Source organism: Astatotilapia calliptera, chromosome 23 (genome assembly GCF_964374335.1).
Source record: "Astatotilapia calliptera chromosome 23, fAstCal68.1, whole genome shotgun sequence".
NCBI lineage: Eukaryota > Metazoa > Chordata > Actinopteri > Cichliformes > Cichlidae > Astatotilapia > Astatotilapia calliptera.
Window position 1 is genome coordinate 26,793,024 of NC_137443.1, and position 144,179 is coordinate 26,937,202.

At 43.1% G+C, this 144,179-nt stretch overlaps 1 protein-coding gene and 3 long non-coding RNA genes across 7 annotated transcripts; 3 read left to right on the top strand and 1 right to left on the bottom strand.

Moving 5' to 3' along the window:
- Positions 1 to 10,068: 10,068 nt before the first annotated feature.
- On the bottom strand, positions 10,069 to 109,837 carry zeb2b (zinc finger E-box binding homeobox 2b). 4 transcript variants are annotated; one of them, XM_026158576.2, is made up of 10 exons: positions 109,698 to 109,837; positions 108,147 to 108,287; positions 36,342 to 36,593; positions 29,818 to 29,886; positions 26,495 to 26,683; positions 24,885 to 25,099; positions 20,967 to 21,075; positions 16,696 to 18,698; positions 13,802 to 13,982; positions 10,069 to 12,272 (listed from the first exon to the last, which is right to left on the bottom strand). In XM_026158576.2, the coding sequence occupies exons 2-10, from the start codon at positions 108,217 to 108,219 to the stop codon at positions 11,698 to 11,700; spliced, it is 3,666 nt and encodes a 1,221-aa protein (XP_026014361.1). In that variant the 5' UTR covers positions 108,220 to 108,287; positions 109,698 to 109,837; the 3' UTR covers positions 10,069 to 11,697. The 4 variants fall into 4 exon arrangements, with proteins under 4 accessions (XP_026014361.1, XP_026014362.1, XP_026014358.1 ...); XM_026158577.2 differs by having other exon boundaries at positions 13,880 to 13,982; positions 36,342 to 36,596; XM_026158573.2 differs by having other exon boundaries at positions 36,342 to 36,596.
- LOC145424499 (uncharacterized) lies at positions 19,803 to 20,774 on the top strand. Its single transcript, XR_013905587.1, has 2 exons — positions 19,803 to 19,961; positions 20,036 to 20,774. It is a non-coding gene; the product is annotated as an uncharacterized LOC145424499 (long non-coding RNA).
- Positions 60,626 to 63,053, top strand: LOC145424500 (uncharacterized). The gene is made up of 2 exons (XR_013905588.1): positions 60,626 to 60,926; positions 62,809 to 63,053. It is a non-coding gene; the product is annotated as an uncharacterized LOC145424500 (long non-coding RNA).
- Positions 109,710 to 112,336, top strand: LOC113016068 (uncharacterized). The gene is made up of 3 exons (XR_003271193.2): positions 109,710 to 109,852; positions 110,079 to 110,317; positions 111,742 to 112,336. It is a non-coding gene; the product is annotated as an uncharacterized LOC113016068 (long non-coding RNA).
- The last annotated feature ends 31,843 nt before the right edge of the window (positions 112,337 to 144,179 follow it).

Sequence of the window (144,179 nt, forward strand, 5' to 3'; positions counted from 1 at the left end):
TGTTCTGCAAACTGGAGAAGTGTGCTTTCCATCAGCGGTCCACCACCTTCCTAGGTTTCACCATCTCCTCCGATGGCCTGACCATGGACCCGCAAAAGGTCCAAGCCGTGACCCAGTGGCCTCAGCCCTCCAGCCTTAAGCAGCTACAGAGCTTCCTGGGCTTTGCCAATTTCTATCGGCGCTTTATCCGTAACTTCAGCACCGTTGTCGCCCCACTGACATTCCTCACCAAACCAGCTAACCTGCCTAAGCCCTTCTGCCTCTCCCCAGGTGCAAAACAGGCATTCCAAGACTTTATCCACCGGTTCACTACGGCCCCCGTCCTGCTCCACCCTGATCCTGCCAGAGATTTTGTGGTGGAGGTGGATGCCTCTGATGTTGGCGCTGGCGCCGTCCTTTCTCAACACGGCCCGGATGGAAAACTTCACCCATGCTGCAATTTCTCAAGGAAATTTTCTCCCACGCAGCAACAGTATGGTGTCGGAGACCGAGAACTCCTGGCCATCAAGTGGGCCTTAGAAGAGTGGCGGAATTGGCTCCTGGGAGCGAAAGACCCTTTTCTGATCTGGACTGATCATCAGAACCTGATCCATATTCGTTCTGCCAAGCAGCTCAACCCAAGGCAGGCCCGTTGGGCCTTATTCTTTGAGCCTTACAATTTCCACCTCGCCTACCGCCCTGGTTCCAAAAACGCTAAGGCGGACGCTCTCTCCAGACAGTTCGCCCAGGATGGCCTCACGTCAGACCCTGGACCTATCCTACCTTCTCATTGCTTCGCTGCCCCCCTTCGGTGGCCCTTGGAGGACTCTATCCGGGATGCCCTGAACGCCGAACCACCTCCGCCTGACACCCCTGCTGGGAGGCTCTATGTACCATCCCGGTGCCGTCAGGAGGCCTTGCTCTGGGCTCACTCCTCCCCACTCTCTGGTCACCCGGGGCCTGACAGGACCCTCCAACTCCTCCGTCGTGGCCCTCCATGACTCGGGACGTCCGTGAATTAGTTTCCGCCTGTGACACCTGTGCTCGGGCCAAGTCCTCCACTCAGCCTCCCGCTGGCGACCTTCGCCCTCTCCCTGTGCCAGGACGTCCCTGGTCCCATGTCGGCCTTGACTTTGTTACCGCCCTCCCATCCGTGGACGGTCTTGACACCATCCTCACCTTTGTAGACCGGTTTTCAAAGGCGGTGCACCTGGTCACCCTGGCCGGTCTCCCTTCCGCCAAACAGATGGCCAAGCTCCTCTTGAACCATGTCGTCCGGCTTCACGGTTCCCCAAGGACATAGTCTCCGACAGGGGGCCTCAGTTCACCGCCAGGTTCTGGAAAGCCTTTTGCCGCCTGATTGGAGCGTCTCCCAGCCTCTCGTCCGGCTATCACCCTCAGACCAATGGGCAGGTTGAACGGACCAATCAACAGCTGGGGCGCTTCTTGAGGTGCTTCGTCTCCGCCCAACCGTCGCTTTGGCCTCGTTACCTGTTGTGGGCTGAGCTGTCTCATAACCTTCACGTCTCTTCTGCCACCGGTCTCTCGCCCTTTGAAGTTTGTCATGGTTTTCATCCTCCTATCTTCAGCCATCAGGAGGCAGAGGTCGACGTGCCTGCTGCTGAACGGATGGTCTGCCGCTGTCGTCTGGCCTGGATCAAGGCGCAGGTTGCCATTTCCCGAGCCAACGCTCTGTACACCAAGCAGCATCGTCGCCGCCACCGCCCGGGTCATCCATTCCAGCCGGGGGATCGCGTCTGGCTCTCCACAAGGCACCTGCGGCTCCGCACCGAGTCCAAGAAGCTCACTCCCAGGTTCGTTGGCCCGTACGAGATCGCTGCCCGGCTCAACCCCGTGACTTATCGTCTCCGGCTTCCACCCGCCATGAAGGTCCGTCCGGTTTTCCACGTCTCGCAGCTTAAACGGCGCGTTACTTCCCCGCTGGCACCCCCCTCCCCGGCCCCGCCTCTGCCCAGGTTCGTCAATGGGGGTCTTGTCTACACTGTCCGGCGGATCTTGGACTTCCGTCCCCGGGGTTGAGGGGTCCAGTATCTGGTGGACTGGGCTGGCTACGGTCCTGAGGAGCGCTCCTGGGTGCCGTCCCACTTCGTCTTGGATCCTTCCCTCATCTCGGATTTCCGTCGCCGCCGTCCTGGACCGTCGGGTGCCGGTCTTCGGGGGGGGGGAGGCCTGTCAGCTGGTGATCAGCTGATCACAGGGCCGGGTTTAAAAGAGACGCCACCCACCTGTTCGCCGCTCAGACATCGTTCTCTTCATGTCAGGAGCTCCAAAACTTTGCCGACATCAGTCTCCGCCTGATTCAGCAACTGTGAGTGTTTTTCCCTTCGATTCTTTTTCTCATCCCAGCTCCGCTCGCTCTCCGTCTGTAACGCCAGTTCCGAAGCCACGCTTCGTGCACTGATCGTTACTAGAATAACTGCGTGTCTGTTCCAACCCACCGCTAGCCTTCGCCGCGTTTGGGTCTAGCCAGCACGCCACACGGGCATGCCGAATTACTGTGTGTAATTCGCCCAAGTTGTGACAGATGGTAGAATTTGAAACATTTATGATTATATTTTAGCATTCCTTTTACTTTTAGTTAACTCATTAGTTTCCATTTATTCAAATCTGGTAATTTCTTTAATCAAATGTAAACTCGTTTCAGTTTTATCAGCTTTATGTAATGACCTTTTTATTTTACATTTGTAGACTATGCATGACTCCTGACTCACTTTTACCTTTGCTGTCTTTTACTTAATTGCTTTTTCGTTTATGCTTTGTGAAGCATTTTGGACCCATTTCCCAAAATGGCCCATAAATAGCTGAGATATTCTTATGTCCCTGGAATATTTATGCATAATAATTGCAGGCAAAGGAAGCACCAGGCAGCCAAAAAAAAAGAAGACACCAAGTCCAAAAGTAATGCATTAACAGCTCTGCATTAGGCAAGGATGGGTTTCTTTTATCGTCCTCTTCTTCTTCACCTCCTTTTTTCCCCTCCTCTGTAGCACCGCTGGCACCGGACTGCACCACCTGCTCCACAGCTCTTTTCACTCCAGCCAGAATGAACAGCTGGCTGCTCTTCTGAAGCTCTGATTGGCTAATCCCTGCTGGTCACTTGCGCTTTTCCTCCCTGCGTGTCATTGAACTTTCTCTCGCCGAGTGCCAGGTCCGAGGAGTGTTTTCTCTCTCCCGTCTTTGCCCAGGCCCGTCCTTCATGTGCCCTGCGAATGGTCCGGGTGGCATATGGGGATATGTAAATAATTTAATGAGGTCAAAAGTGTGAGAGTCTCCTCTTTTTTCCCTTCATTCAAACCTTTTTCATGGCATCGATGGTTAAATATGAAACGTGCTTGCTGGGTTGTCAGGAACACCACCTTTACACCTGCTATAACATGCATCTGCATTCACTGGATACTTAATGAAAGCTGCGCATGAATGCAAGACCTCCCCCTTCCTCGGCCAGGAAAGTTTCAGATAAAAACAGTGTTCAATGCACCTCAAAACACCTCTGAGTTCAGTTGTTTCTAACTTTTTCCATTCAGAGACAAATACAACTCCAATTCCAAAAAAGTTAGGATGCCATTTAAAAGATCTCGGGATCAAACAACTAACCATCTGGTAAATAGATCACCTCACTCCACCTCCAAAGACACAGCTACCCTCTACTTTACAGCACCTGTTGTTCCCTGAAACTCTCCCATCCAGGTATAAACCAGACCTGACACTGGTTAGTGTCTGAGATCTGGAGTGCTCAGGGTGATGTGGTTACTCTCCACTGTGGACATTGATAGCTGGAGAGCCGATGGCCGAGTAGTCATTATTGTTGTACTTCTTTGAAGTTCGCCAACTGTCCATGTGGTCACAAAAACAGGCAAGCACCCAGACAGCCACACGGATCCTCGCACTCACCGTCTAATGATGTATGTCCTTTACACAGGAAGTTGTCATCAGCCTCATGCCGATTACGTCCGATCTCTGTTTCTTTACTTGTCAGGCTCACTTGATTTTAACCCCAATAAAACATGATTCAGACTCTTTAATGTTCTGTGCCTCGCCAGATTTGAACTTTTACACCTCAGCAATGCTCCACAGAAAATAAAAAGCTATTTTTTTAGTGCGTGTGTTCTGAAAGTTTGCTCACAGTTTGCTCAAACTTAAACGAGCTAATCTGACATGGATGCACCTAATTTGGAGCTTTGGGGACTACACAGCCACATTTTCATACTAGTTCTGCTTTACTTGAATTTCAGGTGCATTTCTACTCTTCTTAAGTCTGGATAAATAAAATGACTTAAAACTGTTCTGGACACACCACCGGCTCCAAGAACAGGTCTAGGATCAGCATTAAAAAAGACAAGAGGAGGAGATCACATGTAACTTACACAGTTCTAGATTGTTCCACTGAGGGTGGAAAAACTACAAGAAAGGAAGTTGAACCTGTTTACATGGATGCTAAACCTCTCAGTATCCTTTGCTTCACTTATTGGATTGGCTGGTCTTGTACAGCCTCCTCTTCTCCTCATCAAATGCAAAGCTAGCACTGAGTCATATACTCTGAATATTTCAGGGACTAATCTGTTCTCCAGTGGAGCCCAGACTGACTTCAAAATGGAAAAAATGCCCCTCAAATCCTCAGTTGCAACCAAACCTCAAACCTATTTTCATTCACTGGCCTCCGACGTGTTCTGTCATGCTCTATCAGTCATATTTTGTGCATTAAAGCGTGATCTTTTTTTCCCTTACGACTTCATTTCGCTGTTGATGTTTCATGCTCTGGCTCCCTTTTTCCATAATGTAACCCCTCGGCTTCTTAAAGCACATGTATGCGCCGGTTTTGTATTTATAAGCTGGTGTATAAATAGAGTTGATTGACAATCACCTACGGTATTTGACAAATGACCTTTGTGTCTCTCTGAGGATGAGAAATGCAGGTAAAGGAGTGAAGACGATGAATAATACAAGACGGACAAGCATTTTTTAAATGCAAAACGAGTCGATTTTACTACTAAGTGTATCTGTGGAGGCAGCAGAGTAGCCCGAGGCAAAATGTACACTTAGCTTTGGTCTATACAAGGCCCAGCACTGAATCATCAGAGCTCAGCTGTCCAAAATACACCACCAATCTGGCCGAGGCATATGGCTGCATGACACTCGTATGAATTACTACTACACGCTTGTGTTGTTGTTTTTCCTCCCTTTTAAATGTTCTATGAGCCGGGTAGTGCTCCCACCACCGTTTTACATGAGAACAGATCAAAATCGCTGCCCCGATGCCCGAGAAGAGCGGCCAGACAGGTCTGCTTTTTCAGCTTCTTAACACCAGAGAGAGACATGCGATCAGGCTCAAGGTTTTCACAGATCAGTCTGAAAGATGTGAAAATGAATATTTGTTGGTGATAAAACTGCATTTAAAGCAGCAGACTTCAGTGACTTATTTTGGGATTTTTAGGCTCTCTTCATAATTCGTAACTCTGAAGGTCTTTCAATGTTTTTCTCTGCTTTTTTACTCATTTTCAGTCCAGTCCTGACCATCCTCGTGTGGATGGTTTTGTTTTTGTTTGTTTGTTAAGCTATTTTACACTGACCTAAAATTCAAGCATAAGAAAGGCTGATGAACCAGTGTTGTGTCTACACATGACTGAAATATTAGCAAAGAACCAAGCAGGTACAATAAGGAAGATCTCACTGGGCTGCCTGCTTTTCTAGCTGTTGTCTACTCTTTACATCTCATGGTATCAAACTCACTGCTGTAGTCCAGTCATCTTCATTCCCACCTTCTACTTCTTACTGTCTGTGGTTGGCATCCACGGTCACACCCCTACTACTGCATAATTTTAAGTCCTGAAACAATTGAAATGGGTAAGTTATTAAAAAACTCAAAACCTGTGCAGTTTTCACAAATTTGGGCTTCAGGTATAGAGATTAAAACTGTTTTCATAACCCTATATAATTGTGTTTATTTCTGCTGTAAAGTTGGACCTTTTAACATGGGAGTCTATGTGGAGAGACTCACTGTAGGAGCCAGCCTCTAGTGGCTGCTAGAGGGACTGCAGCTACTGGAATTATTTTCCTCTCTTATTTTTGATTTATTTGTTTTATGTATTTTTTTCTGTGTGATGTGCAGCTTAAAAATTTTAAAGGAGCAAATTTCAATTTTCTGTCAAAACATATTTATAGAAAACACACACACACAAACATACAGAAACACACAGACAGAAAAAAAATCAATTCAGGGCACCATCATGCAGCTTGATTGCAATTAAAAGCTGTCCTCCTCTGGGCCCAGGGCTAATAGTATGAGACAGTATTGATCAGTAAATGTAAGAGTAGACTGGATCAACATCAGTGTCAGTCAATATTTAAGAGTGACAGCGGGAATTCATACAGAAGGAAGAAACGCGCAGGAGCTGGATGGCAGACACACTTCAGAAATCAGCAGATTCTAATGTAAACAGAAGTGGAAAACTCATCTTCTGCCTTTTGCACCTTTTCCCTGTTTTATTTTCCTCTACACCATCTAATAAGTTGAAATCCTGTCATTTCTTTCCTCTGTTTCCAATTCACTCTCTGCCTCCTTTACTTTAGGGTTGCAGGAATGTTTCATCACTCCCATCTCGACCTTTGACCTTCCCCATTAGTGGCTTGTAAAGTTAGAGAGTGGCGGACGCAGTCTTGTATGCAAGTCTAATAGATGTAAAATGCAGAAGTAGAGGAAGGTTGAAAATTTCTCCCTTAATGATAGTGATATACTCCAGAGGATTCCCTCCTCACCCGCTCATTTTTCCGCATGCGTAATTGTCCAGGCGGTTCACGGCACATTATCAAATTCATCAGCTAATCATTTAAGACCCCCTCTTTTATCTGCGAGAAGGTCCGCGCATGATCCGATGGCGTGCCGATCGATAGGAAAATCGAGATATGCAAAGCGCGTTCTGATGTTTGGCATCGCTCAACCTTTGGCGCTTTTATCTCTGCCTTTTGATGTTGCTTTTAATCTGCATAACGCCGCGTGAGTGGATGATAGAAGCGAGCGTCTTCTCCACTGGAGAGGACTCCTCCGATGGAGTCCACCTGTCAGGGGAGAGGGAAGTTTCAAAAAAAGAGATTCAGGAAATGAGGAGCTGATTTTTGGTTAGGGGAGAAAAAAAATGTCAGAAAACGGTGAAAAAATGCAGGTCACGGGTTCAACATGAAACCTTCAGATGTCTTCTTCAGTCTCGCCACAAGTCCAAACCCAAGAAATCTTTAATGTCATGATAGAAAAGAAACAAATGCTTACATTTGGCATCCTTGAACCATAATTGCAGTGTTTGTTTTTGTTATATTTAATTATAATGTTGAATAGATACTTGCAAATGCTTTAATTTGAAATTGGTAGCTTTATTTTGAAAGGAGAAATTGAGTCAATCCTTGTTTACAGATCTTTGTAATGTGCCTGAAAAGGTAAAGCCATTTCTTATGCTAGACACGAAATAACCTAGTTGGAAAATGGTAGCTCCACACATTTGATTTGGCAGGTTTTTAAATGTAAATTTTTTTAACACGAGATATCATTCCAGACGCAGTCCCAAAGGGATTTGCATCTCTCTTCCTGGATCAAACCAGGATCTTTCACTTATTAGGTGACAAGGAAGACCACCCTGCAATGAACCCTCGGCTAACGAACCACATTAAGACAGTTAAAATTTGTTGGCAGCTCTGATTTGGACACACGATTTCACAAACTTGTACTTTAATTGTTCAAGCAGATTTCACAACTTTTATATACTCACACACATTCAAGAAGCTTTAAAAGAGCTTCTGATTAACCCCGTCCATTGTCTCCATTAAAAATAAATGCTGTCTTGTGCAGACAAATAAATATTAATTGAATAAGTCAGGTAAAAACACACAGTTTCATCAAAGAAAAAGTTTAGTAATTTACCAAAACAGCTGATCACTGTAGTTTACACTTAATCAAAATGAAGTAGTGCATTTGGACTATTTATAAGTACTATTTTCAGTAGCAGATTAATACATGTGTTATTCTGTAGGCAGTGAATTTCATTATTAGTAGTTTTTTGGTCTTTCTGTTGGATATTATCAGTTTGATAGGGTTTAAACCCCAGGTGTCAAAAATAAGGCCTGGGGGCCAGAGTCAGCCCAGCAAAGGCTTTGGAAAATGGGATAAATTTTAAATTTTTACTCTATTTTCTAAGGTTTTACAACTTTTATCTTCTTATAAACACTTCCTTCATGTCCATTCAGACTACACTGAAGTAAACAATTGATAGATAAACAATTAAAAGGCAGAAAGTTCCTTTTTTTTTCACTAGCTGTTATAAAAATGTTCAATTTTTAGAGATGTTTCACTGTGAAACTTTATAAAAAAATCGAGGTCACATGTTTCATGTCCAATGTGACACTTTTAAATCTGAATGACATTTATTGTTTAATGCTGGTAGAACAAAAGCAGCAGAAAATTTTAGTCATCAGCTCCTAACATTTTATATTTGAAATAATCCTCACAAAACCATAAAAATCGCAGGTCCCAGGATCTCAGATAGTTGAACCTAACCTAAAGATGATACTTTCTTCCCTAAATGTACTTTCAGCAACTCAGATCAGCTGAAGGTGCTTTAATGTTATGTTGTCATACTTCAAAATAAAAATCACAAAAAAGTTTCTTTACATTTAAAAGCTTCTGCTCTTTTTATCTAGTGTTATTTCACTGATTTTGACATTTTTCTGAAGCCTTTAAAGTAATCTGGGAATGCAGTTGCATTTGCTTGTTTTTTTTTTAATATTGGTTTTTAATTGAAAATCACATATAGAATATATAGAACTACCCTTTACTTCAAAAATGTGGAGAAACAGCAAAAGATGCCTTTAAATCACACATCTATTCTAGCTGAAAGCAATATAAAGAATATAGTTAAAGGCTCAATAAACACCATATTTTAATACTTTAATACAAAAACTTCCAAATGTGTTTTTATTTAAACTATTCGTGCTTTTTCAATAATCAGTGTTGATATTGAATGATACATGCAGCATTTTTATTACTGTCATCACTGTAGCTTCTCAGGTGCTTCACTATAACGGGAGGAAGAGGGGGGTTTATTATGAACTATTAAATATTATCATACAATCTCATACTTCAAAACGAGCTTTAAATAAAACCTTTAAGGGTTTTAAATCCTTTAAATGTGTCTTGAGTTTTCTTGTAGTAGCTTTTAATCAGTTATTAAGCGGAGGTGGTGTATTTATTTAGAATTATCAGGGATAAGTTGGATCGGTGCATGTTAGATCCTTCAGTTAGTCGGATCAATTCAGTGAAACAACAAGGAGTTTATCAAAATTGTCATGCGTCAAAATAAAAGCTTCAAATATGCTTTAAAAACCTTTAAATGTGTCTTCGCCTTGTGTTTTCTTGCCTTAAACCAGCCTTTAAGTAAGTAGTAGTCGTAGGTTTGCTCTGGTGTACATTTGGTCCTCCAATCAGCGGGAGTAACTCAGTGAAACAAAGCAAATCATTTTGATTCTTAAACCTGCTGACAGCTACATAAGTATGTTATCTGCTTACAGCAATTTGCTCAAGATGCTTTAATTAAAGCGTTAAAATGTCATTTGTTTCAAAAGAAAAGCTTCCAAATATGATTTTAATATTTTTTAGAGGTTTTAAAAAGCTTCACTTTGTGTTTTCTTGTCTAAATTAATAATTTGTTTTATATGTACAGCATTTTTTAACCTGTAAAAGAACACTTCCAGAACAGCTGGACACAGCACATTTCAGCAAATTCAGTAAAAACAGGATGAGACTATTTTCATTGGCAGATTGATTCACATTCACACATTCCAGTGACTGGAATCCAAGTTTTAGTCATTTAATGTGATTTACTAAGAAACTAATACAGAATATTTTTGGCTTTATTGTTTAAAACTTTGGTCGTGGCATTTATGTTGTTTTCTCATCTTAAAATAGTGATAATCAGCAGGAGGGCCGGGCTCAGTTGACTTTAATCCATCTGAAAAGAAAGAGTTCATTGTGACGAAGCCAAGCACACCTCACCGTTTGTGAACAAACACGAAGCCCCGAGGGTTTGGTACTCTGTAATTTGGCTACTTTTATTCGAGCAGGGTCATTTTCAAGAGAAATTACAAATTAAGAATTCAATAATACTTTTACAAAGACATTTCAGGAAAGATTCTTCTTCAGTCATGATATCATACATAGTATTTAACAGTCCCTCTTCATTTTTTTTAGCTTAAAAAAAGAAACAAAGATGAAGAAAGTGGAATTTTTCAGTCGAAAATACAGTGTTTTCACAATTGTATAAAAGTTCCCAAATTTGGAATTTTCCAGTAGCTGGAAAATAAAGGAAAAAAAAATAAAAATAAAATAAGATTAAACTTCGCATTTCACAATGTTTCAAAACACAATAAATGCTCTCTTTACGTAAAATTTGCCCCTATGATCGACACCATGTTCCTTTTTACTAAAATATATCTATATATTGAAGAACTATAGTACTGTACACAACAGTATGAAATAAATAAAATTAGGAAATATAAAATGGGCCACATAAATAATGTTTTCTTTTCAACCTACAAATAAATGAAATGCAATTTGTTGTTTTCAAAAAAAAAAGAAGAAAAAATGGTTTGGTGTAATACTGACAAAGAAAAGAGGTGAGAAAACATTGCACAACATAATGTAAACTAAGGAACTGCTGCCTATAATACTGACACGGGTGCTTCAAAGAACAACGGTGAACCATTTCATCAATACTGAAGCTGGTGAAAAAAAGTAACCTTCCTTTTACACAATACGAGGGTGGCACTTGCAGAAAACACACAGGTTAAAAGGTTTGCATATAAGGCTTCTTTTTTCTTATCAAAAACACCTTACAAAGGCTTCGTCCTTCATTTTTTTTTTGACCCTCCCCAAAAAACAACATCTGTCCGTAAAACTGTATTTTCCCTTAAAATGAAGGTCTCTTTTAAAAAAAATAATAAAGAAACAAACAAAAAAATAAACGGGGGGGGAAAGCTCCTTCACACAGTCTTTGAATTTTAATTCCTTCATTTGATTCAAGAGGCCTAAAACAGTGTGGCTGGAGATGAAAACTAAAGACGACACCGTAGGTAGGTTGGTGATAACAAAGGTAATACTGAAGGACTGTAGTAGTGCAGATACTACTGCTCTTTTTCCAACACTGTATAAATATATACATAGGCAATACTTTTTATTATTTTTGTTCATGATTATAGAAGCGGAGTGCAATTTGTACAAGTCACTAGTTGTGCTATAAATACTATGGAACACAGGGGTTTTTATTTGAGGAGGTTAGCACCACACATATTTTTAGGCCTTAGTACTGTACATTTTTTGAAATGTATTCATTTATTCATTGTTCGGTTTGCATAATGCAGCTTATTTCACAAACCCAAGCCTCCCCCTTCCCCCTTCAATGCCTCCTTCTTCCTCCTCCTCCTCTTCCGGATTGATATTTGAGTCCACGTTGAGGAGTCCGTCAAGCTTCCCGGAAGCTTCAGGCACGTGCACGTACAGCTTAAAACACGGCGTTTTAAACCGAGCAGGTAAGAATACTTGAACCGAAAAGAGAGAAACTTAAAAACTTTTTTTCTTTTCTTTTCTTTTGTTTTTTTTTTCATTAGTTTTTCTTTTTTTAAACTTCTAAAGATGGGAAGCTTCTGAAGTGTCACCGCCGATTACACGCCATCCTCCATCGCGTCCTCGTGATCCGATTTGGTTTCCGTTTTGCCGTCCAGCGAGCTATCGTCCATCGAGTGCTCTCCGTTCTCCTCCTCGTCCCTCAACGTGTCCGGGTCCGTGTCCATGCTCTTGCTCTCCTCCTCCTCCTCCTCAAACTCGTCGTCCCTCCGTCCAATCTTTGCGTACGTTCCATCCACTTCCTTTCGCCCTGCATCTCTGATCCCTCCGTTCACCACGTCATGCCTCAGAATAGCCTCTCGCTCCGCCAGCTCTGGGTAACCCTGAGGAGTCATGCCCTGCAAGTACGCCCTGCTCATGAGCAGCTCGGTGGGCTCCAGGTGGCCCTTCTCGCGGGCCTCCCTCTCTGCGGCCTCCCGCTCCTCGGCCTCACGCTTGCAGTAGGAGTAGCGGTGGTTCATGTGCTGCGAGTATGAGCCCGAGTGCGAGAACCTCTTCCCGCACTTGTCGCATTGGTAAGGTTTCTCCCCCGAGTGCAGTCTGGAGTGCTCGATGAGATGGTGTTTGTGTTTGAAGGCTTTCTTGCAGATCTGGCACTGGTGCGGCCTCTTGCCTGCGGAGACACAAAGCAGAGAAAAAACGAAAGGGACGTGAGAGGCGTCCTGCAGCCACAGCAAATCAAACACACACACACACACACACACACAAGTCAGAATCAAAGCAAAATATTGAGGAAAAACTCTGATGAACTGGATGGCATGGAGTAAAAATGACATCACCGAGCATTAAATCCAACTTACGACTTTGGGCTATTTGTTTATTCAAATTGGGAGCACGATGAGAAAAGCGTGCTCGCATTCACAGGCCTACATTATGGAAATTCCCCTCCTGTGGTTGAAGCATGAAGAAACTCAACCGCAACTACTTATTTTAGGCCCTGCGTGCCACACTGATGAATGCAACATAAATAAACTACTGCAAAAGCAAACAAACAGAGAAGGCGACAAAGGGGTAAACAAACCCGAGATGGGGCTGTGGGGCGGGGAAGGCTCCGAGGGGTAACCCTGCTCATCTCCAATTGCAATTCGAGTTCATGGCGAGGCCTGGGACTATATTAGGTTTTGAGCTGGAGCTCTTTCCCTACCAAATATGACGGCGCGGCTCAGATGCCAAGGCTCAAAATGAGAAACCCGAGCTGTCCAAGAGTGCAGGGTGAGATGTTTTATGGCTGGCTAAATGGCACTTTTTCCCCACACTCCTTCACCTAAAATATACCTGGATTCTTTTTAAAAAGCTACAAAGAAGCCTCTAATTTTGGCATTTCCCTAACTGCTGCTCACCACGTGTGGAAATATGGCTTCCTGCCTCGCACAAATCACATGACTCCCCCCTCTGACAGCTCCGAAACTGCACTCCAGGTCCAACATCTGGCACGATATTGTTAAAAACACACAGCGACGCATCAGGAGTGGAGATAACGCATCCCCGCGCCCCACCCCATATTTTCTCTTTTAAATGAAGAGGAGATCTGACGGTGGAGCCTCCCTCCCTTTTATGTCCAACCAGATAACACGAAGGCTGCGTAAAGCACAGAGCGCTTCTCTACAGATAGTGGATAAAATAAATGATGCAACTTGGTGAAAGAGGATCTCTGTATAATAACTATAATGAAAGACTTGTTATCGGTGCTCTGAAGCTTCTAAGCACTACTCCGCTGATGTGATCTATCGTCAATAATAGGGCCGATAAAGGCATTAGGGGGCCTTTTGCTGGCTTTACATATCTAGGTGAATTGATGTGTGTCTTTAAAGATAGCAAAGTGGTTCATACAGGAAGACATGATTGGGAAATAAATGGTACAATCCTGCCTATACCTGCAAAATTACAGAAAAAGAACACACAAAGCCTTTACTCATTCGCTGGATTTCAACCCTGTCAATGAAGAAGCAAGTTAGGTGTGGGTTTACATATATACAACTTAAGGGTTAAACAGAGAAGGAAAGAAGGAGGGAAAAGGGGGATAACATAAAAAAATATTTATATATATTAAAATATATTCATACTGATAGGATTTGGCAACACAAACATTTAAAACATAAAAAAAGCATGGGGTTTAAAATAAGGGTCTAGAACAGTATATACCTGTGTGTTCATATTTGTGTCTTAGAAGGGAACTGCTCTTCTGGAATGTTTTGTCGCACAAGTCACACGCGTACATACCACTTTCGGTCTTCTTAATCTTCTTCCGCGACAGACAGGAGTCGGGGTCTGTCATGTCGTCCAGCCCTGACATGTAATCTGGTGTACCGTCGAGCAGGTCCCCCTAAAAAGAAAAAAAATCACAAACAAAAAAAAGGGAGAAAGGATAACACAATAATGAATTTAGTGTGATGATGAGATGTTGTATATTCTTTTAAAAGTGAGAAAACAGTGAGGTGGTCACTGTGTATGTGGCAAATAACATGACTCTAGCTTAAGCTAGCTTCATGTAAATGTTGCTAATATCTGTTGCTGACATTATTCCACATGTAATCCCTTTAAATTTTTACTTAAATTATGAGTTTATGTTCTTAATGTGACTCAAACAAAAATTTATTTATTTATAGTTATGTTTAACCAGAAGACACCCTTTTCTGAAGTGTAAATTGCTAAGCTAACTGTAAATTAAGAGTAAATATCAAAATGCTACACATTGCTCAAAGAGCGTTCGTGTTATAATCTCAAAAGGTGTGACAAATTTTTTTTAGCAAACACAATAAATATTTTCTGAGCTGCTGGGAGTTTTTAACCCCTTTAGAAGGGTATTTACCTTAAGCCGCTGTAGCAAAAAAGCTAATATTTGTTAACCCACTATCTGGTTTTAATGAAAAGTGGAGTTTATTTTATCTATAAAGCTATAAAACCTATAAGCTCTTTATAAGCAGTGTATACTTTTTTAAATGTGAAAAAAGTTTATTAGTTGTTTATTTTTTTAGAATATGTATGTTAGAAATGCTAAAGTTTATTTTTCCTGCTAACTTTGTCTTGCTAGAAAAACAACCTTGTACTAGTAGTTACATTTTCAAGCTATATAATCTTTTAAGGTGACAGTTAATTATAACTAAATTAAGGAAAAATAAGGTGCCTGTGTTCATGTGCCGGTTTATTAACTCCTAATACTAATTTGAGAGAAAGCTAATGTTTATAATTTTAGTTGCAATTTCTTATATTTAGGTTTGCTATGATATATCTTGAAAAATTGTATGAAGTTTGACAAAAAGTTAGCAATTAGGTGTCATGCTAATTGCTATATTAACAGCTAAGTGTTTGTTAGCTAATTAGTATGCTTTGAGAGTGTCATTTAGCAAAACTACAAACACTTTGTAGCTCAATCTACGTTGGTGGAAAAGCTCATACTTGATACTTATATTATTTTAAATTACATTGATTTACATTATTAGCTGATTTTTGTGAGTTTAGGTCATAACTGCTTCATATTACATTAATATAAAGTTACTGATAGCATGCTAATTTCTAAACTAACTGTTAAATTTTAAAGGAAAGTCCAGAAGATCAACGCAAAAAAAGGAAGTTATTTAGTCGTGAATATCCTCTTTTCTTTAAACAATAGCTGGTGAAAGATCATAAAAATATCTAGCCAGACACCATTTGTCCACATAGGATCATTACACTGAAGCGTTCCTCCCAAACAATCACACAACGCTACATGTTCTCATGCATTTTTGATTACCAGCACATACCGGCGTTTATTTCTTATAAAACTTTCAGCTCTGCAGTAATATCACCCATCTATAACTGACAGTCTCCTCATTATGAAACACCGCTATAATGGTGTATTCAGTGTGGTCTAATTTTGTACACGAGCGTTAATTCTGCACATTCCTTTAAAATTCTCTTTTATGATGAAGATTAGTCTTAAATATGAATTGATGGAGAACAATATTATAACATTAGAGGAGGCACAGTGAGCCATTCTTGACATTGCAAACTCATATAATGATTAAAATCAGAAGGTGCACCTTAATGGCCAATATTGAGCCACTGAAGCTTTCCTTAATGAATATGTGTGTGATAATGTGGGGACAGCACTGCACTGTGTTTTAAGAAGGGACCACTATCACTCTGCAATCAATTTGAACTAAACGCCTGTAGCTGTATTTTTAAAATCTAATTTAATAACTTAGAATAGGAAACATTATTAATACTTTTTTTCATCAAAATGGCTCCCTCTATGTTAAACAGCCTTCAGCATTCACTGGTAATGAACATGGAGACTGTGCATTATTAATCCACATGTAGAAGCTCATTTTGGCTTTGGCTCTCTTTAAAATGCAGCAAAGTTGCAATGGGAAATTTCAGAGAAGTGCACAGCTCCGGGGCTCACCTTTGTCATTTTTACAAAGGCCTTTCACCCATATTTAATAACAAAATATGTGAGTTCAGGCCAGCTCTGGAGGAGGACTGGAGTCGAGAGCATTAATGTACTCCAGCGGGTAAAATTTACTGTGCAGAGTGGTAACAATTAGAGCTTTAACGAGATTAAACTTTAGGGCCAATATGGGTCCTGTCATATATTTTAACCTGATGCTGTTTGATATTTTGTGCCAGTGTTTTTTTGAGGGTAAAAATTAAAACACCACTAACATTCATAAATCTGCAAATGAAACTCTGGTAGAAGGGCTGGAGGCTCATTAAGACGGGATGAGATAATCCAGTTAAAATGAAGTCAAGGAAGTAGAAGCAATCCTCAAAGCTTTTTCTTTTTCATCACTGAATGATATTACTGCTAAAACAGCTGAACACAGGCTGCACAGGCCCTCCTTTCCTCCCACTAATGACGCCTCACTTTTTCCACCCCGGGGTTGTGTCACAGCTGTTTATCTCCATCGCCTATGCCAGTTCAGTCTACCTCAGGTGAGCGTTTCACTCTCCTAACTCCTGAGTGGTTTTTTAATTAGTACAGAAATGAGTTCAGATCATTTCAGAGAATCTGAGTGAGCCTGGGGCTTTCACAAAACCACAGGTGGCTTATTTACCTGGAAACCTGGTTTCCGCTGGTACTTTCTCCTCTGCTGCATCTCGGCAAGGGTAGCTGCCCCTGCTGCATAAGTGTAGGCCATGTGTGGTAGGAAGCCCATTTGATCCATGCCCGGATAGGGCCTAAGACCTGGTATGCTGGCCTGCATCGGGGGCATGAATGTGGCGGGTGGGAAAGCGCTCTGAGGTGGAAGCGACGTGTACAAGGGTTTGGCCGCAAACGGGTTAATGCCGAAGATGGGGCTAGTGCTTTTTTCTAAGTTTCCATTGTTGGTAGAGCCTGAGAAATCCTTTTTGAGATAGGCCAAGTTCAAAGGCTCTTCGAAGTGCTCTCGGGGAGAAGGGATGCTGTTATGGTCAATGGTAATACTGTTGACTTTAGGTCTGCTTTTGACAGTCAGTGCATGCTTGGGTTCCTTCATGAGTCTCGGCAGAGACAGGTCCAGCGGCTCAGCCTGCAGGTCTTCTGAAGTCAAGCTGTTTGGAGTGTAGGAGCTGCTGTGAGAGTTTTTGGAAGAAGTGGAGGACAGATTTAGCGGGGAAGGGGTGTTGCTGCGGGAGTGGTCCAACTTTTCACCTGTGGGTTTGGTTTGGCTGCCGCTGAACTGGTGGTTTTTCAAATGTCTGAGCGAGTTGTCACAGTTGTTCACGTTGTTATGGAGCTCTGCTATGGAGGGTGATGTGATGCGGTCAGTAGGCTTGATTAGAGACAGTGGCGACCTAGCTGCCAAAGAGTCTTTTGGTGGAGTGTGGTGGTTATTTGTTCCGACAACCATATCCATGTTGTTCCTGTGCTCTAGTGGTGGGGTCCTGTTAGTGCCGTACTCGTACATCTTTCGCTGCTCAAACCACTCCTTGACAAATTCCTGAGGAAGACCGACCGCTATGGAAATCTTGAGCAGCTCCTCCGAGTTGGGCTCCATGTTCATGGCAGAGTATGCCTTCAACACAGACATGTGGTCCCTGTAAGGGTTAAGAGGCCCAGTGAGTACCTTCTCAGACAACACGGAGGAGGGTAAGTGAGTGTTCTTCTCCATGAATATCCCTGGTTTATTGGGCATCAAATTCTCACTGGGCTGCAGCACAGCTTTGATCTCCTCGTTCATTTTACACAGGTAGCGTTCGTGTTGATGCAAAGGTATTGGCCCGGGGAAGGTTTCTTTGCAGTATTGGCAAGCGTAAGGTGTAAACATGTTGTTTTCCTGCACCTTCTCATCCACACCTCCTTCAAGCATGTGGTTGGGTTTCTCTCGTTTGATATTGCTAATCTGTCTCTTTGAGTCTGTAGTCAAGCTCTGGAGGCAGGCTTTGGCTTCGTTCACTTTTTCTAATGTGTAGTCGATGATGCTTTTGGTGGCGCCGTTGTGATTGACAAGTGGAAGACCGACCTGAGCCGTTGTCAGCGCTTGTTTCTGCTCCTCTATCTGGGATCCCAGCTCCTTCATGTGGGCTTTGAGCTTGGAGAGCTCTTCTGGCTTGCAGTCCATTTTCTGCCTGCACACAGTGTTGTCCACGATCTGGAGAACCTTCTGTACTTCGCTCAGGTTATTCCCCAGTGGACCCGGGTAGCTCAGGAGCTGCGCTTCAAGTCCGGCCATCCCAAGATGCTGCAAGGGGCTCTGGGCCGAGCTGTGGTGGATCCCAAGTGGGCTGTTTCCCCCCACTCCTCCATTCATGAAAGGCCCAGGAGCGGCAAATCCATGAGAAGCCATCATCAGCTTGTAGTCGAAGTCCAGCGGCTCCGTCTTGATGTTCAGGTGGTTGTTGTGCTCGGCGAGGCTGAGTGGCTTTCCGTTCTCAAGCTTTTGTCGCAGCTGGGTGATGGCAGTGTTAGTGGGGGAGGCGGAGGCAGAGGTAGGGGAGGAGCCTGTCTTCATGTTGCTGCGCATCCTGCCATTGACTGCAATCAAGCCAATACACTTTTTGCTGCTGATGTGGGAACTGTAGGAGCCCGAGTGAGAGAAGCGCTTCTTGCAGTTGGGGCACTCATAAGGTTTTTCACCTGAAACAAGAAATATAGATGGTTAGCCAAGACCAGTAAACAACCAATTGGCTCAAAGGGGGGTCATGCAATTTTGCTTTTTCTCTCATATTATTTTACGGTCTATACTTTACAATATAAAATGCCTTGAGGTGGCTGTTGCTGTGAACTGGTGCTATGTAAATAAAACAGAATTGAAATTAACTGAATTGTGCCAAGATGTGCGATATGCGCTAGAGCCGGTAATCTTCCAGTATAGTGTCTGCGTTTTCTTTATTTTCTGCCAAACTGAATTGGTTTAGAGATCTTTGCTCTTTTTTTGTACTTACATGTTTTGAGTGAAAGTAAACCATTCTTTAACATTTATTAGCTTTAACATTTTCTGCTCAGCTCAGTGAGCACACAAAGACACTAAACACAAAGGCATGGAAACCTCACTGACTACTTTTGTTTTGGACATTTTAAGCATGTTCAAACAAGTGTGATGGACATGAAATTATTTTTATTTGATTTTATTTGTAGGGAAAAAGGCTCCCATCCAATAAACTGTAGGAATTAATTGAAAAAACAAATTCCTTAAGAGTTGGGGCACTGTTAAGAAAATGTAAAAGTTATTTAATTCTTCATGTTTTGCTTTGAACCTAAAGTCAATATAATCTGAAAAAACTGCATTAAAATTAAATTAAATTATATAAAATAATAAATTATAGTTGAGCAATAGGGCTTCCTAGGTAAGGATACTATTTGTTTCATGCTTGTATTACCAGAATAACAGCTCCACAGTACATGAAGTTTTGAAGTAAGTTTAATGTGCACATCTGAACTCTGCAACAAAATAGTCTTTGTTTAAGGCTGATAAAAAGGAAAGTTTGCAACAAGTAAACAAATAAATTCAATTCAATTTAAAAGCTTCACACACATAAGCAAATATTGCACACCCCGAGGACTTCAGTGTCCATTAACAGCCGACGAGTGTCCAAAATAAACCAAAAGGAATATCTGTGGATCCTTAAATCACCGTTATGAGAATGTGGCAGGATGAATGTTATCCTTCGGTCCAACCCACTTTCAGCCTGGCCCATTAGGGGGCGCTGGTATAAATAGTGGCCATTTGAGTGTCTCTGCGTCGCTTGCCTGTGATCTCCTTTTTGGTCACCTGACTTCCCATCGGTGTGGTGGAGATCATTTGCGGGTTATTCTTCTGAAGCCTCCATCGCGGCTGGTCGTAGCTATAGAAGCCTCCTCTGAGCTATTCTGCTTACGTTCTGTGACCCGGCTTACTTGGTACGTAATCAACTTTTGTTACGCTCTCTGCCTTCTATTGTTCTTTTATAGTAATTATTTATTATGTTTCGCAGGAAGTGTGGGCCTTAGTTTTGCGCCAAGCTACGCGAACTGAAGTGCTGCTGTTTTGCCTTGCTGTGCTTTTACCGTCTGTTCCCGTTGTGAGAATTCTTTCCCTGCTGCTGTCAGCTTTTACAGTGGACGTCGGCGTGGACAACGGCCATATGCATGCCGGTTATCGGAGTCAGCTGGCGTGCATATTGATTGACTGTTAACTTATCGTCGTGTGGACGGCAAGTTGGAGCAGTACGGCGATTCCGTTTGCTCCAGATTTTAGAGTTTTATTCAGATTGTATGTTGTTTTATTGCTTTTTGATTTGTAGTTTGGATTTTCTGTTACACCACTGGTGGGAGGCCCTTTTTCTAGCTGTAGATCACCAGTGTGGTCCTGCAGTTGGGTTATCCCCCGGTGCTACACATTAGTTTGTTGTAATATATTAACATTTTCTTTGTTTCTTTTATTCAGATGCGGAGTGCCGATGTGGAGGAGACTAGGGTGCCTTGGTGGTGGGATCCCTTGAGTGTACACACCTGCCTTGTCTAGTTTATTAGTGTGAGTGTGTGATAGTGTGTTGCACTTGTGTTTTGGTGTGTTTTCTTTCTTTAGTTGTGTGTGGCATCCCTGCCCCTCCACTGGTAAGCCTCAGCTCTGAATACCTTTTTAAGCATATTTGTATTTGAATATTTATGATTATGTTTTTATTCGGTGTTTTAAATAATTACCAATAAATTGTCAATTTGTTTATTATTGAACCTCGTCTCTGGATTGAGTATAGCGAACCTAAGTGCCTTTTTGGTGATTTAGTGTCATTTCCAGTATTCTCTGGGTGAAATTCCCAGGGTGGCGTTGTCGTTCTTTAAAACTGAAGAGTATTTACTTTATATCCCAACCTCGTCTCGCCACAAACTTTCAAAGAGCAGGGCAGCGTTCTTCCTGCAACTCACCGCTATGAATCCGGAGGTGTTCCTTCAGATGGTGCTTGTATTTGAAGGCCTTGCCGCACTCGGTGCATTTGAACTTGCGGTTGCCGGCCGCTTGGTTGAGCAATTGGTGCTGTGAGAGAGAGAAAAAAAAAGAGCGAGAGAGAGAGAAAGAGATTTAAAAAAAAGAAAAATGTACAAACATGGAGGGGGTAAGAGTTCAGTTCACGCTACAAGCCAAATGGCTCCTGTCGCAAACGAAGCATCTTGGCTTTCTACTCCCACCTCCATTGAGCAACTACAGGCAGCGGCGGCGATAACAGAGAGAATCACATACCTTTTAATTTCCTGGCTGCACAGCCAAAGGAGGCCTGCCTTTAGAATTTGGCAGCCCAGAAAATAGAATAAATGAAAAGAGTCTTTTTTTAGAGCGTTTCTCCTTCATTAGAGGTGCCGATGTGATCTACTTTTCATTAATTTGGGGTCTAATCAGTCCAAAATGTATTCAGAATCATCTGTGAGCTCTCTCTCGCCAGCATACCTGTATTCACACCATCTCTGAATTTCACTTTTTTTTCTTTCCTCCCCTCTGCAAATGTGTTGCAGTAATTAGGTCCCCCCCCCAAAAAAAACAAAAACAAAAAACCCTCAAATGTCTCTTTAATAATCTTGGGATAAAGAAGCCAGCACATGGGCCCGGCCTTGATTTTGCTGTTCAAAAAAAAGGTAAACATCAGTTGCAATCCATCACATTTGCAATTCAAACAGAGCCTTCCTCTCTTAAAAAAAGGGAAAGAAAAATCAAAATATAATAATACTCAGCAACAACAACACGGGGTGTGTAAACCTGGCTCGTCACTCACAAAACAATTAATTCCAAGTGGGAGGTAGGGATGTTAAATGGTTAGTAAATATGGATAAAAGAAAAAAAGAGAGAGAGACACATTTTCTCTGAGCTTGCTAGGGGGAAAAGCAGAGCGACTCCCTCCTCCCAGTTCAGCCTTGACAAATGCTGGGGTGTGTGCTGACTCTACCCACATTCCTGGGGAGACAGATGGTGGCGCGCAGGACACTGGGAGGACTGGGAGGAATTGTTCAAACAGCCCCAACCTTCAAAGATCAAGCAGGGAGAGTCGAGGCCCCGCCAAGCGCCGGAGAGGGACCCCACCGCTCGTATGTTGCTGAGTTGCATAAACAAACAGCAACAGCTGCTTCGCTACCTCCGCCCCCACCTCCATCGCCACCGCCACCACCTTCCTCTTACTTCCCCCTCCCTGAGGACCCCTGCCCGGTAAAGTTTAGTCTCGCCACCACTGCTAATAAGACACAATTGCTCCGCGCTCATAATTGTGAATGGCACTGGCGAAAACGCTCCGTCTCTCCTTCATGGCTTGTTGTCTGTGTGAATGCCACCACTGCTGTTTGTGGGCGGGGGCCCGACTGGATTGGACTGGATGTTTGCATATGTATAACCTCTAATTAGTCATATTTCAGCTAATTGCTTAAGAGGAGGAGGAGTATTAACGCTTGTAAACATAGCAGACAGAACGGAGCAGCACATGTTTACCTATCAGAACATTACTCTTTATGTTAATCTGACTGCGGCTCGGCTTGTTGTTAATTGCCAAATGTACATCTAATATAAGCAAACAGTGGAGTTTGTCAGTGTCGATAATTAGAGGACAGGCTAAAAAAAAACAAGAGCGCCACCTAGGGAAAGGAATCAAAATGAGTAAGACATCACCTCAATCTCATCTGGAGGATTAGCACTTAAACAATCCAGCTCATTTACAAATCAAGATAACCGGCTTTGTAGAAGGAGCCACGGTGCTTGAATAGGAGTCTTTGGCCATTGACTGGACTCCGGAGGGGAGCAGCAACAGCATTGTAATATGAGGATTGGGACAGCGGCTCAGTCGGCTGGCCCATCTGCTCACGTTTACACCCAGCTGGTAGATCAGGTGAAAGTGCTGGCTGCTGACATCTGATCAAATCAGCCACAGTCTGAGCCTGTCATCCTCGCTTCAGAGAGCACAACACAACACCCACGACCTGGGACTGAACACCGCAAAGCATCAGAGTACATGATATCATCTGTTATTGGCTGAATGGCTCAGTTCTTTTTTTATAACTCTACTTGCATCACAAGGTTTTTCTAGCAGAGGAAGTCCAAGAGAAAATTGGACACCGAGACGTGACAGATTATTTTTCTCCAAACGGGGCTGACCCATTTGAGCTGTAGTTTCTCTGTATGTAAAAGAAAAAAGTCTAACATTTTATAATAAACATTGGTAATAAACGATAAATTGGTAGTTACCTTTGTATCTCTCCAGGACCAATTCATTCTTGATTTTTCACTTAGTTTGGCAGACAAGTACATTACATTCATTTTGGACCCCCTACATTAGTCTAGTTATTATTACAATCCGCCAAGTTATTACTGCTATTAGTTATTAGTAAAATGTTTAACTAAGTTTCTTACTGAGACCCATACATAATCTGATTACTGGCATGTCTACAATAACCATTGCAACACAGATTTACATCAGTTTTTCTACTTTTAACAAACCACGAAATGACAATATTATTTGCTACTTAATAGTTTGTGTTTATAGATGGTTAAACATCATTTCCTGTCTTACTCATTGTTTGGTTTTGTTTGTAGTCTAGGTTCACATTAGGCTGGGGAAGGCTGTTCAGATCAGGGTTGACTGAATCTGTGGTTTTATAGGTGAGCTAAGAAAATTAGGAAAGTAATGGCAACATTTATTAATCATTAATAGCTTGTTATATAATCAGAATGTAACTATTACAGAATTGTATTATTTATGTAGTTAAAAATAATAAATTAACAAATTTTTACAAATTATTAGCCAATGATTTCAGGGTGTCTGAGTGAAAAAAAAATTCTGTTTTTTTTTTTTTTTTTTTTTTTTTTAAAGGCCAAACAGCTGCCTGCTAGAGGTCTCTTCCTGAGAAAAAGGGAGTTTCTTGTCCCTACTTTCATCAAGTGATTGTTCATAGGTGGATCAATGGATTGCTGGCTGAAGTGTCATTAACTCATAATACGATACAGTTTGGCATGACTGTTGCATGGCGCTGTTTACATGTCTGCATAAGTGGATTCTTTACATTTAGAGGTTAAGTCGCAGTTTTTAATAAAGCAAAAATTCTTCAATTATAATTATCCTCCGAAGCAAAAACATCAACTTCATCTACTTTGAAATTTACTGCTCCGATTTTAGCTTACTGAGAACTTATAATTATCCCCAAATGTGCAAAAACTCTGAAAGCGTGCAATTTTTTTTGCCACAATCTATCTCAGCGCACATCTTCAACTAAAAGCTGACAAGCGAGTTAAACACCCGTAACTGCTGGATGCGTTTTCACCTCACAGAACTTTAAGGTGATTCATGCTAACTGCCAGCGGATTCACATTATATTTCAGACATACAGGATATAAATCGTGGGAGAAAAAAATTAAAGTATACACAGATGTTTATGCAGTGCATGAAATTAGAAGTGGAGGGGGGTGGAGTTTGATGGAGTGCTACGACTGCGGGCTGCACCAGAAGAACATTAAAGGCCAGGAGTGAAGTGAAGTTAAGGAGCTGATAAAAATTTCCAAATTGGAAATTAACACAATCATTCGATCGTGAACACGAGACTGGAAAATCATATCAGGGAGGGCCATCAAAAAACCATTTAGGGCCTCAATTAAAGTTATTACCATTAAAGGATCTGCATCTTCAAAATGCCATGAAAAATTAATAATGATTGCCAATCAGAAAAAATGATCTCCCTTCTCTGAGGGATCGGGGCACATTAGAAATGAAATGAAACAGGGGACAGGCAGAGGAGGAAAAGGAAGGAGGGAAAAACAGGAAGAAGGGGATGGGATGAGGAAGAAGAAGGAGAAAAAAGAAAGAATATCCCCCTCACCTGATCCCTTGCAGGCTTGTGTGTGGCCATATGCCGCTCAAGCTGAGTGCGGTAAGCAAACGTGTAGTTGCACAGGGGGCAGGCGAAGTTCTCCTCGTTCTTCTCATGGCGGTACTTGATGTGCTCCTTTAGCGATGTCAAACGCTTGTAGCCCCGGTCGCAGTAGGGGCAGGTCAACAGTTGGGCGAAGGCATCTGGCGTTCCAGGTGGCAGGTCTGCACAGGAGACAGCGGGAGGAGGAGAAGGAGGGAGGAGGAAGGGGAAAGGAAAGCGGGCCAAAAGGTCAGCGAATCAATGGCAACTAACGGGCGGGCTGCCCAGAGTGGTATGGGAGTTATCTCTGCAATCTGCTCCACATGAGAGTCACAGTGTCAGGCTGGCATCCGCTGCACTACGACCTCCTCCCGACTCACACACAGCACTCCCACTCGTTCTCACTTTCCTCCACATAGTTACAAACACGTACACGGTACTGGATGCACACACTATTCCACAGATAGTCCGAATTTCTTTAAACAGCCCTCATTTTCTAGTCCCCCCACACCTAACCACCACCGCTGGCACGTTCATAGTGTCTGTAGCGTGAATCACAATCCCGCTCAAATTCAAGCCCCCCTCTTCCAATTCTTTCCCTCCGGGGAGCTTCGGAGGTGTGCTATCTGATTTCAAGCCCCTGCCCAGCTGTTGCTTAAGACTGTAGGTAAACACCCAGGCATCCGGCGAATCTGTGGGACCAACAGCTGCCCGGTCGTGTCAGCGAGAAGACTTTTTCTCCCCCTTTCTTTTCTTTTTTTTTTTAACATTTGCCAGGACATTAGCTGAGCAAGCACCCTCAGTTACTGCAGCAGTTATGCTATAAGAGTAGGCACATTTAAGGCTGGATATCCTTTAAAATGGTCTGGAGTAATAGGAAAGGTTTTTAAATGCATCGGTTTAAAGAACGTTTTAAGACATTCTTCAAGTTTAAAGGTTATTGTGGGTGTCTTTCTGCAAAAAACATCCACCAAGCTGCTGGCAACACATCTAGAGTTAAGAGCAGGGTTTGGGTTAGGTTTTGTCTACTTGGACAACCTTGAACTGAAAAACTATGATGCCAGAACAAATGCATGAGGCTTAATTTGAAAGATATCATATTATCCTTCCTGAAAATATGCCTGTTTAGCCCTGTGAGGTCTAACCCTAAACCTACTTATATTTTAGAGGAAAAAAACTTTAATAGATTTGATGCTTGCCATCTAGAAGGATCCTTTTTGGTATCCCATGATTGTGAACATTTGGAAGAACAATTAAAAAAACATAATGACAAATTCTGATAGGTTAGGGTTCGGGTTGGGTCAGTGCCAATGACCCCAATGACTTAGACTTTACTTTCTTTTAACACGTGACTAAAAATAACCCTAACCCTGACTCTGAGAGGTTAAACCTACCTGTAACTCTTCCTTAACACAGGGAACCATAGATAGGTTATCAAAATTAGGTCAAACTTAGCATCAATTCCCAATATTTTCTGAGTCATAGCTGTTCTGGGTTACATCTTGTCTTGTTTCCTTCCTCTCACCCTAATCTTTCGACCCAGATCCTTCCTACAAACCCTTGGACAGGACCCGTACCGTTCTCCTCCGGTCCAGTGGCTTCCGGTGTGCCCAGGCGGGACAGCTCCTCGGGGGCTTCCGGGTAGATGATGGCGGTGTCACCCCGCTGCAGGTACTCGGCGATGCTCACCACGTGGCTGTCGCTGTCATCCAGCTTCCGCTTGGCAAAGAAGTCCTCCAACTCTGAAGTGCAATCGACGCTCTTGACTGAAGTGACAGAGAGGAAGAGAGAGAGATGGAGATTGTGAAGGAGGAGACTGAGGACAGGAGGGTGGGGGGGAGGCGAGAGGAATAAATTGGATTCCCTTCGTCCCCAGAGAAATGTCTTACAGGAGGATATTGGGAACATCTTGGTGGAAATGTGATGAGGATAGCCACCCTAAAACATTACAGCCGTGCTTTGGGGAGAATGCATCTAAATTACTGGGCTTGCTTGTCACGCCACGTCGGCTAAAACAAGAACTGTAACTTAATCCGAACAAAAGTCGGGAGATAAAGGTGCTACCATGAGCCTTGAAAAAACCTTCACTGACCTAATTTACTCAAATAATTTTTTAAAAAAAGAGCCTCATATACATACACATACAGACAAGCCTGGTTTAATCAGCAACAGAGCCACGTTTCTCAGTATCGACTTTCACATATAAGGTCAATCAAGAGGCTGTGGCTTTTGTTGATTCTGTGTTGAACAGATTACCAGGGCCAAACCACAAAAAGAGAAGAAAAAAAGGGAAAAAAAGGGCGAGAGAGGAGAGAGAGTGTGGGGGGTGGGGGCGGGGGGCATGCTTTGCCATAGCTGAGCTGAATGAATCTTAAGCCAACCAAAGTGCTGAGGCCACACAATGCATTTTCTCAAATTATTTCCCAGTCCCTTCTCTTCAGGGAAACTCTTAAGCTGCAGCGTGGAGATAGCTGCCTCCTAAACAACAAACCGGAGCAAAAAGAAAATCAGCAGCCTTCATTAGTCAAGGGGATGGCCGACTTTCAAAACATCACACGTACGCGCGCACACATACTGTTTACAACCTGGAGAGATCCTGGAGGATGTTTGGTGACCAAAAATATATTTTTTTAAAAAATCCTCACAAAACAAAAACAACCAAGTGACATCTCATCAGACTTCACCCCCGTTAATTAGGCTTTTAGACTGCGAGCCAAGGTGAAGTTTAAAGAGCGATTTGTTAGACCGTGATGACTTTGCAGGCCAATTTGCGAAAGGTCAAGGTAGTACATATTTGGATGTCAAAAATGGCACCGAAATGTCATCGGTGCCAATGGATCGCTTTTGATAACAGTGATGGCATAATTCTCAGTCTTCTCATTAGATGATTCTTTGTAGCTTTGGAGGAAGTGCTAAGCTAATTGTGATGATTGACTGATGATTGACTGGGTGCGGCTCAGTGCAAGCAGTTCCTGGACTTAAAGCTGAAAAGCTTCAGGGTAATGAAACATGGTTTACTTTAACATTCAGCTGATGCAAGCGACCAAGCTTCTATCGTCAGGAATAATAAAATGAGGACATATTCTGGATGAAAAAACATACATGCAAAGTGTTTCTTTAAGGAGAAAACGACCAGCTTTCTTTCCAACGGACGAGGAAATCACCTGGATCAAAGTGTGCTTTGGCATCGGGGGACGTGATCAAACTGCTCATGTCTTTAAATGAAATCACATGTGATCTAGTGGCGGGGAGCTTCCACAGCGGTGCCACAGTATTGTTTCCAAAAGTCCTTTAAATGGAAAACATTTGCTGGGCTTGAATTTCCAGAACATGAAGAAGGGGAGAGGAGAAAAGAAAGCGAAGAGGAAAACACCAGCAGAAAGTAACGGTAATTAAAGCTGAAGGGAGGATTTTGATTCAGGGCTGCATGGCGTTCTGCGGGGCGAGTTCGGTTTACCATAACGGCGTCCGAGGCCAATTGTCAGGGTGGCCAGGATGATATCATGGAAGGGAGGGTATGTGGCGACAAATCAGCTTTGGTGGCTTAATGAAAAATGGCAGATCGTGTTCGACTCCACCAGAAGAAACACTTAGCTAACTGGGAAAGCTGAAAGTAGCATGTGTAATCAATGGTTATTAAAATCAAAATCACTTCAGCTGCCTATAAACATACACGGGATTGCCTCAGTGATCACTGAGTCAGCAGAGGAAGATTTCCTTTTAATTACAGCGCGCAGTTTGTGGATATGTTTGCTTTGTTCTGTTCAGGAACTCCTCCAGGGACTGCAAAAAGCTAAAAAGGCCTGTATTAACTTATTAACATTCACCAGGCCACCAGCAACCCATTTAGGTTTGATTTTTCTTTTATCCACATGTTAATTAGGCAAATTTTCACAAATTGGAAACCCATAACTCTAGCTCTAGATCAGTTGGCAGTGACCTGGTAGATCTTAAGAGATTCAGGTTCTGTGGTTTAGTGGTTATAACTATTACAACCTTTTATGTTACAGCCAAATTTAGTCTAGTTTTAAACCCAGTTTTGACTTGGAATTAATCATTTTGACCCCATCAGTCTTCAGCAGGTTATCAATAAACCGTTAAGGTTAGAATTACAAACTAGTGACCCTTCAAATTAATCAAATGTCTTACATACATTTTGGCATTACAGTTCTTCTTTTTTGAGATTATCCAACTGAGTATCTAAAACAGGCAGAAGTGCCATCAAAGGGCTGGATATTAGCTGAAATCCAACCCCACTGAAACAAGCCACATTCAGCCTGATGGCACATCAAAGACTTTCTAACCTCTTAACATCCACCAGGTCACCAGCAACACATCTAAGAAGGAGGGATTTGTTTAGTTTCAATCACTTACTAAATAGTCAATTTTTCATAAACTAGAAACTACAAACATATGCTTAGCCTAACACTAGATCAGTAGTCGGTAGTTTGGGGTCTTTAAAATGTACAACTTTAGCTGAATTTGAACCCAGTGTTGGGCGTGAAATGGTCATGTTGAACAGTTCACTTTCAGTTTGAGAAGCTCTTAACATCTACGAGTTCCTACAAGTTGCAGCTGAGCTGCTGGAAGTAAGTTTTTAACCTCTTAACATGACCTGCTAGATGTAAAGATGGTAAAAGACAGTAAGAGAAAGAAAACTAAAATATCCAATCCTTGACGTAGAGGTAGAGAACCCTTACCCTATATTTCGGAGTTAAAAACAAAGGACTTCCATTATTATGTTTATTTGTTCCAATAGGTTAGAGTACTAATCATCAACGATAGGGCTGTCAGACCTTAAAGACTTGCAGACTGACAAAGAAACATGCACGTAAGGCACCAGACAAGAATGGCTTAATATGAAAGGTTTGACACACATACAGCAAATATCTGAACTCACCTGTACCGTTTCCAACTGTCTGCAAAGTGGTATCAGGCCCCAGGGTGTCAAAATCATCTTTTATTTCATCTGCACAAAAACAGAAGAAGAAGAAAAAGCAGAGAAGGGAGGGTGAGTACCTCGATGTACCATGCACGCTGACAAACGCTGACAATGAGGCCTTTAAGAAGAAGGTATGGTGAAACCAATAAAGGCACCGCTGTGCATCGCAGTGCACCACGGCTTTATTCAGCATGCTTAATGAATGCTATCATCTGAGCCAGACAGAGACTTATTTACCTTTAACGTGACAACAAGCGGCGGGGGAGGCGAAGAAAGCTTCAATCGCCAAACAGAGCGATTAAATACAACACGGAACACATCCACCTGAGCAATCATAGAGCTCCAGCCAACACGCAGGCTGAGCTTATTACTCCCCGGCTGTGACGCCGCTGCAATCCGCTGCATGCAGGATCACGCTTGTTTTTTATCATATGTCATTTTGGTGGATGCTTTTATCCAAAGCAGCTTGGAGTATTGTGAGCGCGCACATTTTTGTGATTCACCACAAGCCCTGGCAGAGACTTAGTAGTGCCTTGCTCCGAAACTAAAAGGAATACAACCCTTAACCACAAATTAAGAGTTTTAGTTGCACAAACATTTCTCCCGGGCAGAAATAACCTCATTGGTTGGGGTAAACCTCAGGTGGGTGGAGTCAGAAAATAAATAAATTAATGTTTTCTGGTGAGGTATGAAGCCCGACAATACAGAAAAACATGTAAAACAGGCGGAAACTATTATTTCAAAGCCTCGCACACACGATACTGAAGGGGAAAGTGCATTTTTAACCAAAAAAAAGACACACATTTGATCTGCCCTATTTACCACTTTTCCAGGCCTTTGAATATTCCTTATTCTACAGCAACCTATCTTGATTGAAAGCCTTTCATAAAAGCCTTTTATTTGAAAGTTATCAAGCAATATTCCTCAGTCTCTGGCTAGATTTTAGGCTCTAAGAATCTGTGGCTTTCCTTTTTTGGCTCCACCTACTCAAGCCTGACCTCAGCTATTCAGATTATTCCTTCATCTCAAAGAAACCCTTCCTCGGAGAAATGTTGGTTTAAGCAGGACAAGTTCTTACTGCCAATCAGGATAATGGCTCCCGGTCTGTGCAGACGGGGAGATATTGCCCTGGCACAGGTGAGGCGACAGTAAATAAAGGGTGGATTGACAAGCTCATAAACAAACCCTCTTTTCCACCTCCACCTCACGGTCGACAGGAGGACAGAGACTTGACAATCAGCTTAAGAAGTCCCTGGTCCCTCCTTCCTGCCTCGTCAGTAAAAATTAAATCAAGGTGCTTCCGAGAACATGAGGCCTTTGTCTTAAAATAAAAAACAAGAACAAAAAACCTGCATTGTCTTCTTTTCACGCATCTGTTCTTGCTCTGCTGCTCCTGCAAGGAGGTTACAAGCGTTGCATTGTGAGCATTTTTAATTTTTTTTCCCAGATGACAGCAGGATCCGATGTATCGGACTATCCCTTGGCTATTAAAACAGGATGAGCGCCTACATAAGAGCAACCTGGCTGAGATAATACAGGAAAGGTGGTGGGTGTGTTGTTGATAATAATGTTATCCTGCTTACATTGCTTTGCACAAAAGCCAGAAGCAAAAAGAGTTTTTATTTGGAGTTGGAAACAATGGGCTTGATCGTTGTGGAATGCTTTCTAAGGCTTGCAATTCGGGTTTGCTTGAAATTAGAGATTTGGCTTCTGCGGTGAAATGATAAATACCCCTGTCAATGGCTTCAGAGAATAATGACAGACTCTTCTGCAGGGGTATGTCCTAGTTTAACTTTCCCCATGCTGTACATTTGATTGCACGTCTGCCAAACAGCATCAAAACCACAGTCGCACTATGGGAAAATAAATGGGTTTTAAAGAACATAAATTAAAGCTACAACAAAACAAAACAGATTTAAAAAAATACTTCCACCACAGATTAAAATATACCCACAAGTATCAGATATCAGAATGTAGAAAAGCCTCCCCCCACCCCGTCCACCCTTTTGTGCTTAAAACTCCCTCACATTTCTGTGTCCTCGTAGGCACCGTGTTTGCGTTGGGTAATCAAATTTGACTGCATACTTTTAGTCTGACGCAAGGGGATGACCAGTGGGATTTACTGGCCCTTCACTCTCCCCTATTTACCTTGGAGAACTTTTGTTATCTGTGGTCTAAAGGGAGGGACGGCTGCTTCCAGTAGGAGGTAGACTAACACCACATACACCTCTCTGCTATGGCCTCTGGGACACTTAAATACATAGATCCATGCCAGTGCTGAGCTACATTCAAATGGGACAAAGTGCCATTGCAGTGAGTGACAGTGGCTCATTGCTCTTTTTAACTTTTTCTGTTTACATATCGCACAATCCTCTCTCAGAGAGACTCAAATTAGTTTCCTTGTTTTAAAACTGGTACTAAAAAGGCATTACATTGAGTGTAATGCCTTTTTATTCTATTTAGCGATGTATTTATAACAATTTAATCATTATGTTAAGTTGTGCTTTTTCCCCCGACATGACAGGGATCAGTAATAACTGTTACTCCATGTTGTTGTCTAGCTATTTCATTTGTTAATCCACATTTTTAGCTTGCAATTCAAAGTGACTGCTAGCCATACTGTTAAATAAAGAATTTCCAACTTTATTTCCAACCAAAATTTGCAATTTTAGTTCACTGTTTTAAGTGTATATCCAAAGAAACTATGGGCCAAACTGGACTAAAACCATGAAAATATCTTTAAGTCTCTTAGCTATTTCAAACAGTTATCTATATTTCTAATACCCTGGCAGCTTTAAAATCTTCATTTCTCTATTCATAATTTTAAGTCTTTATTTCAATTGTTATTTATACTTTTACTAAAAAAAATCATTGTCTGTAAATTCTTAATTTTAGCTACCTATTTCAACTGTTGTCCACAATTTAAGCGAACTGTTAGCTATATTATTAGCAAAGCTAATAAGCTAGCCAGTTCAATTATATTTAGTTTGTAAAATAAACTGTATTTTCTCGTTTTTCATATTAGCTGGGCTGGGCACAGAATATAGAAACACGCCCTTGGCAATGGATGGGAATTATGATTAGTTTCATTGGCTGGGAATTGCTGCCTTAAACTAATAAAAACGTCCAACATTAGTGTTATTAGCTTCTGTTTAGAGAAGAATTCTTAGAAAAGTGAGTTTATCCTTGAAAGGGAGCTTAAAAATGTTACATTATGAAAACAAAAACTGCAAGTAATGTCAGAAAAGCAAAAGAAGAGAGGCATCTGATTTCTGCTGGATCCACTTATACCACAAATATGTGCCTATTCTTGCTCATGGAAAGCGTCTTGGATGAAAGTGTCCGCTAAATGGTGGAAAAGTGTGTTTTGTTAGCAGTAAATCACTGAAGACCTGAGGCGGTAAGGTACACACCTCCTTGAAGAGTGATGTTGAGGTTTGAGAGCCGACTCTGGACTCAGGAGGAGTCCAGACTACCTTTGGCCCGACTGTAATTCCACCTATTTTCATAGCAGCTCAGATGCTGTTTATTTTGAAAACATTCCTGTTTTTATGGCCGGTCACTGCAGTCACAGGCGCTTTAAAGTTCTGCCTTTGTGCATTTAGCCTCATTTATCCTGAATCTGTCATGTTTGAGTCAAGCGCCTAATAGTTCTGAATCTCGGAAACAAAACAAAAGTGGCAGGATTAAAGGTTTTAGAAGGCTAATGCAAAATGGGATATTTTTAGACTTGTCAATGGCAGATACTCTGTTCCATCGCTTCAAAATTGAGCATTTAGCAGCCAAAGAACACAGTGTTTTCCTCTGAATTTTATTCTTGGCAGGATGGATAGGCATCTAAAACGCTATGGGAAAGTCCTGGACTGCAGTAGGTGTTTAAATGACAAATTAATAACTGCACAACTCGATAGATGTGCAAAGAAAACAAGAACCACTGTTTGATCGAAAACAGAAGGCCAAATTTGGCTAAAAAATATATTTTTTCGTTTTGTTTTGTTTGCAAACAACACAAACATGAAGCAAACAGCGCTGCTGTCAGAAATCCCCCTGCCCCCCCACCGACGGCTGGGAGAAGGGGTTTAAAAAGGGCAATGGGGGGAAGACAGGTGATTTATTTGAAAACGCCTGTCAGTGATAATGATGTCATGCTTTCCAGCACATCGTGTCCAGCCTCACTGTGGGATTAAGGAATGTCAAGGACAATGCCAGACACAAGACTCTGATTGTGCGGTGGAATCAGACGAGGCTCTGCGATAAACTTTTTCTTTCTTACATGCTGTAGTTGTGTCTGGGAGAGTCACCTCGGCTGTTTTTGCCCCGTACAGTTTCTATTTGGCTCGAATATTCCCAACCCTTCCCAGGACCTTCATTCAATCACGCTTCCAAGACCTGTGCAAAAACTCTCGATAGGGGAGTGACGACCAAATCAGTCCGAGTAGGAAGGAGGGAGGGTGCTAACTTATCTCAGGCCTGAGTTATGTGCTGAGGTATCACTGTAGACACTTAGGCACCGCGGATGTTAAAAAAAAAAAAAAAAAAGAAAAAGGCAGGCTGGGAAACACAGCACCCGCAAGATTGGGAAAGAGACTCCCAAACGCTCTAATGAACTTGACTTGCTCTCCGAAATATGTCAGACGCTTTATCACACAAGAAGCATATTATCTGGGAATTGCAACATAGTTGAATTACAGACATTATGGCACCGCAGGTCTTTATCAAATAAACAATTACCGTGTGCAATGACAGCTTGTTTATCCTTTATCTTGATTTATTTACCAAACTGTCTTTTCTTTCTTCCACCCCTTAAGGAGGCAATATGAACGGTTATTTAGGAGAAGTGAAAGTTGATACCCGCTAAGTTTTTCCCCCCCTTATCCCTAATAAATGTGCAATTTTCCCCCATATTAAAATTTAAGACTGCTGAATGTTCCCCCGTTTTTCGGCACTGTGCACAGCTAGTTCATTAGCAGAAATGAATAGCAAAGCCCAGCTCATTTAAATGGGCTGTCTTACATGACTTCTCGCCATACTCTGTTCCTGTCACATGCTTCCAAGAATCATTGACTCTTATTATACATGTAAATGGCTATCATAAAAATAAAAATTTCATTTAAGATTGTTAATGACTTTTTGCAGCAGTCTGGCTTCCTTTAATGATTATACCCTGCCCCCTAATTAAAAGTATTTATCTTTCAAGCATCTGTGACTGGGGCCCCTGCAGAAGGAGTTGCTCAAACAAAAGACAATAAGTCAGTCAAGTTGGGGTAGGTATCACCTGCCTGGGATTAGGCAGCTTGTTAGGGGCGAGACGAATTAAGCAGCATCAGTCACTGCTGGACGTTGCTGAAACACCATAAAAACACGCTAAGATTTCATTTCCTGCAGCGCACAGGCTTCTTCCCCACTCCACCTCCTCTTTATACATTACTGTAAATATTTTTTTGTTGTTTGGCTTTTCTCTAAGCGTGAACCAAATGGTCTCTGCCGCTCACAGAGAAACTGTTTATCATGTCTGTCTGCTGAGGGAGCGTCATCGGGGCTTCACCGTCAGACCTGGCTCAAGCATTGTTTGCAAAACGCTCCGTGGCGTTTGTTTAAGTCTGCTCGGGCACCAGATGGGTGGGGTTTACAGCATAAGATGATACCACAAGTGGCAGGATGAGCACACATTCACTATAGAGTATCCATGAGTGAGCTTAGTGGTAGTTTTTCTGACTGACAGCTCACCTGAACCCCACACATCTGGTAAGAAAAGCCAAGAGTTCTTATGGTTCTAAATCTTCCCAACCCCAACCCTAACTCGAAACCTAAAAAAATCTAAAATCTAATTTTTGCTTTATTAAGTCTTGGCAATCAGGGTACAAAGAAAATAACCATCCTAATTGACCAAAATCAACCAAACTTAACATTTCTTCTACAAAAAAGCCCAAAACATAGGCTGAGGGTAGGGAAGGTGTTAGTGTTACCGCCTATAAGAACTTAAACCGCAAAGGGTTAAAAGAACATGGATGTTTGCATGATTTAAAATATATTCTTCTATCATCTTCTGATATTTCTAATAGTGCAGGTCACGTTTCTCAAATAGTGGATATCCGAGTTTGGAATAAACACCCCCATATGTTTTCTTTGTCATTTCAGGCAACAGATTGCTGCCTGTTTAGGAACCTCAGTGGGCAGATCCACAACTGTTCTAGTCAACAAAACCTAGACTGAAAGCCAAGCAGAATTTAATTAGGAAATCATCAATTTGCCGTTTTGCCAGCTTTACAAGCTCAAGAAAAATCCAGCACAGAGTTACTTTGGGAAGTCACAGAGCTTATCCGCGATCACGACATCAAGCTGATGCCATTCTACACATCTGACAACTGCCAAGGCTCATTTTAAAGTGTCCCATTAAGGTTGCCTGTGCAAGCTGCTTTGCAACCCAACTATTACCAAACTCCTACAGTTGACATGACTGAATTTACTTGTTCTACACTCACCAGTACCGTCCACGGAAGCACTCAGCATGTCATTGTCGGGCCAAATGTGCTCCACGCCGCTGTCCCTCATCTCGTCGTCATCGTCGTCTTTGTTCAGCAGGCCGTGTCCCTCGATACGTGGCGAGACCTCAGGGTTGGTGAGGCTGGCCGGGCTGCCGGTTCCGTTGATCAGAGGGTCTTCCTCAGACACTGGCAGCTTGTCTTCCTCCTCCGTCTCTGATCCGGTCTCCACCACATTCTCGTAGTTGAGAGCTGTGATACAAAGGAAGAACAAATTTGGTCAGTACAGGAAAGCACGGCGGAGAAATAATGCAGTTCTCTACAACTTCTTGTGGACAGATGAATCTGACGAGGGATTTAGACCAGTTTTGGAAAACTGAGGTCTATCCGCAGATTAAAAGGATAACCCCACATTACTGCTCAATGCAAGGCGTAGGCCCCTTTTTCTTTTGGTGGGTTACACCCCAATTACAGCATCCACGGCTGGAATTTGTGACTAAACCACAGCGGTGGGCAGACAGCTGTCGAGGAGATACGAGCCAAAATAGCCACTAATTTTCAGCCGTGCTCACATGCCTTGGATGCCAACGAGCTGCACCTTTCAGGATGGCTCTGCTCCGGAGCATACCGCTCACATTTGAGATGCTCCACATAGCACGTACAATATTACAACTGTTGTTGCTATGCATACAAAAGGCTTAACCTATAGTGATTTAGATTATTCACTGCATGTAGCCCTCGGATGTCTTCACATTTGCATTGCCAGTGAACCATGAACATTAATATAAATGTTTCTTAACATATTAAAATATAAAAGCATGGCAGCGCCTTTAGGCACATACACACACACACATTCAAAACTCCAACAGCAGGGCTCGCCCAGTTCCACAACACCCAGGTCCCAGACATATGCCTGCATTTCTTAAAATAGACGGCCTGTAAATAAGGGCTGTGAACTCAATCAAAGGTGGCTCTCGTGCAAATTAGTCACCACCATCGGCTGGTTCTCAGCGAGTACGCGCCACGGCGTAAATCACTGCAGAAAAGGGACGTCAGAGGACTTATTGGAGCAGTGCAGATGGATGGCATCACATGGGGACACACCTCATTGGCAGCTTGTGCAAAAATGTTCTGTGGTGAGAGCCAATCATGGGAGGGCCCAGAGTCTGAGCCACCGAAGTGAAGAGGTGGAGGCTTTCGTTGAATTTATGTTTCCGAGTCATAAAAAAAGCCTTAGCGAGCCCACAAGTCAGCAGAGCTTCGGTGAAAATCAATAGATTTATATCTTGTTTGTGGAAAATATGCAGAACTCCTCACATTGTGACCCTGCGAGGAATGAACAAGCTTAATTAAGGCGGTTTTTATGCCAAAGTTATAGCTACAAGTGTCCCTGCCTCTTGAACTCTCTGAGAATCAGGAGTGCCAACCAGATGAAGTTCATGCACGGCATTTCTGAAAACGTTATACATATCAAAAGATAAGCCTCCCCACATCTCCTTCTGACACGTCTCTGTGCGATTGACTGGTCTGCACTTGCCTTCAGCGAACAACTGCACAACAGGTGCAAATTAAAATGAAAACAGGGCTTTCAAACGTGGGAGGGGAGGCAGTTGGGGGTGGTGGGCAGGGGTGGCAGGCAGGCAGAAAGTGGGGGAGGAGATGAGGAGGAGGACGAGGAGGAGGGTGGGAGTGCGGTGACCTGCCTCGAATACCAATCGACGGAGGAAACAAAACCTTTTCAAGAGGTGTGATCACAAGGGTTTAGGCAAGTTCAGACTCAGTAATGCTCCTTGGGGACGACAAAAAAGGCAACCGAGGCAGGAGACCCACGAGTGGAGAGAGACGTTAGGAGTTCCTGGGTGGTCCACATCCACCTTGGTACAATTGATATTGTGCTTTTATTTGAAAGGTTGGATTGAAAGAGAGCCGTCTCTACCTGTCAAACGTCTAGACGTCTGAATGAGATGAAAGTTTGCCAGACTTAGAAATCTCTTAACTTAAAAATTGTTGGAATTCACCTCTCTGCGCCCCTTCACCCCTCAAGTTTTGAACTTTCCTCAGCAATGTCCCATCAGCTCTGTATCCCCCTCCTCCCCAGCTTGCCGAGGAGGGGGCAGCAGCACAGGATTGGTAGAACAAAAGGCCAAGAGGCTTGGGAAGCTATCAACCCGTTGCTGTGAACCTGATCTCTGGATGCAGATTCAATGACGGCCGGGCAGGGGCCGGCTGAATGAAATTATCTAAGGCTGGACAGGTTTTAAAGGGCCTATTCTTCCCTAATAAAAGGAGCTAGGGAGCTTCTTTTTGTTTAGCAACACATCCACCGCAGCAATGCACACCGTTCTGACTTCCCACATAAGGAATGAGGGAGCGGAGCAAACTTTTCAGGGCAGGACTGAGAACACCGGACCTCAAAGTAAAGCAAAAGAAAAAGAAAAAAAAAGAGAGAGGAGCTTTCTTTTTTATTTTTGACACCAGTTTATGTCTCCTGCTGCTTTTTCTTATCTCTCGTGACGTCTTGTCCTCAAGTTTCTGAACAAATTTAAACACGGGGGCGTTGAACTGTCTCCGTGGATGCAATCTTCCCCGAACGTCAGCTGTCTCCTCCGCATTCAACGTATACCTCCAAGAAGGCAAAATGACAGTGGGGTGCTCGTCAAGTCAAACGCGCAGTATTAACGTCAAGAAAGCTGCCATTGTTTAGGTGCCACTGCTGACAAGAGCCTCTCCCTCTCTGAGCATGAAGCATCTATTGGTATTGTGTCAAGCAACAAAGTAATTCTAACCTACTAATATTTCGCAGGCAGTTATTTCATCCCCCTCCCCGAACCTCACTCTTAATCAGTCTTTTGTGTTGCCGAGGAGAGCGAAAGACAAAGAAAAGATAGTGTTTACTTCTCCAGTGCCTCTCCTCTTCTCTCCTTTTCTTACCTTAAGTGTCATCCTTGACAAAAGCAATTATGAACGACGTTTCGCAAACTGTTGCCGCTACCTGTTTGCTTTCTTCTACTCCTCTTAAGGTAAATTGGGGGGGGGGTCTTCGACTTGCGTTTTTGTTGATAATTAAAGTGACATGTGTAGCAGCGCAATTCTTGTTTAATATCAGGTTTTAAGCTATCTGACATAACCCTTTCACAGTCCCAGCATTATTCTGTCACTCACAAAAAAAGTACAGAGTGAGGACTAATATTGATTAGTACGGCTGGAAGCATCAGCAATGACAGCCTGAGAAAAAAATCAAGAGTGCAAAGGGACAAAGTCTTATTAAAATCTCATCATTTCTTTGATAAAGTCAGGGAGGAAGAAAAAAAAAAAAACAATGGCGCAGGCAATTCTTCAGCTGTGACAGTTGCACTCTGCAGACACAGAGAAGCCCGTGGAATTAATTTAGTCCAACTCTAACATGATTGTATTTACAAAGCTTCAGGTTTGACAGGGAACGAGTAGCTCCAGTGATCAAAACACGCTTTTAATGTTGGAATCACAATTGACTCCTGCACACAAAAAAGAAAGAAAAAACCCCACCAAAGATAACAGTTGTCAGGCCACATGCTGCGTTCAAAGATGCCCAAAGTCACTTGGAGGAATAGGCAGCTACCAACTTGCGTCTTTGATGTTGACCGCACGCATCTGTTTGTCGGAAAACTTTTGCATATATGATAAGTCTGTACAAGCCGAGCGTGCTTGACACAGAATAAAAAGTCAAAAAAGGAGCTTACGTTCAGATCCGTTGGGCCTTTGATACCAAAGTTTGCTTTTAAAACATCTGACGAAACCTGATTAAACTCTGTGAGGTCTAAGTAATCACTGGTTATGACCACAACACTAAATCTAGGCAATTATAATATCTTTTTTTTGTTGCTATTTTTCTGGCAATCAGGATACCAAAACAAAAAAGGATCATTCTAACTGATATGCATCAAAAAGACTTTTTTTCCTTGTCTCCTAAACTCATCATTAGGGATTGGGCTCATCATTTAATTGTGACTTCATCACAAAAAATACATTAGTGTCTAAGTACTTAAACCTAACCCCTAAAATCACCCAAATCCTACATTTGGCCTATTTTTAACATAGAAAAGTGGTTTGGGCTCCTTAAATAATAGAAATCAGGTTGTAGCGACACATTAACTCTTTGATGACTTAGACTTTGGGCTGGAAATTGACTTTTTTGGTAAAAGGTGAACAACTTTTATTGTATGTCAGATGGAATGATTATTTTCTTTTAAATCATTAAATTATTTTCTAATTTAATAAAAGCAAAAAATGAGATATGATTGTCTACAAGGTTGCAAATAGGTTCAGAGCTGTATTTTGGGTCATTAGTCGTTAAATCTAACTCTTAAAATCATGCAAACCCATATCTGTGCCTCATTTTAAGCATCAAAACTTGTTTCTGCTTCCTTAAATATCAGATATCTGATTGTAGCATCAAGTTAAATGAAGCTGGGTTACAACAAATCAAGAACATTTCTCTTCAATGCCCAAGTACACTAGGTTACTCTATGCCATAAAATCCACCCTCCTTTGCTCTAAAGCCCGAGTTCAGAGGTGTTCCACTTGCGTTCTGCCAAGAAAAACCACTTCACAATGCTAACAGGTATAATCACATTTATTTAACAATCCCAAAGTAGTCATCAGGTGCCCAGAGGAGGCTGCGCTAAAAGCCCTTCCTGCTGGAGTCTCCGAGCCAGAGAGGAAAAAGAGCTCTTACTGTTCGGCAGGCCAACGGTGGAGGTGATCGCTGCGGGGAGAATGACTAACACCCACGTTCGCGCTCTCACGCTAACCCCGGCTGACTTTTTAGTCAAGTGTCGAGGCTTAGCTCCAGGTGACACGCTCGGCCTCCTACGCCGATAATGAGCCAGGACATTCTCCCTATTGGACGATAACTGCTCGCGCTCGCTCCCTGTCTCATGAATGTGAGCCAAGCGGATCACCTGGATGGCTGGGAGGGAGATGGGGAAGCAGGGGCGCTCTGTTAGTCAGAGTGTGTCCGTGTTTGTGTGTGTGTGGGAGGGCATTAAGGTGGAAGCGAGGTCGCTGCCTTGTGGCTACCGCCAGCAGTAGTGGATTCTCGCGATGACCTTTTGTCTGCCATTGTTCCTGTCTGCAACAGTTTAAGCACTTCCTCGGGTAAGTCTTACTCCTGTCTGATGGAAAGCTCACACCTACAGCGAAGACGGTTAAATCTTATTTTATACATATCCTTAGACAGACTTTAAGGCATTTTTTCTGAAATAAAACTCAAACTGGGCTAACAGCGCTCCTTAAAGAGGAACTATTTTATAGATTATTTCACCTTTGTGTTCAAAACAAGAATACACCCTCCTTCAGTCGCTAAACCAGAGCCACCCCAACCCAAATCAGGCCAGACAAAAGGATAGCAGACATGTTTGGATATTTTGTGCTATCTTGTCTCAGTATAATGGTGTGATCGAGCACAAGGGGCAAATCAGGGCCAAGTCGGTGAAAGGACGGTGGCAGAGGGCAAACAAAAGCTCTGAAAGGAGACAGAGGGGGAGAGTGAGGGGTGAGGGCCGGAGAGAGGGGAGGGAGAGACGATGAATGGTGAAAACTCAGTGAAGTGTAAACGCAACCTGGGAGTGTTTGTGTGTGTGCGTCTGTCTGGGCACTGCATGTGTGCGTCTATAGAGAGGGGGAGGTGTGCTGCTGCAAAGTGAAGTAAGTGACGGATATAAGTTGCTGGGGACGACACCTTTAGGTGTTTAAGAGCTAATTTTGAGTCAGATTTATGAGCAAATAGCAGTAAAAGAAGTCACTGTCGAAGCTTAGTAAGTTAAAGAAAGTCTAACTGTGGACATCCAGAGTGAGGCAAACAAAATAAACTCCAAAAACTGCGACGTGATGAGAGTTTTGACGGAATTTAAATCATTCTGCTTGCAAGAGAGTGAAACGTAAGAAATACTGCACTGTTTTCATGCCAAGAAAAGCCTCCCAGCATGAGCGTTTTTCAGGAAATTTGCTCCGACTAATGTGTCTGATAAGTCTTGTTGACCAGATGACATTAAAGCATTGCAAAAAGGACCGATTGCGGGGTTCAAATGAGGCAATCGTAGCCCTTTTTTCTTTCGTGTTTGCAGTCGTTTAACTTTAATACGACAGCACTATAGCACGATAGCGTAGGTTGCCCCGAAAACAAACGACGCTCATAACTCGATTGTGCATAATTAAGCTGAGATTACAGAAGGATTTTTACACGGAGACACATAAGGGGGTAAAGAGGCCACCAAATGGCAATTTTCTTCCTCTGTTAGAGACTACCAAAGAAAAAACTCGCAGCATCGATATTTGTGGCATCTTCCGACCCATTGGACTGCGTCGAATCGCCGCTGGGTTGTGTCCACGAGGAGCCCCTCGCGCAGCCCTGACTCTAATTCAATTAAAGCACCATTTATTTGCAGAGGAGGCCCGAGCAACAGGCTGGGGAGGGCGAGGGAGGCACAGAAAGCTTCAAGGTTTGCTCAACAGCTCAGAGGTCCCACCTTTGCCGGGTCCTGCATGGATTCACCATCTGTGCCCACCCCGCCCCTTCCTCCTCCTCCTCCTCCCCCAGTTCACACATGTTCCTGCCTCCAACAAATGTTCGAAGAAGTAAACCTCCCGTCCTTCCCCCCACCGCCTGCCTCCTCTTCGTCACACAAGCCAAAGAAGAAGAATAAAAAAGACACACAAAAGCTTCCCCTGGCTGCCCTCAGGACTCCCAGGCCAGGAGAGTGGGAGGGAGGATTCAGAGAAGAAGAACAGAGGAGGGAAAGGTTGGGAGGCAAAGGGGAAGGATGAGGAGAAGGGGGAGGTGGTGATGGAATATATATATATATCCATACATATATAAAATGTTTTCTCGGCACAGGTGAGCTTCCCCTTCGTCTCCTCACGTTACCTGACACTCGTCAAGCAACGGGAAGAAGGGGGAAAAAACGGTTAAAATTAGAAAATTTAATTTATTTGATAATTTCCCAGAATAATTAGAGTTAATATGGGTTAATTAATATGCAAATCTCTCAGCAGATGTTCAGCAGCGAGGCTGCGCACGGCTGAGGAAAAACAGCCCCCTTCTACTTTCTCCTGCCTGGTTTTGGCTGTCAGTTATTGGGCCGTAATTACTGTAACTAACCAAACACACACACACACACACACACACACACACACACACACACACACACACACACACACACACACACACACACACACACACACACACACACACACACACACACACAGAAGGGGGAAAAAAGAAAACGTTTGCTGGGTGAACTGCTTCCAGTTTTGGAGTCGTCACAGGCAAAGCAGGGCTTCTTACACACATAAAGGGAGACCATCGCTAATTTCCCCTCCACTATAAAGGCCCTTTTTAATGCTCGGAGCTGAATGAATGCAGCAAGTGCTTTAAACTATTTGAAATTTGCGGGGCTTTTTCTGTGCGTGCGGGTATTAATGTGAATTGTAAAGAAGAAGAAGAAGAAGCATCAGTGCAGGCAGCGACAAGAGCACCTGCGGGTTAATATGAAGAAGGAAACACAGCTAATAAAACAGATGTGTGGAGCCGCTGCGAGCATAATAAAGAGACGGACATGTTTACACGCGTGTCTACAGCTGAGCCGAAACACAATGATCGCACGTGGATTCAAACCAGAGTATGGACAAGTACCAGGGCCACGCTAGGGAAGGAGGACTTTCGGTGTTACTGTTTGTTAGAAACAAAAAGGAAACAAATCAGAAGATGTGATGTTATTCCCACATTTGAACTTTTAGTCCATCATTATTTTACGTACTTTTCAAAAACATTTTGTGGATGAGTTGATCATGTCCTCCTCTTTTCATCTTTATTCTTCGAACTTTCCATCGTTTTTTGTTTACTCTACCTTTCTCCTGTCTTCTTTCCATCATTTGTAGTCCCATTATTAAAACTTTTATTTACTTTTTCACGTTTTCTCGACACGCTCATCACATCTTCTACTTTTCGTCTTTGTTCTCAGCATTTCTCCTTTATTTTAAACGTTTTAACTACATCTTCCAACATTTTGACTTTATTGTACGGTCAAGTTTCAGTCTTGATATTTTAACTTATACTTCACTTTGTTTAAGATGTTGATTTTACCCTCTGCTCAACTTTTTGACTTTATTCTCAAACTTATTTTAACTTTGTTCTTAAAAAATTAACTGTATTTTTTAACATTTTGATTTTAATCTACTTTCCAACTTTCTTCTTCTTTTATCTTTCTTCTGAAGTTTTGATTTAATTTTCCTACATTTGTGATTTTATTCTTGACATTTCAACTAGAATCTTGAAAATTATGGTATTTTTTTTCAGTATTTCAACTTTATTTAGGCTTAAATTATACTATATAACGGTGTCATTTTCTTTCTGACTTTGTTCTTGATATTACACCCGTACTCGTCATTCTCTGTAAGCATTCAGAATTTATTCTCAAAATTTTAACTTTACTCCCAATATTAAGATTTTGAATCTTTATTTGTTAAACTTTGTCAACAAGTCAGTTTTGCAAAATTGTTGGTTTTATGAGGAAACATTTTAAATTTACTCTTAATAATTTAACTGTATTCTAAACATTAACTTCAATTCCAACTGATTTCTCTACATTTTGTTTCCACTTTACTTCTGATTTTATTTATTTCTCCTACTTTTCAACTTTATTCTTGACACCTCTCAACTTTAATCAAAAAATTATAGCTAGTTATAATTAATATTTCAATCTATTTCTTGAACTTGATTTTCATTAAAATGAAAAATAAAATAACTAAACTCTCCCTACACGTTTTTTAAAATTATTAACAGGATCTATGCCGTGCTTCTTAATATGAAACACTTGCACTGAATATAATGCTGGATTTTTTCCATTTTTTGACACAAATATCTGCACACTTCTTACATAACTTAACAACTTGCTAATCAGAACTTGAAGAAAAGTGCCATCTATTCCTACATGTTAACAGTGTAAAAACATGCTGTTTCAATTTGAACATCTCTGAATCCTGTGCTGACTTTAATTGAGCTCCGACGGCTGACAGTAGAGTGGCTGGGTCTTTTTTAAAACAACTTATTGATCAGCTTACCAAAACAATAATCAGGAGATTGTTTGGTAATGAAAATAATCACCAGTTGCAGGTCCAGACTGAATACGTCTCCCTCTCTCTCTCCCCCTTGTTTGTATTCTTGTGGGAGGAGGAGAGAGTTACCTTTAATAGAAAGATTTAATTCATGAATTCTTCCCTGGGGAGGGAGGAAGAATATAAGAGCCTATCTCGGGGTGCTTGCCAGGGTTCTCCTGTGGTCAGCTCTCTCCAATAATAATGTGTTTCTGATAGCAGCTGTGTGTGTGTGTGTGTGTGTGTGCGTGTGTGTGTGTGTCCATGTGTGTATGTGTGTGCATGCCACAAGCTGAGACTTTTATCTAAATCGTTCCTCTTTCTCTCTCTCTCTCTCTCTCTCTCTCGGTGTCCACTCCTCCTCCTCCTGCCCAGTCTCAAAGGGACACTGTGGCTCAATGCCATGAGTCCACGCCCCACAAAAAACACACATGTACACACACACACACACACACCTTTGCACAGCCGCAACATGCATGTATAAAAATAGCGTTTTTAAATATAGACAAACATGTTAGCACACACTCAGGTGGAGGAATCTGCTGACGGAGCCTTGGATCAAGTTGGAGGTGGGGGTAACAAATTGATAGAGGCAGCCTTCTGTTATCAGGTCTCCCTGTTTAAACCTGACTTCATCAAATGTGTGAGTGTGTGTGTGTGTGTGTGTGTGTGTGTGTGTGTGTGTGTGTGTGTGTGTGAGCCCCAGGAGAGCTGGTGTGGCCTTGCAGTACTTTGTGCACAGTGCCACCATGATAACACATCTGCTTTGGGTTCATCTGTTTATGAATCACTCTTATCTGCCCTGCAAGTGTGTGTGCGTGTGCTTGTGTATGTGTGTACATTTGCGTTCCTGTGTACCCAAGTGTGTGTTTCTTTGTAGGCTCGTGTTATTGTGAGCATTTACACGGGAGGAAAACAGCGAGACGAGGAGGAAGGTGGCGTTTTATCAAGTAGCAAACACACCTGAATCCGTTACAGGCCATATTTGCATTTTTATGATAATACAGGCCAAAAGGGCAGCAAAGGGTAGCATTCAGTACGGTACGAGGCATTAAAGTGGCATTTAAGGTGCTTTCTTTGATTTGCGAATTTATCAGGATTACTCAACAGGTTTGAACAACATTTTTACCAAAGTTAGAGATTAAATATTAGCTAACTTCCATGATCAATAAGATTCCAGGAATCCCTTAAGAATGAGAAAAAGTAAAATACACAACTGCTTAAATTGCAGTGGGATTGTTGCTATGGCAAGATTCTAGAATGTCAAAACAGACCGAAGGAAGTATTCTAGAATGTTGCTATGGTCACAGGCAAGCAATTTAGACTGGTAATGGAACATTCCGCCCATTAAAGTGAAAGTTTTTTTTCCAAGAAATTGGTAAATAATTTGAAAACGCTAAATTTTAATCGCACATTACATACTCAAGTCAGTCATTTCCAAGTTTGAAGAGTATTTCTATGACAAACTGGTGCTGCAATAGGGTGAATTTGGTCTCCATTATGTATGTAGAAATACATTTTTAAGAATGAAAGGAAGAAATCCCCCAGTAATAAACTTAAAATGAATACACTTTGAAAGGAAATGGGCATTTTTCTCTGGAAACAACTATTTACAGGTCAGAATGTAAAGAAACAGGAAACTTGCTTTGCAGCTTTTCTGAAGCTCTATGTTCATATACAAATAGGCTCATATCTCAAGCCTTAATAAAAATCTGTAAACCCTAAAACAGCGGTGTTAAAAACACTCCTCCATGGCTCTAATACGCAGTGACCTTCAGTGCAGGCAGAGACATTACAAACAACAGGAAACAGGGATGAAACAGCCTCCTCACAACACCCCGGGCTGCCACCACGTGACCCGTCGCCTCCTGTCAGGACAGGTGCTGTGACACCTTTCCTCACACCTAAGAGGAAACCCTTTCCCTCGCAGCACGGAAAGCCAAAAAAACCCCAGCAATTCCTCATCTCTGACGGCTCCCACGTGCCTCAGTTTAATAAAAAAGAATCTATAAAAATAAATTACTCGCACTAAGTATATGCAAATTCAAATGTAAGCAATCATTGCAAAATTAATTTTGCCAGAACTGATTAAAAGCTTTAATAAATCTATATACAGTATTGCGCCAATCTGATATTGTAAATTTATTACGCTCCCTGTAAGATTAATTAGAAAGCGACGGTAACATATTGCACTGCCAGGCCAGATTACTGTACTTTTTTGTTAATAATAGTTAAGCAGAACCTGAGCTGTAATTACCGGCTAACGGGAGCTTTTTGATGCTGATTTCATTCACCGTGAGGAAGGAGAATGGGGATGCGGTGAAAGGAAACAAAAATGAAGGCGTCTATTTTGGAGGAATTAATCACGAGGCTTGAAGTTCATCTTTTAATATTGCTAAAAATTCCAAAAGCTGGAAAGCTGGAGGACTTCGTTTTGTGGAAGAAGTCGTTTGGTCTGCGAGTTGAGCAATTGTTGCAAAGGTTAGCAGTTGCAGACCTAGTTGGGCAACACTTTGGGGGTCTGAAAAAGAAAAAAAATGTTGCAAAAAAAAAAAAAAGCAGTAAAACATCAGTCTGGTTCATTCTGCTTGCATAAAAGTGTCTGAAGTAATCTCTCCACCCCCTCCAACCCTTTGACAACCAGCCACCTCGCTGCTAGAGACACATCACCGTGGTTACTCCTTTCACCTTTCTCCTCAGACGACAAAACTGTCGCACTGGCCAGATAGCAGCAAGGGGAAAAAAAGCACAACACACACACACACTAACACAACAACCGGTTTGATCTGGCCAAGGTTGTTTTGCATTCTTGTCCACAGCGATGGGGCCACGGCCGCGTTTATCTCAGCAAAACAGCACCTGAGAGCGAAAGCGAGCACTTCTCAGTCCTCAAAAGCGGCAGCGGCGGCAGAAAGAGAGAGAAAACGCTCCTGTGAAATATTTCTTTGAGCAGAGTGGGACCTTGCGCAGCCATAAAACTGCCAATCAGCAGCTGTTTAAAGGTCGATCTGTGTGTGCGTCTGTGTGTATGAGTGTGTGTGTGGAATGAACAGGGAGCTCAGATGGACTAAAGAGATCAGACAGGATGAACCGGGAGGGTGGGGGGTCCAGGTGAGGGGCCACCACGTTAAAGCGAGGAGGAGGTTTGAATCTGCTTCTTCTTCTGTGGTTGAAGCCAATCTGGGGGCCTGGGGCCTCATTCACATGGTAATGAGAGTGTAAAATCACATCTGTTACCCCCTCACACGCACACACACACACACACACTGAAGCTCTTTGTCACCTGAATAGCATCCCCACCAGGTATCAAATAAGGACCAGGAAATGGGGAAGTGTGTGTGTGTACATGTGTGTGCTTGTGTGTGTGTGTGTGTGTGTGTGTGTAACGTTCCCAGCGGGCAAACTGGGCTCACCCCACACACACACACACACACACATAGAAGAGGTGGCCTGGACCCTTGCAGAGAGGGAAAGCCCTCTGGAGAAAGGCAACTCTCTCTGACACTGTTACCAACTTCCCAATTAGCTACTAGCCAGCCACAGGGAGGAGAGAAAAGAGGAGGTGGATGAGGAGGAGGGGGGGGGGGTGTTAGGGTTTGGGCTGACAGGGGCACAGCTTATTGTCACAGCAACTACCTGAGCGTCCACAACCATCTCCTAGGGGCTCTTTTGTGAGGTGATTTCAGTTAAATCTCAGCAGCATTCGGTGCCAAATATCTGGCTCGGTAGCATTAGAGGTGCCCCTGTAACCCAAAGGTCACGTGATGATCCCCTACAGCTTGTCTGCTAGCACCTTATGATATAATAAGCTGCCCTTAAGCGTGACAAAGACCTACAAAATCATAATTAGGAATGATAAAAGCTGGTTAAATGGGACCTATTGTGCTTTTTCTTATCTGGTTTCTCACACTGCTGAGATCATGCCAGGTTACCGGTCTTACTTCCAGGCTAAATAAACACATAAAAGTGCTCTAAATATGCTGTTTCTGACAGTTTTCTCTCCTCTTGGAACTTTATGACATCAGAGAAATCATATAACCCTAGTATGGTCATCTGACAGAAGCCCCATCCACCTGCTTGTGAGCGGCAGCCAGTTAAAAGAAAGTTGCCTTCTGAGGGGAGGAGCCATAAAGGCTTGTTTTGATTTGTAAATCATGCAAAGCATGCTAATAGCCCAGGAATAAAAAAAAAAACAACAAAAAAAAAAACACAAAGCTTGAACTTGAGGTGAAAAAAATGCTTATAAATATATATTTACAGCCTTCCTCAATTGATTTTAGCTCTTATTTTGATTTCCAGTTGAATGAGATTTTGCACACCTTCATATGTGCAGATCTGTGTGTGTGTATGTGTTAGATGGTGCCAGCGGCAAGGTACGCCAGGTGTAAGACAGTAGCTAGATGACACAACTTAACCTCTCTCTCGATCTCGGTAAACGGCGCAAACAGGCAGCGCTGAAGTCGGAGGGCCCCAGAGCCCATGACTTACACATGACGTGGGTGGGTGTAAACAGGAGCAGATCGAGGCATTTTGTTTCCTTTCTTCCCTCTTGCCAGATGCTTTTTTTTAATGTTGTACCTGTCTTTCTTATCTAGCTGCAGGAGGGCGAAAGCTACACTTTTAATTACATGGTGGGAGTAGAGGGTGGAAGCAGGCGGTAGCAGTGGAGGGATGGAGGGAAGGAGAAGGAGGGAGGTGTGTGTGTGTGTGTGTGTGTGTGTGTGTGTGTGTGTGTGTGTGTGTGTGTGTGTGTGTGTGAATACCTTGGGCTCTTTTCAAAACACCTTAATAAGGGAGCTCAGACGTTAACGGCAAAGTTCAAAACAGCAACAGCCTCGATGTGCACAGGTGAAAGCCATTTATTTGATTAGCTTAGCAGTTAACAGCAAAATTAACACCTTTTCTGACTCCTCAAAGCAACACCAAACTATATTTTGTGGACACAGATGCGCAAAAAAAATCCTGCAAGATAATTGGCTAAAAACCCAAGAAAGACAACATCTAAGAAAGTTATAATATTTCTAGTTATATTTTATTTATATATATATATATATATATATATATATATATATATATATATATATATATATATATTTATTTATTTATTTATTTTTTTGTTAATTTATGTTGTAATTTATGTTGCATGTAGCACCTTGGTTCCTGGAGGAACGTTGTTTCGCCTCACTGTGTACTGTTAAACTGTATATGGTTGAAGTGACAATAAAGCCAACTTGACTTGACTTGACTTGAGGTATTAGGCTGTACTTCTAATCCTACCATTAATCCCTAGATCAAAAAATACAAGCAATGAAGTAAAGCCTTGTGCTTTCGCTTTACTCGATGCAGAGAAAAGTACAACGGTTAATTCTTGTGGTGCATTTCTTACTGTAACTACATAAGTTGTGTGGTCACTTCATTAGGTATACCTGTTCAGCTGCATTTTAAGGCAGAAATCTGATTATCCAATTATGTGCCGGCCACTCAGTGCATTTAGGGCATGGTGACATGCTGAAGTTCAAACTTAGCATCAGAATGGAGATGAAAGGTGGCTTTGAATCTGACGTGATGAGAATTTTTCTGCGTCACCCATCTCTGGGGTTTACAGAAAACTGGCCAAAAAAGAGAAACTACCCATCGAGCAGCAGTTTTCTCAAGGAGAAAATGTCTTGTTGAAGAAGTCAGAAGAGAATGGCCAGACTACTCGGTCAGCCAAGGTATGCAGAAGAGCATCTCAACAGCAGCAGCAGACCACACTGTCAGCTAAGAACAAGAAATTGTGACTACAATTCATGAAGATGGACAACAGAAGATGAGAATTGGACTCTGATGAGTCTCAATTTCTGCTGCAACATTTAGATGGCAGGGTCAAAATTTCAGATAAGCATAATAATCGCATGGATCTATCCACAGTCACCAGATCCAACAGAGCACCTTTGGGATGTTGTGAAACGGGAGATTCTCGTGTCAATATGCATCAAAATCTCAGAGGAATGTCTCCAGCACCTTGTTGAATCAGTGCCATGAAGAATTAAGACAGTTCTGAAGGCAAAAGATGGTCCAACTCGGTACTAGCAAGGTCAACATAATAAAGTGGCTGGTGAATGTATGTGCTTCTTAAAGTCACCTCCAAACATGATATTTTCCATCATAGATGCAACATAATATCTCCAATCAAATTTCAGGTACTGGTAAGGTTTCTCGTGGAGAGAAGTACAAACAAAGGTCACAGTCTATGCAAAAATGAGAATTTCCTACTATAGGCTATGATTGCATACACTCACCCCCATGTGTTTATGAATGTATATGTATATAGGGCTTACATAATTGAGCAGCTCCATTGGCATGATGTGAATGGCTGAAACACGGGCACACACACACTCACTCGCACACTTGTGGTATACTGTAAGTAAAAAGGAAATTTTGATCTAAGGCTTTTCCCCCCACCTACCCTTGGGTTCTGCCTCCCCGTGTTTCTGTCAATCCCCTGCTTTTTTTTTTTTTTGATCAGTGGCTTGAAAGAGGCGAGCATGTGTGAGTGCTCAGGTACCTGGGGTATGCAGAGGTGCTAATTAGCTCGGCAGGATAATTGATGTGTAGATTACACCGTTGAACAAATGCTCCGACTTGTTTGTTCTTCGCACTTCTCGGTCGCCGTGCGAGGAAAAAGCAGGAAAAAAAAGAAAGAAAGTCCCCCCCCAACCACCCACCTACCCCACCACTATCTCCTTTTACCTCGGCCCTAATGAACAATTTACCTGGCTTGTAAAGGAGGTGGTTAAGCCTGCCAAGGCAGAGGGAAAACAAAGGAGGGGTTGCACCAGAGTTCATTTCCCACAGGTGGAACTACTGTCTCCTGTGCTTCCAGACCTTACTCTGGTCCCTGGTGTTAGTGGAAGAGGGGAATGTGTATATACGCTTTGCCAAACCCTGAAGGAGAGGATGGCGAGCATACATAATTCCAAAAGGGAAACAATTTTCAAAATGAAAGAGCATGCCATTAAGAGCGCCGGTAGGCCTCCATTGTTCTACCCCCTCCTCTTCCACCTTCTCTTCCTATAATGCTATTTCCTCCATCTTTTGTCTTTGGGATGCTATTATTAGCCAACTGTGCACGCGTACAACCCTCCTCCCCCTGCGTCCGTTCAATAGGGTTTGAATTTGCTCATTAACGGCTAAGAATCCGCAAACACATTCGCCGGAGCTTTTGCTACTGCTAATAAACTAATCATGCCCTCGCGTCTAATTGGGAAATGGAATGAGCGCTTCGCCTGAGGATTTTAGGAGCCCGCTCTCTTAACGGCGGGGAAGTGTGGAAGCGAAGCCCATTAGCAGGACAGATGTAGAGGCAAAAGGTGAGCGGGCTGAGACGGCGGCTCCTCGCCACACTCCCTGGACCGCCCGTAATCTGTCACCCACACTGGTTTACAAGTTAAACACATTATAGCGCTCGCCGAGGCTCATTTCTAGGATGCATAGCCCCGGCTGCTTTTTCTTTTCTCCCCCCCTCTCCCTTGTGAGATGCTTACAAACCTGCCAGGGCACTGTCACCAAGCATTTTTCTCAGCAGTCCTGATTATTCAGGCAGAAAAACAGAGACATCTTAGATCTGAGTCTTATTGTTTCCTGATATTTCCCCTCACAAACCAAGCCCGAGAAGGCCCCTCAATCAGCTCGCCGTAGTCTGATCTCCACAGCTTCCGGAAGTCATATCATTTTTATTTTTCCTGTGTAAGAGGCAAATGATTTCAAATGAGAGGAAATGTGTTCAAATGCTCCTGTTAAGTCTGTATTTACCAGTGAATTAAAGCCCACCTCACCACCCCCCCAAAAAGCACCACATACACAAACACACACATAGTTCAGCCATGAAAAATGACCTCAATACAACCTTCCTCAAGAAGATCATTTTATTCTCTTGTTATTGTGTCGCTGGCCTTAGGCACCTCCAGTTTGCTATGTCGGTGTGATAAGGAGGAAAAAAGATGAGCCCTCTTCTTTAGATCAACCCTGAACTCCCTGGGACAGATTACCGTGTCATCGAAAACCCGCGGCGGCATGTTTGGACTACACCGGATTGGGAGTCTTGCTGACTAACTGGCAGTTTCCATCGCCAACCTGATAACTCTCCTCCAACATCCCTCACCGCAGCTCAGCCAGCCAGCTAAACAGGCAGCCACTTTCTTTTTTTTTCTTTTCTTTTTTTTTGTTTTTCCTCCCTGCCTTTTTCCTGTCGCCATCTCGGTATTTAATCTAACACCGGCAGGCGGCAAGAAGGGTTTACTTTTCCCCCCTCAAAGACAGCTTTGCGAGACAGAGAAGGCAAAAGTGGAAGGAGGAAGAGAGCCGAGCACTCAGGCAGGGAGGGACAGGGGAGTCTAGGCAAGGCACAGGAAACCTGGGCCAAGCGTCACTTTTAACAAAAGCCTTTCATCTTTCTCTCTGCTTTCCCCCCAAGACAGTGTGCTTCCAGCAGTGGGATCCTTTTAAGTACATACCTGATAAGGAAACTTTTTTCTTCCCTTTCGAGAGTGCATAAAGGAAAGTATCCCCCTCCCACACACATATACGCACACCCCAGTGCGGCTAAAAACCTCTCAGTGCTTTGAACGCCAGATACTGTCCCTTTTATCCCCGGCAAACGGGTTTCCTATGGCTATTAACTCATTCAAAACAGGTAATTACGGCGGGCAAACAGAGACGCCACGGATCAGAGCAAGCTGCTCAGGCCCACTCCACCTTTGCAATCAAACCAGGCAACATCTCGGCTAACAGGATGGAGGTAGTCAAGAATCCATTTGTGGATAACTGTACCTAATCCATTTTAGTCAGGAGTCGCTGTGGCAGGGCTGTGTGCACATTGGGGGAGGGCCCATGGGACGGATCTGATGGAGAGGTCATAAATCACGGAGAAGAAGTTGGAAAAGTTGAGCTCCCATGAAGGGAGCGAGATAGGAGAAAAGAGAGGGGTTTTGGGATTGGGAACGCCCCTCAGAGGAAAACAACTAAGGCTATCATCACCTTAGTTAAAATATCAGCAACCTCAGCCCAGTGAAGGTGGGGGCTGCCAAACAATGCCCTCTTCCCTGTGGTTGGAGAGGAGGATACATGCAGAACCTCCAGTGGGTGGTTGTTATTGCGGGACAATTCCCTCAAGTGCAGTTAACATAGCCTGAGCCAGTTGGTGGACATTTTTATCCAAAGCATTTTTGCTGCGTACAATTTTAGCATGGGCGACACCAGTCGGAGTTAGACTGGTAGTCTGACATTGTTGCTCCAGGAGGGCTGAACCTTTAACCCTGGAGAACCCAGTGCAGAATCACACACCAAACACTTGCAACATATTTTTCAAAAAATCATTTATATGGACATGAAGCAATTAAAAGGTCAAAGCTGTAAGAAACAGATATTACAATAAAGTAGTGGTTAAAAAGTAAAAAGGAACACTGAAATAGCAAGTTAAAATTCTTGCTTGCAGTAAAAGCCAACAGTATGAAAAAAGCTCAAACTTTCTGAGCTAACTGTATGGCTAGTAGTTATAATTGCCAGCTAAAAGCAGTTAAAATTGTTAGCTAAAACAGCTGGATTAGTAAAAACATGGTAAAAAGTAAATAAAATTTTAAAATAGCAAGCTAATATTAGCGAACAAATTGCTGAATTGTTGTTAGCTAACAGAAAAAGAGAAAAATACAATACTTAGCTAAATGTGGATAACTGGTTGAAACAGATAAAAGAAAGATTTAAAAGTTCAAAATGACCGCTTATAATTACAACTACCAATTATTTTTTTCTAGCTAGCAGTTCATATTGAATCCCAAAAAATACGGATTTATATAATTTTTTTATAAACACCAGCTGAAGTCGTCATCGTAAGTACCGGTCAGTGGTTAAACTTTTTCCATTGCTATCAGTTTGTGTTTTTACCTCAAGAATGAAATAACAGTGTAAACTAAACTGTTAGCTAATTGTATGGATAAACAAGCAAAACCTGAAGAATAAGTAGTTAAAATGTGTGACTAAATAAAATGCTTAGTCAATAAAGTAGTAAAAGTAGTCTGTGAATGCGTTATTGAAACTATAAAGCGTTAGCTATGCTAAAGTGATAAATGGTAAACTGAATGTAATACTCAGAGCAAATGCTAAGCTGAAATTAATTCAGATCTAGTTTAAAGATGAGTTTAGATAAAGCTATTTGAATTAAGTTGTTCTTCAGTCCATCTGCCAGGACTATGAGGATTTTTGGATGAAAAAGCTTGGATCCATAAAAGATGACAAAGAGCAAGTGGAAAAAAAGAACAGACAAGAGTGAGAATCTTAACCCAATCTCAGGAGCCAAGTAGTCTTTTTTCACCTATCTCCTCATCTACACAGGAAGTAAATGGCGCCCCAAGGGAGCACTCACTCTTTCCTTCCTCGTCTCCTATTTTTTTTCTACACTGTTTGTTGTTTCAGGTAATGAAAACAGAGTGGCTGACAGAGACGTTTTCATGTTGTTTTCATGACCTGGACAACGTGCCAGAGCCTCCCGCCACGCTTGTTCAAGCCAGAGGTGAGGTTTGACAAGATCCTTAAACATTTTTCCCCCTCTTCTCCTCCTCACCCGTCCTCCACTCAAATTTTGAAGCAAGCTGTTGCGTAAGAAACTCTCTGTATCTATGGTAATGGGCAGCTAATTGATCCCATGGGGCTTCGCTGGCATGGGGAGAACTTATTTACTCTTGCGACACAGGAATATTTCAGCTCAGACATTTTTCTCCCTCCTCTCAAGCTCTTCCTCTAATGTGACTACAACTCTCAAATTCTCTTATCTGTGCAGGGCACGGCGAGGTGCAAAGGAGGACAATGTCTACACATTTTCCCATTTGAGAAACATGTGTTCATGGGGTGACAATCAGCTGCCCGTTGCACCACAGAGAGGAACCAATCAAGCTTTAACACCTTGACTCTTCTCACCGAATGTGGCCGCCGCTGCTGAGCCACTACACCGCTTCAATGTCAGTGCAACAAATTGGCTTCCAACAGGAATCCAAGGTGCCAAAGAGCCATTAGACGGACAAAGGCTTGAAGTCTACCCGGCGATTAATGCGTCAGAAATCCTTACACTGCAATGAGCTCTCTTTATTAGGTCTCGCTATAAAGGAAAGAGAGGCAATGTCAGTTCACCTCAGCATTTACTATCATTTCAAATGATTTGAAGGTTTTCAAGAGCTTGAGCATTTACCTGATCCTTCCACTCAGGGTTACAGATATAAGTCTCTCGAAACCTAGTAATTCAGTGAGGTATTTTCTAGGAATCTAAGAGTCATTACTGGATGTACAATGATGATAAATACCAGTTCACCTCAGTATTTATCATGATTTCAATGGATCTCAAGCTCGAGCATTTATCTGATCCTTCGAGTGGGGGTCATAGATATCAGCCTGCCTAAAACCTTGTAATTTGGGGGCCTATTCCACAACTCTCGGATGCTCAATGGTGATGAAAAGCACCGGTAAAACACCTGCACAACTGAGCAACAACAGGTACGATTGTTTGCGAAGCCCATCTCCAATTAAACAGTCATAATCTGCCCCTGACAGAGCAGATTAGGTTTTGTCCTGGAGGGACCCTCATAGAGGGAGGAAGGAGAAGGAGGCGGGGGTTAGCCATGGCCGGCAACTTCATTTCCTGTGAGTACACCCTTGTATCCTCCCGTGAAGTTACCTGACTCAGCGCAGTCTGTCCGGCGGGCAACTGACTGTCAGCTGACTTGCCTTCCTGCTTGTAGGAATAAAATCCTGCTCAAGATAATGGCTAATCATTTGTCACCCTGAGAAGCAATTCCCCCCAAATCACCCAGGAGGAGAGCGCCACTTTATTCCGTGGTGCTGTCAGGATGGCAAGAAATTACATTCAGCCAAGCTTTCCCTTAAGTCCCCCCCCCCCCTCCCGAAATCTCTCCCGAGTCCCGTTTGGAATGGCAGAACAACAGCTGAGAAGACTGGAAGACACTGTCTTTCCAACTCCGAAGACTACACCTGGCAGGATATTCCTTAAAAACAACTGCACTTCCAGGCTTTACCCTAAACCTTGCAAAATATCTGGTGCAATCTTTGCCGTTCTTATGCAAACACATTGCCCCGAACACGTAATCACACAGGGGCTTTGGGAAACTATGGGAAAACACATGCTGGCAATATGCAGGCCCGTATCAAACACACACACAACCACACACACACACACAGAAACACTTCAGCCTGTCCATGCAGCTGTTTCCTTTTGGGATTCTTGAGCTGTTACACTGTGACACTTGCTCTGCTTTCTCCCTCACATGAAACAGCATCCAAGTTTCAAATTTTGCAAGATCGTCAAAATGTTCAAGAACGCAAACCTACACTAATCTGCAAACATGACTTCCAAGCTGTTTAGGAAAAAAGTCTAAACAATAACCTGCCAGATATCACCAGGATCACATATATCCGCCCGTCCCTTCTCTTTTACAGCAGACAGCAGCTTCGTGTTTCCCACAGCTTTCCGGTGAACTTTAGCTTTCCATTTTGAAATTATTTTCTTGAGCAACGGGAGCTGTTTTATCATCAAGAAAAGTTGAACTTTGTGCGCCAAACTTATGTTGTGTTTGAAATGTTGCTACAGACAGAGCGTTGCCCACATTTGGCCTCGTGTGACGGCAGGGTGAGTCGTAGCTCCAAGTCCACCTTTAATGGGCCAGATGTGAGGTGTACCGTGACTTTTGTGCCACCTCTGATCCGCACAATGCTTTCCATAACACATTGGCCTATGTCTGGCTTGTACTACATTTGTCAAGGTTGTAAATGCTCAAAATAGCACTGATTAGATCGAAATGTGTGTGAAAACTGAGCAAACTTGTGCCAACACAACCTGTGTCAAATCTGGCTGGTGATTTTTGGGCCCATGTCTGGCCCACACTGTGTTTGTCAGTGCCGTAGCTGAGCCAAAAGTAGCCCAGATTAGGTTGAAATGCATCACACAATGCCACACAATACGTATTTATCTAATAGATGCTTTTAACTGTCACATTTATAGAAAATACATATCAAGTTCAGACAAATAACGTCGTAAATCGGAACTACAACACAGCTTTTCAGATAAACGCAGCTGGTGTCACTGCCACAAGAGCTCAGCGACAGAACAGCAAAGCGGTGGCAGTTCATAAGGTTTTTATATTTTGAGTTAGTCAACTGACTGGCTCTGGGACGGCTGCCCGCGCAGCATTGGTCATACTTAATTACATTATGCACGGCGTGGGGATATTCATAGCATACATGAGCAGCAAATTAAAAGGAAAAAAGAGACAATATTGCCAGTGTGGAAAAGGACCTCTGACACTGAGCGAATTTGGCGATTTATTTTAAAAAAAGACACCATCCCATTTGATTAGCAATGCTAAATTAACGTCAATTTAGAAAAGGGGAGAAGAAGTCCAACCTGAGAGGAGATCAGTGCGGCGGTGGCGTCTGGGAGACACCAGCTTGTTGATGGCACAATGCTAAGTCTGTGCGTTGCAGATAAGAGTGCCATACAGTAGGCCCTAGGCCCAATGCTGTGTGCGTACGGATGTCTCATGTGTGTGTGTTTGGGGGGTGGATGTGTGTTTGTACACAGATATATATGAGTGCATGTGTGTTAGCGTGCAAGACAAATGAGAAAGGTGCTTGATGGCATGAAGCGACTTATCTCTCATTATGTGGAACAGTGGATGAATAAGGCAGTCGATAGAAAGGAGAAACAATTAGAGGAAGAAAAGTCCAGGGACAGAGTACAGATGGAGCAATTTAAGGTGTGCGTGTTTTATAATTTCTTCTTTAAAGAAGAAACGTGGATTGTTTTGAGTTTTTTTTTTTTTTTAAATTTTCAATTTGATGCTAGCATTTGGAAAAAGGGAAGAAGGGGAAACATCTGATCTTCCTTGGGTTCAACTGAATAATGTATGCATACTTTCATTTGACGGGCGTGATGAAGCAATTTTGGTCTTTACAACCTGCGAGAGAGGCGCTTCCTTGCACCTTTAAATAATTCAAGTGGCCAGGTGCAGACTCTCAGAATAAACTCCGCTGAGTAAAAGGGCTTGATTTCCACAGCACATTTAACATAGATGTAAGCAAAGGAGGTGGTGTTGCACAAACAAAAGCGTGGGTTGTCCTGAATTTATCACACCCATCTGAAATTTAAATTTTTGAAAGATGGATTTCAGGGATCAGAAGGTCACCAAACCAGCTCCCCAAATTGTAATAAATACATATAAACCTGACGTCTCCTCCTTCGGCTCTCCTGCTTTCACCTACATCTGACCATTCGCGTTCAGCCCTGCCGTTGCACTGTCTCTGTAAGTCACCCTGGATGAGAGCGTCAGCTAAACGGCTCAAATGTAAATGTAAAATGACAGGCCCTGGAGATCTCCCAGCCCTGGATGTGTGTGTGTGTGTTTTCCATGGAGTTCAGGTTTGCCCTTGATAAAAGAGAGAAAGGAGGTGAAAAAAAGGGAAAATATATTTGTGCCGAAGAGGAGAAAAATGAATAGAGGGATTTGGCATCATAAAAGTGTGTCTGACAGGTTGAAGGGCTGGAACTGTGAACGACTGGACACCTTGGTGGGTTTCCTGAAGTGGCGGCTCTCGAGCAGATATGAAAGAGAGAATATATGATATATATTGGGAACATAGCAGGATGTCCTTTCTGCCTAACCGTTAGGGAGAGTAAGTAACACTCCAACAGCTTGGATTCTCAGTATTTCAACGATATAATGTATTTATTGTGTCCCACCTTCTCGCTGACACTTAAAATTTCCCTCTGGGATAAACAGGCCCGGTATCCAGCAGAGGCCCCGCTGTTTTAACACACAAGCTCACACTGAGCTCTCTGCGAGAAAACTCAGGTACCAGTCCCTGCAGAACCTTCAAATTACTTTGAATCAATGCAGTAAAATAAAGCAAAATGCATAATAATGTGTTAGCGCTCCACTGGGAGCACAGAAAACGCAGAGAAGACGAGGATAAGGAGGCAAAGGTTTCCCGGGCCAGGCAGCACAGTCGGTTTCTCGGCTTTCGCTCTCAAACTCTAAACGCCCCACGCTGCTCGCGCCGCTCGTTGCCCTCAGTGGCCAAACAAAGAGGAGGATGTTTGTCAGAAAAGTAACGAAAATCAATAAAAGCAAGACCCCACCACCAACCACCTGGCCAAAGGCTCGCTGTATTCATACACGTTGTTACGAGCCCTGCTCCTTTCCCTCCTAGGTTTTTCCTTCCTACGCTAGCTACAGCATGGAGGAGCTGAGAAGAGGAGACCACGGGGAGCCTCACAGGAGGCCGGAGGAGCTGCTGGGCTCCTCCCACAGTGTTGCCCATGGGCTGTCTGCACTGCTCTCGAGTCGGGGCAGAAGGCCACAGATCATTTGGATACTATTACCATCAGCACTACTACCTACAGTCAGATTCAAGGTATTTAAAGCGATGGTTGTGAAGTCAAAATCCTTGCTGTTTCCATCTCTGGTGCTAAGTGGTCTTTGTTGAGGTATTTTGAGCTGAGATCACTTGGCAGTCTAATAGTGTGGGTGGTACTGTGTGAACTACATTCTGCAAATGAAAGGTGGGTGAAGCAAACCAGAGTTTGGGAGGGTTTACTTAAATATCAAAACCAAATATCTTAAGCACTTCTATAAGAAAGTTTTTAAAGGCCCAGCAAGAAAAAAAATTGTGTTTTAGTTGTACATACAGCAAAAAACATTCAATAAAACAAATCGACCTGTCTGAGAAGTTACTGCGTTTGTCCCAAGTCCAAAGGATCTTTATTTGGAAAGTTTCTTTGCTTACATCAGGTCTTTTGTTTTTACTTTTGAGGTCAGACGTTGTTTGGCAACTATCAAGAAATCTTATCAGCTTTCCTTGGCTTGCCTCGATAGTAGTTTTCTCGAGATTATTCAGTGTTTTTTTTTTTTTAATTATTCGTTTTGGCTGTGGATTTCTAACCTATTAACATCTACCAGGTTGCCAGTGACCCAAAGTAAGGTTTAGGGTTATAAACCTTTGATTAAGTGGAATTGAGCAGTTTGGTAACATCTTTTAGCTTTTGAAACTAGGCTTGTTTAGCCTCTGACTCCAGTCCAAGCAAACCCTAAATGGTTTGAGAACAACCTGTTGGGGCTAAGGGTAGGATTCAGATCTATTCCTCTGACATACTCACATGTGAACTGGAAGGCCACGTTTTTTCTAGAAAGGCTCCAGTTGTAAGGTAACATCTTCTAGTTTCTGAAACTAGCCTTGTTTATAAAAGGTCTAAAAACCAACGCTAACCATTATTGGTTTGCTAGTTCAGGTTAGCATCCACAAGGGTTGTTAAGTTAAGACCAGCTCCACCAGTCTGACCAAACCAACAAAGCACTAAAGCTACAGTTAAAAATGTGTTCAACAACCTGCAACTGCCAATATATCTATTGACGTCTATCTGAATCCAAAGCAGTTACTTTGAAAGCAGTTATTTACTGAAGTGGAATCTCAGCGAGGTATCCATCCATCCATCTCGTATCCCAACCTTAAGGCAGAAGTCTAAATTGCTAGATGAAGTGAGAGATAATACCAAAGAGTTGCTGATCAATAATCAATAGATTCGTCCTGTTGTACAACCCTTACAGAGACATTAATGTCTTATTGCTTTGAGGTGACTTTAATATAAACAAGCCTTATATAAAGACTTTGAGGTTTTTCCACTTTCCCTTTTTGCTGTATTTTTCAACCTCTGGCTCTTTTACAGCTTTTAATTTCTTCACCAGCTTGTGCCAAATCCAGTTACTTCAGTTTCAGTCAGAAACCCTTCCTCGCTGGCTGTTTCAGAGTATTTCCCTCTGACATCATGCATGAGCTCCTCTGGATAACAGTTGAATGGCTAAAATCAAAATATGACTCAACACTCCCTCCCTCCTTCTCTCTTCCACTCTGACACACTGTTCTGGCAACATATGGCAAAACAACATAAAACCCCTAATGCACTCCAACTGTGACTCGCCCTAAAATGCTGCTGCACCCTGTAAAGAGAGTACTTGTTTCCTCCCACACAATATGAGAGTGCGACTTAATCTCAATTACACCTAGAGGTGAGCACCATTTTACTTCCCCACCTGAGTGATTGGTGAACAACAACCGGCTGAACTCTTAAGAGCGGTGCTTTTCTCCACTCACCCGGCGAGAGGAGAGAGTATTGTGGTTGAGGTCAGCAGAAATGGCCTCTTACGGTTCCTCATTCCTCCACTGCAATCTGTATTAGAGCGTCTTAAAGGAAGGATTTTAGTGACCAGGAGAATTTTCCTTCATTTTTTTTCTTCCAAAGGTTTTGGCTCTGGATGCCAGCAATCCCCTGGATGCTGGGATGTTACAGCAGAGGCCTGCCCACGCCGAGACCGCATCACGGCCAGCTGCTATAAGGGTCACAGCTACTGCCCTCGGCCGTCGAGCTGAGCGATGTAGGTGGAGGTTACGCTGGAGAACTGAAACTTTTCTGGCGGTCTGATTGTTTGGTAGTTTGTTTTTAGCCATTATTTCCCCAGGAATTAAAAAAAATACTTTAAAAGAAAAGCTGGCTTATTATTACAGAGAAACTGCAATTTCAACCATTTGTGTATATCATATCTTAGAAGTTACTCAATTTAACAGGTTTTTTGTGTATGTTTAGTTACCAGTTCTCCCACTTACATTGTCAGCCAGTAATTACTGTTAATAATTCACACTGTTAGCCAACAATTTCTACTGTTTATATCTATATTCATACTTATAAGTATGTTTCTGTCCATTAACGACTCAATTTTGGCTAACTATTTCTGCCAACAATCCATTATGTTTATCTACAAGTTTAAATAGTTAGTCTTAGTTAGTTTAATTCATTATTAGCTTAGTATTAGCTATCAGTTTCATCTATTGACAACAATTCTAGCTATTCAAACATTTATATTTGGTTTTTGACCATTACTGTCATATATTTCTTCTGCTCATCCATACTTTTAGGCTCACTGTTAACTTTGTTCAGGTTTACTGAACTACACCCCTGGAGTATCCCTGACTGGAAAACATTGCACTTACAACATTTAAATTGCTCTCACTCTCATTCAACTCCAACGTTTTCTGTCTCCCACTGAATAGAGGAAATAGCCCAGCTTAAAATCCTGGTTGCACTCCTCCACAACTTTTACCTGCCTCCCCCCTTTCACATAGAAAAGAGAGAGAGTGTGAGTGGGTTTTAAGGACAAGGACAGGCAACATGTTTTTGTATTTTAAATAAACATGACCCTTGTGGTTTCTCCCAAGGCGAGGCATTTAAAAAAAAGAGAGAGAAAGAGAAGGGCTCTCAACAACAACAACAACAATGATACCTTCGCCTGGACAAAAAGAGACGAGGAGAGTTATCAGAGAGGGGAGGCAGAAGTGCCATTCAGAGCCACTCAGACCTGCACTCTCTAAAAATAGCACAAAGTTAACCCCATTGCACTCAGGACAGGAGAAATAAAGACAAGGAATTCTATATTGCAAGAGTATTTTCATCATTCAAGAGTATAATCTAAGTATTTGAGCTGTTTATAAGACCACAGTGTGCCTGCAGATAGGGCGTATCAGGCAAAAATAACAATCATAGTTCAACAGGTAAAAGTTCAGACTCTCTGTCTCCTTAGATTAGCTAATCTTGTTTTCAGGGGCGCTCAAATTGTCTGTGCATGTACAGTAGCAACAACAGACATAGCAACGCAACAAATATATTTTTACCTGAAGAAACTTTGCTGAAAGTGCATTTTGGTGGACATTGGTGCGTTATATTAAATGCAGGAGAGGTAATGTATAGGAGGGTGACGGCGAGAACGAGGGTCTGCTTTCTGAAACCTCTGCTGAAATCTTCCAATAAGGGATTATGACACATCATAAATATACTCAACCTTATAAATATTTGAGCTTGGCTACTCCCCTTGCTTAATGTGCTGTACAGGCCCTAATTAAGCTAGTATCTGATAGATGCCACCGCATAATGATGTGCTGGTGTCTGGGGGTGGACTGGTAAAAGGCGGCGGCGGCGGCAATGGCGGCGGCGGCAGCTGGGGAAACAAGTATGATCCGAACTGCTCGCTTTGTAATAATGATAGCAATGTTAATGATGGCACTGCTGCTTCAATTAAAACTACTTAGCTACTACAGCTGACCCCGACTGAGCCCATGAGAGTGGAGAGGTAAGCTAGTCCTCCGTCTCCCTCGTTCACGGGAAAAAATCCTCCTTTTATCATCAGGTCATTTGGAGTCTATTGTGGAGCCTAATTCTCTTAAACCAAGTGAGAATATTTTCAATAGAGATCGACTGGTTTCCAGAACCGTTTGGGATGAAGGGTCATTTGGCGCTGTTCTAGCGTTATTATACCTACTTTAGAGATAATCACAGGGATTAAAGTTGCACTAGTTTGCTAAAATCAAGTGCAGGTCAGGATCTGACAGCATGTTCAGGGCAAACATCTGCAGTAAAAATAAAGTTCTGGAAGTAATTTACTGTGAACACTGATTTTGTTTTGATAAAACCGATATTTTAGGGCTCAAACGCAGACTAAAGCAGCCGATTGGATGGAGGATTTCTATCTTACACTCCGTTGTTTTTGCTTGGCAGTAAGATCCAAAAGTTTCGTTTAACCCCTTGTTTTCCGACATTTTTAACTGAAAAGCCCTGGGCTCCATGTATGGATTTAAATGCCATAAGTCTCTTAATGGTGTGAGTCCCAGCTGTTGCCAACTTAACTTTCCCAAATATGTTTTCCCAAGTTTAGTCAGTAACAGCTGCAAAGCTGTAACACCTTGGACTGGAAAAACTGATAATATGAATTTTAGCATTCAAAACAGGCAAAACTAGCCAATCTTTGCCTTTTTATCTTTTGGTTGTCTTCTAAATACCTACCTAGTACGCTACGAGAGACATGGGAGAATACAGTTGTTACACCAACTTAAAAGATAATAACACAGCATAAAGTGCTGGAGTTTTGCTACAATCAGCATCCCAAAAAATCCCTGTAATGCATTAACAGCATCGAAAAAAGTTAAATCGCCTTTATGTAAATACTAATCGTGTGTCAATAAAACTTTCTTTTCAAGTGTTAAAAATAGTCTAAATTTACTTAGAAGAGAGAATTTCCTTCTGTGTCGCATCATTCAAGCTTGACTTGAAGAAAACTTTTGAAATAAATGAAGTGCTTTCAAAGTGGCTGACAAAACAAACGTAAGGAAGACTAACGCACAGCAAAAGCTGCTAATTAGTGATGGAAGAAAGCCATAATGGGACAATAACACTTATTACTGATAGCTAAAATCCGAAAGTGAAATTTGGTGTTAGCAAGAAAATGTATAGTGCATTGTTATTCTATTTTCAAGGCAGTTCTAGACTTTCTGTAACTTTCAAGTCTACGTAGAGCTTCTCAGCCTCATCCTGTCTTCTTTCAAAATGTTTTCAGAGCTAATATTATTGTTTCCAAAACAGCTTGAGTATCTAGAAATAGGACAAAATGAGGCAAAATGGCAAAAGAAGTTAGATGTTAAATTCTTGTATTGTGTTAGAAAGAGGTATACATGAAAAGGATTTTCACTTGATTTAAGAAAAAAGACACACATACACACACACACAGCTCGTATCTGGATGAGATAGAGCAGGCATTGATTTACACGTCTCACTTTCACTCCCTCCTCTCTCCCCTTCACTGCAGCCGACTACCTTCTCCCACCATCCGTGCCTGTATAGGGACGCCGTTAGTCCCCCTGCACATATTTGTACATTTCCTGCTAAATCCTGCAGCAGTGAACGCGACTTGACTTCTTTTTTTCTGTTGATGAGATCAGTTTCACGTGCCGCACTTGCTATCCAGGCCTCACAAAGAGGAAGTTTCCCACTCCTGACCAGTAAATTATTCTAATAAAAGAACGATAAAAGGTGGCCATTTTTAAAACTCGCAAGTGCAGCTTTTATTGTTCATGCTGAAAGCTCCAAACAATCCAAATAAAGAGAGGAAACCTGACCCAGTTTGGATTCTTGAAGCGGTTTATAATAAGAAAATAAATGCAGAAAAGTTTTTTACGACGCTCCTCCGGGGAGCTGATTCTTCTGAGCTTCCCCTAATTTAAAAGCTCAACTTGTAACCTTCATTAAGACCCGAGACTGACTCGTCACCTCGAGTTCAAAATGTTAAAGCATTGTCTGGCCAACCCGTGCTGCCACGGACCATCGAGAGAGACGCACAGAGCGAGCGTGGAGTGGGGCGGGTTGGGTGGGAAGGAAGGGGGGCACCTGAAAACTTCATGACTCAATTATTCCCGGCATTTGATTCATGTGCTAACCAGATGATCAATGCAGATTAATTATGTAATAGTCGTTTTGGCGGAGTGCCACTTGCAGCAGAGGTAAAAAAAAAAAAGAAAAAAAAGAAAGAAAGAAAAGAAGCTGTAGACCCTTGGCTTGAATCAGGGTTTAAAAGCCACGTGGGCTGCAGGCTTGCTCAGGTACTTATTCAATTACTGTTCTGCAGAGCAGTGCTGGAAGTGTACACGCTCCCCTTCTCTCTCCGCTGCCCTGGCCTGCTTCTGACAGGCTCTTATTACTGAGCAAACACGCCTGCCAAGTAGCCATGAAGCAGATCCTAATGAGCACATTATTGTATTTACCTTAGATAAGGTGAGCCACCCGAGGTGATAACAGACAGATAATGCTGTGTTTGGATAGCGGACGTATACACGCAGCGGATCGTTTGGTATCTGGTGAGCAGGTTGAAGAGGAATGTGATACACCTGGATCAAAGGGGAGACAGGGAGTGGCTAAAGGAGGGTGAAGAGGGGCGCTATTATTTAACTACCACCCCACAGTGAGCCCTACCACAACAAATAGAGTTGTCATATCAGTTTAAGAGTTTAATATTTCAGGGATAATAATGTTGAAGTCATTGCAAATATAGCTGTAAAAATAGAAATCTTTGTTGTGTCAATAATACACACAGTGGAATTGTTGTTTTTGTATGATTTCCAAGATTATATTTAATTTAAAGTATAAAAAAAATTGTAATAACTAGACTAATTCCCCCCCAGTTTTGTTCTTTGCCAATTTTTTTGATCACACATTGGTGCATTTGTTAATTTAGATTAGTACTGGCATTATTTTTTAAATTTGTCATAGAAATTGTTTAAATATCATTATATACTTGTGAAGTTAAAGCCTGATGAAATTAAAGTCCAGCTATGAATCAGTGGTTAATATAATAGATCTTAAAAAGCGCCGCCTCCCCAATCGCAGCATGTTTTTTTCCACTAGCTACTATTCCCTAACTCCTACTAACTTAAATCAAAAGAAATGTGAGACACTGATCTGTACTTCTTCCTCTCAGCAGAGTCAAACATAATCAGTCTTGTAAACACACTGCATTCTGTTGGCTCCATTACCTCCCTGGTTGAATTTTGTGCTTCAGTGCGGGGCTGCCGTATCTCCTAATGTGCATTTATGGAGGCAGGTGGTCTGCTGACAATTAAAATTATTATAGCTCACTGATTTTTCAATTTTCAAGTGGGCTAGTTTGGTATTTATCACTGATTACTGATTTCACCCTCCCCCCACCCAGCTGGGTTGTGGTCCCCCCATTCAAAGAAATCCTAGAAATGCCCCTGAACAGTCAACAATCACAGAAAATCTGATTGAAATCTTTTTTTTTTAAAAAACCCAAATCCTTCAGAATCAGGGAAAGGGTCAGTAGGCTGTAAGTGGCCTAATGCTCTGACGCTGGAGGTGAAAGGTCACCGTTGAAGCCTTTTTATTTTACTTCAGCTGGACTGCTGCCTCCTTACCCCTGGAGAGCTCACATTTAAAGTACTGCAAAGAGCCCCTGTCAGATTTATCACCTATTGACCACAGTTCACGGCAAAGTCATAAATCCCCGCTGCTGCCTCTACAGATGGAGCTCTGTCAGCTCCATAATACGAACGGGATCCAGGCAGAGAAGAAGAACAAAAAGCTACGAACTCGCTGTTGTGTGAAAAGGTATCCGCCGCTGTCAATCCCGTGCATTCGCAGCCTCCTGATTTGGAGTTTTTTGTCCCCCGGTGGCACCTATAGTGTGCCAGATGTGCATTACCACCCCTCCCCCCCCCCCCCCCCCCCAACCCCTTCTGCCGATTCTCCCTCCCCACTTCCACTCCAACTCCCGTCCTCCTGCATGTGACCTGAGACAGGCCCGGGGCTGAATTCTGGGTAATTTCTCGCTCACATCCTACACCGTCGATTGCGGCGCCTTTTTGAGGTGAGGGAAAGTGACAGCACCGACTCTCCAGGGCAGAGCTTCCCAGTTGAGTGGACCAGCGGTCTGAAAATCGCTTATGAATAGTCATTAGGGCCTTCATTACAAAGCCCCTCACTACCCACTTCTTCCTGTGCAACCAAATGCCTCTTGTCATCTTCACAAGGTGTATCATTTAATTGCCAATTGATTTTTCTCCCCCCCCCATCCACCTCCTCCTCCTCTCCGCATATGACAACATGTCACATAGCAAAATGCAGTCCTCGACCAGCCCAAGGCGGCCACATATTCTTGGCATCCCAAGCAGCCTGTGAATATTCTTCAAAAAAAAATAGAGAAAAAAGAGAAACAGGGAGAGAGCTTAAGCGCCTCACACAATAATTAAACTCAATGCATGTGAAGACAGAAAGAGAAAAACGCTCTTTGTGCGGCGGATTGTTTCTTTGTGACCCATTTTCCGTTTCGGAGGCCACAAAGCTTTAGAGAGAGCGCACGTTCACCCCTCTTCTTTCTTTCTTTTTTTTTTTGTTATTTAAACATACAGGGTGACTCGTCATGGTGGCATTTTCTCCTTCTTTAAAAAAATCTGTATATTTCCCACTGACATGCCTGTTTGCTGCTTCACAGTCGCTGTCAGTGCCATTAGCACGAGTGACACACCTATTTTGTCTCAAAGTAAATGTGGGACAATCGTCTCTGATCGCAAAAGAGTGAATCTACTGTAAAAAAAAAAGAAGGAAGAAAGAGGAGGAGGAAGGGGAAAAAAGCAACATTTCAGTGACAGCTCGACACACGTCTGCTCAAATCTCTCAGCGTTTTCTGTCAGCCTGCTGCGAAACCCCTCAGGTTTTTGCGCCCAGAAACTATGGAGCATTTGAAGTCAGAGGAAGGACGCAAATGGCCTCCTCCTCACTTCAACATGCTTCCTCGCTCATCAGATGCTGCTTGTTGTGTTTTCTTTTCTGTTTTTTCTTGTTTAAATATGTGTGTCTGTGCTGACGGATTGCTGCAGCCCACCGTTGTAATGACATCCAAATCGGCGGGGTTATCTGTCAGGTGCACTTTGCCTCGGGTTCGACTATGGGGAGGAGCGTGCATTGTGTCACGGAAAGACAGAGAAAAAAAAGCAGCATTACACGTCGCCTGTATTTACAGAGCAATTTCATCCCGCCTGCAATGCGTGGAGGATTGAGCTCGGAGCCTTGTCTAGCCTTCAAATGTGGCAAATCAGCACAGTCGCCCCCTTTGACACGAAATGCGGCACGATTATCGAGTTGGTGCAGCCTTAATAAGCTGAATAATGAGGGAATTTCAGAAATGCCCAAGCGCCATTATACCCCAACAATAAGAGCTAGGAGTGAGTAAACCAGTGCAGGGCAGAAGGTAGGCGTCGGGGATATAATGAGACTACTGTGTAAGTAATGTAGTCTCTATTGTATACCCATGTAAATGCCCATTTCTTCACATGCACAGCAACGACGGCATTAAGCCAGTCAGAGATTTCTGGAAGAATGGCACACACAGTGGTGCTCTCTTTTCTGCTTCACCCCTCTCTCTCTCTTTTTTCTTTTCTCTCTGCCTCGCTTCTCTCTCTCTCTCTCTCTCTCTCTCTCTCTCTCTCGTTTTATTTTTTTCCTGCTCGTCCCGGTGACAGCCAGTGACAGTGGCTGGCAGCCGCCCGGCTTCTTGAAGGCAAACATTACAACGAAAGATGAGCTGCAGGTGTGCCAGACTTGTAAACATGCGCTAATTACACATTTTTCCAGTGGATGACAATGAGGTCACTGAAATAATTGCTGTTTTTTTATGTTGTTTTTTATAACTGCACAGCGTAATGTAAGTAACAACGACAGGCGTACAAATCCTGCTCCGCTGCTGGGCTCCAGAAAAAGTGTAGTGCCTACAAATTAAGTGATTAAAAAACAAAAGAACAAAGAAAAACAAGAACCAGTGTTTTTACCTGTTGCAGGGATTTCTGGACAGATTTTATGACAGAGAACTCGTTTGACTATCAAACTGAGCCTGTGAAGAATTATTTTAAGGTAACTCCTAATGTACGCTGATGTTTTTAAGAAACGCAGTTCCTCAAATGGCCACTAGAGGCTTGCTCGGAAAGTAAGTCAATCCCCATAGAATACCATGTTAAAAAGCCTACCTTTATAACAGAAATAAACACATTTATCACCTGCCACGACAAACAGATTTGCTTTCTAAAGCTAATTTACACCCTTGTGAGAGCTTTAAGGGTGGTGAATCGCCCCCATTTTAAGTACATTAGAGTTAGGCACAGGCCATAGCTTCATGCTAGGCTCACTTCAGCCAATTCAAATTACTGAAGATGACCTCTCTCTCTGCCCTGCGATTTTGAAGCCTTCTGGAGCTCGTTTAGTGCAATTACCTGAGATCAGTGAGCTTTAGTACTCATCGGGGGTGTGCATCTGTGGATACAGCTTGCCAACCAACTTATCGAAGCATTAGCCAATCAGTTAGCACCCTTGCCTCCAAATAAGTTCAAGTTTGATCGTATTTTTTTTTAAATACAAAATTAAAAACCACAGGATGGTCATAGCCATAAGTCTAGAGCTCAGGCTTCAAAACCAGAGGGTGGGGTCTCAGGGGCTACATCCATCTTTTATATTCAGTCTGATGGATTCTGCCCTTTGCCCTGTTTTTGCTTTGTAACCCTGAACACAAAGCCCGATCACTATTTTACATCTGCTAAATGCATGAATGGGGTAAGTGGGCGAACAATTTCCGCACGATCATGATCGCCATTAATTATATTGGCGGTTCATTCAATACCGTTTGTCCTCATCTTTTGAAATATGAGTCGCCCGGACAGTAAATGATGTCAGGTACCTCACAAATCATGCCTGTGGCCGGCTAAGTTGCTTCAGCTGGGAGATGGCGGGGGAGGTCTGTTTGAAGAAAACAATCTCCCTCCTGCATTGTCAGACATGGTGGTGGTGGTGGTGGGGGGGTTACGCAGCGAATAGGCACATACATCAAAAGAACTGCCAAACAATTGTCTGTTTTTTATTAATAAGCTTCGAATATTGCTGCTGGACAAGGCCAGGAGAAGTGCCTGGCTTGCACTTTTTTTTCTTTTCCCCCTCCTGCAACACAATACAGGTGCAGCTCAGTGGTGTGGATTTTCCTGCAGCATAAAGAGGCTTGTAAAACGTCCTAATCTGTCAGGCTGCGTTGTGGCTCGGCTCTATTGAGGAGGGAGATAGGCCTTCGCCAGGACGCCTGCTCCTTTTCAAGCCGAGGTCACAAAAAATCCAGGTGGATCGTGTTCGCGAGCCAAGTCCCCCCACATTTATTCCCCTAACACAGTTAAAGACATGAATACAGATCTCCCTGAGCCTGCAGGGCCTGGCAATCCTCCACAGTGGAGCTAGTGTGAACAAACTCCATCTCAGCGAGTCACTTCTGACTAAAATTGACTCCTAGGAGACTCGTTTTAAAAAAAAATAGTTTTCTAGAAATGACCATGGATATGAGTGGATAATAAAGCAGGAGAATCAAGAAAAAAAAATCAAAAGCAGGGATTTTTTGGCTTGTTTTTTTTTAACCGATGTTTTCTTTTTTAACTTATATATCAGTGGTTTATGTTTCTGTGAAGTTATTTTTGTTTATATTCAAATTAGAAATGCTTAAATATATCATTTCTGATCCAGTTGAACTTTGAGTCTCATTAATATATTGATAAAAAGATACTTCTGTTGCATACGCAGTAAAAACTCCAAGTTTTTTGAGGGACAGTTCACCTCCAAAACCAAATTTACATATTTCTCCTGTGGTTTGGAAGCTGCAGAGATGTCCACCTACTATTGGATATGAAGGAACTAAATACTGCTCACCTTGTAGCACTTAAATCTGCCAAAAAGAAACCAAAAATTAAAACCCCAGCAGAAACCATGACCTAGTTACTCCACAAACCTTACTGTGAGCAGTTTCATGTAGGAACTGGTTTCTTTCTACCAAAGAAGCATTTTTTTTGAGTGAACTGGCCCTTTAAATGTCCACAATGTCCCCGCTAAAGCCTCCGTCTTAAACATTTTTCTCCAATACACATCAACTGAAACAAAAGACGCTGGTTTTAATGAAATGTAAGAAAATGGATACTTTTTTTGGTTGGCGGATGTAGGCTGTGGGAAAAAAGTAGTTCCTGTATGAAGATGTATTAGTACTTTTTGATTCCTGGAGTCCTTCAGAAGACTACATCTATTATATTGAAGCCATCTCCCCAAAACAGCTCCACAGGCCAATGGGAAAAAGCATGAATTGGATGAGTCAAGTCTTCCCAATCGACTGGTGAATATCATTTTCAGAAATATCCACCTGCTGCCTCACTAACCACCTCCTCACTAACCACAAACGCTTGAGTTTCTATCTGATCTGCTACACTTTGTTTAAGTATCTCTTTCCATTTGTTGGGGGGAGGCTAATCCTTTGCCGAACTCTTTGCAAGCTGTTAATATTGATTGCCGCCGCGGACGAGAGTAGGGGCCGGCTCAATCTCAATAACAGCATTCCATTATATGGCAGACGACAGCCGTGCCGAGTGTGCATCTTCCATGCGGCCACGCATTTAGGGTATTATCAAATTGATAGTGACTCAAATTGATTTGGATAATGAAGGTCGCCGCACCTTGAAATATAATGGCCACTTATTGTAATTACCATCACAATTATCAAGGTCACTGCATCAAAAACAAAAGGGGGCTGACATTGTGACCAGAGCAATAGAGTCTGATGAGCCTTTATTATGAATCCTGATCACAGAGAAGGGGGGTGGGGGGTGCTGTTATATGTGATGGCGATAAATACAGATAAAGGCTCGAGTGTTTTATCTTTTGTATATAGGTCAATAATTTCCAAAAAACTAAAAAAAAAGCTCAAAATCCTTGTTTCATTTGAGGTGAAAAGGCAAAAAAAAAACAGTTCACACAGATATCTCCTCCTGATTTTGACTTCTACTGCCCTTCACCCTCCCTCTTCTCTTTTCTTTTTTCCTCCCTGACGCCCGTCAACGTGTCAGGGAAAACGGGGATGACATCCCAACACGAGTGAACTGTCACGCTCGACACTTTGGCTGGGGCGCTCGCGGGCGTGACTGAAAAAATCCACACAGAAAAAAATAAAAAATAAAACCCCACATCAAAACAAAACCCACATCTCTCGGTTCAGATGTAAACCGACCTGCTTGATAGCGATAATACGGCCGTACAAGCATTCAGAGGAAGCAGCAGGGATGGCTGCCGACTATCTCCGAGAATCAAACAATGTTGGAGTGTGTTTCCTTTCACACAGTCGGGCATGCAATAAACCCTTGGCCTTTGTTTCGACTACGCTGAGCAGAAGGATGACCTCAGCTTTGAAACAATAAAGGGCCTGTAATGGTCTCTCATGAGGCCTGCTGCCTCAACTTTGTTTCTCCTGAAAGTGTGAGAAGGCAGGGAGAGAAAAAAAAGAAAGAAAAAGGGCCGGGTTATAAACTTTTCTTGCTCTTTAACCAACCGTGCCCATCGGTGCCACCTAGAAGATACATGATAGCGATAGCAAAGCTTTTAAGTCTAGACCAGGGGTGTCAAAACCAGCCCACTGGATGGATATGGAAAATGTGAAAGTTTTAGACTTTTGACTGAATGCCTGGCATGCTACACCAAAGTAAAAGGTAAACCATTAAATGAGCAAAAAGTTCCTGATTTCTTACTATTTATCTTTTCAGTTCGGTCCACAATAAAAAAAGAAAGGACATACTGTGAATTACAAGTCATTTTTTCTGGTCTCCAAAGTACAAGGTTCTGGGTTAGGGTTGAAGTCATCATTTGAACTCAACTTAGACCTCAATGTGTTAAAATCTTTAATTCAACGCACCCGAGAAATCACACAAAGCCATATAAATGCCACAGCTTGGCATCCAAGACTGGCTTCTACTTTGTTAAATGGCAGATATCTAGTTGTAGCATCAAGTTAACCCTTTGAGGTCAAAGATATCATTGGTCATACAACCGTAACCCCCAACCCTAGACAATCAGGGTTGTTTCCAGTCTCTCCGTTCAGGGAACAAAGAAAATAATTATTCTATCAAAACGTCCTTAAAAACTAGAGACATATTTCCAAGAAAGTCACTTTTTGCATCTTCAAAATACAAGGTTAGAGCAGTATTAGGATTATCACCTATAATGCCTTAAACCTCAGATTTTCGAATTCTCAGGGTGTTTTTATCATCAGTTTTTTAAATCAATGATTTATTAAATGTCTGAATAAACTTTTTTTCCACCATGAGAACTCATTTGCATGTGCTTTTTTGTAGGCTATTAGGCAATATATCCCCTGGTCTGGCCTACTTAAGACCCCCAAACTAAAATAAGTTTGACACCTCGGTTTTAAACAATCACAGAAAAGTGTTTCCCACCTTGCTGGGAGGTAACAGCGCTCAAAACAAACACGCTGAGGTTATTTTCTAACAGGTGATAAGAGAAAACAAGAGAAAGAGCAAATGAAAGTGTGTATGTGTGTGTTAATAGTCGTAGTAATAGTGGTGGAGGGTACTAAGGGGGCGGAGGCATGGCAAACTGCTAAGAGGATCAAATATCGAAGCACAACAAAAGCTGTGTCACAGGGGCGTTTGAGTCACAAGTCTCCCTTCGACAAACCCCTCCTTCGCCACCCACCTCTCCCCCCCGCCCGCCCGCCACCCCGTACCTCTAACCTCCTGTTACCACGACAGCGCTCTGCCACAAAGACAGCCCCCGATATGACAAAGAACAAAACGGCAGACAGATGTAGGTATTGTCATGCAGAATGTTCCCTCCCTCCGCCTCCTCCTCCATCCTCCACCTCCTCCTCCTTCTTCTCTCACAGAGAAAACCTGCTCTTCTTTGCCTCGAAAAAAGAAAAAGAAAAAAAGAGCAACCGCGTCGCTGCCCCAGAGTTGCTGCCGCTGGAACTTGGAGGCGGCCATGTCGGCCAGCGATCAGGCCAACTCTCTGGTCACGTCTCTGCAGCCCAGTGGTGGCGTGGAGTGACACAGAGGTGAAGCCAGATGTTTTTAAAAAACTGCAAAGGTGGTAGTTTGTGCTGATATTTTGGTGCATGTAATGTGGGCGCTTACGGTGCCAAAAAAAATCCAAAGATTCCTGCTTGTTTTATTCTTAGGGGAGAAAGCCACAGAGCTCAGGCCTCGCTATCACGGCGCACGAGAGCTCTGGAGTGGAAGTTTGCAGCAGCTCCTTAAGGCCGGTGAGGCCAGCTGATGCATTGATCTAGTTTCAACATCAAACAGGTTTTATTTTTAGCTTGTTGGTAAACTGGGTGAGACTGAATGCTCTCATTTCGCTCTCAAATCACAGACGGATAAGAGCAGACTATATTTGGTTTGAACTTTCCATCATGAGTAGAAAGTTTAGTTTAGACGGGAAAAAAAGACTCTTTAGGACTCTTCAGTGTCCTTCTATTCAGGTGCTGGGTCATCTGACCCGTGGGCTCTTGGTGAAGCCGGGGCATATTATTACAGCTGGGAGACCCAGAGGAGATGCTAGCGTGGGGACGAGGTCCTGATTGATTCAGACCAGATGGGCGTCCCAACACGTTGCAAAAAGCCACGACCGTAAACAGCTCCTACGCCGACTTGCTGCATTCCACGGGAACACATTGTGCACTTCATGGCAGAAGATCTACAAGTTGCTCCCCATAGGGACGGATGGGAGGGGGGGGGGCAACCTTAAATCCAGCTTTTTAATATCCACACCGATTGCTTATCAGAGTTGGACAAGAAGTGAGACGCTTAGATCAACAGATATTACAGGAGGAGGTTTAAAATCAACAACCTTTCTTTCCACACCCACATTGGGTGATTAATCACCTGAGCAGAGCCATGCCAGCTACAGTACATGACTAAACAAACAAGCCTCAAATCTGCGGTTTCCAAGCACTCCGGCATGATTCTACTTTTCAGAGGTAAATTAACACCTATAATCGTGCTCGTCGCTATTGTTCCAACCAATGAGCGTGCGCACCAAAATAACACATTGCTTAACACTGTGGGAGTTGCAATGGCCAGAGAGGTACCTTAAATTAGCTGGGGATTTAGCCTAATTGGTGAAAGTCATCTGCTTCAACCTTCACCCTGCTAAATCCCCCCTCTGCTCTGCAGTCTAGACTGAATTCTTGACGGCACTAATGTCCCAGGCCGCCGCCGGCTGCAGTAGCAGGAGAGGGACAAATGCAGAGAGGCAGGCCAATCTGACATGAAGCCCGTCTCCGGGGTTTTAATGCAGGGTGGCAGCAAAGGCCTCTTTTTTAAGGAAATCAATTAAGGTTTAAAAAGGTGATTCCTGGACGCAGTGTCTGGCTTTATTCCTGGGAGGGAATGAAGGGGAAAGGAGGAGGCTGGCAGGAGGAAAAGAATGGAAGGGTAGTCCCATGGGGGTAAAATAGAAACCACACACACACATAATCACACACCTCAATGGCACCATTGTCGTAAGCAAAGCACATAACTGTGAATTTGGCAGAGCCGTTTCGCCTGATCTGCAAGTTTACACGGTTGTTTTAGTGTTGATTGACTCTTGGACCCTAGGAACATGCTGAAAGTTTAACTTCTTTACATCTTTCATCCCTCAACAGAGTTTTCTTGACAGCTCGGATAGGCTTCAGCCTCCCCGTGACCTTAAGTTGGATAAGCAGCTAAGAAAATGTTTGTATGTGGGTGTTGGGATGGAGAGAGAGGTATCTAAATTAGCCTTCAGGCTACATTGTGGACAGGTCACCAATCCACGATTGGCAGTCTAGACAAAAAAATAAAAAATGGCCTGGAGACATCAAGCGAGCTCTAGTGCAGACTGCCAAACGTGAGGAAAACATGGTGCCTAAAAATATGACGACGACTTTCCTGCGCGATTCTAAACTTGTGACACTTTTGAACACAAAGTGGCTCTAGCAGAAGTCATGGGCCCAATTTGAATGCAGAGATCACTCAAGTAGAAAACTGAAAACAGCTGAGTTGTTATGGCTCAGGCTTTTGCTGGTGCTAAAATGACTTTTTTCCTAATGAACTTTGGGTCACCCTGTCACCCTCCATTTAAAACCACTAGCCTCTTTCCAAGTAGCCCTCTGTTTCTGTTTTCAATATAGCTCACATGTGATACCGCTATCACTCGCCACCAAAACTTTCAAACCTGTGGGAAAGGGTAGGAAGGGTTTTAGCCTCATTCTGCACCGTTTAGCAGTGAGCTTGTTGGATTTCACTCGGTTACACCATGTATCAAAGGGAAGGAGTCTTTACCAACACAAAGGTGCCTCTACACCTTAGCAGCGACTTTAATCTCCGCCCGAGGCACCAGACAAACTATTCTTTCCTCAGCAAGGCACCTTGCATAAGATGTCGAAATCAGCTTACGACATGATCTTTTAAGAAAGCTTGCTCTTGTGTGCAGGTTTCAGACAAGGTGAGATGTGCAGGGGTAGAGTAAATACCATTGTGGTCTCTGAAAGATATACATCCTCCTCAGCTCCCGATCACAAGCCTTCAGCGCTCAGCTACACATAAACAAATCCAGGGAGTCTGGCTTAATGCATAACTCTTATTTATGTCATTCAATTTAGCCCCGGTCGCTTGGCAATTCATTTTCATGATCAATTACAAAACCTAAAGGCATCTGTAATGCATTTGGCTTGACAGGGCGCGTTCACAGATGCTCGCTCAAACACACAGCTGTAAAATATTCAACTCCAGCGCCTATGAGAATAGGCTGATTTGGCGAATTTTCCTCTCTTTTCATTGAGTATTTGTTTATATTTATCCCCCGGGAGTCAACAGTTACCTACACCTTTGATCCTAATAGCAGGCTTTGTGTTGTGTTGAACTCGCACACTCGTGTGAGGTGTGTCTGCAGCTGACTGAGCTTGTATGAAACAAGATGAGAAACAAGCAGCAAAGTGGTAATTTGTACTGCAAAGATACAAAGAACAGGGTTGATTCTGGATATCTGACTTGAGCCAAAGAGCAAATAATGGCCAGTTTCAGGGACAAAGAAGATATAAGAATCTCGCAGTGGGTAAAATGGTTATTAACTACTTTACGTACCTGATTATCAACATTACCGCCAATTAGGATGTATAAAAATGGCAAAAAATAAAAAACTTGGACCCAACTATGACCTGTTGTTGTTGATGTGCCACTCAAGATGATATAATTAAGCTTATATTGATGTCTTGCCATATTCTGCATGGGCTCACCATTGTTTAGTCTCTTAAAAGGGAATTTCTAGGTTGGCCCTTTATCTGGCTAATTGAGTGGTCTGTCTATCTCAGAAATTTGGCTTTACCAAATCCCAACCTTTAACCTTTGGACTTAACTTTGACCTTTTCTGTTTGAAGTTGATATGTTATAGCCACACTGACATCTCTTTAGATTAAAGCATTGGGTGAATGGGGATCTCTGTCGGCTATCAGCAATAGGCCAAGCGGATCGCATGTTGGTCTTTCAGAGGTGATTTTTGCTTTTGGTTGTTTGATTTTTGCCTGCTGGAGAATTTATCTTAATCCGGACCTTTGACCTTTGGACCTGACTTTGACCACTTTGTTTCTCAAACACTGTGCGACTGGGCAACTCTATCGGTTATCAGCAATTTACCAAATCCATCACCGGTTGGTCCTTTAAAGAAGATTTGTGGCGTGACTTTCCATTTTATTTCTCATTGCTTAAGAGTTAGGCCTTACCTAATCCTGATCTTTCATCTTTGTGCCTAACTTTGACCTTTTCTTGTTTCATCTGGTACTCAAATTGAGAACCAAATGATGTAACGTGAGAAATTACCATTTGTTGGATTGACAGTAGCTTGTTTCATAATATCTAGTCAGTGTCATCTACCTTTGAGCTGTTGATGATTTTTAGATTAATCCATAGTCTTAAAGCTTCTTTGACCATTATATAATTAACTATCAAATAAATTAACTGTTATTGAAAAGCTTCTAACACAGAGAGACTCATGTATCTAGGTTTTAGTGATGTTGGGCGCCCAGTGATGGGTAGGATGAAAAATCCAGAGGAAATATTAAACATTTTTAGCAGATAAATACCAGCGCTTGAATTATCTGCTGCCTGTAGTAAGAAAAAAAGTTCCTAGTATGAAAGGGCAAAAGCCTCAGCAGCTCAACAGCAGATGTAAAAAATAAACAAAACATTTGAAAACCACAAGGCTGTCCTGTTATTCTGCTGTTTCTCTTTTCTCTCCTCACACCGAGTTCCTCCTTCAAACAGGTTCGATTTTATGAATCACTGCTTGCTCCTCAAGGGAACACATTGTGCATTCCTAAAGCCACGGCTCCGGCCGTCTCTGCTCATATAACTGGGAAAATTCATTTCAATATTTATCTCCATGAATATTTTTCGTTTTCTTCATCCTTTTTTTTTTCTTTGTGAGGTGAAAAATAACGTGGAAATCACAAAACGGGTTTGGGGGATGCGCGCCTGGCTGCAGCGTGGAGGTGGGAAGCTTGGAGGAGATCATCAGAAAGGGAAATTGTGCACAGCGGGAAGAAAAATCATTGTGTTACCCCAGGTGAAAAATATTGTTGCTTTGCTTAAAAGTGCATGCAAGGCGAGCTACATTATTAGAATGTTTAAATATTAATTCTTCTGCTGGGTAGTAAAGATGATGGAGTCGCGGAGTCAACTACTTTGTTTTTCCTCCCCCCGCTTGTAGGCCACAGCTGCATTATTTTTTTTCCCATCTAACCTCGCTTTGTTCCCTGTTCCTGCAGAAAAATACACTTTCCTCTTTGCACCCAGGGTCACTCTGCAGATTCCTTTCACAGCTCAACATGTTAATTTTTGATGTTTAAGCAGAACGTTGTACCGCACGTGATAATACTGAAAGGATCCGGAGGGTTTAACGTGTCATCTGAGCAACTTTGATCTGAAAATCAATACTTCTTGTCTTGACCGAAGGTGAGGTCACATTTCAAGTGCTACAACAACATGCACTTGATGTAAAAGACTCCTTTTGAGACGCAGTCACAAACGGCAGCTTATGTTGGCTAAAAAGTGCTTCTTCTTTTTTTGTCAAGGTGACTGTCATCTCACAGAGTGGACATGAAGTGGTTTCAGTCCAAAAACACTATGAATAAATTTCAAAAAGTAATTATCACCTGATGCTCATTTCCACAGCCTCACTTCTACAGATATCATTCAGTAAAATATTAATATTTCTTGTGCAAATGACTCCAGATTGCTGATAACTTCCACGCAGCAGCAGCTCGCTTCATTTCGAAATGAAACCCCTCAGACGTTAAGAAGTGCTTACAGGGTGTTACCGAGAAGAAAGGAGGGGAAAGTGTTTGCCCAACAAAGCCAGGTGTGATTTAGAAGGATCTCCACCGCCACTCAGGTAAAGTGGAGGGAAGCTAAGTTCCCTTGTTAGTCAGAAAGAGATTTCAAAGCTGCCAGCTTAAAGGTGGGTATTAACTTGCTCACATCTGAAATACTTTGGGATCCTTCAGACTGAAATGGATAAAGATACAAAGAGCTGAGGGCAGGGGGGAGGTGGGAAGGGAGGAGAAGGGGGTGGAAGAGAGAAGGATGGAGAGGGAGGCAAAGGCAGACCTAGAAAAGGAGAGGCTGCATTCACACTGCAGCTGAGGGTTTAACTGATATTTCTAACTTGTCTGGAAGGAGCACTAGACCATATAATGTGGGCTATGTGCTACGTCAGTGATTCCCAACCATACCCGTGGTGTATATTTACTATACCTCCATGCTTGTTTAGTTAATTTTTTATTGTGATTTCATTTTGAGTGTAGCTTGTTAAATTATTTTAGCTTCTAATAGTTTTAAATGTTTTATTTTTAGTTTAGTTTTTATCAGTTTCTGTGTAAGCTTATATGACAGGGGCATAATTTGAGGTTTTAGTCGACTAAAATATCCCCAAGCTAGCTAAGATTAGGAATATAAAGTTGGGAAAAAATAACATTTAACAACTTGCAGTTTAATTTTAACTAAAACTAAAGCTAGCAGTTAACATAAACTGTTAACTAAAAGTACAAATAGCAGATAAATGATTAGCTCACAATGTAACAAACATAATGTAAAATTATGTTCAAACTGTATAGCTAGCACTCTAAATTGTTAGCTAAAAGTAAATCTTGTGGTTAAAAATGTAAATAAGGCATAAGAATGAATCCTATTAGCAAAAATGTAGTTAGCTAAAACTAAAACTAGTAGCTAAAAGTTTGGATTAAGGTTATTAGCTAAACACAATAAAAACAAAAACATTAAAAATAGTCTAGTAAAATTAAAAACTATATGATCTTGGAGTCAAATCATTAGTTAATGTCAAAATGTAACTGTTAAACTTTAAGCTGAAAGTACTGATTAACAGCTGAAATTATAAGCTAACAACACAAATAAAGAAAGACGCAGCAAGACAAAGAAAAACTGTTAATTACACTACTAAAAGAGGAATAATAATATGGCCCAGATCAACTTTAAAGTGAGTTCAAATAAACACATTTGACATCATTAACACAGAGATTTGACTTAATTTGAAAGTGCTTAGGGGGTCCATAATGAAAAAGGTTGGAAGCCACTGCTACATATGGTACTAAATCAGACCTGGAGTACAGGTGGCTGCTTTTAGTTGCTTTTGTCACCTTCCAGTGGTAAGATAAAAGTTCGCTTGGAGGCAGATAAAGAAGTTCAGTGAAAAGTCTCTGTTACCTGCAGGTTAACACAGACTGTACCAAGAGTTTAATTTTCCTCTCTTGAGCACATTTATGTTGGAAATGGGTTAAAACTGGGTTGGCAGGACTTGCTGAGATAGCTCTTTTTTCCAATATGTGAATGCAACCTGACACCATCAGAGCAGTGACACAAGGAAAGGCAAAGGGACTGAGCATAGACAAAGCAGACCACAGATAGTGACATGAAAGCCTCCAGTGTATGAAAGTGAGAGTGCTGTCACTCTTGGGAACCCCTGCCAGCAGTCCTCACCCTTCCAGCTCTCTGAACCACCCCACCTGAGAGCAATTGCGATGCATGTTCTAGTCACTCATGCGGGAGAAGCAATACATAAGTTGGGTGTACAGCCACTTTAAAAGCTCATCAAGCACATACTCGGCTTGTAGGAAATACCTTATTCATGACGGAGCTGGCTGAGGCCTAGGTAATTACTTGAATCAAGGTGGCCTCGGAAATGTTTAAATCTACAAGGACTGGGAGACGGCATGAATAATGCAAAATAATTTGCATCTAAATTTTTTAAGTGTGCTTTATTCGAAAAAACTAAAACGCGGGCTCCGATTAAACTTTGATGAGTGAAAGCTGAGAGCATGCAGGCGGGTTAGGGCAGACGGGCGTGCGTGCTTGTAGTAGAGAAAACCTCCTCATTTGTAGAAATTATTTAGAGGGAAAGGGACAGAGGTAGTGCCAATAAATAATAATTAAGAGAGAGGTATTACAGCGGCAGGGTGTCTAGAGGACGGGAAGAAGAGTATCCGCTGTTGTGCAGTCAAACAGGTTGCAGCCGCACTCTTACATTTATGCTGAGCATCTTGTTTGGAGACTTTTCCCCTCCTCATACACACGTTTTTACAGCTTGGCTTGTGCTGAATATTTATGAGATTGTGTTGTGCACGGAGCAGTATTTCCCTCTTAGTTATAGCTTGGGAATCTATTGGGCCTAGATAGCCAGGTCTGTGTGCATTATGTGAAACAAAAGGGGTAATGCAGGTGCAGTTTACATAATGTAGCATGCGTGAGGAGATGAAATGCTTACCTGCTTTGGAGTGAAGAGGCACAGGTGGAAGGAGTCCATGAACCAGGAGTACAAAAAAGAGAAAGACAAAGAGGAAACTCATTAATAAATGACCACTTTAAAGCTTTCAGTCATCTTTTGAGTCCTGGAATTTGTCTCACAACCTCCTAGCAGCTTGTCAAAGGCTGCCCAACTGAACCAATATCAACTTTCAGTGAACAATATGATGTTCAGATTTTTTAAAATCCTGATAAATCACTGAATAATTGTCAGCTTCTGACTCTGGTGAAACACAAATATTTATTATTGGCACACAATATCATCCGTTCAAATCCAAAGTGTCCAAAAATCTGTCACCGTGATTCCAATTTTTTTTTAAAAAAGCACTGAAAGGATGCACACACACACCTCTCTCTTTGTTAAACAAACCATATATCTCTTCTTTTCTCTCCCTGTTTGGCCTGGACTGGGAGGTGATGGAGGAGTAGGGGGGAGGAGAAGGAGGAGGCGGCGGTGGGTATTTTTAAACGGAGGCTGGAAACAAAGGCCCCTCCTGAGGCCAGCCCCCTGCCCGGAGGATCACCTAGTCCCAGGCTACCCCACTCCACTTTTCCCACGCTAACCTCCGGCCTCATTTGCATCCCCTGCTGCCCCTCGTAGCGATTATTTTCAGGTGAGCTGCTCTGTATAGGCGGCCCGGCTTAAGTACGTGTGTGAACGTCTACGTGCATGTGTGTATCTTTGCCATTTTATGTCCCTAGGTCTATCTGTATGTGTGCGCCCACCCCCTGATCCTGCTCTTAATTACGACTGACTGGCACCAGACACAATTGCCCCCTTGATTCAGTCAGCTTGCCCCCCAACCCCCCCGAAACAAGCAGCCCGCAGTGACCCGAATCATCTCCCAGCAGCTGGAGGAGGAAAACCTTGTCTGCACACGATTACGAGCCCAAACAGAGATAGCTGAGACAGACTTGCGCTGTCTTTCTGCTCAGCTAACACAGCTCGGACACTGCTTAGGCTGTCACTGCTATTAAAAAGGCTTTCTATAGGTTACAACAGCCCCCTGTGTGCTACTGTATCATCCCAGCAGAGGAGCAGCAGTGTTGTCCTATTCATTCATTAACGCAGCTGTCACACATGTTAACTAGATTCACCAGTCAACTGTTACATATTAACACTAAAGGCTACAGCACAGTAATATACTGCTCTAATGGTTACTACAACACACGCTTTAAGGTGGAAACAGAAGATTCTTACCACACTTAGTCTCTGCAGATTAGTAAACTTAATGATAAAACCTGCTACATCATTTAGCCACACATTACCATACACAAGGCTCCAGCACGCTCCCTATAAAAGGATCCTGTCCAGTAACATGTGCACTTATCCTACACAATTTCAAATTCCCATATCAGATGTATTATTCAACATTAAACACACAATGACGCTATATTATAATATATGCAACAGACTTGCCAACAGTAACGGTGCGATACTGTTGTTTTACATTGAGCAGACTGTGATCAACAATAATAGTGTCGTACTGTAAACAAAAAAGTGGTTTACAGGGTCTGCACTGTAATTTACAACAGCAGATCCTCACTGTGAAACTTTTCTATAGGAAACCGTTATTTTACAGTGCCCCTACTTCACTCTACTGTAACATGCTGTATAGATTTTAAGAGCTAAAATGCAATACTCTCATTTTTTTTTTAAATTTTACTGTTAGTATAGAGACAATAAGCTAAGAACATAAATAGTAATACAATGTTTCTTTTACAGTCTTTAATGCAATGTACAACAAATGTTTCCTACTGTTAGAAATTTGAAGTAAAAGCATTTTTCTTATATTATGGGGACATTTAAAAATATAGCAATAACGGGTGTTTTAAATGGTCTCCACTGTAATCTACAACGGTTAACAACCTTATAAAATATAACAGTTGCTTTACACTGTGTGGACAACAACAGTTTCCCACTTAGAAAACATAACGGTAATAGCAAGACGCTGTTGTTTTACAGCACTTTAATCTAACAACAGCTTTATATTTAAGACATTTTACTGTAAAACACATTGTTTTACACTGTCTGTGTAATCTGTAACAAAAGCGTCCTACTTTAACAAATAGAACAGTACAAGAGTGTTGTTTTACTTTGTGTGGACTATAATCTACAAAAACTGATTCTTAATTTTAAAAAATGACAGTAACAGTTTTTTTCTTACAATACTATAAGTTGCAACAACAGTTAACTACAAAAACACGTCAACAACAAACATCCCCCACTTTAAAAATATACCAATAACAGTTATGTGCATCACTTTGTGTGATCTACAACAACTTTGATGTAGTTCGAGGACACCATATAAGACTCTATATTAAATGAACTGTAAGAAATTATGTAAAAATGTCCCCATATTTCGTGTTGCTGTCCCAAATAGACCCGAACCCTTTCACCCCAGCTGTGTTAGTGCCTTGTTCTTCCCACTGAGCAACACATACAGTCAGCCCACTGATCCCAGCCACAGCAGCGCTTTATCGAGATAGCAAACAGACAAAAACAATGTTTGTCCTGCTACAGCCGGGAGCCGCACACATAACTACACCTTATTATTTCATATCATCATGAGCTCCGAACTCTCTCAGCTGTGGTTTGGGGAAAGGTAGCTACAAGGCAGCGTACAGGGATTTACACATACAGAGAAACAAACACACACATGCCTAATATAATTGTCAGCGTCTGTCCCTCCCCGTCTCAGAGTGAAGTCCCAGTGTTCACAGAGAAGGGTAATTATCGTGTATCCGAATGGGAGGATGCAACCATCTCTGGCTCTGATTAAAGGGGACAGGAGAGGAGTGTCGCCTCCCTTTTACAAGCCACCGTTTACGGGGAGGCGCACCTTTCACTGTCCAAACAATGTCTGTCAGCCACTATCAATAGCTGCCGTGGGAGGAAACAGTAGCCAAGGTGCCTGGACTGCAATACAGACTGAGAAATGGATATAAATTGGGTGAAAAGTGCATTACAAGGCTCTGGTAACCCCACAAATCCCTGCGTGGAGGCGGAGCGTAGCGGCGTAGCAGAAAATGTTGTACAAATGTCCCTTTGCACTTGCAGCAGGTTTCTATTATAAATCACCGTGCCATACTTTGTAAATCTCGATTATATTGCACCTGCAAGCGATGATCGAGCACATAAAACAAGAAGTAAATGAAAGGATTCTGGGTTTGTGTTTTTTGTTTAGTTTTTTTAGTCGGCCTGTATGTCACGCTACACTCCTCTTCCCTCTTCCTGCTTCACTCCCTTCACCTCATTTCGCATCCCCAGAGGTTACCATCTGTACCCGCTCCCCTCCTCTCCCTGCCTTTTGCTGCACATTTCAGCTTCATCTTTCATTCTACGCCCCCCTTGTTTTAATATTTTTTCTATAATTGTCTTTTTATTTAAGGCGCTACCTTTTTGCAGGCTGAAAGTCTCAAAGAAGAGCGCAAACTTAATGTGCCGACTGCCTTTGAAATTCAAGGAAAAGGAAGTTACACGCCACTTGAGATGTCATAGCTAATTGTCCATTGCATACAAGATCATAGAGCAAAGTGAAGAAGAAGGAGGAGAAGAAAAAAAGAGGGGGATAATGACAAAACAGAGAAAGGAAGAAAAGAAGTGAGGGGACATATGTGAAGGTGTCATTTAGTAAATAAATGAGCTAAAGGGGGAAAAGGAAGCTCGCCTTACACACAGCCTGAGCTGAGTTAACGCAACGCAGAAGATGATCGTCTCGACTCAATTTCTGAAAATTGCCACTGCTGCTACACCCCCACTCACTCCCCACCCCACGAGAGAGAGAGAGAGAGAGAGAGAGAGAGAGAGAGAGAGACAGAGTAGAGGAAAAAGAAAAGAGGAAAAAAAAACTTATCAGCAGTTACTCCTCCTTCATTTTATTTCATTTATGAATTACAAGGAAAGATGCCATTATATATTATTAATTCTCTGCTGTTGCTTTGGCTCTGGCTGCTGCAGCGGTGAGCTGCGGATGTCGGCGGCGGTGTAATTACGTTCTAGCCGGGCAGCCATCCGTTTCCTTTCAAAAATTTACAGGATTCTTAATCACGTTGCTCATTTGGGTGCACGGTGGCGGGGATGGCGAAACACAAACAGGGGCACGTCTGTTTGCACGGGAACACCTGCTTAGCATTGATAGCAGATGTCAGTCAGTGAACTGAACAAAAAAAAAAAAAGTGCAGGGAGGGGAGGGGGTGGAATTAAAAATGCAAGCATCACCAACTTCTTATTATTTACTTACTCCAAAAATGAACTACTGGAATGGGAGAAGGAAAATCCTGGCAAACGCCAGGGAAGCTGGGCCTTGTAATTGTGCTGCTGCTGCTGCTGCCTCCCTAACTCCTCTTCCTCCTCTTCTCCTCTCCTCCTTCCTGTCAATCTCCTTCTCCCTTTCAAATCCAGCTAAGTAGTGAGCATCAAGAGGCATTTTTAACCTTTTCCCTTTCCTTTCCCCCCACTTTTTCCTTCTCTCTCTGTCTCTCGCTCACATTCCCCTATTGAGCGCAGGAGTCTTATATTTCTATCCGTTTGCATCAGTCTTTGCTGCATTATTCATTTGCATTATAGCGCTGGATGGTAATTAAATCTTGCCTGGTATGCTGTTGTATTTAAATGAAATGTGAATATTTTAGCGGGGGAAATGCAGAATGCTTAATCTGCCCCCTCCCCAACCCACCCACCCACTCTCTATCCTTTTCTTTTTTGCCTTTTAAGAGCTCGACTATTGGCCAAGCTTTAAAACTGTTTATTGTTCTCGCAGATTTTTTTCCTGAGAATAATAGTGTTGAGTCAACAGCTGCATTGATGAGCATATTTCAGCTGATGCATTTGCCTGGGCAGGGTTATTTGATACCTCGGAGACCCACATGCTTGCATTCAGCTTCCTCTTCCACACGCATGTATGGAGGCATACAAAATCTGGCCCACAAAATGGGCACTGAGGACCTTCGACTCACAGAAAGAGAATCGGCGAGAGAGGGAGACCTTGATAATGTAGCAAAAGATCACGAGAGAGAGAGTTAAGGAATTAGGGAGGAAGAGACAGAAAGATAACAAGAGGGACGACCGACAGAAGTGAGACGATAAGAAGACAGCGAGAGGGGGCGGGAGACTTGTGTCATACATTCGAAGGATGAGCAAAACCAATAATGAGTTTGGAACCTGTAAACTTTTAAAAACTTGCCTGCACATCAGTCTGGTATCATGAAATGACGTATGAGTAACACGTCATTACCTTGCTTTTTATCTTCCAAATGAAGAGACTTCATTTGGAAGGTAACAACATAACCCTACCCCTAAGTAGTTCATCACGAACCAAGTGGATATTAAAGGGGTTGGAACCTGCCTACACAATAGCTTTTCGTATTGTCATGAACAGTTACATTTAACTAAAGCATTTTTTGTCTTTTCCTTTGTAACGTGAAACTTTAACCCTAACCCTGACCATAATCTTTTTCCTTGTCCAAGTAATGTTTATATCTTGTATGATATCTTTGACATACCCAAATGGAAATGGGAAAAAAAACTTATAAAATGTGTTGTGGAGACTGCCTGCCCTCTTTTTGCATCCATGACATAAGCCAGAAAGCATCGTCAGCTAATTAGCAGGTATCTTTAACCTCCACCAGGTTGTTGGCAGCATGTTAGAGATTAGATTTGCATTGTTTTTTACCCTAGAACTCCAGTACAGGAGTCTAGCTTAGCCTGCGCATTAAAGTAGTAAAATTAGCCAGCCCTGTAACTTCAGCAGATTTATCCAGTCACCAAAATACCCCAGAAATAACCCCAAAAACACTTGTTAGGTCAATCAAACCTCTAAATGTAACAGCTCTTAGTTGCTGGACAGTTTTAAGATGTAAATATACTTTTATTGATCATTTCAGAATCAAGGCCAATTGACGACAGCCCTCACTGAATGAACCTAAGTGAGACTAGTTTACAGAACACCTTAAAGAAACCTTTGGCTCGAACACAACAAAGCTCAAAACCCTTTATTTGCAACAAACAATAAAAATCACCAGTTTCATTATGCCATCTCTAAAAGATCTCTTTATATGGAATCTGCACCCGGTTGACCTACCCAGACGGAAACTTGCAAGGCCAGATTTTAATCTGAGAGGTAACATATTCTAGTTTGTGAAACAAGGCTTGTTTAGCATGTGGTTAAAATGCAACCAAACCGAAATATTACCCCAAATTTGTTAGCTCTCAACCTGGCGGTAGATTAATCCATTTTTTTCCTGCTATTTTGAGTCAAGCACAACCACTATTCAATGTATAGTTTTGCCAACAATAAATGTGATAATAAAGGGGAAAATGGCTGTTTTCCTGTTTGTAAGGAGGGCTTCCCATGAATGACCTGAAAACATTAGGGTGGCTGCCTTCCTTTTGTAAATGTGTTCAGAATTGGTCGGCTTAGTCCAACTAACACAGTGAGGCTGACAAAGAAACAGTAAAACGCTGAGGGGAGAGGAGGGAGGCAATAAACCTTTGTCAAACATTTGCAGATAGTAAGAAAAAAAAGAAAACAACGGGAGGAATCGGAGAGCGAAAGAAGCAGCAGAAAATGAAAAAAAAGAGAAAGAAAGACAGAGATAAAGAGACCCCGCGAATGAGATGACAGAACAGAGAGAGAGAGGTTGAGAAGCAGAGGGATGAGCTGTGCCTTTAATGCCCATCTGGCCCGGAGATGTAATAAAATTGACATATTGATTCCTTTGAATTTACGAATGCCTGTTTCATAAACTCCATTTCCAAAGCCGAGGCCTCTTTAGAGCCCTGTCATTTTTCCCCCAAATGGATCAATTATGTGCCCACGTAATCCTGTTACCTGAGAAACCCACGCATACTTCTCCCATTTGCGGCGCTTCACCGGGCGCACAGACTCGCATTATGTGCACATAAACAAACTCTAGGTTTTCTTTTTTTTGTGTGTGTGTGTGAGAGAGTGTCTTCACCTCCTTCCCCCCCTGCCACCTCTCCTCCTAATATTAGCGATTGTTTTCTCCCCCCTGGTGTCGTTGTGTGAGTCTCTCCCGGAGGGGTTTTAGGGAGGCTTTTCCTCTTGTTCCTCCTCTGGCTTGTTTTTGAAGTTGTAGAAAATCCCTTTCACCCCTTTTATAAACTGCAATTCTGCCACCACTACATCAACACTAACATCACATCCTATCCTCCGTTAAAAGCCATATAAAAGCATAAATTTCATTTTCAGCTGAAGGGAGGGAAAAAATGGCCGCTTCAGATCTTCTTTAAAACGTTAATCACAAAGGAAGACAGTTACAAGCTACAGGATGATTTTCTTTGATAAATACACCTTCTTCTTTCAACTGCGCCTCGAGCAATAAACAGAGAGTTTGCAGTACTACACACAGGAGGTTTACCCCATCGCCTGTAAGATAAATACTCTTTTGTGGCACTGAGTAGCTGGTTATGAAGGCGAGACACTAACTCAGCCAAGGATTGGGGATTTATTACTCGAGATGGTCACCTATAAGAGTAGCAGCAGCAAAAGTGAGCCTTGCAAATCATGTTTTAGCACATGAGAGGATGAAAAAGCAAAAGAGCACCAGTATAGTGAGAATATTTAAGGATCTTTCCTCGAGAAATCAACCCCTTTAACCTAGCGCCATGAGCTAGGAACTTGTAGAAATCAATTTTTTTTCTTTTTTCTTTATAGACACAAAACTTTCTATACATTCACGTGACATTGCTATAGTACATATATTCTGATAGCACAGGTTATCTTGAAACAAATGATGCATAAACTTGGAAGCTGTAAGATTATACAAGTATTTTTTCACAAAGAGGCTAGATGGATTGAAACCATGGAAAAGACCTCACAAAGTTAAAGAATATCCCTTAAATCAAAGATCCTTATTAAATAATACTCAATGAAAGTGGATTTTTTTTACTCTTACAAGTGTATCTACAGGGATTTCCTCATGTAGTCCATAAAACAAACTGGTTTCAGGGAACAAGAAACACAAGTGGAATTTGGCCCCTTCTCATTGGTGCAGAAACATGTTGACAACAGTTTCTGACCCGTTCTGACACTACAGGGACGGCTCTCATGCCTAACCCCGGTGAAAACAGAGGAGTCAGTATGGCTACCGCCTGGCCGGTAATAGCATAATAGGCAACTACAAGTGGTCACGGGTCAAACCGGTGCAAGTGTAAATGTTGGAGCAATACAGTGGGCTGTCAGGTGGAACGGAAATGTATGAAGAGCGACAGCAACGTCGGAGCACGGGAGCGAGCGCTCACTGAGCCACTGGATATCTATTTTACTATCTTACATTGTTGTAAAACCAAGACGGAGACAGAAAGGGAGGGAGAAAGGAGGGAGGTAGTGGGAGAAAGAAAAAAAATCAGTCCTCGATCTTATTTTCCACACTCCAGCAAGCTACAAGCGGCTCAGTTACACTACACTTGCACTGAACAATCAGTCTGGCAAAGGTTCACAAAACGACGAAATACCTTGTCACTTACTGCCTGACCTGTTCAGCGAAGTGACTCAAAGGGGGGGGAAAGGAAGACGAGGAAGAAGATGGACAAGGATGTAGAGGAAGGAGAGGTGGGGGGGGGGGGGGGGGTGTCATAAAATAATCATGAAGGAGTTCTGCTATGGGTGATGTCCATGGAACAGTTTCAGCAAATTCCTTCACGTTCTTATTCCTGTTTTGGAATATACTTGTAAGACATGTACTCCAGCTTTTCCTTTTCTTTGTTTCACCATAAAGCTGCCTCAAAGGCTTGAAAATATCAAACCTAGGATAATTTTTTTGCCCAGTGCACCACATGGAAAAGGTCAAAACGGCTTCTAAATGAGCGGTGCCCAACTTTATTTCACGAGATGTAACGTCAGAGGCCTGTCAGATATTCAGAAACTAATTTGAAAATTTATCTGGACTACTTTTACGTAGCATCATTTAGCACTTATGTTTAGGAAAATCGCTTACTGACTTCAAAGCCTAATCCATTTAACTGCTATATATTATGTTTACCGACCAATTTTAGCTCTAATACATGATACATACTTTGATATGTTCCTTTAGCTATATTTCTACCTAACTAAAAAATGCTAATTTGTAGCTTTAGCTAACTTCAACTGTTAGCTAAATTTTTAACTAATAATTACCAACATTTCATTTTAGTTTGAGGTATTTCAACTTAGGAGCAATCTTGTTCATCCATATATTTTTAGCTATTATCAGTTTAGGACCAAGTTAGTTTAAAGTAAAAGGTTTTGCTAACTATTCACCTGCTATCATTTTAACAATTTTGTTCGTTTATTTACATTGTTAGCTAACAATAGCAATACTGATAGCTAGTTTGACCGATTTCAGTGTGTTAATCTGAAGTTTTAGCAATCCATTTCCACTTTTAGCCAGTAAATCCAATATTTTATATACCATTTTAACTAATAGTTTATTGAGTATCTATAGTTTACAATTTTATTAGCTGATCTAAACTGTTACATAACAATTACAATGGCTTTTCCATATTTCTAGCAAAAAGTTTTCATTACTATTAACTAACAATTATAGCCATACTTGTACAGAGCTATTTCAAGTATCATCATTATTTTTAACTTTAATCACATATGCATTTAGTCTGTTTCTGTTGCAGGTCTGTTATATTACAGCTTAAACTTGTTCAGGACCAGTCAGTTCTTGTAATTAAAACCAATCTGTCCACATACTCCATGAGTCCATGAGGAATACTGGTGTCCATGCTTTGGAATCACTGTTCTGAATTATATACATAAATATTCCCCCACAAATTCATCCTGACATTTTCAGTATGTTTGAACAAATTACAACCACTGTGAGGCTTTAACACTAGACACCTCATGTTTTAGGATGAGAGAACTCCAGTGGATGCTGCAACAAGCATCTCTGGTGTCAAAAGCAGGGGGTAAGAGGGGTATAAAGTAGATGATTTGTCACATAGCAGCTGTGGAAAGTTAGGGGAGCTTTGAGGCTGAGTGAGAGAGGCGATTGTTAAAAAGTGAAGAGGAGGAAGAGGAGGAGGGGGGCTTAACGGGCTGACAGGCGGCTGGGTTCTGCTCACTGGACTTAATCTAAAAGAAAAAGGCCCCAGTTATGATGAAAGGTCGACAGAGTATGTCTCAGCAAATTGGCTTTCCTAGTTTTTTTTTTCTTTAAACCTTGCGCTGGCTGATGCTTCAGCTCCACTGCTGTGGAAGCCTAATGATCTCCGGCCTGCTAGCTCACCCCCTTCCTCCCACCTGTCCAACCCCCTTTCTCGGTTCAAAAACGGCAATTTCTGTGAAAACTTTAGCTGCTGATGCCACTGAAGTTTTTTTTTGCTCCAAAAACCACTGCTGGTGACAAATCAGAAAAGGTCAAGCATCAAAGAAGAATTTTTTTTTATTCGGGAGCAAGGCCTGTCTTTGTCAAAGAAGAGCCACTGACAGAAGCATATAAACTTATGCAAACTCTGACACGTTTCAAGAGAGACAGATAAAGCAGATAAATGAGACAGATAGGTCAACGGGGCGAGTTCAGAAACGGGAGATGTGACCCGGTTGCGGCCAAGTTCAGAACACGCTGGAACAGCTTGGCTCGGTCTCGTTCCAGGCCTGACATTTCTCCAAGGCCAACTATAATGATGGACAATGACAGGTAATTACTAGTGTTGGGAGGGGTGGAGAGCGTACAACGAGAACTCGAGATCAGCGGTATCTGTGAAGTTTCTGGAAACTCTGAGTGGGACGAAGGACGTCGGCCAACAAAGCCCGAGCAGGGAAAAAAAACCCACAGCACCGCAGCTTCGATGTCGTGTTTTCCCTGACTTGGATTGAAAGATTTACAACCACCATTTGAGCGCTGCTACAACCAAAAAACTTCTAGGCAGATTTAGGATGCAACCTCTCCTTCCTACTTCCTCAACCCCCCTCTTATCTTACTGCTTGGAAACGATTCTCCTGACTCCCTTTTTTAACCTCTTGGAAAGAAAATATGTGTTTGCCTTTACTCCTAAAGCGGCGGTAACTAAGACAGAATACCAAGCGGCTTCGATGTTTTGCAAACAGCTTCACCTGCATGCTGGGAAACCAGTTATGTGGATGGAGGGGTTGGGGTGAGGTGCAGTGGGGTGGGGGAGTCCATGTTGCAATCTCAGCCTCTCCTTGGTGCTCCCCCTTTATAAATTACCTCATCAGTGACTGAAATTAACACCGATTCTTGCAGGCAATTTCTCAATTTCCAATGCTAATTAGCTTTCTCTCTTTACTTTTAAATTCTGTAGCACCTGTTTAGGGGGAAGACATCTTAGGCAGTGCAGGCGCATTTAATCACAATTTTAATTAACCATCCCCGTAGATGTGAAAGAGAAGCAATTATAATGCAGATGAATGATGATTTTTCCACATTAAATTGTTTTGTTTCTTCGTTATGTTGATTGCATAAATACGGAGCGACGTTCAGTTTTTATCTACTGTAATTTTGTAATTGTTTTGCGGGGAGGGAGGCGGGGGGGCAAAAAAAGGCAAAAACCAGCAGTGGAAAAAAAGGGGGTTTGGATAGACTCGTCTGTTGACAAATTGTTTCATTTAGTTAACTCGTTAATCGCCGCCGCAGTATGGGGAGGATTTGGCAGGAAGTGTCTTATTTACTTTCTTCCCCACCACCACCACCTCGGAACAACTGCCATCAACTCCCTTGCTTGTCAATCATCCCGAGGTTTTAAGGCTTTTCGAGGAGAGGGAGGAAGGGCATGTGGATTAAACCATCTCGTTTGACCTTAACAAACTATCTAACCGAGTGAAAGTCACCGGCGCGTCTTAACTCTGCCTCCCCCCTTTAACTGCTCGGCATATAGACGCAAATGAAAGCACAGATGGGGTGCGACCAAAATGGACTCATAATCTTTATGCGCTCATGAAAATATCATTGGGTTCGATGACGGCGCTTTCGACTGCGTTTACGGCCCCTTGTTCGCGGAAACTTTGATTTTAATGTCTGAGTCACTTGAAGCGAAAATAAATAAATAAAGCAAACGTGCCACATTGCGGAGTAAATCCTTAAAATGCTTGTGTAAGCTTGGAGGTGCGACTTTTTTACCCTGAGCCACAAAGGTCAAATTTAGGTGTTGCAGGTGTTTCTGGTGTGAGTTGCACAGTTTTGGAGTGAATAATTTGAGTAAAATGGCGCTAAAAGGACCTCATGAAGGACCAGGTCCTTCATGAGGTCACTGGTTTGATTCCAGCAGAAGACACTAATCCTTTCAGGGTTGTGTCAGAAGCCGGATCAAAGAGGAGGAAGCAGCTGAAAGTAGCTTTTCATGACCAGGTTATTCAAAAAATCCACAAACATTGTGTGAGCAGTAGCTTTTAGCATGCAGGAACTATTTTCTGTCTGCTATCTACATCCGCCAGCCAAATTGAGAGGGAAGCCATTAATGAGTACGCCCTCTCATCAAAGGTAGATAAACACTTTTTCCTGTAGAGTGATGCAGGTGTAGACAGAAGACGGAGACCTGCTAGAGGAAAAATGTGATAAATTTATATATATATTTTTGTATTTTAACTTGTAGATTTATTTATTCATGCACTCCGTGCAAATTAAGCACCTTTCTTTAAAACTCCCAGCTTCCCAGGTTACATTTTTGGGAAATGATTTGCTATCAGGAGCGATCAGGATCTAGGATTTTTTTTGTACGCGCCCTTTAGGAAGCAGTTGTTTTCTCTCTTTAGCAGATTGCTGCTATAGCACAGGGAAAAAAAAAACCTCCCAGAATCCTCTTGTGTTCTGCCCCCCTTCCACCCACCCTCCGCCACCCCCAGCAACACTCATTCTCTAATCCCACTGAGCACTGCTTTCAGTTTGCCCAAAGACCATGCAGGGTAACTCCAACGGACCAGACACACACACACACACACACGTTCCCTCTGTGTGACACACACACATACACTTGTTCCCTATCTCTCTCACAGTCACCGTCAGTCTCGCTGTTTGCAAAAAGCATTTGGTGTTATTTTAAAGATTTATGGGATTCGCAGGAAGTTTGAGATGTATATAAGGAGCATGCCACTACTTCCGTACAACTGCAGGCCCAAGGTTGACAGTTTGATTTGAATACAACTTCCTTTTATGATTTTCGATGAATACCCTGCGTTACACTCCTCTACAAGCAAACCCGCAGGTCTTTCTCTTTTTTGAGGGATCTATCTTAAAGGAAGAAGCTCCTCTTTGAATATTAGTGGTGATTGGCTGGAGGTAAACAGAGCATTAAATCTTGCAAAACTGTGGCAAGGCCAATATGGGGACGGGGGGGGGGGACAATGGCTTGGCCCCGGCATCTCCGAGGCCTTTGTTCTCGGCTTAACAAAACTCTGCCGTCACACCGTTTTACCTCAATGCTGCCCTGTCGCAACAGCCCATCAGCCCATCGGAGGCACATGCAAAGCCGAGGACAGGGAGGCAGGGAATGGGAATGAGAGAAAGGGCGAAAATATGAGGGTTAGGCTAGGGAGGCGGGGGGGGGAGATTAAGATAGAAGGTGGGAGAAAAGGAGAAAGTGGCGAGGAAGGAGCGAGGAAGGAGCCAGGATGACGCAAGTAGATGAAGATAAAGAGGGAGAAGGTGTGATGGGGCGACGCAAGAGTGAAGAAGGAGCGTCAAAAATCCTCAGAGGCCATTAAAGGGGCAAGAAAAAAACAACAAGAAAAGAGAAAAAGAGCACTCACCTCTCTCGCTTAATAAGAATATATAGCAGCTGTGAGGAGGGAGGCGAGGAGGGGTTTGAGCTTCGTGTGACGTGGCTGCGACAGAACTGGAGCAAATGCGAAGAGTCGCTAAAAGTTTCATCACTAAATGTCCCACTGCGGGCCACAGCGAGGATCAGGAGGAGGGGGAAACATGTGCATGCCAGTGAGCATGCACAGATGGGTGGCGTATAAATACATGTGTCCAAAAATATGCAAATATGGATGCATGTTTGTGGCCCCTCTTTAAGAAGATGGCCACCACCCCTTTAAAAATATGCAAAATAAAAACTCCTCTGACTTCCTTTTTCTCCCAGCTGGTAATTAATATTCATACTTTCCTTAAAATTTATGTTTTTCGCTACGTCGTGGCTCCGAGCCGGTGGGAAAACTGCTCGTGTCAGTGGTTCCAAGCAAGAAGAAATGTGGCAATCTGGCCCAGTAAATATCCAAACTGTTAGCTATATTCTCGCTAATAAGATTTGATTCCGAGCTGACTTATTAGCACTTAACCCCAAAGCTTGACCTCCCGATCACCATCTTGGATGTAGTTCAGGTCTCTCCTTGTGTGCCGTGATTTGCCTGCTTCTTTCCTCCCTCCCTTCCTTCGTTTTCTCCTCCACTGTCAGGTTCTGGCCTGCCAATTTCCACTTGAAGCTTGACTGGGCCTGATTTGATGCAAACTACCTTGGGGTGAGCTAGGGGAGAGAGAGGGCGGCGGTGGTGGCGGTGACAGCAGCGGGGAGGACTGAAACTGATGAACAGTTATGTCAAGTCAATTTTGCACCGTTGGGAAAAGGTAACCTCTCCGTCGGGGAGGAGAAAAAGGTAACAGGAAAAAAGCAGAAAAGGGGGGCAAAAGAAAAAAAGACAAGTGGAGTAAAGGCTGCAAGCTGTGGAGGGGGGGTAGGTAGGGTGGCAGAGGGGCGTGTAATCGCACCGGGGTGCACCCAACCCACCCTTCGCTACCTCACCTCGCCTCCCTCTGCTTAGTGCCGCTAACTGAAACGCTAACTGTCAGCGCGAGTACTAATTGCAGATGTGCCAGTCTGCCATCATAATAAAATCAGAGGCAGGGCGGACATTAAGCATGGCTGGCTCATTTGTGAGACCGCTGAAAAGGTAGCATAAATGAATATTTCATTACCTTAATTACTAAGGAATACTCCTTTCCGCCAGTCGTGGAATGAGTGTTGCTGTAACTAATTATGAAAAGTAATAACATTAGGGATACTGTGATTGCCAGTTTATAAGGCGGCGTCTGCTTGCTGTTGAGGTATAAACCATGTTGGGTAACATACGGCGAGGAGCGGAAGGAAGGAAGGAAGCGAGGGCGAACCCGTACATCTGCAAAAAAAAAGAAAGAAGCGGTAGCAAAAAAAAAAGAAAGTGGGGTTTGTGGGGATGAATGGAGCACTGATTATTTACCCCAGGATGCTTGAGATTGCCAAGTGGAGGTTTTAACAGGTATGAAGGAGCTGGTGAGGTTGTGAAACTGGCTCGGTGCGTAAATGACAGCTTTCTGGCAGCGCAGGAAGCCCTTTAGTGTGCCGTTTTCTATAAATACAAACATGGAAATATGAAAGGACACATGCAATACCTGGACCGCCGAGTGCAATTTGACTAATCCTTTACCACGCAGCCCTCGAGTACCTGCATGGCTACAAAGGCCACAAGCTGCACATTTGCATCGCTTCATCATCCCACACGTCTTTGAAGTCGGCTCGATACCTCTGTCCGTTATTCACCTCTGCGGCCTGTGGGCACGCCTCCCCCCCATGCCCGACTGTAATGTATGACCACAGATAAGGTCGTGAGGGGGTGTGTGAGAAAAAAGGCAGAGTACAAGGTCTGCTTTGATGGCCATGCTAATTCCAATACCCCTAAGTAGTAAGAATAACAAAGTGGTGGAGAATTTATCTCAGGAATGCCGGAGCAAGACGGCCAGGCGATAAGGAAGTAGCTTCCCTTGGGTGGGGGAGAAGTAATTAGAGACGGCTGACTGATTAGATGACTGACTGGGATGGATGGAAGTAGAGGTAAGGGGAAATGGACTGGTTGGGCGACACAAAGGTGGGGCGAGGAGCAAAAAGGAGAGTTAGATTCCCCCTGGTTGTTCATGTTTAGAGTTTAGGCACCGATCTAATGACTTGATAGTGCAACACAAGTCTAACCTGAAGGTTTTCCAACCAAAAATGAGAAGGGAAAACACAGAAGAGAAGAGGTGAACCCTTGACTTGATAGCTACCCCCTACGGAATTCGTAAGATTTTTGAAAACCCCAAAGAATAAACCCTCAGCGATGTACAAAAACATCCCCAGGCTATCAAGCGATAAAATGTTGACTCAACCAAAGACCAGGCTGTGTCTTAGACTGAGTCACAAGGCCAAGTATGAACTCGAGTCTTCATATCAGACCAGATCTAAGTTGTCTCCCGCAAGGTTTCTAGGTCAGGAAATACCCTTTCGTCCCAACAATCCAGCGTGAACAGCATGCCATAGCCAAAAGGTCTCATCGGATTTCTCAAGACCTCAAAAGCAAGCAGCAGCTACAACCACACAAACCTTGGGTTTATCACCTCATCATGACTTCTAAAGGTCGATAATAATTCAGCCTCAGAGCTTTTTCCAATCCAAAACCAGAATCGTGCTCTGACTCCTGAAAACCAAAACTGCAACCACAACCACAAAAAGTTCGACCCTGTCAAACCTAAGCCTCCAGCTCCAAAAGTCCTTAATTTACCGTCATGTATTTTACACTCAAACCCACGAACTCTTTGCCAGACCACCTTGCCGAAAAACCTTGACCTGCGCTCTTGCCAGAAAAAGCTTTTTTCTGTTGCAGACCCCCCCATCCTGTTCTTCCTGCGTGTCAGAAAGGCTGAGGACAGGCCTGTCGGTGTGATTATCCCCCCTCTACCTGAGGAGGTGTTTGTTTGACATTCGTGTTTGACAGCGACGGGACATGAGGCGTTCAGGGGAGGGGGCTCCCTCTCCAGTCAGAACCCATTAACACGTGGATTCACCTCTCAGAGTCCACTGCCTGCACCACAGATGACATTTAAAAGGGGTGGGGAGGGTGCGCTCCCTGTCCGTGTTCCAGCTCTCCTTCGTGCCAAAAGGTTAAATGAACGTCTGAATAACAAGGAGGTCGGGGCAATTTCTGACCATCTCCCTCTTTGCGCTGCAACCTCCGGTTAAGAAGGTGCTTGATCAACAGCGAGATGAAAGTGAGTGAAATTTGTGCAACCGCAAAATGACCTAATTTTGTCCTAATCTCACTTGGCAATCTGGTGCAATTAAATTGAGATAACACATCTGAATTTACTTCCACGCAAGACGGGATTGGAGCTGGGAGGGGGGGAGACCGGAGCACAAAGAGAAGCGGACAGCAAGTCCTCGTTAGAAGGAAAGAAAAAAGAGGAAAAGGTAACAAGAGGGGCGCACTTAGGTGGCAGAGAAGCGGGACACCTTCTGAATAATAAACTATGGTAAGAAAGCGAGCCCCCTGATCAAATAGCATGTTCTATTATCCAGAATTAAAGGTGGGATGGAAGCACGAAGGCGAGCGCGGAAAAAGGGACCTAGATTTCCAGATGTCACCGTGCCTTAATCTGCCGATCTGTTATTGATTGTTCCACGCGGCCGTGACCTTGCCAGAAGAGCTCTTCCACCCGACAATCAAACATACATCAAAGAGTGTGTGTGTGTTTCCTACTAAATGTGTGTGTGTGTGAGAGAGTGTGTGTACATGTGGCAGCGAGCAGGCGCTTGCAGATCAGCAGCGCCGACATCAGAGCAGAAAAACTGGAGGCTCCTTTCAACACTTGTTTGCACAAAGGTGTCATCTCTGAAGCAGCTGCCGCCAAATAAAAAAAACGGGGAGAGAAGAAGAAGAAATGGGGAAAAAATTATTTTAATAGATTATTTCATGAAGCTGTGCCCTGCTTTACACTTGACAGCAGCAGCGATAAGTCACGCACGCGTGCTAGCACACGAGCTCAAAGCAGCTGTGAGGTGTTTGCTCTTTTGATTAAATCTATATTTGATTCTTTGTTGCTCTATTAAGACTCAATCTTGTTTGTTAAAAGCGCTTCATAATCGGAGCTGACGCCTCGCCTCCCCCCCATTATGATCGATATTTGTGGTGTGTGTGTGGGGGGGGACTCTGAGCCGCAGTAGTCGTGATGAATGTGCAGAGAAACGGGACATTTTAGAAGAGTTGCCGTGCACACAGACGGCGCTGTTAGAAAAAAGGAAGTCAGTGTTTTTTAAGTTGTCTCTCCTTTCTTTCTTTCTCTTCGTCTTCTTTTTTTTCTGTTTTTTGCCTCTCCTCGCACCCCCCCCCCCCCTCCTTCCTGTGTAATTATGAAATCTGAACGTTAGTTTACACCTGCTCAGCAACCTGTCGCCTGTCGCGCCCAGACTCCCTCGCAAATGGGAAAAAAGTCGTGGAAAGAATGTCGAAAAGCATTTTTAAAAAAAGAAAAAACAGAAAAATCACAGGCGTAGAAAATGCAACGACTGAATAAGTGCAAACAGCAGGAACGAGATGGAACGGATGGGCCAAATAAAGACTTTGCATCTTCACTTGAGAAAGACTCAAATGAGGCATGATATTTTTTTTAAGGGAAAAAAATGAGAAAATGCATGTTTTTTCCCTCCCTCCTCCTACCATCTTTCCTACGCGATGCATAAAACATGCCTGGGCTTAGGGTAAAGAGTGTAAATGAAAAGTCCAAATGCATGCAATTATTTGCCGGACCAGTGAAGTTTCAATTTCTGTGTTTGCTTTTTTTTTTAATGTCCCCCCCAAAAAATGAGAGAGAAAAAACAAGAGGTGGAAGAAAACACGCATGGAGGCATGAAATAAAGTCAGGGAAGCAGGAGAAAGACATCTGAGTGCAACTTTTAGAGCGAGGAGGAGGGGGAGGGTGGAGGGGGAGTTGATAGGAGCTGTCAAATTCAGGGATGGTGGTGGTGGAATAAAAAAAAATAATAAGGAAGGAGGGGACAAGCCGGCTGCCACAAACACCTTGAAGTCTGTCACCTTTGCTCCATCTTTACTGCTGCCGCCGCCTTTACACCACCACAAACTGCCAGAGTCCAAGCAAACCGAGCTCGACCCTTACCGGCGGTTCAGGGAACAGATACAGTAAAAAGTTTTTTTTTTTAAAGAGTTGCTTTTCTTTGGTCTGACGTGTCATTGCAAGCGGGTTTAAAAGCATAAAGGCAAGTCAGAGAGGGGCAGAGTTGGCTCACTATTGGCTGATTCATGCCTCAGTGTTAGTCAGGCAACGGATCCCGGCCACCGCTCTCGCTTTCATCGTTCTTGGCAGTTGCTTCGTGTTTGTGTGAGTGTGCATCAGCCCAAATACATTCTGCATGAAAAAAAATATATATATGTGAGTCGAATTTTTTCAAAATTATGGGAATTTTATTTAACTAAACCCAGAAAACAAGAGAGGAGGAGGCGGCGGCAGGGATGGTCACAGCGCTCTCATGCAAAGCATTAACCCCTCCACCCCTGTTTTCTCCAACGCACGGGTTAATATCGTGGCTGCCTGGTAAGGCATTATCCAGAACCTCTCCGAACAAAAGGCCCCTTTTGCAAACAGACTCGTATTCCTCTCTCTCTCTCACCCCCCCCATCCACCACCACCACCAACAAGCCCCAGTGTCCAAAGGTGTTTGCTGAAGTAAATCTGCCTAAATCCTGCGCAGCTTGGGCCAGTAGGGAGGGAGGGAAGGTGTACCGATAATCCTTCTTCTTAACCGAAAAGAAAGAGGAAAGAAAAAAAATAAAGAGAGGAAAGTTGTGGGTGAGGAAGGGATGAAAGGAAAACTGAAATCCAGATCACATGATACCCCCGCCTCTCCATCCATCCAACACTTTACAGCTCTGGCAATCCGACGATAACAGATAAATAATTAAAGACTGCGGCTACTATTTTATTTATTTATTTGAATTCACGTGCAAAGTTGCCGAGAAGTTGGTGCCAAACAGAGGAAGAAGAAGCAGAGGGAAAAAAAGCGCATCGTGCAGACACCTGCTCCCGACTCTTATCTCCTTCTTTGTGCACAATCCAATCGGTTGCAGCCAGGATCTTTTTCTTTTTTTTATACCTCTCTCTTCTTCTCCTCCTTCTTCTTAAGTGTGAGTGGCCACGAATAGTGTGGGCATCTCGTAACACTATCTGTCTGTCAGGAGGGGCCCGGGGACCCTTGCAATGGAGTAAGGGAGGCTATAAAAGGCTTGTAACCAGGGGACAACCAACAAACAACCACAAACACCCTAGTTATTTCTCTCCCACCACCCACCCACCTCTAGTTTTCCCCCCTTTCCTCGTCTCCCTTTTTTCTCTCCTCTCTCTCTCTCTCTCGCCCCCCTTTTCATCTCAGGCCCTTTTTTTTTCTTCCTGATGCTGAATGCAAATGTGCGAGCCCTGCTGCTGGCGGCGAAAGGGGCTGAATTGTGATTAAGAGGGAGAAGAAGGAGGAGAAGAAGAAGGAGAAGAAGAAGGAGGAGAAGAGGAGCTCCTTTTCTTTGTTCCCCCCCACCCCTCTCTACTCTCCTCTTCCTCCCTCCCTCCTCCTCCCCCCGGGGGGATGTTTACCAGGAGAGACGCGGCGGATCAGATATGAAAGGCATTCAGGTCAGCATTGATGTGAGCGAAAGTGAAATCGTACCTAAGGCATTCCAAAGACCCGCGGTGTCAGGGGGTCCGGGCTCGCCGTGCCTCTGTGAGTGTGTGTTCTCTGGCCGCCAGGCGGAAAAAATATCTCCACACAAGTAGGCAGGGCGGTCGAGGAGGAAGGAGGAAGAAGAGGAGGAAGGAGTTTTTTTGGTTTTTTTAAGAAAAGAAGTGTAAAAAAAATGCCTTTTTTCCCCTGGGGTGTGTGGTGCGTGTGTGTGTGTGTCTGTGTGTGTGTGTGTGTGTGTGTGTGTGGGGGGGGGGGGGGGGGGGGGATATAATAATAAAAATTAAAAGAAGGTGGAGGAGGGAATTGATGAAAGTTTGCTGTCCTGCGTTTAGGATGAAGGTGAGATGATCATTAGCTTCTACCTCTCCTCCTTTTTTAAAAATATGTGTGTGTGTGTTGGGGGGGGGGGGGGGGGGTACAGCCACAAGCCATGCTATTTGCTTTTATCTGCCTTATCAAAGCATGGAAAAAAAGAGGAAGAAGTCGAAGAAAGAAAACGTGCATGTGCTGCAGCCCGAGCAACATTCCTGATTTAATTCCTGGTGGAAAGCACACGCTAAGAGGAGCAGACATCACACCGCATCTCCGAAATAAATCCCAATCACAGGAATTTTATAAGGAATAAAAAGTCCCTCCTTTTCTATTTTCCTTTGAATATATTTTTGTTTATGTTTTTGCTTTTCCTCCCTCCACAGCAATCTCATTCACAGATATATTTAGCTCCGAGCAGGAGGAATATCGGGCCTCTCGATGCCGAAGCAGTGCAGTGACAGGCAGGAGGCTCGGAGGAGTCGTCCCTGCCTGATGTCATCATTTCACTTAAAGAAAATAACGCACAGCTGAACTCTTTCTCTCTGTCCTTTCTTTCTTTCTTCTCCTGCTCTGTCTGCTGGTGCACAACAATCGCCAGCCCGTATGGGAATGGCAGCAGTGAATGGCGTGCCGTGGACACCCCCCCTTGTTCGCCACTATTGACGGTATAAACATGTAAATGAAACACATTACCGCTGACAATCAATTGTCCGCGAGCGCCCCGTGAAACCTCCTCCTCCTCACCCCCAACCTCTTCCTTCTCTTTTTGCTTAGTCGCCCTCACCCCCCTAAATTTTTGACTGCAGATGCTCCAAACACAACTTTAAAAAAAACAAGCAGAATAGAAGAAGAATAAAAAGATGGTTTCTTCCTCCATTTTACTCATAAATATGTGACAACATTCGCACAACTGAGGAGAAAGAGTCAGCAATAGATAGAGAGCAGGATTCGGACTGCTTCGGATTATGTAATAGGAGTATTTTGGAGGGCGAAGAATCACCGAAAAAGAAAAAAAGAAAAGGAAAAAAGAAAGCAGGACGGGAAAAGCACCTGCAACATCTGCAACATGTGTGTTTCCTCCTTCCTCCTCTCCTCGTGCAGGGAGTCCAAACTGCAAAAACAGAGTCGAGCTTTTCGTGGTTTCTTTTTTGTTTTTGATGCTGGTTGAGTAATAAGAAAATAAGGACAGGTGTGTGTATGTCTGTGTGTGTGTGTGTCCGTGTGTGTGTGTGTGTGTGTGTGTGTAAGTGTGTGTGCTGTCACAGCTGGATGTGACAAGCAACACCTGGCGAAGGCCAAACTCTCAAACGCTTCACGCTGCTGAGATCGAGTTTCACAGCAGGAAGAAGAGACCCTCTCTCTCTCTTCTCCCTCTCTCTGCGGTGGTTCTAACAGTCGTGTGAGAATAAAAAAATGTCATTTCTGCGCTTTTTCATAAAAAATATTTTCCTCGGAAATCTGCAAGAGAGGCGGGTTTTTTTTGGGAGAGGGATAAGTGGCGAACTGCGCTGTTAAATACCACATGACGTGAGAGCGAGCGCAGCAACTCCAACCCTGAAGGCCAACAGTCATCTGGAGGAGAATGTCAAAGAGGGGCTCCAAGAAAGCGCTCCACCGAAGAAGAGGAGGAGGAGGAGGAAGGGGTGTGTGTGTGTGTGTTATTTCTATTTTTAAAAAAATAGTAAAAAAAAAACATAACAAAACAGGTGGCACACAAATTAGAATTAGCGCACCGCCGCCTCAGAGACACCAGCTCTAATTCAACGTATATCGCATTTGTGTACATTCATCTGATTTGCCAGTTAGTGCTCCTAACTCGACATCCATCTGCTGGAATATTTAGCATTCCTCCTTCTTCTTCTTCTTCATTTTTAAATCTGTGTTTTGTTTTTAAGTGTGGCAGCCGAGCCGTAAACAAACCGCCATCCCCTCCGAGCGACCCGAGCCCGGGCAGGAAGAGGACAGAGAGGAGAGAGTGGCCAAGCCTCAATAAGCCTCTGAATTCCCAGAGGAGGGGGGTTGGGGGTGGGTGGGGGGGTGAGGGGTTGAGGAGTGAGGAGGAAGAAGGGAATAGTAGGGGGGGGGGGTCATCAGAGAGGGCTTGTTTGACTTTTTTTTTTTTAATAAATGTACTTTCTTTTAAAATAAGGAAAGAAGAAGAAGAAGAAGACGGGAATACGCTGCATGCTTTCCCTACAACAGATAAAAATAATCTCCCTGCAGCCGTGCCAGAGCTCCGTCAGGTTTAAGGGTGTGAAAATGATATTTGTGCTCCTATTATTATTATTATTATTATTATTATTATTTTTATTTCCTTTTTAACCAAAACAGGTGGCCAAGGCTAAAATGCACACACACACACACACACACACACCATCACATCTCTTCCGTCCTTGTTATTCCATCTTGCCGCAGATCCAGAACGTGAGAGATCTCCTGCACTGTTGTGAGGCTCTTTAAGCGTGGAACAAAATGCTTGTCTGCCATCGATTGTGCGGGATCAATAAGTGAAATCTGATCTAGATAAATAACCTGTGGGGGCACAGTTTTCTCTCTCTCTCTGTCTTTCCTTTCTTTTAAAATTAAAAACTGCAAATAAAAACCTGCTGAATCACACACACTTACACACACACACACACACACTCTCTCTCTGAGCCTGTATGGAATAATCAGGAATAACGGGGGCCAGGAAATGTCACTGCAGATTTGCCTCTTGTGGGGAAAAGTGTGGTGCAGTCAAATGGAGGAAGAAAAGCAACAAATCTCCACCTCCAGCGCTCCCCAGTCCAGACCCAATTAATGTCCAGCATTTATCGGACATGTCACCCTATTTATACAAGCCTCTCGTGCTGCCTTCACTTACTGATAGGAAAATAAAGTTGTTATTGTTGTTGTTGTTTTTTTAATCGTTTAAAAAAAATTCAAAAAAGGAAAAAAGTGAACCAGAGAAGCCAAGTGCCACCTCCTGTGAGATATGTCCCGGAAAAGCAGCGACAGTGAGGCGTTCAAAGACTTCGAAAAATACTAATGAAAAAGAAAGAATATAAAGGCCCATTAGCGTGGATTTATTATAGAAATAGAGGGGGAAAGTGTGTGTGTGTTTTTGTGTGTGGTGGTCACGGAGTGCCAGCGCGTGGATTAAAAACTCAAAGTCACAAGACTGGACTTTTTTTCCTCCACAGCCAGTGACCGCTACACTCAGGCAGACACTCAGTCCTCCCCCATGGCCGATTTTTCTTGTCTTTTCTCTTTTTTTCCCCAAAGAGAAAGCAGCCGGCAACCGCCAAACTTTCCAACATCCACAAGTTTATTCTCACTATTTAACATTTTTGGACTTTTCTTTTGTTTTGTTTTTTTCAACACAAGCCTCCTGACAATCTTCACCCCCTCCACCCTCCCCCTCGCTTCACCACAATTAAAAGCCGCTATTATTTCAAATTATAAATAAGTAAAAAAAATAAAATAAAATAAAAAAAGGACAGAGAAACTGAATCCTAGGACGCATTTACGCACACTTTCTCTCCCGGGGTAACGCTCTCTTTACATCCACGCGTAAAAACTAAATAAAGTAAATAGTCATAATAATTTATTTTTAAGCCCGAATGAACGCGGACTCTCTCTCTCTCTCTCTCACACACACACACACACCCCTGAACCGCAGCGAGAAGCCTTGAAAGCGGGCTTACATCCAAAGATACCACCACCTCTACACTACTCACACACACACACACACACACAACCACCACCATCACTAACACCACAACAACAACAGCAGCAGCTTTGCGTCCCGTCATCTTTTCTCTTACCGTTTTTCCGTCTCGGGTTGGCTTGTTTTCGCCTCTTACACCTGGGGCCATCCGCCATGATCTCCTGCTTCATTGATAAGTGTGTGTGTGGGATCAGATGGCAGCTCGCATGGACTCGATTCCTTGATTTCAGCTTGAGATCTGAAAACACACACAGACACACACACCAGCACCAACAATGTGAGTTGGGGTGAAGGGAAGGAGGAGGTAGTGGTGGTGGTGGTGAAGTAGTAGAAGGAGGAGGAGGAGGGGTGTGAGAGTGATCCACATCCACTTGCGCCCCGGACGAGAAGCTGAAAATGCGTGTTGGATCGGAGGGACAGATCGTTTCAAAGAGAGAGAGGAGGAAAGAAAAAATGGGAGAAATAGGGGAAAGGAAGGAGAGGAGAGGAGCGGTGAGGTGGAGGGTGGGGGGGAGATCCGTGTCCGTCTAATTTAGATTTTCAGCTGATCGGCTCAGAGATCAGGGCTGAGGACGAGAAGCGGAATTCTTCTTATTTAAAATCAGGAAAGTTTCACAGCCCGCTCTCTACCTCCTCCTCTCCGTTGTAAGCAAAATATTTAAAAAAATCCACTTCTTTTAATTAAACTTCAAAACAATCATTTTCTAGTTTTTTGCGCTTTTTTTTAGGGAGAACAAACTCACATTTCAGTCACTCTGTTCTTTTAAAAACGGAGGGCTTTCACTGGGATTTAAAAGTCACGCAACACCCGATAAACACTTGAGCAAAAATTGCTCTTTCAGGTTTAATAAAGTGAATCCAAACTCTGCTAATAAATAACAGATGGACGGGGGGGGGGGGGGGGGGGGGGAGATAATTGTTCAAATGTGCCAAAAGAAGAAGAAGAAGAAAGAGGAGAGAGGAAAGAAAGCTTTAAGGCACAAATGGCGCATAAACATAAAAGTAGAAGAAGCGATTAGAGCCAAATTGCGCGTTTCGCCTGCGAATCTATCAGCGCAAATCGCCGTTACTGGGAAAAGTGGGTATTGGAGTGGAGAGCTGAGTGAGCGAGCGAGTGGGAGAAATGGTTCAAATAAGATCCAGAACGAGAGGAAATAAATAAATGAATAAAAAAAACAAAGACACCCGTACGGAATCGCCTTTTTTTCTCCGGGTCTCCGGGGCTGTACGGCGACAGACGCCCGACAAAAAGCAGCTTCTCCCCGACTGTCACAACCCCGCAGGACGCCTCTACAGGACACCGCGGAGGGAGACGGCGAGCAGAGCGCAGGGAGGCGTGTGTCTGCGTGTGTGTGTGGGAAAAATGTAAAAAGCGGATGGATTTTTTTTCCTTTAAAGAAAATAAAATAAATAATTTTTTTAAACCCAAGCGCACCTTTCTCCACCTGCGCAGGTAAGTCGAAGTTTCGGAGCTCCCAAACTCTGGCGCGAGCGCGTGGAAGTTGTAATATCCGACACAATTTGTCCGCGAGACAGCGAGCGACAGCGCGAGAGCGACAGAGAGAGAGAGAAAGAGAGAGAGCGCGAGAGAGGAGGAATATAAAAGAAAAAAAGAGTGGAAATGATAGAAAAGTAAGGATGCACATACCTGCTCGGCTCTGTTTTTTCTCTTTTGGGTTTTTCTTTTTGTTGTTTTGTTCTTTTTTTTTTTTTTTGCTTTTTTTTTTAAAGGAGGGTCCAGAGGCTTCTTTTTGCGGGGAAGAGGAGCTGCGAGGACGGGCTGATAGCGGGAGCTTGGCGGCGGTGAGCGGGTCCTGTTCCACCGGTGTTGATAAAGCCTTAGAAATAAAAGCCTTAGAAATAGTTGGGAGGAGGGAGGGACCGCTATTCCTGCTAGGGCAGGTTTACAACTGATGTCTTACACCCACTCCAGGAAACAAACCTGGGTAGGGACTGACGTGTTACGCCTCTTCTAATGACATTTTTTTTTCCCTTTCCACCTCCTTTTCTTTGCCGTGCAAACACACAGAGAGAGGAGAAGCCCCCTGAAACGCACGCCACCTATCTTCACGGGAGGGGATAATTGAGGAGAGCCAAACGTGAGCATCTTTCTGGGCTCAAGTTCCCCTCCTCTCTCTCTCTCTCTACCCTCCCTCCCTCTCTCTCTTCTTCTTCGTCTTCTTTTTTTCCCTTTTTTCTTCTTCTTATTTTTTTGGAGCGTGAAACCAACTATGTCGGGCTTCGACACGGAGTAAGAACCAGGCGACAGTGAGTGTACTTCTTTTTTTAACCCCTGTCTTCTGAGTGTTTGTGTTGCAGAGAGAAGATAGGTGGAGGAGGTGAGGTGGTGGTGGTTGGGGGAGGGGGGCAAAAGGAAAAAAACTCATAAGGATGATTCATTTTTATATGTGTTCGCTCGTGGAAATGTGTGCCTGTTGTTAGGAGTAATGTGGTTTAAGTCGCAGAAACAGGAGAGGGATGCTGGAGCTGGGGGGGGGGGGGGGGGGGGGGCAGTTACATGTGTTCTGTATTTAATTATTATTATTATTATTATTATTTTGTAATTGGCTGCAAAAGATTGGCGGATGTTCGGTTTTTATTTACGCTGTAAATATGTAAATTTGGTGAAAACGCAGCTTTTCCTCAATTTTATTAGTTTTTGGGTTCTGAAAAAATGTTTTCGTTTTTTAGTTAAAAATGTTAGAAATGATCATTTTCTTGTTTTCGGCTCGTCTTAATTCTTTTATTTTTTTCCCCCTCATATTTATTTTTTGATCCTTTTGGAACAAGTTTTATTCTTTTTTTTGCGGTTCGTTTCTGGAGGTGTGTTTAAATCAATGCACCTGCGCGCAAACTCGGCGCATTATCCAACTTAAAAAACTGAAAATAAAACACGAAAAAAAAAATAGTCCCATGTTTGCCGGTTTCCCCCGATGCTTGCCGCGCAGCCTCGGCGCGTGTGTGAAGGCAGGGGGGGAAATCAATACATTTTTTTCTGTTTGTTTGTTTTTATTTAAAAAAAAAATAAAAAAAAGACCCCAACTGGAATAAAGTGAGTGTGATGTCACACCGCCACAGCCGCACGAGCCCGCGCAGGAATATCAGAGGAATATTCCGGGATGGTTCGAGTGATTTTTCCCTCTCTGTCTGTGTGTGTGTTTCTGGACGCCACTTAACAGGATGAATCCCGCATTTATTACAGAAGTCAACCATCTCTGCACCACTCACAGAGAGAGAGAGAGAGAGAAAGAGAGAGAGAGAGAGAGAGGGAGGGAGAGAGGGAGGAAGCTCCACCTTTGCAGTGCTCTGATTGGTTATGTAAATAAAGCATTATTTTGCGTCCTGTCCTCCCTGCAGTTCGCCACTGTATGGCTAATTAAATCATCAATCAAGGGGCTGAACTGGATGATTTACCCCCACCTCACCTCAACCTCCCCATCACCTCCACCACCTCCACCCCTATGCCCCCCCCCCCCCAACACTCACACCAAAAAAACAAAACAAAAACATCAGAGGTTGCAAAAGAAACTTTTGCATAGAAACCCCTCCTCTGTGTTATTGTTATTATTATTATTGTTGTTGTTGTCTGCAAGGAGAGGAAGTGTCCTCTCTCTCTCATTATTTTTGTTTTTCTGTATTTTTTTAATCACTTCCATCGTTTCTTCTCGTCTCCTTCCTTAAACCCTGATGAGGATGATGTCGTAGGAGGAAGACAAGGAACCTGAGCATGACGAGGACCAGCGAAGCTGCTTCGCCCCCCGTTGCTGTTGCTGCTCGGGGTCCAGAGTGGTTCTGGTTCCGGGTGAATTGTTGTCACGTGTAATTTGCTACCACGGTGTAAACCAAGCAGTCACGCCATAATCCCCCCACCCCACCCCCTTTTTCCTCCTCTTTCACTCTCTCTCTTACACACACACACACACACTTGAACCGCAGCTCCAACTCTGCCCCCACTGAGTGGCACCTCTCCCACACCCCCACCCCTCCATCGTCCGTGGGGCCACCACATATTCACCGTGAAAACGGATTACAGTCGGTGTGTGACCTATAGGGGGACCTTGTGCTTAATGAATATATTGGTTTCAATGAAGGAAGGGGAGGGGAAGGGGGGGGGGGGGGGTACCCGAAACAACACATGCATGATTCATCATTTTGTGTGTGTGCGCATTACCTGCAGAATAAAAAGTGTGAGATAACTGTGCAGGTTTGAAGTGAAAATGATCAAAACGTGTGTTTTTTATGGCTTTTTTTCTTTTCTGGAAATAAAAACAAGAACATTTCGCAGCACATTACCCGCTGTTGCTTTTTCTTTTGGCTTTCTTTCTTTCTTTTTTCTGTTGTTCCTCCTTCCTGAAGTTGAATTGTTGCCCCAGAAAAATCAATAAGTGGGAAATTCACTTGGGTTTTAATGGTTTTTAATGTCCGACGCCTAAATTGGAGCTCTGCAGTTCTGCAGCTGCCCGCCTCAGGCGTGACTGCTGATTACCGAGATTATAATCCTAATTTTCTCTCCCAGCCTCAGTGTGTGTGTGTGTGGGAGAGAGAGAGAAGGCCCACTTTTAGTTTTTTTCGACGGTGTAAACACACAAAGACAGCAGTGCAGAGGCTTCTGCAGGAACGTCTCGCAGTATTTGGAGGATCTGTCGGTCTAATTACGGCTTCTGTTTGTGCGACTGCTGAGCAGTCGGGTTACGCTCGCTGTCAGCTGCTGTTACAAAAAAAAGAGAGAGAGAAAAAACCCTCCGTGTTAATAATAACAAACGTCACTCATAGGATGCAATTTTGAGATCACAGGCGGCGAACGGGGGAGGTCAGAGGTCAAAGCAGCTGACTTTTAGTGGGTTTTCTGCAGATCGTTTTTGCCCACAGCGACTGAGTCCTCAGAAGATTTCATGTAAACGACCACAAATCAAACCTACAAAAGGCGGCGTATTTACCGCTAATGGGGCAGGAGAAAAAAATCAGCAATAAGAAGCCGAATCAGAGGCAGAGATGCGTGCTGTGCTTCAAGCAAAAAAATTCAAAATAAATAAAATAATAATAAGAAAAAGCACTTTACTGGAATTAAAGAAGAATCTGTGATAGACGCTATTCGGTGTTACTTTCACCCGATGCTGCGAACTTCCTGCTCTAGAAGAAGCGTGCAGGGAGTCCGTCTGTAACAAGCTGACCTGTTAGACACGTTCGTGCACTTGCGGCTTAACTTCTGTCCGTGCAGGTATCCTTTGAGAAGTGATCCTCTTACAGCTTACTTTTAAACCCCACCCTTATTCTCAAAAGCTTTTACAAACATGGAATCTTTTTCTCTTTTTTTGCCTTGTGAAAATTTAATCTGCAATCTCTCTGAAAGAAAACAGAGACTACACACACACACACACACACACACACACACACACACACACACACACACACACACACACACACACACACACACACACACACACACATATGTGCTAATATTTACTTCTCCTCTGGCTTCCAATTGTTCAATCAATCAAGGTTTTGTTTTAGGTTTGTAAAAATTTGCATGTGATTTTGTCCTTTGAAAATATTAATTTGCATACCTCTGTCAGTGTAAATGTGTTTGTACTTATATTAATTTCTACTCGGTGCTCACACACCCCACACACACGATGAGGGCTCTGTCAGCAGCAGTCTGAGGTTCAGTATTTTTGCCCGGGGACGCTCCGACCTCTCGATTAGAAGACGGCTAGATCTTCATCCTGGAAGCTTCCTGATTTCGTGTCGGGTGGTGTTCTCCAGTCTCTCAGTGTAACGGTGTGCACTCACGCTAAACGGACAAGTAGGAAGCAAAAAATAAAGTCTTAATGTGCCTAATATAATAAAAATATAATATTATAATCTGCACTAACTGAATAAAATACAAACCCTAACCCTCACAAAAAAGGTGATTTTTGGGGGGAGTGGGCTTTTGAAAATTATTCTTCTCAGTCTTTGCAATCAGGGAACTAAAACAAATTATTATTTATATTATTTTTACATTTACACCCCCTAAAAAAAAATCAGATGCCATTTGTCTCAGACATGGTTGGGATTAGGGTCACACACTGAGGATTACAGGTGTGCTACAACCCACTCCATCCCCGCTTTTGCCTGCAAATTGCACCCTTTGCTCTGGTGTAAATCACATCAATTAATCTGGAATAGTGTAAATAACTAAGAAAAAACCCTCCAGGATCTACGTCAACCTGTTTCCAACCTTAAATGACCAAACAACTCCCGTCTCCTCCCTGATTGGTGTGGTCGCTTGTGTTACAGCCGTGCCCGCTCTCCCCTCTCCGTGGCCGACATCACTGGCCATCTGACACCGCCGGTGTGTGCGTGTGGTTATTAACAAGGCCCACAATGTGCTAGGGATATATTTGCAGGGATCAACGTGTCTGTGTGCGTCTCTGGTTTTTGCTGCACGCTGAAATAAGGCAAGAAGGGAGCGAGAGAGAAGGATGCCATTGCAGAACACGCCTCGGGACTGTTGCATGTACATGCTGTGCATTCAACAACTCAGCCGCCAGGCGTCCCTGATTATTGGCCTAATTTAGTACTGTGAGCGTCACGTGACGCAGCGGTGATGAATCTATGCCCAGTCCGGCAGCAGCAGCATCATCAGTAGCAGAAGCAGCTCAACCAAACCTGTTACAATATGAGGGGAATACTCATTGTGGTCGTTTGTGCGTGCTGTTCTCTTATGGTTTAATTTCAGGGAGAAATAAAAGAGTGTTGCATGACAGTGATGCATTCGGGTGTGTCTGTTATCTAAAACTGACCTGTGCCGCTCAGATCTGCACCGCGAGAGCTGTAGAATCAGCCTCGTGGAGGATGACGGTGAGGGGGTGATACGCCTCATTTTGGGTCGCCGAGAGGAGTTTCACTGCTGATGACACATCAAAGAGAGAGGAAGAGAGAGGAAAGGTTTTATGTGACTACAGATCAGGTTAAAGATGCCAGACAGCAGACACATTCGGGCCAAAGCTGAGCTCGTTTTGGCACCGACGCCTCAGTCGGGGAATTGCAAGTGTCACGACACACCGATATCCATCCATTAAGGAGTGGAGCTGATGCCGAGAAAACGCTGTCAGTCGACGCCAATGCCCAGATTTGGGCGAAACTTTCAACGCTATCTGCAGTTACGCACAACTGACACGATGGAGGTCAAAGGTCAAGACGGAGGACGATCCCGATGCTGATGCATTTGGCTTGAAGCTGCTGAAACTGCTGTTTCGTGCCCACAGTTAATAGTTTAATTATTGGCAAAAACAAATCTGACACTTTTCCAAGCAAAACAATGATTCAGCGTTTCCCTCTCAGTTTGGTTCATGACATCAAAGCAGAAAATAGCCTTACAAAGAATTCTGTCCGACATGGGAAGCCGAAACTCCCCAGGGAGAAATGAGAGATTCAGATGAAATTCAGGGTAATCGCGAAGTAGCATTAGTACAAATGTCCCAGTAACATAACTACTGTTCAGTTCTGTACAGAAAATCCCCCACTCCTATAAAAACTGCTATTTTGAATATGAGTGACAATACACATAACTAAAAAATCATAGACGGTATATAAAGAATGGCAACTGTAACGTTTCTCATTGGTTTACAGACTATTTAGTTTTTTCTCTATCACCATATTGGTTTGCAAACACATCACACACATTTGCAACTTTTGACCTAAAACATTCTTTTTTTTATTTATTTTTTTAAACCATAATTTATCAAAATTATTATCATGTTGTAGTAAATTAGACTAGAAAGTAGCAAATTACCCTAAAAACTAATTAGGAAAGTAAGTAAGTGAGAAGTAAGCCTGTTTTTTTCAGGCTTCTCTACAACTAGAGGAGTCACCCTCCTGCTTTTTGCACATTTGTGCACTGGTTTCACTCTTCAAACGAAGAGGTGATAGCCACCCTCTTTATACCGGCTATGCAAAAAATCTGAATTTTAAAACATGCCATAAAACAGTTGTCTAACTACACAGAATCATTGTACATTTGATAAACATGGTTTCCATCATAATCCTACCTAATCCTTAAGTGCTGTTAGGGTCGGCTTTCCTTGTTAATGATTGCGAGGCCATAGCTACACCTGGCTTTGCCACGAATTCTTCGCGAATTCTTCGCCAATAAGATACATTTGAAGCACTGATCAATGATCGATGAATGATAGTACAGTGAGCCAGGCTGCTGATCAATCTAGAACTCGGGTAAACCAGAGGGTAGGGTTAGGACTAACCCTAACCCTACTTTCTAACCATGTGTGAGAATACGTGCTTTATGTATAATATGTGCAACTACATACCAGGGCCTCTTTGCAACCCCTGGGGTGGCTGTAGCTCAGGTGATTGTGCAGGTCATCCTCTAATTGGATGTCAAATGTCAGCTGCATCCACCCACCAGTCCATTTACCATTTATTTCTGGTCACTAGGGAAAACCGTCCATTCCTCAACTAGTTGGCAAGCAGTTCCTGGGAGTCGAATCAGTTGCAAGGAGGATGTCACGTGACTGCTTTGATGACAGCAGATTTTTTCTGTTGAACATTGTTTGCATAGAAAACACCGACTTCTTGGCAACTAGGCACTGAGTGGTGTGAATCATGAAAAAGAGCGACTCAAAGAATATATGTGTGTGTGTGTGACAATTACATTTAAATACCAATTTGATCAATCACAAACTGACAGCACGCTGACTCCATCGTATTTTACGACTGAGTTGATGTACCAGGGTTGCTCTGAGGACGTCAACTGACCACAAGTCATTGCAGGACTTGTCAGGATCACAAGTTCATTGCACTCGGCCGCCATAATTGTGGTCGTGCCGCTGCCTGTGTGATTGTAGCATTAAGCAGCATTTGTTCTTAAAACCTACCCTCCTTTATGAGCATGGAGACTTTAAGGGGCACTTGCAGAGTTTCAATCAACAACTGCTCAATGTTCAGTTGTGATATAACCACAAAGTCTGACAGTAATATACACCAGCTCCACCTCATGTGATGGGTGGTGTCGCTTTGCTCATGTGTCAAGGGCATATGACATCTCTTAGACATTAAGTAAGAGGGGATTTTTTTTATTATCTTTGGGCGATCATCACAATGATTCAGATTTGCCCACAGGGTGGAAATCTAGGTGTCGAGTTAAACTGCTAGAAACTTCAAATCGGCTCCACTCCTGTTTTATGGCGATATGGAGAAAGACAGAGGTTAGACAAAGTTATGAGGATGGACAGAGTTTGAACAACATGCCTGCAGTGGAGGGAGCTGGTGTAAATACAATTATAACCACTTCATGTAGAAAATCAAACAAAGCTGGTTTGACCAGAAAGTGGGTCTAGAAAAAAAAGAGGAGGGACATTTTTGAAAATGCACTTCTACAATTCAAAACAGCTGTCAAGTGGCTGCAGCTCAGCCCCTCGAGTGTTAAAGCCTCAGCATACAGTTTGTGCTTTAGCCCCGAAAGCGAGCTTCGCCTCTTTTCAATTAAAATAACGGTTGTTGTTGGCGTTCAGAGGGTTTGAATGCACGACAGAAGTATCCCAGATCACATCTCCTTTTCTGGCTCCTCTCTGCACTCGTTTGTGGCTCTTCCAGCTCTGCAACATCAAACTGGAAATCTCTCGACGGGGTTTGGCTCTGTGATAGCCACCGCAAGAGCCCCGGCACCACAACAACTCCAGAGATTGACGGACAATTAAAGAGCGAGAGGCGAAGGCTGGAGCGTGTGATCTGCGAGGACTCTTCAAACATGCAAAATGAATTTAGTTTACATTGGCCGTGAGGAAGAAAAAGGGCGAGAGGAGGAAAAACTGCTCTTTTTCTGAGCATTTCTGATCTCTCTCAGTTGGACAAGAAAGCTCGCAGAGAGAACAAGATCGCTGCATAGCTGATTGGTGCAGAAACAAATGCTCGCACTAAAAAAAAGTATTGATTTTTCATGCTGTTCTTGTTAGCTGAAAACCCGAGCAGAGTCTTCTACAAATGACCACGACTGAGCCACTTTAAAAAAAAGAAAGACAAACACATCCTGTGCCCTTTTCTCCTGTGGACAGTCTTCAAAAAAGAGGGGAAAAAAGCAACCGTGTGGGAAAGAAAACTGAATGAAAACTTTTATTTTAGCCAGACACACGTTGACATCTTTTGTCATATTCACGTGACACAAAGGTTAACCAGCAACAGAGTAAAGAAACCCCAGCAGATCGGGACTATTTAATTTTTGTTAAACTGTAATTTAGGAAAGTCAAACGTGAGCTTTTTAAATATGTCATATTCAGTGTACAAGTACATAACTGTATGTATGTATGTATTATTTTCTTGGATGTAACTGACATTTAGAGTAGATGTATAGTACTATGCAAAAGTCTTGAGCCAACCCCTCATTGTCATTTTTTTAATGTGGTCTTGAGCAATAGTTCTCCAGGCTTCCTCGAGGTATTTCAAAGTTTTTCTTTGGATCAGTTCTTGTATTCACCATTTTCAGAGGAATTCTAGTTTGTTAAGCAGTGACCTATGAATTATTTGACATTTTGTTAGTTAGTCATTTTTCAGTTAAATCTATGAAAAATGTCAAAGATAACACAGTTTGACAAATTTAAAATACAATTTTTGTGATTACCAAAGAGCTATTGGCTGAAAACTTGTCATATAAAACTTCTCATGGTGTGCAGTGTGTCCTTAAAAAATTGAGGAAACTGGAAATGTGGAAGACAAAAGAAGAAAAAAAAAACTACAGTAACTACTATCTACTAAAACTACTATTTACAGCAGGTGAACTGTATCTGAAAGTCACGACCTTAAGAAACAGGAACAAATCCAGCAAAGGCCTGACACAGGACCTAAGAGATCCATCTGAACCCTCAACTGATTCATCTGTTGTTCACTGAAGCCTCATCAGAAATGGTCTCTGTGGAAGGATGGTTGTCAAGAAGCCATTCTTGACACGGAGAAAAGGCTGAGGTATGCCAAATTACAAGACTGCAGATTGCACTAAACTGAAAATCAGTGGAAGTAGGTTTGATGGAGTGATGAATCCAAATTTGACATTTTGGGGTTCAAATCATCATCAGTATGTACAAAGATCAGCAGGAAGGAACAACAGTGTGTGGCTACAGCCATCTGTAAAATGCAATGGAGGCTCTGTCATGGTTTGAGCTACATTTGGGTCTGTGGTGTTGGCGATCTTGTCAAAATTAATTAATGATGAACACAGAAAGTACCATCAGGTTTGATTCGCTATGCAATACAATCTGGTCAATCCTGTCAACAGCATTATTTTTTATCATGTCAATGATCACAAACACACTGCCAATGCAGTAAAATCATACCTGGATAGAAAAACACACAGTGGAGCACTATCAGTCATGGATTGGCCTCCCCAGAGCCTGGACCTCAACATTATTGAAGCAGTGTTGGGTCATCTTGAACAGAGAACAGAACAAAAGGCAGAAACATCCAAAGAAGAGCTTTGAATGTCCTTCAAGAAGCCTGGAGAACTATTCCTGAAGATGACTTAAAGAAATGACAAGAAAGCTGCCTAAGAGAGTTCAGACTGTGCTGGAGAATAAAGGTGGTCACAACAAATATTGAATTTCAAGCTTGTTAGAATTGTACAAACTCTGGATTTTGCCTTATATGCTGCATTTACACGTATATTTGCACATGTCAATAAACCAGCCCATCTGTTTTCCATTATCCTAGCAAAATGTAAAGAAAGGAGGGGTGGCTTAAGATAATTACACCGCAGTGTAGCATTAGAAAACAGATTGATTTCAATAGAGAACAGCTATGTTGAGGCAGACCTTAAAGGAGATACAGAAAAGGGAGTGATAACTACATAGAAAGAATATAGAGAGATATGGAGAATATAAATACAGAGAATAGACACATAGAGATAATGATATAGAAAGAAGAGATGGAAAAATAAAGAATAGACAGAAAGATGCAGATCACAGAGAAAATAGAAATATGGAGATCTAAGGAATATAGATATAGAGAACAGAGATATAGAGAAATCAGTTATTTCTTGTAAAAACCATTATCAGAAACGCTCTGAGCATTTTTGAACAAGCACAAAGAGACAGTATTTAAAGTGTAGCGTCTGTCTGCTGCCACCAAAACAAATCCTGCACGTTTACTGCACTTCGCAAATAAAATGGTTTTGATTGGGATTCTGATAGATCCCTGTGGAATACACCAGGCACAGACACACGCACACACAGGTATGTACTGCCAACTTCCACATTTATTGAAGCTTTTGAGTTTTGAGTTTTGACAGCTGACTCAGTCGTACAGTCTGACAGCTCACGAGCCCAGCTGATCTCCCTCCTGGCCGCCCCTCCCCGTCTCACTATAAAAACAGCGGAGGGAGACCATCATCAGTACATAAACACCATCAGCTGTTCTTACCGGCCTCGCAGCGCCGCCCTGGTGAGCCTTCTGCTGCACTCCTCCCCTGCAGCTGCGCCCGGGGCCACGCCTCCGCCACACACCCCCACCGCCCGTTCGAGGCCGGGGAGCCGTCCGGCCGAGCCAACTCCCCCCCGCGAGCGAGAGAGGAAATCGGCCACCGCCATCTGCGCCCCCGGCCTATGGATCACCTTGAACTTAAAGGGCTGCAACGCCAGATACCACCGGGTGATCCGGGCGTTGGCATCCTTCATGCGGTGGAGCCACTGCAGCGGGGCGTGGTCCGAACAGAGGGTGAATGAGCGTCCCAGGAGGTAATAGCGCAGGGAGCCGACCGCCCACCGGATGGCCAGGCACTCCTTCTCCACGGTGCTGTACCGGCGCTCGCGCTCCGCTAGCTTCCGGCTGATGTACAGGACAGGGCGGTCAGCCCCCCTCACCTGCTGGGACAAAACGGCTCCCAGCCCTCTGTCCGAGGCGTCAGTCTGCAGAACAAAAGGGAGGGAAAAGTTAGGAGTGTGAAGCAGCGGCTCCCCACAGAGAGCCTTTTTCACCTGCACAAACGCCGCCTGGCACGGCCCCGTCCACTGGACCAGATCCGGGGCACCCTTTCGAGTGAGATCGGTCAGGGGGCTGGTTAGCTGCGCAAACCCCGGCACAAAGCGACGATAGTAACCCGCCAACCCCAAGAACCGTCTCACCTCCTTTTTCGTCCTGGGGCGCGGGCAGGATGCGATAGCCGCCGTCTTCTCCACCTGTGGACGCACCTGCCCGCCCCCCAGGTGGTACCCCAGATACTGCACCTCCCTCCGTCCAACCGCGCACTTCTTCGGATTGGCCGTGAGCCCCGCCCCCCTCAGGGACTCCAGGACCGCGGCCACCCGCAGCACATGCTCCGCCCAGGTGTCGCTGTGGATGATCACGTCATCCAGGTAGGCGGCAGCATACGCTGCGTGCGGACGCAGTACCCGGTCCATGAGACGCTGGAAAGTGGCCGGGGCCCCGAACAGGCCGAACGGAAGTGTCACGAACTGGTACAAACCGTACGGAGTGGAGAAGGCCGTTTTCTCCCTGGCCTCGGCAGACAAGGGAATCTGCCAATAGCCCTTGGTTAAGTCCAGTGTCGTGAAAAAGCGGGCCGTGCCTAACCGGTCCAGGAGCTCGTCGACCCGAGGCATGGGGTAGGCATCAAAGCGTGACACTTCGTTCACCCTGCGATAGTCGACACAGAACCGTATAGACCCATCCTTCTTCGCCACCAGAACGATGGGGCTACACCAGGCGCTGTGCGACTCTTCTATTACTCCCATCCTCAGCATTTCCGCCAATTCCCTCTGCACGATTTTTCGCTTGTGCTCCGGGAGCCTGTAGGGCCGTGAACGCACCGTCACGCCAGGCTGCGTCACGAAACGGTGCTCGATGAGGGACGTCCGGCCGGGCAGGGGGGAGAACACGTCCGCAAAACGCTGTTGCAACGCGACAACATCCGCTCTCTGGGCCTGTGTGAGATGGTCATCACAAGGGAGGGAGGCGGGAATGATAGAATTTGGCACCTCAGGCCCCAACTCATCTCTCTCCTTCACCAGGCTCACCAGAGAAGCGGTTTCAGCCTCTCTCCACTGTTTGAGGAGATTGAGGTGATAAATCTGCGTGGCTCCTCCCCTGTCCGACCGAGCGACCTCATAGTCCACGTCCCCGACTCGCCGTGTGACCACAAAGGGTCCTTGCCACTTGGCGAGCAACTTCGAGCTGGAAGTAGGGAGTAACACAAGCACTTTATCTCCCGGTGAGAATTGCCTGAGTCTAGCCCCTCTGTCATACAGGCGTTGCTGACGCTGCTGAGCCTGGAGCAAATTCTCCCGTGACAACCTCCCCAAAGTGTGGAGTTTTGCTCTCAGGTCCAACACGTACTGAATCTCGTTTTTGGCGGGGCTCGGACCGTCCTCCCAGCTTTCTTTAATCAGGTCGAGCACCCCACGTGGCCTCCTGCCGAACAGCAGTTCAAAGGGAGAAAATCCCGTGGAGGCCTGGGGCACCTCCCGCACTGCGAATAACAGAGGGTCTAGCCAGTGATCCCAATTGCGTTCATCCTCGTTAATGAACTTACGAATCATGGACTTCAAAGTCTTATTCAGCCGCTCCACCAGCCCGTCAGTCTGAGGGTGGTAGACGCTGGTCCGAATAGATTTAATGCCCAGTAATTCGTACAGTTCCCGCAGTGTACGAGACATAAACGACGTGCCCTGGTCAGTCAGTATCTCTTTCGGGATTCCGACTCGGGAGATGACCTGAAACAGTGCCTGCGCCACACTCTTTGCAGAGATGGTGCGCAGCGGAACTGCTTCCGGGTACCGCGTTGCGTAATCCACCAGGACTAACACAAAGCGGTAGCCGCGTGCACTCCGGTGAAACGGCCCGATGAGGTCCATGCCGATGCGCTCAAACGGGACCTCAATGAGGGGGAGAGGGCGCAGCGGCGCCTTCGGTATGGCCGGCTGGTTAACAAGTTGGCAGTCCGGGCAGGACGCGCACCAGCGGCGCACATCCGCTCGGATGCCCGGCCAATAAAATCGGGCCGTTATTCGCTCCAGAGTTTTCTCGTAGCCCATATGCCCTGCCATGGGGTTATAGTGGGCCGCCTGGAAAAGCGTTTCCCGGCGGCCCTGCGGCACCAACAACTGGGTGTGTGTTTCCTCGGTCTGAGTGTCACGACTCACTCGATATAACCGGTCGTTTAATAAGACGAAACGCGGGTAGGTCTGCGCGGCCTCAGGGCGCACCACGTGACCATCAATAGCCATCACTTGGTCAAAGGCTGAGCGTAGGGTGCCGTCACGAGACTGCTCCAGTGGGAAATCACCCATGGGGGACACTTCCGGGGCCGGCGGGACGTCCCGTGAGGGACCCGCCGGCTCCTCCCCCCCGGAGTCGGTGTCGGACGACCCCGCGTCACCGCTGAATGCCGCGCACACGCTACACCCCGCTTCCGGTCGTGATCGCACCCCCGCGTACTGCCCCAGTAGCTGATGAAACCCCGGCCAATTGGTACCCAGAATCAGGGGGTGCGACAGGCGCGGACTAACCGCCGCCGTTACCCTATGCATTTTGCCCTTATACTTTAATAACAGCGGCACTATGGGATACCTGTGAACGTCACCATGCACACACCTCACCTCCACCCATTCTGCCTCCAGCAATGCCCCGGGGCGAACCAAGCTTTGGTGTACGAGGGTCTGCGTGCAGCCCGTGTCCACCAACGCCTGGCGTATACCCCCTCGAGTCCTTACCGGAATACTGTATGTCCCTCCTGGACCGGGGGAGGGTGCTGGGGCGCCAGCAACACGAAACACCTGCCCCACTTCCATAAGCGGACAATCCCTCCTCAGGTGCCCCGGCTGCCCGCACTTCCAACACTCCGGCCCCGGCGTCTGTGCTGCTCTCCGTGGCTCGGGGGCGGCTCCACTTGGCTCGGCTGCCCTGGACGGCACCAACGCCGCGAAAGGGTTAGTGGGGCTCAGCGCCGGCAGCCGCTCTGCCTGCCCTGGTGCCGGCACACGGCGTCTCGGGGCCGGCACTGGGGCCTGTTTGTTCGGCCTCCGTCCGGCGTCCCCGGGTTCCCCTGCTCCAGCGGCAAGGTGGTCTTCCGCTAGCGTCACCGCTACCTCCAGGCTTGCGGGCCGGTGGCACCGGACCCATCTCGCCGTCTCCGCTGGCAATCCCTCCGTGAACTGCTCCAGCACCACCTTGTCCACCAGCTTCGTCTCGCCCTCCGATGCTCCCGGTTGCAGCCAGCGCACCGCCGCATCGCGCAGCTGCCGGGCCCAGGCGAATGGTCGGTCCGTTGTAGCCAGCCGACAGGCCCGGAACCGCCGGCGATGGTCTTCGGCGGTGAGCCCCAGCCTGTCCACCACCGCCCGGCTCACGTCCGGGAAGCTGCTCCTCGACGCCGGAGGCAGACTCAGGGCCGCTGTTTGTGCCTCCCCAGACAGCAGGGGGAGCAGCCGCGGAGCCCACTCCTCCCGCGGCCATTGGCAAGCCTCCGCCGTGGCACGGAAGGTCTCCAAAAAAATTTGTGGGTCGTCCCCGTCCCCCATCCGGGGCACCGCCACCGACAGTGGCGAGGGCTTCGGCGTGGCAGCGGCCCCGACCAGCCGTTCCAGAATTTGCGTCTGTCGGTCCGTCTGCTCCTGCAGCGCGGCCAGGTGGGCACGCTGGTCGGCCGCCTGATCCCGGCTCATCGTCGCCATCTCCGCTAGCATCTGCGCCAAGAATTGCAGAGGCTGGGCGGGTGGCGCGGCCTGTGGGTCGGACATTCCCCCACCGGCACTTTCCTGGGTTTCGGCACCACTTGTGGAATACACCAGGCACAGACACACGCACACACAGGTATGTACTGCCAACTTCCACATTTATTGAAGCTTTTGAGTTTTGAGTTTTGACAGCTGACTCAGTCGTACAGTCTGACAGCTCACGAGCCCAGCTGATCTCCCTCCTGGCCGCCCCTCCCCGTCTCACTATAAAAACAGCGGAGGGAGACCATCATCAGTACATAAACACCATCAGCTGTTCTTACCGGCCTCGCAGCGCCGCCCTGTTGAGCCTTCTGCTGCACTCCTCCCCTGCAGCTGCGCCCGGGGCCACGCCTCCGCCACAATCCCTCAAGAAAACTTTTCACTCCGAGATGAAGGGGGAGAAAAAGAGAGACGACTTATCGCTCACCGAAATGAATAATTGACGGCGTCTCCGATGAATAATTAATCAAACATTTGAATAATTGTTGTAGCTCTAATTTCGACAGACATTTGCATATCGGTGTGCTCTTAATATCTGCCTCCGTATATGAGTTTACATCCTCTCAGGACGTACGGATAGAATTAAAAGATCTAACTTACATCTGCAGAAACCTTGTCCGGCTCTCGGCGAGTTCTCACTCAGAGAGGAAAGAAGCACTGCTCAGAGAGGAAAAGTTTCTAAACATATGGATAAAGGCGAAAAATAAGACCTGCAATCCCACGTAATATTGCAACACCTAGGAATGCAAATACATGCAACTGCAGCTAAAAATTTTCCTTAGTATCGTTTCTTTTTCAAGAATAGGTAAAGTATATGTGGACTGATTAAAAAGGCTGAAATGATTAGCTGTATTAAAAGTTTGTTGAGTATGAAGTGGATGAGTCTTGGGTGGAATAATATCAGCCTTTAAAGCTTTTCCCCTGTCTGCTTGTTAGCAAGATATCTTAAAAAGTAAACACATTTGGCTGAAATCAAACCAATCAATTTTGAACCAAACACTGGGTGGGTTTTGGTGGCAAACATTTTTAGCAATAAATTAGATGCTCTGTTTTGTTATTTTCAATGGTCTATGGGGCATTTACTCGCTTTTAGAGCAACATTCACTTTTTATTCTCTTTAAAGTCTTACTTTTAGGTGCTATAACATTTTAGCTTCCATTAAATAGGCCAAGTTGACAGATTATAAATACATAGACACGAGTTCTTTTTAACCAGTTTGCTCTGTCACTAACTGTTTGGAGGGCTGTTGTACTCTCTTCAGATTGGCACAGTAGCTAACCATCCTCTCAACCAGGGTTGGATGCTGGCCACTTTTTAAGAACTGGTGTTGCCTCCAGGAATGGAAATTTGTGATTTAGCCAACTCACGGAAAAAGAAAAAGACTCAGAGGGAAAGAGACTCAGGCCCTCTATATTCCCCAAACGGTTGCTAGGGGAAACTTATTAAAATGAGGTAGATTGCACTGGACCAAAAACCTCCTGTGGATTGCTTTAGACATTGGCAGTCTGACACAGGCTACGTCCACACTAGCCCGAATAGATTTGAAAACGGCTTTTTCATCTGAAAACGCTCCGCGTCCACACTAGCGTTTTCAGTCGTTTTTACAGAGTTGTGCGTCCACATTGAAACGGCCAAAAAACGCTTACGTTCCAGTACTGCGCATACGTGAAACGCAAGAAGATTCGACCTGCCTCTTTGAAATGTCGCGCCAAAAGGTCGAGGAAAAGCACAGAGTTTTTTTTAAATGGACTAACAATGAGGTGGAGTTGTTGCTGCGAGTAACACAAAAGTACAAAGTAGCAAAAGCGAGTGAGAGTTAAAGAATTTGAAGAAAAGCTATCTGGAGCATGTACCGACTGATATTAATCTTTAATAGGGCAGTCAAAATTGAGAGCAAACAAAACAACTGCTGTATAATGCCCTCCGCTATTCTTAGGCTATGTCCACACGTACACGGGTATTTTTGAAAACAGAGATTTTCCGTTTTCGTTTTAAAAAATAATCCCGTCCACACGTAAACGCAGAAATAAAAGAAAACACTGCTAGGAACATGCCAAAGCAACAGGTGGCGATATATTCCTAACCGTGCAGAAATGTTGGCCAATCAGAAGTCTAGAAGCCTCGGTGGGAAAAAGTAAACAAAGTTGGGGCATAGAAGCAGAACTGAGTCGTATGTGTGGAGGGACAGAAACTGTGTATGTATATGTAAGCATTTAAACACTGCAGAGAGTACAATTAACAGTAACAGTATTGTAAAAAGTCATTTCACCGAAACAATAATGTGGCGCACAGTGTGACGTCAAAAAAGGCGCGCACCTTTGGACGCTGCATTTTCTCCGTTTTTCTCGTTCAAACGTAAATGCAAAAACTGAGTTTTCGAAAAATATCCACCCTGGCAGGCGTTTTTAAAAATCTCCGTTTTCAGTGACCAAAAACGCCGTTTACATGTGGACGAAAGGTGCAAACGCATAGAAAAATTTGCGTTTTCAAAAATATCCGGGTACGTGTGGACGTAGCCTTAGTTTAATAGGTCACATGACTGCATCATATGACTAACATGCATCATCGTTTTAGAAAGTCTGCGTTTTTGCTGTCCACACTGCAACACGAAAGCACAGTTACCAAATGTATGCGCTTTTGAGAGCGTTTTCAAAACGCGTTTTCCATCAGCAAAAACGCCGTCTCAGTGTGGACGGAAACGCATTAGCGTGGACGTAGCCACAGTCACCTGTTGTTTGCATAGAAGACGCAAGGGAGTCACAAACTGCTCGCCAAAGTGGTGGTGAAACTGCAACATGTGTGATACAAACCAGAAATGGACACCATTTGACTAACACTGATAATCTCTTCATTATGGCACCTGTTGGTGGGTGGGATATATTAGAGAGCAAGCGATGGAAGAATGTGGCCTGGTCTGATGTTACCTTATCACGTACTACCTACCTAATCATCGCTGCAGACCATGTACACCATTTCATGGAAAATGTATTCCCTGATGGCTGTAGCCTCTTTCAGGAGGATAATGTTCTGCCACAAAGCAAACGTGGTTTAGAAACGGTTTGAGTAGCACAACACCAAGTTGGGGTGTTGACTTGGACTCCAATTACCTTGTGACAGATACCCAGGCACACCTTCAGCGGTCTAGTAGGGTCCATGTCTCGATGGTGCAGAGCTGTTTTAGGAGCAAAAGGTGGACCGACACAATATTAGGCAGGTCGTCATGATATTATGCCTGATTGGTGTAAGTAAAACTTGGTGGTGAGGCGCAATTTTTCTTTGAAGGCAATCAGTTTGCATTGCACTTTTTCTAGTTTCACGGTGAGTGAGTCTGGTGCGTTGGATGGTTGAACCCCTAATTTTAACCCCAAAAGGTCTGGAGGGAAGGAAAATTACTTTATTTGGAAAACGTGTTTGATGTGTGTTAGTTAAACGCCACATATTATGATAGCAAAGGGTTAGAGTTTAGGGTGTTGGTGTTATCGGTGAAGTAAAGCGTAAAACAAGCACATTATACCACAGAAGTAATTCAGTAAAACAAACTGATTCTCAGAATATCACCTACAACTGTCCAAACTCACTATCAGTTAATTTATTGCCTAGGACCACATGACTACAACTGGTTTGAGTGTGTTTATGTGTGTCTTCCCAAAGGATCACTAACTTTAAACCAGACTGCAGCAAATGAATGTTTGTTTTTTTTTGCCATCAACTGTGGGGTAACTTTGCAGAGAAGTCAGCTTTGAACCCTTGGCCTCTTCGATAAGACTTCACAGAGTTCCCAGTTTGCTCATTTGGGCTTTCAGATGTTTGCATTATTTTTCAGAGCTGCCTCAGACAAACAGATCTGTTTCATCCTCTGCTAAAGTTTATGGCCCTGTAGGAACTCGTAGAAAGTCAGTTCACGCTCTGCTGGATGCACTGTATACCTCCACTGCTCATTTTAGACGCACTATCCTTCCAACATTGTCATCCATGGCGTTTGTTATCTTGACACTCAAAGGATTTTGGGGAATATAAGCTGGTGTAGGAAGCAAATTGCTGTTGTGTTCAACACTTCCTTCCACGTTTGGTCCTCGCCGAGTAAAACCATCACTCGCACCTCTCGCTTCTATTTCTCTTTGTATGTGTGCGTGTGTTGGCGTATGTGTTAGGAGGGGAGTCGATGATTCGTCTTTTGATCCTAGCGTGCTTGTTGTCAAAAGCTGCCTGGATTGAAGAGACTGTTGGCCACAATTGACTGTGACAATTAGGGCACGATCGCAGTCCCCAAGTGGAGCACTTAAAGGCTAATTTACATGTCACTTTGCCGAATTAAAAAAAGAAAAAAACATAGCGGGAGAAAAGATATTCTGCTTTTGCTCACCCTCCCTCCCACCTTCTTCTTTTTTCAGTCTATCTACTCCATCTTTTTTTTTTATTCCTGCATGCCTTGTAAACTGTAATTTGTACACTGCTTAGGGGAACCAGGCAGAAGAGAGGCAACCGGCATTTCCATTTGAAAAGAGGCAATCACCAGGCCACTGCTGAGCCTATTGTCCGGTGGTGGTGGTAGTGGCGGGGGGGTGACAGAGGGGGTAGCGGGGGGGCAATTTACAGGCAGTGAACTTAACCTTCTGGTGAGGTACATTTATACTCGTACGCATGCAGATCTTCTCGTGTTTGCTGATATGCTGCGCTGATACTGGTCTTTTATCAAGACCAGGATGTCCATCAGTCAGGATCCTCGTCGCTCCTCCTGCTGTGAGAGATCCTTAATTCAACTGTCCTCATGCCTTTCCATCTCCATTCACATGGAGTCAAATGCTGACGTTTTTCCAAGTCACTGGCAACTTTAAGATACCCTTGAGGTGTCCCTTGGCGTTGGTGACACTCAGAACTCCCTGGAAACAGTGGGACAGCTTGTAAAATTTGATGATTATTGCCAGGGTCACATTCTTGTTTTTTAACATGGTGTGAAGAGGCGAATTTTGAACCCAAATCAAAATCTTTTGCCAAAAGCTTAACACTCTCGTCTTTGTAATGACAATAACGTGGCAGTGTCAATGATATAAGATCTAAGCAGCAAGACTTAAATTATTGTGATTGTGTGGAATAAAATTGCAATCTCATTCTTTTTAAAATGGTTGTTTAAAAGATTTAGACAAAGTCTATGGACACCAGCCGGGGTTGCCATTTCAAAGCAACCCCCTTTTTTCTAAGGGAAGGAAGAACCACGGGTAGGATCAAACCACCCACCTTCTAATTAGTAGACAATCTACACTACCATCTGAGCCACAGCCACCCCACTACTTATCCAGTTTTGTTAACTGGAGTATTATTTACCCAAGATTAAGCGATTGGAAGTAGCACAGATTTCTGTCAAATAAGGTAGTACAAATTTACTAAGCCAAAGACTAATTTTGAACTCTGCCTTTGATTGTAACCAGCAAGCTAAACGGAAAGAAAAGGAAAGTATAGTAGGTAAAGTATAAACCAAGCAATGGAAAATGAGCACAAACAAAAATCTCCCAAACAGGAAGCAAATTGCTGTTTCCTTACTGGTTCCTACTGAGTTACTCTACTCAACAAATCTTTGCAACTCTTTAAAAGAGCACTGTTATCTGTGGTTATTCAACAATGCAACAGCGACCACTATAAGGCAGCAACGCCAAAGGATCCATCATGACGCTAGAACACATTGCTATATCTGAACAATACTGGCTAGTCGAAATTTTTTGTTGCCAAAACAATTCAAGCCTTTATTTGTAACTAGTTGGAAAAACAACTCGGTAACTCAATCAAGACCCTACATTCAAGAGAAAATTCCAATTTCCATACAACAAATGTAGTTTACGCTTTGTAATAACAGCAAGAGCTGGCATGAATGGCAAGGTGGGCTGCAAAGCAGCAGACGTGTCACAACTGCAGGCAGGCTGAAGCAGCTTCAACAGCACGTCCTATATGAGATATGCCGTTTAGATTTTTAAAAATTCACACTTGGATGGTGTCAACTAAAAATAAATGAATAAATACACATTAAGGGAGCGAAGTCACCACTGTACTGAAAAGGGATGTGCTGGATTAATAACACAGAATTATCCTTTTTTTTATGTCGATTATCCTGTTTTGATCATTCCTGGAAGACAATGAAATGTTGCTTTAACTGAAAATCACATCTGATTGATTGCCCACACCTACTGAATTATGAATTCAAAAACCTTTTTAATTTTAGCAACACATGCAGTCAGTTATGGCCTTATAAACCCCAAATCGGCTCAAACAAACACCCCTTTTCCCTCAGTTCTTCCTCATGGTTGAACTTTCTTTTCTTCCCCTCTGACAGGCTGTTTGTGACAGGTGCAGAGTGTGTGTGTGTGTGTGTGTGTGTGTGTGTGTGTGTGTGTGTGTGTGTGTGTGTGTGTGTGTGTGTGTGTGTGTGTGAAAGGACTCCCTCCCTTCATCCATGTCTCTCTCTCTCACACACACACACACACATGCACAAACACACACTCCTGCTGTCCTTTCAAAGAGAACACAGAGGGGACAGAGAGTGTACAGAAACAGCAGGTTGATGGGATAATGCCCATCATCTGTTGCACCGTGTCATTTCTGTGCCGCCATAACCTGCTTTTGTAACGGCACACACACACACACACACACACACACACACACACACACACACACACACACACACACACACATAAATGCACACGCACGCTTCACCTCTTCCGTGTGAATGTGTGTGTGTGTGATTTTCTACATGTGAACGAGTTAAACAGGAAGAAATCCAAGGTGGGAATCTTCTTCATCACTCCTGAGAAAATCTAACAATCTAGTTACAAAGTCAATAAGTGTATCCAAAGGTGTGTGTGTGTGTGGGTGTGTGTGTGTGTGGTGTTCAGGCATACGTCAGCCTGGCCTGGGATTGTCGTGGAGCTCAGCCCGCTCACAATAATCACCGGAATAAATTCCCTCCTCTGCTGTGAATGACCTAATCCAGATTTGATGGTCATTATATCAGACCTGCTTCATTATGCTGTAAACATACAGCACAGATAATCTTAATCTCTGTAATGCCACTGTAAACGAGAACAGCAGTGCTGCTGCATGAAACCCACCTCTGGTTTGTTTTTGTTCACTCATTTTGTGGATTTTATGTTATTCGAGACATTTAAATTCAGCGTTTTCTCCCTCCCTAAATCCCTGCAAACATCATTTCTGTAGATACTGATATGAGTATCAGGTTGAATGTAGGTTACTAATCCTGGCGATTGAGCCTTTAATTAATTGCACAGTTTTGTAATAAGGCTGGGAGGATTAGTGTGTGGACAGGTGGGCAGATTTAAACCTCACTGGGCTGGACACATGTTGAGACTGAAGGGAAGCCATCATCCCGAACAAAGAGGGATTTTTCTTTTTTCATTCCATGGATAAACTCCAAATGTCTGCGTACATGCAACAGAAACTGTTCAAAACAGCGCTCCGAATGTAAGCCTCAACAATCCATTTGCTGCTGCCAAGTACCATTTCACAGGGTTCCACACAGGACCTTTATGGTGTTTAAACACATGAAAGGCTCTCCATAAAGGAGCCCAGTCACATTGTTTTTCAATGGCTATTGTTCGAACTGCAGTCTTCATTCATGGCACCATGCTCAAAGGTGACACACTGAACTTACCACTGTCAAAAGTTTACAGTGGCAAAACAATAACTAAACATGAAGTTCTGATAGGCTACACGGGCGCTTTAAAGGTTTCTTCAGCTTCTGATAATGGTGCAGTTTTTAACCACTACTACTACTACTTCTAACACTTTCTATGAATTCTATGAAAAAGTTTAACAGGTTCATGTTCCTGCATAGGTATTTGCCTCTTTTTTCATAACTATCATTTTTTGCCCAGTCTTATATGATTTGTGTATCTTAACAGGAAGTGATTTTTTTTATGCTTTCAGGGTCAAAAAGTCCAAATTTGAATGCTGGAGCGGCTGGTGGAAGAGGAAGTCGTTTTGTTGCTCACGCAGGGTTTATTCAACAAAACCACCGGGTCAGGTTTAGGGACTAGTGAAGTTATTAATTAGGTTTGGGTACCAAAGCCAAAACACTTGGTTATGTTTTTTTCACCAAAGCTACTGTGTTAGGTTTACTCACCAACAGAAAACAAATAAATTTGGTTTAGGCACCAAAACCAAAGTGCGTTGTTAACAGAAACCAATCACTTAGGTGTAGATGTTTGACTAGAAAACATTGGTTAGGTTTAATATCTTGAAGTAAACTAATACATTAGCTTTATACACCAAAACTACAGGTTAAGGTTTATCCACCAAACTAAACTACTTGGTTAGGTTTAGGTATGGAAGTTAGGTAAAAACACCACAACCATTTGCTTGCGTTTAGATACTAAGTCTGCTCAATTAGACATCCCTACTGTTATCAGTCTTTAATAATCAGTAAGAGCAGAAAAGCACAATGGAAACAATGTGTTTTACATCACATTCCTCCAGTAGAAATACTTTGAAGGTCATGCTGAATGTAATGTAAAAAATAGACAATTTCTGTCCTTGTACAAGAATAGATTACATTTTTATGACTATTTAACACGTTTCTAACCTAAATCATCTTTGGTGTCTTAGGTACCACTCTTTTCCTCTGTTGGTTCAGGTGAAAGAGTCGATAAACAGGTAAAACTTGGACTACAAGAACACTAAAAACAAATATATTGCATTACACTAGCATTATTTCTGATTTTAGTAGTAGTTTTACTAACAAAGCTTAACTCTTCTTTATACTGTAGATGGAGAAAAAAGCACAGACTGCTGTGCACAAACTCGGCAAAGTCCAGTCTACATGCACACACACTTAGATTACCTCCTAACTAGTTGCCGACCCCCACGCACACACCGCCTGGTTAACTGAACACGTCCCTGCATATTTACCTGTGTTTTATCTCCTTTCCATCCGGAATGGTGGAGATGTGAAGCGACCTGCTGAGCGCCTCCACGGGAGGAAAGGAAACAGAAATTACTGAGAGACAGACAGAGAGAGAAAGAGAGAAACATGACTGATTTATCCCACACATACAGAAATTAGAGAGGTGCAGTAAAGAAAGAGGAAGAGACAGCATTTATATGGTTAGAAAAAAAAATGAAATCAAATGAAAGCAACATTGTTAAATGTTTCCTGTGCTGTTTCTGAAACCTTCAAACTGCAGCACAGAAAATAGTGGATGAATTGCCGAATACATTATGGAACACTGGAAAATATATAAAAAATGTAGACTGGGCATCATTTTATAATAGCACAAAGGTGGCTTTAGATGTCCTGAAATATCTGTCTAGTTTAGCCTCCCATGAATGTACCTGCTGACCTTTCTTTCACATAAGATGCCAGATACAATTTGTCATAAGAAATATGACTGAACCTCTGACTAAAAGGGTCAAACCTCAATATTTCTAACAAATTACTTTGTTTGTTAATATTTAAAGTTCAATATATCTGTTCATAGCTGGAGCCAAGACTTGTTCAGCCTAGCTTAGCATAAAATCTGGAAATAGGTGCAAAAAGCAAGCCTAGTTCTCTCTAAAGAGAAAATACCCTGAAGTTTTTCCAAATATCATGTTGCAAGGGACAAACTATGGGTCAAAATAGTGCAAGTATCTCGTATACTAGTTGTTTTACTACTTATACAATAATTTTAGACCTCTGAAGCTTTAGAGGACTTGTTAAGCAGAACTTTGTGATGTAGATATCCTGAACCAGTTCGTCTACCACAAAACCAAACTGGACCCCACTACAAAGCATCAAGAGCCACATCTTAAGCATCTAAACTAGACCACTCGGATAGATTAGTCACAAAAACTGGTTCTCAAACCTAGCCAGGAAGTACTAGGTTATCTTTATGAACCAAAGCTAAACTAGTTCACTTTAGGCACAAAAACAAAACTACTCAGTGAGGTTTAGACACTAAAACCAAACCAATCACTGAGGTTTATGCACCTAAACTGCTAGGTTATGTTTATGAACCAAAAGCCACACTAGTCGGTTAATTTTAGGCACAAAAACCAAACTACTCGATGAGGTTGAAGCACCAAAACTAAAACACTTAGTTAGGTTTAGACATTTAATCTGAACCAATCAATGAGGTTTAAGCACCAATAACTCTACTTCTTTGGGAGCTAGGTTTAGGGGCCAAAACTCAACTATGTGTTAGATTAAGGCACCAACTTTAATTAGTCAGTTCAGTTTATCATTCTCTTGGATAAATTGTGTTTTATTTCAATACCAAACTAACTTTCACAGTTATGTTGAATGTCCCATATACAGTGTCTTTCTTTCCTGCAATTTATTAACCATAAACTTGGGTTTAGGCACAATTTGATCAACTAAAAATCAACAACCTATTATATCATCAGCGCTACTACTTTCAGTACGGGGAGTAATAACATATGGAAAAGTTATGTTACGTAAAAATGTTTCATGTATTTCTTAAAAGACTGAAATAATAGCTCACTGGCTGTGAGTACATTTTAAAGATCTTTGAGTAGGTACATAGGTGTACATTACAGCTACCAAAAGTAAAAGTAGTAAAAAAGAGTATGCAGAATGGCTCTTTGTATTACTGTATCTGTTGGCAAAGTTGGATGAATTTATTTTAAATATACTGCTGCTTTCTATAACAGATTTTAAAAAGACTAACCAATTCTCAACAATCGCGATATTCACTGTTATTCAGAAAATGTATCCTCAGGTAATAAATACAATTAACAATAGGCTTTAAATATGATTTCACTTCCATGCCAGTCATCACTTTCTAAGAAGAGGTGTTAAGTTTGTTAAATAGTGGATGTCTCGTTTTGGAACGAAACTCTTCATTTATCTCCAAATGTCAATTAAATTCAAATATAATCAAATATATCTCAATGAATAAAACATTGTGGGTAGCACGTTGGATGAGCTTTCGCTGCTCACAGTGAACGCCATTTCTCTTTCTCTCTCATTAGAACCAGCCTTGAGCATTATAGCAACTCCCTCTCTCTCGCTCTCGTCGCTTCCCCGCACACACACATTTCCACCAGGCTGTGTGCTCGCTGTTAGTGGCCCCAAACAGTTTCACAGTACATTTAGAGTTTGATCTTCTGCTAGTGATATGATGGCGCAGCATGGCCGAGCTGCCTGCTGCACAGGGTATAGGCAATCCATAGAAACAGGCAGAGGACCACTTAAACCCGTATAGAAACTCACCTCTGTGCCGGCTGCAGAGGATAATAAGGACTTGCTGTTTGAAATCAGGTTTTCACCAAGCGAAGACTTCATTTTCCCTGAAGAGGAAACCCAGGTAGAAAAAACACCTGTGTTATAGACAACATATTTAACTGGACTTGAGCAGACATAAAAGCTTTTGAGAAAACTACACATAACAGAAAAGCTGTGGAAATATACAGGCAAAAGGAATAAATTCAAACTGATTAAAAAACAGTCAAAAAATAAACAAATTGTGAAAATAGCTCTCTAGAACTACAGGCTACCACCTGAAACTGATAGCTAATAATATGAATAACCAAATTAAATGGTTAAGAAAATGCGGGTGATAAATATTTAAATTTGTCAGGCAGTATGGACTGAGTGGTGACAAAGTTCACCAAACTAAAGAAAACATTAGCTAAAATTAGTCTAAGGAGAAAACGATTATGAACAGGAAGTATGAAATAAGTTGGAAAGTTGAAAATATAGCAGTAAAAAATTTAGCCAAGGTTGTAACTGTTGCAGTACTTAGCTCTATCTAACCCATCAGTGTTGCTACTTATTGTAGGTGTTTAATAAACTTTATTTATAAAGCACACTAAAAAAATCAAGGGTATACCAAGGTGCTTGACAAAATAAGATAGGAAAAAGGAGATGGGAGGGAAAAGAGAAAGGAGCTAGCACGTAGCAATTATAAAACCATGGCAATCATAATACATAAAAGTACTTAACAAAGCATAACGGATAAAAATGTATCAAAGCACACCAAATATTAGCTAGGTGGAAAAGCAAGATTAAATAAATAAGCCTTTAACCGTGATTTAAACAGTGGCATAGAGTCAGACGCCCGGATAGCAGCAGGAAGATTGTCCCATAAGACTGGGGCAGCTACAGCAAATGCACGGTCGCCCCGAGGCTTCAGCCAAGAACGAGGTTGCTCCAGAAGAAGTTGGGTAGCAGATCTAAGTGCTCTGACAGGAGCAGTGTTAGTCAAGTTACTTGAAAAAAGTAATCACTAACTAATTACTGATTACTTCCCCCAAAAAGTAATCCCATTACTTTATTGATTACTTAATTTCAAAAGTACTTAGTTACTTTTAAAAAAATGATTTACAACCTGAATAGGTAATAAAACAATAGATCTTTCAGCCCAATTCTATTTTTTCTGCATAATCCATCATATAAAACGTAATCAAATGGAAAAGTCTCTTTTTAAAACTTATTTTATTAGTTTTAATCTTTTAACTTCATGCATCAAGCAAGCATTAAATTATATGCAACATTCACTGACTGGAATAAATTTGTTTAACATTTAAACCTATTTTCTGCACATTCCAGCATATGAAATAAAATAGTTTTTTGTGTTTACACTCAGTCTTTCAAATAAATGCAAGTGAAACACAGCAGAAAATAAATAAAATCAAAGTCTCAGCAGTCCTGTTGCTCTATTTTCACCTGTATAGCAGGAGTGGGGCAGGCGGAGGTTTACCCTGGTGCAGGTGTCGTAGCGTTCAGTGGAAGGATCCTGGAATTTCACATTCCCGTAGCAGCGTACTGTCAGTGCTTGCTCGGAAGTTTAGGGGTTTTTTTCGCTGTAAAAAGAAGTTTTCTTCTCACACACTGTACAGCAGACACTAATGTTTTTGTCACTTTTTACAGAATCAAACTCAAAGTAAGGTCAGTACTTCCACGCTTTAAACGCTGCATGCTCATACTCTCTCCCGCACTCATTATATTATCCATTGTTGATCTGCACACAGCTGTTGCCACGAACGTGGCACTCGCTTACATCTTTGGCATGAGACACGCAAAAAAATCACGGTTTTAGTAACACAGCGTGCTTACGGGAAAGTAACAGTAATCAAATTACCCTTTTTACAATAGTAATCCCTTACTTCACTCGTTACTTGGAAAAAAGTAATCAGATTACAGTAACGCGTTACTGCCCATCTCTGGACAGGAGCGTGTAACCTAAGAAGCTCATTGAAGAAGCTCGGTGCCAAATTTGACTAAAACCACACAAGTATTAAATATACGTTATATTCACATTCAAAGATTTGCTTTTTATCAGAGGGAAATGGGGCTGGAGGTTCAAACAAAAGAGGTCCATGAACTGAGAGAAGCTCCCAGCTTAACCTTTGCACTTTTGGTTTTACCCTAGCATAACCATAGCCAGAAACAGTTAAAGTGTTGGAATATGGGCACCATTAGGGGATAATGGGATAAAGGCATAAACTGGTTCTGACACTGCATGTCCATGTACGGTACTTAAATTTTAACATATAACAACATTTGGTGTAAATCTAGCAAGCAGCAACCTGAACTTTTGATACAAGGCAGAATGAATCCATGTTTTCATGTTGTTTACATCAAATTTTGACCCTACCATCTCAATGTTGCAGCAGAAATCAAGACTCATTAGATGAGACAATATTTTTTCAATCTTCTCTTATTCAATTCAGGTGAGCCTGTATGAATTTACTTCTGGCGTCACCAAGCCATTTACGGCTATTTTTTAGAAGTGCCAACAACCAACAACCATGCACCATTCAGTCATTTAAAGTTTGTTAACAATCCTTTCTTTCCCACTCTGATGCTCACTTTGAACTAGAGATGGACCGATCCGATATTACGTATCGGTATCGGTCCGATACTGACCTAAATTACTGGATCGGATATCGGAGAAAAATAAAAAATGTAATCCGATCCATTAAATATCACGAAAGCACCTCACAAAACTTGCAACACGCCGTAACTCGCCTCAGAACGTCGGAGCAGTATGCATCACGTGATAGAGCAGCTGTGGCATGCGGGACCTGTCGGTGGTCTGGATAGCATTTGGAGCTTCGCTAGCAACCCGGCATTTCATCTCCGACAAAGTTATCCCCGAGAGAAGTAAAGCAAGTGTGTAAGTCCATCTCTGAATGTTTGTAAAGCATTCCTGCGTTAAGCTTAACGAGCGACTGCCTCTCGCTCTCCGGCTGCTACTTCAATCGTGAAACTGCTAATGATCAGCTGATCGGCTTTTCTGTCGTGAGTCTCTCTTGTTTGTTTTTGGTCCACTTTGCGCCAGAAAGAGCAAACCAGCGGCTGAACAACAGCAGCACGTTTAAGCTTGATAAGCTGTTGTTAGAATTTATTTAATATTACTTTCTACACCAGGATCTTTTTCTACGTAGCTGACGGCTGGTAACTGTGCAGGGGCGGATCTAGCAAAGTTTAGCCAGGGGGGCCGATAGGGCATTAACAGGGAAAAGGGGGCACAAAGACATACTTTTCTTTCTTATTCTCATTTAAAATGTCTAGCTTTTAATAAATAATTATCTGACACCCAAAGTTTTAATTTGATGTAAAATGAATAGAAGTCAATTACTGTATATAGTGACTATTAAGTCTAATATATATACCCTAGTAAGCTATAGTACATTTTCCTTTGGGAAGGTACCATCTGTGCAGTCTGCAATTTTGTTGAAGAAAGATGTTGAATCTATTTAATATTTCTTGAAAAATAATTGATTTCTGTGCATTTTTTTTCACACTGCATCAAATTAAGGTTGATTACGTCGATTAAGCATCATGAGGTGGAGTGTGAGGGGTGGTTCCCTATTTTTTATTTATTTATTTTTGTTGTTGCTGGGAGTTGGAACCCTATTAGTTAGGTTGCTTAATATTTACGCTAAGTACTCTTTAAAATACCAGAATAGGGAGGATGGTGTAGGTCTAAGTTTATTAGATTGATCAGTATTGCTGAACTATGAAATATTTTTTTTGTATACAGGTATAACAGAATAGCTTTAGTGTAGTTGTTGTTTTAAACTTGAGTATGAACTTGCAGACTTGCAAAATGCAGCAAGATATTTTAAAAAACAGTTTTGTTGATTAAAAAACACTATATCGGATTCATATCGGTATCGGCAGATATCCAAATTTATGATATCGGTATCGGTATCGGACATAAAAAAGTGGTATCGTGCCATCTCTACTTTGAACTTCGTGCTCACCCATGTCCCTATGCCTAAACACAGTGAGTTGTTGCCATGTGATTGGCTGATATTTACACTAAGAAACTTTTGAACTTTATAAAAGATAAAGATGTGAGTGTACATCTATGGTTTGTGGTACAATTTTGAATGTTGCATTTTCTTTTAATGGAGTAAGATTTGATCTTTTACTTTGCTTTATTTTTTAGGGCAAGTACAGGTTGGTTTTCTTAGAGTTGGAAAAGAAATCGGGGTTTAAGACTTATTAATGGCTGAATTGTTTAGCCTTTATATAAAGCAATGCCTCACTGCCAAACTACTTTTCTGAGTCCATTATCATTATCTATTAAGTTTTAATGTGTTTAATGCTGCCTGTGTGCACTGTAGGGGCAGTTCATAAAAGTCTGGCAAATACTCGGACAGTGCAATCAAGCACCCCAAAAGCTCAAACCTTAACACAAGGCCTCCTGCAAAACAGACATCAAGGGTTTTGGTGTACCAGTCAAGTTTTGTTGCCTATTTTTGGGGGTAAAAGAATTGTGGTGTGTGCAGAAGAGGGAGGAGCATTTGTGGATTGGTAGGGCTGTTGAGGTCTGTCTTTACAGAATTGTCTATCAATAGGTGCAGCCAGTGTCAGTAGTCCTTCTCATCAAACCGGGGCCTGACAAAGAGGCGGTGGCGCATGGGAAAGGGGCAGCAAGGTGAAACTAATGCCATGGATGTTTGATTCATCAGGGCCTCATTGTTGGCGGCCACGGCTGATTGTGAAGGTTCAGTCAAGCAAAAGGGGTGCGGAGTAATCAGTCGGATTTATGGTGCCGAGGGCCTCGGAGAGAGGCAAAAAAAAAAAAAAAAAGCCAGATAGAAGCTGTTTGCAGAGCAGGTCTGAAATACACATACCTCATATGCAGAAAAACTGTTTAAGGGCAGAGTTTATCTTGCTTCCTACTGCACCTGAACTAATCACAGTGCCCCCCCCCCCCCCCCCCCAAAAAAAATTACTAAAATGGGAAGTTTTTAATACGTACATAAATTAATTACACCTAAAACCATTTGTGAACATTTGAACCTAAAGGTAGGTCAGAATAGAAGATAAAATACAAAAGTATTGAAGGTAAAGATTTATAAATTCCTTAGAATTTTAAATGGATTATTTCAATACTTTCATATTTTAAGAGTCATGGTATGAGTACATGTCACTTTAATGATGTAATTATGCACCAGTGTTCCCCATTAATGTAGAGTTGAGAAGCATAAGCAAAATGCTCCTTTTTCAGTGCCTACGCCAATGCCAGAGCGTCAATTCAACCACCAAAGGATGCTGTAGGAAAGAAAAAAATTGACCCATTAATAGTTGTAAAATATGCATGAGTTTCAATTCAAATGCACGGCATTCTTTTCAGAAAGTCTGCTAAATAAAATACAAACTAATGTGCTTTTGCATTTATTCCTGTTATAATCCAGCATATTAGGACAAGTTATTGTGCTACTCTGAGTCATGTGCCTTTAAAGCATTGCAAAGGAAGAGCTTGTGCAATTAAAAGAGCAACAGCCCAACCTAAAATAGTGGCAAGCACAGTACAGGAAATATGGCCTTTATATTTGTTTCATGCATTAAATTTCTGCATTTTTCAGGCACGTGATTCTTGCATGTGGTGATTTATTTGCCATATTATATTTCTGTTCCTCTTTAGAGAATTTCATTTTTATTCACCAACCTTTCGGCATAAGCTATATTTAATATGTAGCCAATCAGTGTCTATATGTCTGCATACATTATATCTCTTCCTTAACCGGTAAGTCAATCTGTATGAAACTTTGCCCAATAAACACACATGCAGCCATTATTAACATCTATATGTTTTAAGAAAGATGTATGATAAAACACAGTTCTTTTGAGTTTCAAACTCATCATCACCCTGTGAACGTAATATTTCCGCGTTCCCATTTGTTCAATCTGTAATGATTATCATAAGCCCGTACGTAACATTACAGTCACCAAAATTTGTTTCACTCATCACTAAATATGAATGGATGATGAATTTGAAAAGGCAATAGTTACACTAAATGTTACACAAAAGCAACATGTTAAGTAATCAGATTCATTTAGAGATTACATATCTAACAATTGAATTTAAACAGTTACTGTTACTTTTTGGAGATACATTGAGTGAGATGAGCGAAACACTTAAATTTCACATGTGTCTGATTAATCCACAATGCATTATTAGTGCCATGGGTGCAATATTCATTGTTTAACACAGAGGTAAATAAAGCATAATGTAACACAACTGTAGGACACTGGCGCCACCGGGCCCTCTGACCACCACCAGTAGGCAACGGGTGAAGTGTCTTGCCCAAGGACACAACGACCGAGACTGTCCGGTTCTCTTTAGAAAATATCATGGCTTTACATGCCTTTATTTGCAACAACTCAACACACAAACTGTAAAACGAGTAGAAGATACAACTAGATATTCAAAACTACCACTAAGCTCTCCACGTTTGTATCCTCGACTCTCAGTTTTCCCTTCCTTCCCTCTTCCCCTTTACTTCTCTTGTTTCCTATACTGTCTTCCCCTCCACTCTTCTCCATCTTTCATTTTTTTTATCCACCTTCTCCCTCCCCCCGTCTCTCCTCCCTCCCTTCATTCCTCTATCCACCTTTCTGATTGGTCGTCACAGAGGGAAGACAGATGTAGGGCGAACAGCAGCTAAGCCGTTGTACTCTTAAGCCTAATGTGGAAGTTTTATATGCAAAGAGGTGAAGCAGGGAGGTGGGGAGGGAGGAGGATGGAGTTTGAACTGATTAGGATAATTCCTGCTTTTAATACAGCTGTCCCTCCAGCTTAAGGTAAACCAAATGTTGCCATCGGAGATTAGTGTACCTTGCCTGGTTATTAGCAACCCCCCCTCCTTCCTCCTCACCCCCTCGCACACATACACAAGCACGTCAGAAATGTTTCTAAAGCTGCTCTCGCTGGCATTAATTTGAGAAAGAGAGAGGCGGGAAGGACAAGAGGAGGAGGGAGGAAGAAAAAGTGCTGCAACTTGATCTTCTTCTGCACCTGTTGGGAAATAGCGTGTGTGTCTGTGCGTGTCGGTTTTGTGCACAGGAATTTTACGGGTAATCGCAGTTAGTGATGACATTTTGGCTCATTCTTAGTTCAGGATAAAACTTCAGGGCTGAAGCGAGCAATTTAGATATTCATGGATATAGTATTTCAGCCACAGTTGTAGATATACATAGACACCTGTGCTAAAATATGCTGTACAGCAGAAATAAACAAAAATAAGTAAGTAAGCTGGTACAAAAACTGGTTTGTTCTCTATAGCTAATTTAGGCCCAGTCACACAGGCCTAGAGGATGTTATCAAAACTTTTGGTCACCAGGGAAAAATATTCATGTTCCAACCTGGTCAGTCACATATCCCACCCTCTCTACTTTTTAGGTTAGACTTAAAACTTTCCTTTTTGGTAAGGCAATATCCCTATGATGAGTGTTTCCCATGATGCACTGAGCGTTCACTCACATTTTTTCACTCTCTGTGTGAAATGTTAAATTGAATGGGATCTGGTTAAATGAAATTTAGTTGACTGGTATACATTGAGTTTGCACCGAATGTTTGTACCTTAATTACGATTATTTACTGATTGATGTTCAAACAACCACTGATTTTCTACATTTCATTTACAATTCACTTAAAAATGATTGCTTCATGCCTCATGGGGTGTATAGGAAGAACGTGGCTGTGGTCAAATATGATGTAAGGAAGGTAATATTGAGCAAAACTCATTAATAAAAAATTTTATTGCTTAAGCCTCCAATATTCCTACACAGGAAGAATATTTAAAAAAAATCCACATTGTGTATGGTTTTTGGTTTGCCAATCTAAAAATGAGGCATGAAAGGCAAACACAGTATCATCATGCACTGTACATAATGTGTGTGTGTGTGTGTGTGTGTGTGTGTGTGTGTGTGTGTGTGTGTGTGTGTGTGTGTGTACCTGTGCATCTGTTCTGGCCCGTCAGTCAACAGGTTCTCCAGTCCAATCCAGCCAGTTGGTTTAATACCTCCACACCCTGAGGAGAACAAAACACACTTTCTCACACTTGGCATCTCACGTCAAATATTATGTCAGCCACTCCCGAGGCACGACCGTTAACATTAGTAAGTGAATACAGCAGACTTGGCTCGTGAGTTTTATTTGAAATCCCTTTTAATACTGAAGCTG

Excerpts from the sequence above, each read along its gene's own strand:
- zeb2b (XM_026158573.2), bottom strand. The coding sequence starts at position 108,219 with ATGAAGCAGGAGATCATGGCGGATGGCCCCAGGTGTAAGAGGCGAAAA. Across the intron at positions 26,684-29,817 it reads GACAGTTGGAAACGGTACAG|TCAAGAGCGTCGATTGCACT; the intron begins GTGAGTTCAGAT and ends CTGTCACTTCAG. Across the intron at positions 13,983-16,695 it reads AGCGGAAACCAGGTTTCCAG|GGGGACCTGCTCGACGGTAC; the intron begins GTAAATAAGCCA and ends TTTTCTTTTTAG.